General features: G+C 37.2%; 10 protein-coding genes and 3 long non-coding RNA genes across 13 annotated transcripts; 5 read left to right on the top strand and 8 right to left on the bottom strand.

The window, feature by feature from the left end:
• The first annotated feature begins 727 nt into the window (after nucleotides 1-727).
• Nucleotides 728-10,493, top strand: LOC120345964 (uncharacterized). The gene is made up of 3 exons (XM_039415582.2): nucleotides 728-868; nucleotides 944-4,211; nucleotides 4,292-10,493. The coding sequence occupies exons 2-3, from the start codon at nucleotides 955-957 to the stop codon at nucleotides 9,564-9,566; spliced, it is 8,532 nt and encodes a 2,843-aa protein (XP_039271516.2). The 5' UTR covers nucleotides 728-868; nucleotides 944-954; the 3' UTR covers nucleotides 9,567-10,493.
• A 3,609-nt stretch (nucleotides 10,494-14,102) lies between these two features.
• Nucleotides 14,103-17,105, top strand: LOC120341581 (uncharacterized). The gene is made up of 4 exons (XR_013476835.1): nucleotides 14,103-14,523; nucleotides 15,059-15,145; nucleotides 15,907-16,129; nucleotides 16,637-17,105. It is a non-coding gene; the product is annotated as an uncharacterized LOC120341581 (long non-coding RNA).
• A 4,676-nt stretch (nucleotides 17,106-21,781) lies between these two features.
• LOC120329284 (uncharacterized) lies at nucleotides 21,782-24,133 on the top strand. The gene is made up of 4 exons (XM_039395861.2): nucleotides 21,782-22,414; nucleotides 22,655-22,725; nucleotides 22,881-23,138; nucleotides 23,454-24,133. The coding sequence occupies exons 1-4, from the start codon at nucleotides 22,335-22,337 to the stop codon at nucleotides 23,939-23,941; spliced, it is 897 nt and encodes a 298-aa protein (XP_039251795.2). The 5' UTR covers nucleotides 21,782-22,334; the 3' UTR covers nucleotides 23,942-24,133.
• Nucleotides 24,134-27,486: 3,353 nt separating this feature from the next.
• On the bottom strand, nucleotides 27,487-29,511 carry LOC120329287 (uncharacterized; the record flags this gene model as incomplete). The annotated part of the gene is made up of 6 exons (XM_078113375.1): nucleotides 27,487-27,804; nucleotides 28,022-28,123; nucleotides 28,221-28,329; nucleotides 28,484-28,590; nucleotides 28,662-28,856; nucleotides 29,123-29,511. Coding segments are annotated over 6 exons (1,149 nt in total), but the record flags the coding sequence as incomplete, so codon positions are not given.
• Nucleotides 29,388-30,701, bottom strand: LOC120329849 (uncharacterized). Its single transcript, XR_013476664.1, has 2 exons — nucleotides 29,729-30,701; nucleotides 29,388-29,647 (listed from the first exon to the last, which is right to left on the bottom strand). It is a non-coding gene; the product is annotated as an uncharacterized LOC120329849 (long non-coding RNA).
• A 22,944-nt stretch (nucleotides 30,702-53,645) lies between these two features.
• On the bottom strand, nucleotides 53,646-59,249 carry LOC120346907 (E3 SUMO-protein ligase ZBED1-like). Its single transcript, XM_078113376.1, has 5 exons — nucleotides 59,206-59,249; nucleotides 55,091-55,743; nucleotides 54,633-54,931; nucleotides 54,266-54,469; nucleotides 53,646-54,110 (listed from the first exon to the last, which is right to left on the bottom strand). The coding sequence occupies exons 1-5, from the start codon at nucleotides 59,247-59,249 to the stop codon at nucleotides 53,646-53,648; spliced, it is 1,665 nt and encodes a 554-aa protein (XP_077969502.1).
• A 6,468-nt stretch (nucleotides 59,250-65,717) lies between these two features.
• On the bottom strand, nucleotides 65,718-66,473 carry LOC120331956 (uncharacterized). Its single transcript, XR_005568038.2, has 2 exons — nucleotides 66,291-66,473; nucleotides 65,718-65,834 (listed from the first exon to the last, which is right to left on the bottom strand). It is a non-coding gene; the product is annotated as an uncharacterized LOC120331956 (long non-coding RNA).
• A 3,205-nt stretch (nucleotides 66,474-69,678) lies between these two features.
• On the bottom strand, nucleotides 69,679-80,980 carry LOC120332047 (uncharacterized). The gene is made up of 4 exons (XM_078113377.1): nucleotides 77,573-80,980; nucleotides 76,587-76,629; nucleotides 72,933-74,096; nucleotides 69,679-71,976 (listed from the first exon to the last, which is right to left on the bottom strand). The coding sequence occupies exons 1-4, from the start codon at nucleotides 78,877-78,879 to the stop codon at nucleotides 70,504-70,506; spliced, it is 3,987 nt and encodes a 1,328-aa protein (XP_077969503.1). The 5' UTR covers nucleotides 78,880-80,980; the 3' UTR covers nucleotides 69,679-70,503.
• Nucleotides 80,981-81,665: 685 nt separating this feature from the next.
• LOC144424359 (uncharacterized) lies at nucleotides 81,666-83,750 on the bottom strand. The gene is made up of 2 exons (XM_078113572.1): nucleotides 83,622-83,750; nucleotides 81,666-83,134 (listed from the first exon to the last, which is right to left on the bottom strand). Exon 2 carries the CDS (start codon nucleotides 83,092-83,094, stop codon nucleotides 82,273-82,275), a length of 822 nt encoding a protein of 273 aa, XP_077969698.1. The 5' UTR covers nucleotides 83,095-83,134; nucleotides 83,622-83,750; the 3' UTR covers nucleotides 81,666-82,272.
• LOC120331017 (uncharacterized) lies at nucleotides 83,751-88,838 on the bottom strand. Its single transcript, XM_078113571.1, has one exon. The coding sequence runs from the start codon at nucleotides 88,785-88,787 to the stop codon at nucleotides 87,423-87,425; it is 1,365 nt and encodes a 454-aa protein (XP_077969697.1). The 5' UTR covers nucleotides 88,788-88,838; the 3' UTR covers nucleotides 83,751-87,422.
• A 10,228-nt stretch (nucleotides 88,839-99,066) lies between these two features.
• Nucleotides 99,067-101,023, top strand: LOC120330812 (small ribosomal subunit protein mS26-like). The gene has a single exon (XM_039397756.2). It carries the CDS (start codon nucleotides 99,210-99,212, stop codon nucleotides 99,846-99,848), a length of 639 nt encoding a protein of 212 aa, XP_039253690.2. The 5' UTR covers nucleotides 99,067-99,209; the 3' UTR covers nucleotides 99,849-101,023.
• Nucleotides 101,017-108,081, top strand: LOC120328520 (pre-mRNA-splicing factor SYF1-like). The gene is made up of 5 exons (XM_078113850.1): nucleotides 101,017-101,152; nucleotides 102,774-104,747; nucleotides 105,168-105,334; nucleotides 105,884-106,044; nucleotides 106,951-108,081. The coding sequence occupies exons 1-5, from the start codon at nucleotides 101,058-101,060 to the stop codon at nucleotides 107,089-107,091; spliced, it is 2,538 nt and encodes an 845-aa protein (XP_077969976.1). The 5' UTR covers nucleotides 101,017-101,057; the 3' UTR covers nucleotides 107,092-108,081.
• A 2,791-nt stretch (nucleotides 108,082-110,872) lies between these two features.
• Nucleotides 110,873-117,044, bottom strand: LOC120331530 (transmembrane protein 184C-like). Its single transcript, XM_039398616.2, has one exon. The coding sequence runs from the start codon at nucleotides 116,768-116,770 to the stop codon at nucleotides 115,472-115,474; it is 1,299 nt and encodes a 432-aa protein (XP_039254550.2). The 5' UTR covers nucleotides 116,771-117,044; the 3' UTR covers nucleotides 110,873-115,471.
• Nucleotides 117,045-121,896: the final 4,852 nt, after the last annotated feature.

Here is a 121,896-nt window from a genome sequence, read left to right on the forward strand (position 1 = left end):
GCAATACTATTTGTTCAAAGTTTAATAACAACCTGTACATTACTGTATGCAATAAGGTGATAGCAAGCACGCGCAATATTGCTTCATTAATGTTAGACGAAAGTTGAAGTAATTAAATATTACGTAATTATTAGAGGCGTATAAATTTACTTGACTTTAAACGCTTAATATCTTCCCATTTAATATCCGTAAAGCATCCCATCACTTTTCTTACATACATAAAATAGGAAGTTAAAAAAAGTATATTGTAAAAATATTTCCGAATCTTGTATCGTTCAGCTTATTTTAGGTTTACAAATGTTACTATAAACTTTTAATGATTTTTTGTAGTGTCATACTGCTATATACGTTAAATATAGTCCACTATAAATAAATTCAATTGAATATGACTGAGAATTTTTCACCAGATGCTATTTCCTAAACTTTTCCATTTCAAGTATACTTTTATTTTAGGTTCTCAAACTCGCTGCTAGGCCCCTGTTCCCGGTGCCTACATCATTGTATTTATGTATTTTAATTCGTCAACACACAAATGCACTTTACCCGAAGCCTTTCAAACATTTTCGTACGTAGCATCGTTTGTCCCTTATAGGTTAAGAAATGTTGATGCTGATGAATGACATACTCGACCTTACCTTTGCCCTACAAATGCTTATATTGTTACACACTCATCATCGTAACATCATTTCGCAGAGTAGTATCTTAATATCAGTAAATCTATTGAGCTACATAAGCTAACATTCAAACTCCGGCATTACGTTATATATTTATAAGTGATAATCCAGCAACAAGTCCAAGCAGTTAGCCGGCACTCCAGTGCATTCATTCACGTGTTTTTAACATTTTGAAGATCAGCTACGATTTTAAGGTAGGAAAAAAAATATTATTAGCGTTGGACTTTGTATTGTTGCCTAAATATTTCCTAACATACCATTTTTATCAGGTATTTTCATAATGGTTGGACGCAAACGCGCGAGACGGTCATGCTCATACTGCAACGGCACTAATCACAATGTTAGAACATGCGGCGTTAAAGCATCGGTTGAAGCCAATGATGAAAGGAGTTTGCTCCAGTGGTTGGCAACTGGCAATGAAGGCAATACCAATGAACCGACTCACGAGAACGTCGAGGAAACTGGGGCTTTTACAGGACGGCGAGTATCGACTCGTTATTCGGTTTTTGGAGAAACAGTTCGAGATTTGCTGCCGACCACGGCTCCTTCGCCTTGCACTGACGGACTTGACGGTGGACCCTATCAAAATCCAGGTGGTATGGTATGGTTTAAAGAGGTCTGTCGTTTAAATAATTTCCATTTAGTAAATAATGCCGGAGAGGGCGATTGTGCCTACATTTCAATTTTAGATGCTATGCGATCTTTAGGCTTACCTAATATACCGGACAATGTCAAGCAACTTAGGTCAATGGTCGCAGATGAGCTAAGCAGTCGTCCACATGTATATAGGGATTTGTTAGAAACCAATTCTGATGATCGCGATTCGGAATTTAGTACTTTTGTTTCTTTAACACGTAGTACTCGGGAGTGGGCCCAGACACCTTGTTTTTATGCAATAGCTGCCTTATTTCCCATAACAATACGTCTATGGGACGACAGGACAAAATATTTTGGTTCTTTTGGTACTTTCCCACAAGTAATTAACATTGGCTATTTATCGAATGACTCACACTATGTAGCTCTCCTTTCGTCTTTAACCTCGTTTGACAATTCTCGTGCTAATGAAAAATCAAGTTGTTTTTCAGAAAATGAACAGACAAGCAAACGAAGACAAATCAGTTCCAGTTCATTATCAATAGACCCAGATGAAAATATTCAACGTAGTATTCAGAACATGCTCGAAACAAGCAACTGTGATGGTCATTTTATGCATACCCCGAGAAAATCACCTCATGGTTTTTATGAGGCTCTTGCTGATTCATTGCAATATTCATCAAATTCGCGATACACCTTTCAATCACTGCGCCGTCGATGCTGGACGGAATTGTCAAAGAATGTTTGCAAGTATCAACGTGAACTTGCTTCTACATCGTGTGGAATTGACTTTGGCGAGATGTTGCGTGGTACACTGACCAACTCTTCACCAACTTCTATACATTACCAAGCGGCAGCTGTTAGCCTGTCACGTTCTATAGAGATATTCGATGCAGATGAGGGCAAAATATCTTATTATGGAACAGGTGACAAAGTTTCTTTAAGGCTAGCAAAATCCAATGTCACCTTTTGGGCAATTTTACCCCACACAAGTTCTACATTTAGGAACTCAGATGTGCAAGAGACTTCAGAAGCAGATTCAAACAGACAGGCGGCTTCAGACGTTTCACGAAATACTACTTTGCGAATGACGGCAACCAATCGTGTACCCAAGAGAACAGAACGACCAAGGAAACCGGAAATACCTTTGAATCTTCAAGGAAATAAACATGAAACAAGGGAATGTGACAATTGCTGCAGAAACAATACTGCGAAATATAATATTAATTTACGTTTCAGGTCTCAGGTATCAGGTAAAAAATACGGTTTTCTTAAGCCGTGTAAAGCAACTTCGCCACGGGTGTTATTGTGCGATCTCTGTTGTAAGTATTTAACTTCATCTTTTAACTCTACTAATAAATCTTGGTTCTGTTCCTGGCCAAGTGTTCTTTGGTCTATATTGTCTTTGACCGGTAACGATCGTTTTATTTCTCAAAAAGTTTGGTCAGTCCTGCCTCTCACAATTAGGGAAATGTGGCGTAGAATTGATTTGAATAATACAGAGTGTAGATTTTTAGATCGCACTCATGATATTTATAGATTTAATTCACTTTTGTTAACATATGACATAGGGTACATTAAAGAAGCTTTTAATTCATTTCCAGTGGCTGACGTCATATGCCCTTTGGGTTGTTGGGAATTTCTAGAAAGCTGTGACTTTATTCCGCTATTGCATTATTTAACAGATATTACGGACCTAAAATTATCGGGAGCTGATCCAGACGCGTTTCGGGGAGCACGACCCGACTGGCCGCCATCACCAACAAAATATTTGGAAAGTTACGTATGCGCTGCTGGGATAGCAATATCGGATCAACACGGAATAAGTATCTTATGGTGTAAAAATAGGCACGATTCCCTAAAACGCCCAACACTTCACCCACCAACTAATCCCGTCCTCAGGCATAATGCTGAACAAAGTTATGATAATTTAGCTCCATGTACTCTTGTTCCTCATGTGAAGCGTTTGGGTACTATTAAGAAATGGAATTCATCGGGCCACGTTATAGACGTGCGTGGCGGACACTTTGGAATGTCGTCTTGTTCACTAAATCCTAACCCGTCTAAAATCACCATTTCGCGTGACCAGCAAATGGTAAATACTTTAATAGTAGGTCAACGTAACGATATTAGGAAACGACTTTTTAGAGATCACAACAAAATCCGGGATGCAGAAGCTTACCTGTTTGCGTACGACACACATCGTCGTGAGAAGTCGGGTGTTTATGACGAGGAACGTATTCAGAAACATTTGTCTTCGGGAACGTACGTGTCGGAAATTGATTCCTATTATATGTGGCGAGCGAAAAGAGCCGGGCAAGTACAAAATTCTGAACAGTATGACGGTGAGTTACTCGACACCTACAAGTTTTTTATAGTTATTGTACATCCCGCTGACTCATTCGGCTGTAAACCTTTCCGATGCCAGTTAAAAATGGATTTTACTAAAATTATGAACTTCTCTGATCACGAAAATACTTCAACTTTGTGGTCACCTGCTGGATTAATATCATTCACACTTATCCATTGCAGACAGTTATATAACTTGGCGTTAATGCAAGCTGTTGAAGATAGAGACCAATATACTGCGTCAATATTGTCTACTGTTGCTGTTATTGAAAAATTTCAAACTAGATCTAAACTTAGTATGACAAAGGTTGTTTTTCAGAGTAGCTTCAAAAGTACGGTTATCTCGCAGCAACAAGTCGGAAATTCAGAGGCCCAGATTCTAGCAAATATTTTGTCCGCAATTGTTCGTAAATGTGTTACTCATGCAACGGACGACTTTGATCAACCACCTTCTTCTTTACAATTACAAAGTGATGAAATTCTTTTAATTGTCAAGCCATCTTCTTCGAGGAACCGGCGAGTTTCTCCTCCCCATAACTTCATGGGCAGGCATCTTCTCATGCTTTTGTCAACCAAGCATGGGCATGCTTTTAGGTAGAGATCATGAACTTTATGTTATTTCTGTTTCAACTTCAAAATTTTATAATTACCTAAATTGTCTAATTCTATTTCAGATGGGACCAGACACTACTTTGGTGGTTGGTTGATGGCAAAATAATGCGCAAGTATACTCTTCTTCCACATCTTCCTTCGTGGCAGCTAGCAATATACGGCGCAACCTCAAACGCGGTTGACGAAGAACATCTTTCACGATCGTTAGAAGGTCAACGAAATTTCAAATGTGGATATGTGGAACATAACGATTTCCTCATGAAAGAGTCTCGTTACACTCATAAGCAATGCTTTAAGAGTACCTGTACTAATAAAGCTGTTTGGGGATGTCACTGGAGCTATTTGGGAACGCAGTGTGATGTCGGAATATGTCGCAGTCATTTTACATCAGAGATGCGAAACGGTGAAATTGTACAAATACAATGTGAACGTGAGTACCATGTGGGAAATGATGAGGTAAGTATAAATGAAGGTAATGACAGTGATTCTGATAATATTGACGTCTCTTCTGCAGATTCTGATAATTTAAATAGTGATGATGATAATGATGCTAGTCAAATATTGTTACACCATTCTAACCTAGACTTTATTGACGATGAAACACTTTCTAATCCTCTACACACACTCTCTACAAATGTACCTTCCTTTAATGCTGCCAGTAGCTTCTTCCCTTTACATTTATTGCTAAATGACACTCTTAAGGTTCTGAAAAGAAGCACACGTAGCAGGAAAAGTGCAAAAACTCAAAACTTACTTCATCACTTTGCCGGCAACAGTGACTCCACGACTGTATCTTTACTTTTCCCCGAAGCACAAATTCTTCCAACAACTTTCTGGGCTATGAAAGGGAATAGTCCGATTGGTGCTATGCATCAAGCTAATTTCGGCCATATACAATCATCTCGAACTTCCAGGACCTTACGGTCGAAAAATGATATGATCGGCATTCGAATACGGGATCATAACTTGCCTACGAGTCAACAACATTCAAACCTGCATTTCTATTTTGATCTTAAACTTAACGACAATTTGAACAAAAATTCATCTGCACTTGTTTTCAGGCGGGGACTAGAACATATTGCCGAGAACAATTCTCTTCATTGCTTAATACAAGACAGTCCTCTTCCTTACGATGAATCCGACACCAATGTCAAAATTCGTGAATTGTCAGCGCTCACTACAAAATATCCTTGGAAATACTGGATGACGATGACATGCAACGAAGTAAGGACGCCAGGTATCATGCGGGTTATTAGTAGTATGAAGGATATGTGTAAGTATTCGTCTGATTATGCAAGAATTTATTACGCTAATATGGGAATGATCAATAGAATGTGGCTTCGTTTTATTAACGTATTTCTTAAGTATCTTGTTAACAGCCCAGATCAACCAGCAGGACCTATTCACCATATGTTCGCTCGCCTGGAATTTCAATCAACTGGATCGCCTGGCAACAAAGCACACGTCCACATTGGCGCTGCGTTATTCGACGAAGATGAGGAAACCACACTGAATCGCATTTCCTGCAATCCCGAAACGGTGTTCAATGACGAAAAGTTTGGGGTCACGCGTCACCAACTTCTTCAGAAAGGAATCGTTGAAAATTCTTTCGACTTCGATGACCTCAAAAACTTGTATCTCAAAATGTCAACGCATGATTGTTCGAGAGCCGGAGAGCGGTGCATGAAGCGAAAAAACGACAAAGGAGAGGTAGTATGTAGAGTTCCTAAGCATCCAACAAGTTCTAAGTACTTTTTTCAGGAGAAACATGACCTTTATTCCCCCGATATGATGGAACGTATGCAGCGCATTGGATTCGCCGATACCACTGATTGCCGACAACGTGATGGCTCTATCTCCAGTATATTAACCATGACTGACCCAAGGTTACGAGGAGGCAGATACCACTATCCCACAAATAGGCCGCCAACTTATCTGCCTACCATACCTTTACTACAATGCGCCTTGGGTTCAAGTTTCAATTGTACGGCATGTGATCGTCGATTCGCAACATCTTATTTGATAAAGTATCACGTAGGTAAAGAGAGCCACAGTGGAAGTAAGTATTTAAAAGGAATCGAAAGAGGTAATATGAAAGTTATTGATGGTAGCTTAAATCACGTTAAAATTTCTGGCCAACAAGTTCTTAACAATAATAAAAAAAATAATGACATCTTGAAAGGTTTAGCAGTGACTGAAATAGGATATTATGAAATGAATACCTTCATAAATGATGCAAATTACACTACTTCAACTGCTAGTTTCATACATGTTAACACAAATCCTCCTGAGTATCGCGTTTGGCGAGTCAAGTCAAAGAATGCTACCGCACAGCAGTGTAATTATGGCATAACTGGTGGTCGGTCACCATTCCTTGATTGCAGGCTCATTGAAACCGTTCCTCATTGGAGGCGTTTTACTATTAATCAGCAACTTCATGCACGCGAATATTCTGAATCCGAATTGTCTTACTCCAATACGGAGAAGTTTAACATTCGTCCCCCCGAACTTTTGTTTGTCAATAAATTGCTTTTATATCACGAAATTTTTATTTACACAGGTCTTCGCGCTTCTTCCAACCTACAAATATCCTCGGATCCAATGGCTGACAAACTTTACGATGCGTGTGGGTGCGAGGTGAAGATCAGAAGATCCGGTTTAAACAAGTTACGGGCCTTCTTGCAGGAATCTTCAAGTTATGCAGATCATCATAAGTCAAGTCGCAACTTTCTCGTGAAACTTGTTCGATGTCTATCATCTGAAACGGATGACACCCAACAGTATTCGAAAACGTTCATTCACGAAAATGATGTTAAAGAAATGGTTGCCGTGAGCTCTTATATTTACCCGAATAAGAAGATTAATTTTCTGTATCATTTAGCATTAACTCTCGGTTGCTATGACACGGAATTTGACTTGTTCAACTACACGAATTCTTTTCGCGACGTCTTCATACGCGCTGGACTTCTTTCAAGAAAATCCGAGTACCATGAACAGGATGCAAATCAAATCTTCAAACTATATATGGACGCAGAAGGTCTTCATCTTCCAATTACAAGAACAAAACTTGAAAAATTTACAAAATTAGCGGACTACCTTTTAACGGAAATCGTTTGTGGTTCAGGCGAAATTACTGCAACGATTCCTCCTGTTTCCGAGTTATCAATAAGATATAGCGCTGAAGCGGAGATAGAACTCATAGAGAAGTTGAGAAGACGAAACCTTGTCGACTCATTACGTAACGCCCTAGTTGATGCCGGAGTTAAAAACCTACCTGCGGCAGAAGAGGTTTTCAATGCAAATTTGGTTGAGCCTATCATTCATTGGATTCCGTATTTTTCTGAATGCGCGACTTCGTCATTGATACCGAGATCTGATAATCAAACGGACGAAAGTTACTGGGAACAAGTTACAACTCTCAATTTGGCGTTGGATTCCTTAAAGTCTTACATGAACACTGAACCGAAAACGCCATGCAGCCGATTTCCTTGTATTGTTGGTCCTCCTGGAGCAGGCAAGACTTTTTTGATTCAACTCATCGCTTACATTGCACTCAGTCTGGGATTTAGAGTTTCGCTTCTTTCTTTGACATCTGAGCGATCTAGATCATTAGGTGGAATACACCTTCACCAAGTTTTCCCTTTGCCCGTTACGGAAAAATACAACAAATCGCCCGACAAGACTTATTGCCATATGATGCAAAGTTTGAGCAAGTCCCCAAAGAAAATGGTTTTATTGCAAAGAACCGACATTTTTATTTTTGAGGAAATTGGACTCATATCAGCTGAGACATACGCCATGTTAGACCGATGTATGAAAGAAATTATGTCCACCAACGAGTCATTCGGTCATAAGTTCGTTTTTGCTAACGGTGATCCATGCCAACTTCCGCCACCAAGAGGCGCTCCTTTTTGGACGTCGATGCACTTCATGGCATTTTTTAGAGCTTTGCCTCTGAAGCATTTCGTGAGATCAGCAGGCGACAAAGAGCTTCAAAGCGTAATACAACTACTTCGACAACCTTCTTCAAGTGAACAACAAGTTAACGATATTGTAAGCATTTTAAGTAATGCTTGCAATTTCGTAGATAACTGGAGTTTCGTTCCAGACGATGCCATGAGGATAGTGTCAACGCGCAAAGCCGAACAGATGGTAATTGAAGACTTCTTGAAGAGCAAATCTGAAGACCCTAACGTTACATTGAAAACGTTTCATTCCATTGACGAAGTTTACGACGGAGTTACTTGGGGACCAGCTACTACAAATCAAAGCTATCAAATAACAAGGCAAGTTTTAGAGCCCGTAGAACTTTTATTATTTAAGGGAGCTATTCTTCGGTTGACCTATAACAATAATTCAGAGAATACAAAATTCTCACAAGGACAACTCTGCGTAATTCAGGACTTTCTCAATGCAAATGAAATACTATCAGAGGTTGCCATTCGAGTTAAACTCGTGCCCCCGGGCGAACGCTCTTTTACTACCATCAATTCCAATTGGCCTGATTTCATTTTGAGACCTCGATACACTGCTGATGTATTGATAGGCGGCATGTCTCACGCAAGAAGACTTCAGCTACCCCTTCGATTCTATAAAGCCAACACAATTCACCGTGTCATGGGAGAGACCTGTCGCTTAGTAGCTACTGAAATAAACAACCAAGAACAAGATAAGCGATATTTGAGACTGTGGGAAAAATCTCAACTTCTAGTGTTAGTGTCGCGAGTGATGTCCTTATCATGCCTATTTTTTGTTGGAGATAGATCAGTTACACTCGGTACAATTGCTGAACTATTACGTACCAATGACTTGTGGACCTCGCAAATATCTGCGAGATTATCGGCAAATATAAACCAACAACCTCGCCGCCTTTCCAATTGTGATTATCCCTATTCCTTCAGCGCAAGAGAGATTCCAGTTTTTGAGTGTGGAGTGGTATATCTTCTAGTCTCTCTCCCATTTCCCAACGTGTCCTACTTAGGACAGACTGGACGCAACATCAAGCGTAGAATAGCGGAACATAATGCAGGTAATGGCACTACTTTTACCAGCCAGGGCCATTATATGCCATGGGCTCCCCTTGCTATTGTCTACGGATTCTCTTCGCCCAACGAAGCGAATGAACAACGAAGGCATGTGGAGCGAACAATCCATTCGCTCATACGAAGAAATTTTACCCCAGAAACGGTGTTATCTGTTATGTTGAACGTGGTCTCGGGAAGTATTGCCTCTGCTGAAAGGATGGATTACTATGACAATCTCATCGTTGAAAGACTAGGAAGACTTCGCGTCAATGATGTTAACGGATTTGTGGGAACTGAAAACACCATGATATAATAATGTTTAATCTATTCTTCAACAAATAACTTAGTACTTAATTTAATTCATATATTAACAGTTAACTTAATAAATAATTTAATTAATAGGCTCATAGAAACACATATTTTTCCTACCTATGGTACTGTTGCCTTGTCGTGGCAGGTAGGCTTTAGTCCCTTAGTGAACCCAGGACCATTGCTGGCTATAATTTCAACCTTTTTACGGGTCACCCATGCCAGAGAGTTCGTGGGGGAAAGGGCAAACTAAAACAGTCCAACGCCCGGGTATATCGTTTAAAACCCCATAGCTGAAATAATTTTATTAGGCGCCACAAAATGTGCAATTTTATTTCTGCGTTTGCAGTTATTTAAAGTATTTATTTTTCATATTTTCCCAAGTGTTAGTCGTTTTCGAAATCTTCATGACATTTCACTATACTGTATATGAAAAAAATTTATTTATGTACTAATCGAACCTTTTTTATAATGATTAATAAAAAGGCTAAATATATTTTAATATAGCTTTAATTTTCCTATGATACATAATTTTGTTTTTTAAATAATACAATTTTACTACTTCACTTATGTTTTTAAAATCTTCTAAGAGCTTTATGTCTTGTATACGTTAACAAATCATATATTGCAAATGTATTTATATATATATTTTTGTTATTTCATGTTGCGTTATTTGTACATATGTCATTAAATATTGTAAAAAACACATTTTGTCAACGGCATAAAAATTAGTAACCTTCATTTATGAAATGTCCTAATTCCTTTGATGTAGTAGGGCGCTTTATAGTGACTTTCTTGAAGTTTTGCTTGTTGCTATAATTTTTTTGCATTCTTCACAGTTTAGCATATTCTGATACTTTAAACCAGTGTTTTCCAACCCGAGTCCACGGTCTCAAATGAGTCCGTGGAGCGCTTGAATTAGTTCGAAACGAGCCAGAAATTCACTGCTAGTCGCAAACGCTTTTGCAAAACTAAAGTATCAGCAAAGCGACCCCTCTAGTCCATTAAGAAGTTCAAATACCCTGAAATAAACTGATAACCTCTAACCGGAGTCGATTTTTTCAATTTTAAGGTCCGTAGTCACTCAACCGTGACGAAATATTTTTGACGTAAACTAGACCTCAACTACCTTGTATGACTTAATTATGCCATCTCTACCTTCTACCATTCTCGAGATATAACGTAAAATCACTGGAGCGTGACTGAGAAACTGGAGAAATGAATTTTTTTTCAAAATATATTCAAATAGTTTTTCTAAACATGCTCATGCCTTTACTTTCTCAATAAGTCCTTCTAGAGGCCTGCAATAAGCCAAAATCACTAGACCATGACTGGGGGGTTTAAGAAAAAAAATTTCTTGAAAAACGCATTAAACTAATTTTTCCCAACATACCTATCTATTTTATTTCTCGATAGCTTCATTTTTAGGTGATCAACCTTCTTACGCCACTGGAGGGCGATTGTGAGGGGGAATTCCCAAATGTCAGGTGCTGAAATATTCTATACATTAGTCCCTTTGAGATTTAAGCATCACTTTGCCCAAAAACCACTTCCAAGTGCTTCTAATAGCCCCAGAACCATATTACCTAAGTGGGCGTGGCTTTGCACACTTTTTCTAACCACTGGGGGGGCGGTGGCAGTGCCCCCACCCCCAATATCACTTAGATAAATTCCCAATACTCGGGCAAACGCTTCTTGGCCCCGGAAACGGAGCTAAACGCCCTCTGAACCCCAAAATCACATAGCGTGACTTGATTGACAGCTCAATGTCGCGCATCCTTTAATTTTGCCACTAGAACCCCGTTTTGGCCCACTTCCCCTAGTCCGATCGTTCTGAAAAATTTTGTGTGTTAGTTTGGTAACTTCCCCCCGCTACATGCCAAGTTTCGTTCCGATCGGCCCGCCAGTTTTCTTGGAAATACCCTTTTCACCCCCACATATCGCATATACTTTCAACTAACCTGCCCTACGTGCAATGACCTCTGATATATACTGTGCATACGCACTAAAGTGCTACCGGGTTGCCATACCATCCAGTGGTGTCAAAGGTGCGGCCTTTGGCCTCCCAACGAGAGGGAAAAGCGCTCTCGCGCACATTTGTAAAGCTCGACGCTTCTTTAAAAACGTAGCACTCGCGTCTCTATCACCGCCGTGAGTGGCGCCGATCGAATCGCGGAAATTCGATCGGCGCACGCCCCCCAAATTTGAATTGTTCACCACGTTTAATCGATCTATAGGCGTTTTACCACTAGGGGGCGTTGAGGACTCTAGTTCATGAAATAAAGAATAAGTGTCGTTAGTACAACGTGTCGTCCAGGTTTACAGGTTCTACTAACTACAGAACTCGAGATACAGATTTTTGCGATTTGACCACTAGTGGGAGCACGTGTGCGGTAGAGACTTCAAACTAAGAAAGAGTACCACCATAGCTTTCAACTGACCGAGTTTGAACACTCTATCCATCGCAGAACTCGAGATATATATTTTCGCGATTTGACCACTAGTGGGAGCTCTGGTGCGGTAGAGTCTCCAAACTAACAAAGAGTAACATAAAAGCTTTCCACTGACCGACTTTGAAGACTCCATCTATCGCAGAAGCCGGAATTTAGCGATTTCAATATTTGACCACAAGGTGGCCGGATCCGTCCCAGATTTTTTTTGAGTGGGTAATTAGTTTAGTTATACACGTTTTCCAAGTATGAGCCCTCTGCCTACACGGGAACCCTTATTTCCGATAACGACACAGAACAGACTGCCGAAATGGTGTTGCCAGGTTTTAAAACTTAAGAAATCCCTTTCTCGTTATCTGGGGCGGGGATGGGAAACCCCCCCGCCTCGAAAAAATTCGAAATAATTTTAGCGAGGTCCCTGTCGCCTCGCGCGGCCCGGTAACCCCGGGAAACGGCAAGAAATCAAAGGATTACCTTATATGGAACGTCATGTGACCAACGTAGTGAAAGAGAAAGGCACTTTCGGTCTTTCGGGCCGTTTTTCGGGCCCTTCCCGTGGCGGGATCGTTCTGAAAAATTTCTCTGCTCATGGGGGGACCGTCAGCTCTCTTCAGACACCTCGGGCGTGTCTCTAGGACTTGCGGTTTTCTCCAGAATACTCGCTGACCCCGACTTTCGAAAGTCACTTCCCAACCACATAGCACGTTACACGTGCACCGAAATCTATCACCTATTCGCGCCTCACGGCGCGTCTGTTTGACAACAGGGTGCTGCAACATCCAGGGGAAGGTCGCTACGCTACCCGCGAGGGGAAATGTATGGAAATATTTTTAGTAAATTAAGAAGCAGATGTTTGTTTGAAGTTTGTTGGAGGACCCGGGTCGTTGCGCCGGACGAATGGCGGAGATTCGTCCGGCGCTGTGCCCCCGACCCCTCTAGTCCATTAAGAAGTTCAAATACCCTGTAATAAACTGATCACCCCTAACCGGAGTCGAATTTTTTCAATTTTAAGGTCCGTGATCACTCAACCGTGACGAATTTTTTTTGACATAAACTACACCTCAACTACCTTGTATGACCCAAATATGGCACCTCTACCTACTACCATTCTCGAGATATAACGTAAAATCACTGGAGCGTGACTGAGGAGATGGAGAAATAAAATTTCTTTCAAAATAGATTCAAATAATTTTTCTAAACATGCCCATGCCTTTACTTTCTCAACAGGTCCTTTCAGAGGCCTGCAATAAGCCGAAATCACTAGACCATGACTGGGGAGTGGGAGAAAAAAAATTTCTTGAAAAAGGCATTAAACTAAATTTTCCCAACATACCTATCTATTTTATTTCTCGATAGCTTCGTTTTTAGGTGCGCAACCTTCTTACGCCACTGGAGGGCGATTGGGAGGGGGAATTCCCAAAGTTGAGGTGGTGAAATATTCTATATATTGGTCCCTTTGAGATTTGAGCATCACTTTGCCCAAAAACCAATTCCAAGTGCTCCTAATAGCCCCAAAACGATATTACCTAAGTGGGCGTGGCTTTCCAAACGTTTTCTCACCACTGGGGGGGCGGTGGCACTGCCCCCACCCCCAATTATACTTGGAAAAATTCCCAATACTCGGGCAAACGCTTTCCGACCCCGGAAACGGAGCTAAACGGCCTCTAAACCCCAAACTCACTCTCGCGTGACTTGACGGACAGCCGATTGACCAATCAGCAGCGTCGGGCCACTAAAATCCCGTTTTGGCCCACTTCCTTTGGCCCGATCGCTCCCAAAAATTTTCTGTGTTCGTTTGGTAACTAGTCCCCGCTACATGCAAAGTTTCGTCCGGATCGGCCCTGTGGTTCTTCAGATAATAGTGATTCACGGTCGCTTAGAGTAGTTAGCTTTAGCTATTGACTTTCGTGCAACGAAATTTGATTCTATACTGTGCATACGCACTTTCAGTGCTCTCGGGTTGCCTGACCATCGAGCGGCGGCACCCTCCGGGAAGTCTAACAAAAACGTGATAAATATAATTAAATCGAACAAAATATATTACTTAATAAATAAAGAAACGCAATCGATGCGTCAAGGCGACCCGGTTAAAACCAAGCAATCGCCGTTTAAAAATAAGAAAATCGACTCCATGCACCACAGTCTAGGTAACCATGGAAATTATTAAGTGAACCAAACAGACTTGCAGTGTGGTCATGGCAGGTAAATAGTTCGGCTACGGTAAAGTGCAACACAAGTCGATTGTGTGCATATAAGTGTCCAGATTGAAATAAAACTGGATGTTAAGAGTACACAAGTTGTAAAAGTATAGAATACCGTACCAATCAAGTATGCAAATAACAAAATATTGACACTTTGAGGCAGAAACAAGCTAGTAGTGTAAAAGCTAAAATGTTGACCTGGACTAACAAGTGTTTTGATGCTGGAGTCAAAGATTCACATACGGGAATTGTATAGACATGAGGAAAATATACATCGAAATATTCAGCAGTATTAATACAACACAATGAAGTGAGTATCATACCATACAAGTAGACTAGGAAAATTTACAAAAAAAAAATTAAGTTAATCAAAAGGATAAAAACAATTGACCTGGATCACTGTTACCGAAGCATTATAAATAGTAAAAACAAATACAACATTAGGCTTGACTGCCCATAATGAAAGTAATCAGAAGAATGCCAATTAAGTTTGGATCCCAGTTGAGGCATGTAAAATGGCATGGTAACAATAAGTGTACTTATGGGCATTGGACTGTAGGCATGAATTTGTCATTGGCAGTTAACAGAATAGATATCAAGAAATTACACACTAAATAGGAGACCAAGATCATTGAGGAGCGGGCTCAATAGTAGGGCAAAAAGCCTGCAATATTTTTTTGTTATATAATTTTAGTAATATAATTTTTGGCTTTACCTCAACCCACAATGTGTTGGTGACAGAAATACTTGTCAAGTGGCTTGTGCCCATCAGTATGGAATACACAATTAAAATTATAAGCTAAAATACAATACTAATATTTACACGAGACATTGTTTTGTTACAGGTGATTTGGATCGAGACAAATGATGAGCTGGCAATGACGAAAAGATTTGCTGGGACAACATCAACTGGATGTAGAGGCAGTGGAAAGGTAAAGGGAGCGCATGAATTTTTTGTATTTGAATTTGAAAGTGTCATAACTACAGTTACGTAAGTTTAAGGGAATATTATTCCAAGTTACCACACCTTTATATTTCAAGGAGTTTTGGGATTTGCTTAGAGAAAATCTGGGTACAAATAAATTAGACCTTGTCGAAGAGCGTGTGTTATGATCATGCACTTTACTGAGCGAAACAAAATAATCGTCGAAAGCAGCGGGCAAATGGTTGCTATGAAACTGATGCATGACCTTGGAAATCTCTAGTTGATAGATATCGGCTAATTTTAACACCCTGGTCTTATAGTATAGGGTGTTTAAGTTAGATCGAATGGGTGCTCTAGAGAGAATTCTAACTGCTCTATTTTGTAAAACTTCCAAACTGTGCAACGGTGATTGGGTGGCGGAGCCCCATGCAGTTATAGCATACTGTATATGAGACTGGAAAAGTGCGAAGTATATGGTTCGGAGAGTTGAGTCCTGGACGTAATGTCTGAGCTTACCCAGGATTCCAACTGCTCTTGACAGTCTCTTATGCAGTTCAGTAGTATGAGTGTTCCAATTTAGTTTGTCGTCAATAAGTAGCCCAAGATATTTGAAAGAGTGGACAATTTCGAGTGTGACACCCCTGATTTTAATTGAAAAGTTTTCATGTCTGGTTCGAGTTTTAGGACCAAACAACATAACTTTAGATTTTTTAACATTCACAGTAAGTTTATTGCATACCATCCAATTATACACTTTGTTAATTTCAGTGTTCACCTCGGCTTGCAGTGAGATTAGATTCTTTGCACTGTCGAGCAGACAGGCATCATCGGCGAAGAGTTTGCTCAAGAAATTTGAACAATTTGAAAGATCGTTTATGAAGATTAAAAAATTCAAAGGTCCTAATACGCTACCTTGTGGAATTCCGTAATGGATGGGTAATAACGAAGACCTGTGAGAATCTAACTCCACATATTGATAACGTCCGGACAGGTAATCATTTAATAACTTGCCAGCGACACCTCGAAAGCCAAAATATCTAAGTTTTTGAGAGAGAATAGCATGGTCGACAGTATCAAAAGCTTTTTTCAGATCTAAGAAAGTACAACAGACGAATTCCCCTTTGTCAAGTTTATCATAAATATATGAAGTTAAGTCCAAGATAGCGTGGCTGGTCGAGTGATTGCTTTGGAATCCAAATTGACATTTATTGATCAAGTTAAATTTTTTACAAAAATTCAGCATTCGACTATGAATTAATTTTTCTAAAATGATGCCTAGGGAGGGTAAAATGGAAATTGGTCGGTAATTTGACGGGTCATTTCTTTTGCCATTTTTAAATATTGGTTTCACTCTGGCAATCTTTAACGATGAAGGAAAAATACCTAATTTAAAAGATGAGTTGAAAAAATGACACAGAGTTGGCGATATAATATCAGCGACTTGTTTTAGAAAGTAAGTTGGAATACCATCTGGGCCAACTGCTTTTCCATTTTTCAGGTTCAATATGGTTTGAAGAATCTCTGTATGTGTCGTTGGCTCCAGGAAAAAGGTGTTTTGCAGCGGAACACCCAAAAAATCGGTAGAAGGGTTAGAGCTACCAGGGATGTTATTCGCAAGTTTCTTTCCTACCGTTGAGAAGAAATCATTAAATTCACTGGCCATCATGATGGGGTCTGTCACTGTGGTACCATTTTCGAGTTTCAATTCTGAGATGGATGTATCATCTCTGGACTTAGTCTTAATGATCTCGTTAATAGTTTTCCAAGTTTGTTTGATATCTCCCCGGTTATTCTCGAGGGCATAGCGATAATGCAGTTGTTTCGATTTTCTCTGCAAGTGCATTAAGATATTTTTATATTTTTTGAAGTGGAGACGCTGAAGTGTATTACCTTTCAAAAAATTTTTTTTGAACATATTATTTTTGTGAATGATGGACTTGCGAATTCCCTTAGTGATCCACGGTTTGGAGTATAATTTATTTGCTCTTCGTGATAGGGGTCTTAATGGAGCGTGTTTGTTTATTAACCATTTCATTTGACCCAGGAAATCATCAAAAGAGCTATTGAAATTTTCTCTAGTAAGAGTAACACTCATGTAATTATTACACATTAATTCAATTTCAGATCTAAAAGAGTCGTTACAAAATTTAGTCATATCTCGCTTCATTCGGATCTTTGTTTTTGTGCCAATATTCATACCCGAAATTGTACACATTACTGGAAAGTGGTCGGTGAGATCGCTAAGTAAAATAAAGGATGAAGAACAATGGTTTATGGCGTTTGTATAAATATGATCGATGAGGGTTTGGGAGGATGGCGTGACTCGAGTAGGTTTTGTGATCAAAGGAAATACGAAATAGGACGTCAGCATATCTAAATAGTTGGTGGTGGATTTATCATGGGTGTTAAGTAGGTTGATATTAAAGTCACCCAGAATCACAAATTTCCTTTTCGCCATTGCCAGCCCACCAAGAACACGAGCCATTGCTCCTGTGAATGATGGGATGTTACTTTTCGGATGTTTATAAACTACACCAGTTACTAGGCTCTGGTTGTTTGAGTTTTGTTTGACCTCAATCCACAAGTCTTCGCAGTTTGGAAATGCTAAGTTAAAATCTTGGATGATTTGGTAATCTAAATTTTTTCTGAGGTAAAATCCCACGCCTCCAGCTTGGGTTGGGGTGGAAACATGAATAAACGCGTACCCCGGGATATCGATATTTACAAACGTGGCTCCATGAATGATTCTGGTCTCACTCAGGGCAATTATATGAGGGAGAACATGAAAATGAGATATTAATTCGATAAGGTTGTCAGCATATCTTGGCAGTGACCTGATGTTGAAATGCACTAAAATGAGATCAGAGGGTGGAAAGCTGGATGAGACCTCGTTGATCTCATTAATTTGGAGGTGCCGACATGGTGGTAAACTAACATGGGTATGAAGAATGGTAGATTCCCAGTTTACATGGGAAGGATGAGAGGTTAAATCATATACAGGGCACATAGATTTGAAGGAGATTTAGGATAATAAGTGTGCTTTCTATCAAATGAGATTGAGTTGTAATGATCAAATGAGAAAAATTTGTCCCAAACCGTAACACGAATAATAAAATGACAAGCGGATGTGGGTATTTCTCTACAAATCTGGCCTAAGTTGTTTAAATTTTCCATAGTAGGAATAAAAGATATAGGACAATAGTTCAAATAGAAAAGACACTTATCTGATTTTTTGCAGATCATCTTCATCAGATATTGAAATGGTATTGGTATCTTTATTTTTTTTCACTAATACTCTCCCGTTCGATGTCCAGAGGAAAGCATAGCCACATCGTTTTTTGAGAATTTTAGCTTGGTAAAAGAGATTTTTATTTTTTTCAGTCAAATTCTCCACAATGAAGGCCTTGGACAAGTTAGTTAAGGATGATCTGTGTGAGGGGCTTCTGATTAAATGGCGATTCTTGAGGATTTTATTCCGTATCTTCCTGTTGGTAAATTTGGCTACGATAGGTTTGTGAATGTTCGAGTTGTGGGTTGGGCTGCGATGAGTGATTGAGATGTCAGATGGTTTAATATCAACATTGATCAATTTACCAACCTCAATTACAAGTTTATCTGTGTCTTCGTTCACTGATGGTGCAAGGCCATGAAACTCTAAGTTGTCGAGTCTTGACCTCCTTTCCTGTTCTTCCAGTTTTTCAGCAGTATAATCCAGGTCTTCCTCCAGGTCATAAACTAGTTCCTCAAGTTCACGTATTTTTTTACCATAGATGGTTAATTTTTCATCCATCGATTTTTGTTTTGAGGACAGCTTATCGAACATGTCCGATTGAAAACTCTGGGTTTCCTTAATTGAGGCGATGTCTTGTTTTACCTCCTTTTAAAGACTGCATTTGGTCTTCTATGCATTCTTTAAGCCCAGGGCTCAGTGATGCATAATCCGAGCTGGTGTTCGCTGGGTTAAAATGATCTTCAAGACACTTGGTGATAAGAGTTGGAAGTAGCATTTCAATGTGTCTTTGAATTGTTTCCTGTAGGTTTTGTTGAAGGTTGTAAGGTCCCTCTTTTTGATGTATGATGGGACCTATTGGAGAGAGGCCAGGATCAGGAAGGCTTCTGCTCAGACGCGGCTTTGGGATAGGCTTTATGGTGTCGTAGAAGGAAGCCTTGTTTGTTTCGGTGTTCGACATATCACTGGTACGAAGATGTTGCATTGGCAGTGATGATAGTTATGTTAGTTAGACTATAGGCTATTTTTAAGTAGATTTTAAACCTTAACCAAATAGCGAATAAATTATATTATATTTTGTTTTGATTCCTATTTTTGTGAATTCAACAAATCTGAGCTGTTCGCACAACACTTACTAGTACTGTACGGCGTATCAATGTTGAGGCAGTAAAGCAAGCAATCCTAAGGGAAGATGCCCTGGTATACGTATACTACGGTAGCACCCGAAATTTCGCGTTTTGCAATGTCTAAAAAGCGTTTTTAATCGGTCGCGGACCATCATAAAACGAAACTTATGGTGTTCTCCGTTTTGTATTGCCGCTTTTCAATTTGGAAAATTTGGGTTGCCACCATCTATCGACGCGTGTGCCGACTAGTGTGTTTTCGTCGAAAATTCTTGAGTGAGTTGTGAAATCCAATCGTTCGATTAGGGGACACGCAAGTGACCTATCGCGTCACCTGTTACCAAATTTTCGAATATTAAATTGCTATTCTAATAGTTGAATATTCGAATATATGCCCAGCCCTACTCAGTAACCAGTAATTATTGACTCGTTTAATGTTATGTGTATAAACTTGCTTTTTATGTTTTATGTAAATTCCAACGTAAGTTCCGCAAAATCGTTTACGGCTCGCACGAATTTCTGGCTCGTTGCGGACTCATTCAAACGCTCCGCGGACTCATTTGAGACCGCGGACTCGGGTTGGGAAACACTGCTTTATCAACATAATAATTCAATGTCTGAATATATTTTTGGCGCAATGTGTCATCTTTAAAAGACGTCGCTTTAACTGACGAAGGCGATTTTCCGCCACTTTCTGATTACATGGCTACTCGCGATGATTGATTTTCCACAATAAAAGTAGTTCGTAAAGTCCATCAACAAATTTGAGTTTGTCTCCCATGCAACTACGCGCTATTATATCTTCGCGGGAAGTTTAGTGTCACAAATGCTAGGGACGTCGGCAAAATCTGTACGCCAAAGTCGCTCAATCTGCGACGCCAAAGTATTTGTATCAACAAAATTAATGGAAGTGTTTCCATAGCCGGTCAGAGACGGACACATAAGAGACCAATCAAGAGGGGTTTTCACCGCAATCGGCTGTTGATTCCGACCCTTCCTAAATTCCCCCTACACAAACACTTCGGGAACATCCGCTCCTATCAGCAAAGTCACTTCACCGTCGTGTATTCGAGGAACGTCGATATCAGACAAATAGGATAGCTTACGCAAGGAACTGCGTGAGGGTAGCTTATTGGGCTTTATGGGCAAGTTACTGACGCACAATACAATACATTGGGCAATTCAATGCAATCGCCATGTCCGTCAAATTCCTCTACTAGTAGGGGGGACAACTTCTTTTCTTTAATACTTTTGAGACGATTACCAACAGTTTGCAATGTAACATCTATGAGCACCCCGGTTAAATTTAATTCGTTCATCAATTTCACACTACACATGGTGGTTGTAGAAGCACAGTCCAAAAGAGCGTATGTATCAAAAGCCGTGTTGCCAGCAGTTACTGTCACTGGGACGATATTCATGTAAACACCGGCGTTACCTTGTTGCTTTGTGGGCGCCAATTTATTAGCGTGAACGTCTTGATCCGCATGGTTCATCGAGGTACCGACGGAACAAGTCTGTTTACTAACACCGTCTCGCCGTGTAGGTGTCCCGAAATTGCGATGCAACAGAACATGGTGGAACGGATACTTACAATCGTGAATGGGGCAACTTCCATTCTGGGTGCACTGTCTAAACATATGCCCTCGTCTCAAGCATTTGAAGCACACCTGATTCCGTCTAGCCACGTTATATCGTTCGTACCATGAAAGGACTTTAAATTTCTTACAGTTAAATATTTCGTGAGAGAAATTACAACATGGGCAACGCATATCGCGCCTATTTGAGCCACTAGCAGAAATAGCAAAGGCACTTCCTTTCGCCTTAGATTTTTCATAATAATTTGATTGCCTTCTATCTCTTCGGGCAAAACGGAAGTATGATCTTGAAACATTAGCTTTCTCGGTGACAAATTTAGAGAGGTCGTTGTAACTAGCTTCACGGTCCTCCGTTTCTAAAATTGTTGCCACTTTGAAATCCCAAGCGTTTTGCGACTCTGTTGGCAAGTGTTTAACAATGAACCTTTCCCCGACCTTTGACCTTTATTGTTTCGATTTTGGTCAAACCAACGACTAACATACCATGATGCGCAACTAAAGCCTTGACCAATCAGGAGTGTCTGACGCGTTACGCTCCATTACGGCAACTTGATTTGTTAACGCCCACTCGAGCTTTCAGAGTTTTGCTGCAGTTTCATCATATCTGACTCACAGGGCAGAGGTGTATAGTTAATATATTAGGTATTCGGTGAATATGGCTAATAAAGGTAAGTTTATTATTTTCATACGTTAGATATATACTATAAGTTTGTTTCCTCTTGCGGATTACTATTGAGGAAGCTACGATACAGGTCTGCAGGTACTGGTTTTATGACAGACAGAGTTTAAATCCCTCAATCAGATCCTGAATTTTCCGTTTTCCGAATAATACGTTTCCTTGGTAGTACTAGACTTATTTCCTGCATTCAGGCTAACAGTACTGGACTATGAGTTCAAAATTTATGGTTTGGTGTGTAGTAGGCAGTGACTGACAGACCCTGAGACCTGCAGACGGGAGAATTTACAGGTCTTTCATTTCTTCTACAGTACCTACACCCATATACAGACATATGTATATCCACTTACTGCTTGCTTTTACATCTCATTTCTACATTCTGACATTATCAAGCACTGTCGACCCCAGTGTTAGGCAATAACTTGAAATTTCCCATATGCTGATATGCCTGTAGATTACTAATAGCTTAACACTTTTTTGAATTCTGGTAAAATGTAAAAGTTGTCGTCAAATCCAGAGTTTGCATTTCAATATTCGATTGTTCAGTTGTTTTAGATTGTGACTATGACATGTTAGAGGATCATAAACTGACAGTATGCATAGATCTTGACGAGGCAATGGAAGGAAAGTTTACCTTAAATGAGCAAAAGTAAGACAGCTATTGAAAGAGAGCTATTTCAGTATTTATTAGAATGCTTTAATATACGTCTGGCTGAGAGTGTTAGGAGAGGTTTAATACAGGACCACCAACATACTATGCATTCAATTATCTTATCAATGTATTTTCTGGATTTTATTCTATAGATAGCAAATACTTAAATGTGATAGTTTCATGATGGTATTTTTGCTAAATAGTCTGTGATTTATAAATAGTATGTTTTATTTCAAGGTGCTCAACATGTCATAAGGTATTTTCCAGTGTGGCGTCTTTGGCAAGTCATCATCATGTTCACAAACAAGGTAAGATTTAAATAATTTATAGACTTCTACATAAATTCCATGATTAATAATACAACTTCTTTCTACAACTCAAGATAAACATGAAAAGCAGTTTTTTTCTTAATACAATGGGATAAATCTACGAAATAATTTTGCATTTTTTTTTCAAATTTTAGGCAGAGATCATATTAGTGTGGAGGAAATTGTAGATGAGTGGAAGATCATTGCAGCCACTGTCCCTATTTCACCAAATTTGATCAAATACTTACAATTGTTGCTGAAGAAAAGTCCAAGTGATCGAATGTTATCCTTCAGCTGTGATGCAGTTAGCATAATCCCTTCACTGGAACCGAGTATTACAAGATTCACCATTCTCCAGTCTGTCAGGAAATTAATTGATAGATTCACGGCCAAAGAAATGGATAAAACAAAAGGTGTGGTGATTCTTATTTGTCTGGATTAGAGTGTATTTAGATACCATAATTTTAAGGACATATGACTTAATGGCAAAAATTGCTTAATTGGGTTTTCATTCATACATAGGGCTATAAAACGCAACTGTTTTTGAAGCAATATTAGGTTTGTGTGTAGACAATAAAGCACTACCTGATTCATATATGGTGCGCAGCAGCTTAATAACAGCTGTTGGAACGATTTTGATTTCAAGTATTGACACCATTTGATTGATATTCATAGTAATCAATATTGCGATATCCTAGTATTACACCTCTGTTCCCTATGTTTTTCAGATATACCAGCTTCAAGTTCCATCATATTGAATGATGATGAGATCCATATTATCCAATACATTGCTGGATTCATTTTACAAAAAATGCAAAAACGATGCCGAGACCCGGAAGACTTCGAAAGAATTCAGTCATTGATCAATCCCGAACTGGACTGTTTGACAACTAACTCAATGATTGCAGTAATGCAGGAAACAGAGTATGGACAATTAACCGTACCATCACCCAGTGTCCTTGAACTATGTAAGCTGCTTGAAGTTGAATTTAGATTAAACTATGCTCATGAAGATGTTATAGCTTCAGTGTTTAAAAATTTTGATATGGAATCATTCGGTATTGCCCAAAACGAAACTGGCATGCTGGACATCTTGGAAAAGCTATGTCGCTTCTACCTGAAGATAAGGTGCCATCAAAAAGCCAGAGTCATCAATAAATCCCTCTCTTTGAAAAAGAACCAGAATTTATCCCTAAGAAAACTGCTTAAAAAATAGATCTCTTTTCACTTTATTAGTGTGTATAGATGTGATTCCAGTATGATTGATTAGTAAGTAATTCCTCCCTACATTAATTAAACTACCTAAGTGACCTATTTTTTATATATCCTGTATTCATTGCATAGAATATAGTGTATTTTCATGACACTGCACTGTAAGGTGCATAATAAGAATACAGCATACTTTGAACTGTTTTAATTGTCTGATTGCCATGTATGTACGTATGACTTTGCTAGCCATAATAGTCCGGTCAAATATTATATATAATCTTTTAATGATTTTTGTCCATACATTAGAGACAAATACCCCAACTGAACAAGAGAAGCGGTAATTCAATTAGTTTATTACCCCAGACCACTGCGGTCCATATAAAAATAACATAAGCAAATACATAAACAGCTGATACCATCACAGTAGATATTATATGTTCTCGGATACCATTTTGTGACGGTCACTCTCAGGTAGGGTTGCCAACCGTCCTTTAAGCTTTTTGCCCTTTTTAGCATTTGAAAAAATTCTTTTCACCGTCGTTTTTATCGTTATTAAATAATCACCTCCGTTTATGTATTTGCAAGCTTTTAACTATTCTTTTTAATTTTGCTTTGGTCCAGCTCAAATAGCCAAAGAAATAACAATTTTATTAGGATTTCAAATATTCCAGTTCAATCACTGAAAATTCTACGTATAACTAATTGGTCTCTATGACGTCCACAATCCAATGTAAATAGGTATGTTATCGTTTTATCTGGTAAAAAAAAGGCGAGATATAAATACGCTCGTCAGGAAGCTGATATTTGCGAAGTCTAAGTTATTTAAGGGATTGTTGCTCGAGCTAGTTCTTCTACCTGTGGACCTAAACAGTTTGGGGCAGTGAGCTTTTAATATACTTCAACTTGGAAGACAAGTGTCACGAATTTTCGAAAAAAAATAAGCTCTTTGCTCAAGTCAGCAAAGAGTCGGCAGAAATATAACTTTAAGAAGAATTATAAACTTGTGCAACTGCAAAATTACAGCTTGTTTGGGTCAATGTTAGATAAACTTTTAAAAACACAGATTTTTTTAATATGTCTTTTTAGCTTCTGTATAATTTTTATTTCTATACTGCAAGTTACAAAATAAATGATGGCGGTAATCTATGTCCTTTGTTGAAACATTTCGTAGTTGGCAACCCTACTCTCAGGTCTAGAAACACAGTGAATTACAACTTTTTTATAATTATTGAAAAATATAAAATGCAGCAATACGTCCTAAATGAAAAATTTTACAGTAGGGGAGCAAGTGACCAATGTTTTCAAAATAGTATTGGCTGTAAATTGATTTGTACTGACATTTTAAGTCAAGGTCATTGGACAGGAAAATGCCAAGATATTTACTGGACGAAACATATGTCAATACTCCAATCACTTTGTATTCAATTTCCTCACCCCCGGTTTTGAATATAAAAAAAAGTACTTCAGTTGTGCACATCTGATGGCTTGTAGAGAACACTTGAACCCTTTAAAGATTTTTTAGCGGATATAATTTGTTGGAATTGGGAATATTGGTTCATGTCAGGATTTTCATTGCTTCTTCCGATACTACGCACATGACCAAAAAAGGCTTCTAATGAATCTTGATTGACACGCTTGGTCATGATATATGACCCAGCAGGCAACAAAGGCAGAGCATCACGAATAAGACTTACAATAGCCATGGATGTCACTTCCAGACCCTCGTATGTCTGATAGCTCAGAAATTGCATGTTTTTTTCTGTTTGAGTTATTCCAGTGACAGATGATTTCCAGTTGCGTATTTCTGGGAGAAAGGTATTTTCGAGCCAAATCAGTCGCTCATCATCAACGCTATAAAATGGTCGGAGCACTTTTTTATATCCAAAATTTGGCCGAGTATTCATTATATCAAACCACTTATCCATAGACAATGCTAACCAAGAGCTCTGTTGCATCTCCGGCCCACCTCTTTGCTGCATCAATCTTGCAACAGTCTTAGATAGCACTTGGGCTGCATATTTGACACGCATTTTTGTGTAGCTTTGCAAGCACAAGTGGGATTCTGTCAATTTGCAGGAGCGTAACTCTTCGGATGAAAAGAAGGATGGTACTGCACGAAAATGGTCCCACAGAATGAACTTGCCATTTTTTTTTAATAGGCGAGTTCCACCAGCGTGACTCGCAAACACATTATTGCGTACTGTTTTGAGTAAATGAGGTGGGTCGAATAGAAGGTAAATGAAATGATCTGGACTGAACACATTGATACATTTATATGGAAAAGTCAACTTCAAATTATTTAATTCATGGAACATTTTCCGGTTTGCACTGAGTCCATCAGTAACGAGAGCAATGACCCTAAAGCCACATTCTTGGAGTTCTCCAACACTTTCCCAGAAAATGCTGGTGAGATGGTCTGAGCGGATGGAATTTGTTGCATAGAACGTCAAAGGCTTTGAAAACTTTCCAATCAAACTACGTGCATAAACTTGCAGTGCATTGTGTGCAGGAACTTTTTCCTCTGTTTTTCTCGACTCTCCCAAGTCAACAAAGCCAACCATCATATCCTATTACCATCATATCATATTTTTTGGATTGTAGACAATATTTTCTTTAACTGAGAAAATGAAAAGGATATGTTTATTTTCAATTACACACTACTTATCAGATTTCCCTCAATATCACACATTAAAGATTGTTTAATAATAATAATTGTACAGATTATAAATTTGGGCGCTCCTGAACTAATTCGTTCGCCAATTTACTTCAATTTGTGTAAAGGACTGAAACCTAAGGGCAGAGGTATATTCGCTGACAGTCCCCAAGCTCGTAATGGAACTAAAACAAGGAAAATCGAAACAAAATTATAGTACCTAAATTAGTAATATCGTACAGAAAAATAATCTTTTGTTAATGCAATTCAAACTTTCTTATTATCTAGCACGAAAACTGACAAATCCTATTAAAAGTTGGTTAAACAGATACCACAAGTACTTATACCTGAGACGACCACGTCTATAACTCTGTTTTATTCTGTATGCCCATATTTATTCTTACCACTTGAGTCACTAGTGAGCAGCTGTGTAACATTCTCTTTCTGCTGGTCTGTCAGACTGCCGGTAGTGTAGATATTTCCTCTGTGTATTAGGTTATTGTTATAGCGTTTTATTGCCGTTAATTTGTGTAATTATTGTTATAAAATGATATTAGTAGTACAGGTTTACTATTTCTCCAGTTTGGCATAGCTCTGTTCACTAGTTAGCTTGTATTTAACACTTCCGTAACTAGTCTATTTTCGCAGTTTATTTCCTGTGTGATTTCTATGCGTATTTCCATGTATATTACGTGTTCGTCGATAAGATAGGATTTGTGTTGTATCTTCAGTGTCATACTAGGTATTCTTATGTATTTCTAGGCATGTTTTACCCGGTTTTTAGTATCCCATTATAAGTAAATAGTTCATGACTGTGACGTCATAGACCAATTCCGTATCTTGTGTTACGTATGTATCCTACGGTATTTGTACTGTGTTTTTCATGTTTTTATTTGTTTATTGTATTTCTTATTGGAGTATTTGGTTGTATTAAGTTCTTACAGGTGTATAATTAATCTAGTTAGTTAACTTAGTTACTCTGCTGTATTTGGAACCGCAAGAAGATTACTTTGTGATCGACATCTATAGCAATTACAACGTCCAAGAAGCTGGCAGAAAGAACCTGAGTGGTGATATCAATTTTGGTACGCCACATACCTTTCATTTCATCCATTGACAACACTATGAGGCGCTCATGGTCAGGTAATTCAGATGCTTTCTGCTTCAACTCTTTCCTAACACTTTCTGAAAATCCTGGGTTTGTGCTGTACACATTTCTGAACAATTATGTAACCAAATAATATCTCAACCATATTGAAAGTAAACAGCTCTTTCACTGCCATATTATGATCTATCTGGGATAAACACTTTGTACTGATTCTGATATTTACCTAACGCACTTTATAAGCTGAATTCTCCAAGCATCTCAAGCTCAACCTTTAGCTATACCTTTCCTTACACATAATTGCAGTTTAAAATTGGCATTTTACTCACCTGTAATCAATGAGCGTTCGCCTACTGGGGAGAACAAGTAGACTTGAATTCCGCAGTTCATCGTAAGTGCTAGAACTTTTTAACGCCAAATTCAAACAAAACCTACAAATAAAAAAAGTGGAATGTTCAATATTACCGATACTAAATGTGATGATCGAACTAAATCCTCAGGCATGTGCGAAAAAAAAATTTATCTCACCTAATCAAGTCCGGATGATACCGTTCTCCATGTTTCCTAGTAGCATTAAGCTTAGCTTGCTCAGACCAAAACAAACGATAAAACGGCGAAACATTTTCTTCACGAATTCCTGCCAAAAAAAGGCATTTTGAATTTATTAACAATCTTTGCTCCTCAGAAATTTCAGTCAAATTTGAAAACTTTTTATTTCTGAAATGATTAAATGTTTTTTTGTGCTGTGTTGCGCTATGAAACAAATCAATTTTAATTTTGTATAATACCACCTTTTTTTATCAATGAATTCATATCTTCTGCAATGTCAGTATCCACGAGAACATGACATTTCTGTTTCGCCAATAATTGTTTAATTCTGTCTTCCAATTTATTCAGCCTGCAACATAAAAAACAGTTTTATAGACAACAATTAGAATGCAAATGACACACCCATTTGACATAACATACTCATCGTCCTTAGCCTTAACGGTTGCAATTTTTCGAGATTCCAATGAATTCTGCTGGAGTCTTTTGAGAGGCAAACAACCCTTAACATCAAAATACTTTTTTTGGCTTTCTGATGACTTCACAATTCTTTTCTCCTCTTCAAAACACTGTTTGCATCTTTTCCCAGATGAAATGAATACTTCACAATTTAGTGATCTAAAATAATGATAAGAGACATTTCTTAATATTCCTCTAAGGAAGTGCCCACATAGCAGTGTTGTCAAGTCATTTGCAAGATGACACTGTTAGTGAAGGCATAAATAGACAGTGCTACACTCAGGCAATTGAGCTATAGCTACTGATTCAAGTACTTTATGAGTGGAAAAATTGTGACATTTTCAAGGAAATAACATGATGATATCAACACCAGTGGTGAACATTGTGAATACTTAAAAACAGATGGTTGAAAAAATATGTAATACCTTGAAGCAAGCAATCTAAGCTGTGGGGGCCCTTGTTCAATTTTTTTGGAACTAGATCTTGAAAAGGACACTTCAAAATGTTGACATGTTGCGGAACTGGAATTGGTGCTGCCAGTTATTCCCTCACATATGATTGATGTATGAACAATATGCAGAATATTTGACAAAGTTGTTTCTTTTACATTAATATTATTTAGGACTTCCGATGTTACACTAGTCCAACCATGATAAATGGCACTGATCTGCAACTCTGAATCAATGTTAATAGCTAAACTTGATTGTTCTGCAGCTGATTCGGGCTTGAGGAAAAGTTGAATATTGTCATCTAAATCTTGGTATTTCCAGTTGGAGGGTAAATAAGTTGATGCACTTTTTTCAACTCCTGCAAATTTTTATGACGAATTGTTTCAACTACTTTCCTCTTTTTTGGAGAAGATCTATTCAAAGTTGGTAACTTCGAACAACTTTTCTGGGGCATGTTCATATTGGGTATTGCACCAATTTTATGACGCGACTGTGTTCCAACTGAAAAATACAAGAATATTACAAACATAATATTAATTGTCGAATAAACTTTTTATTATAAAATTAAAATATTGAACTTACCTTTTTGAATGTCATTTTCTTCAAAGTTTGACAAATTTTGACTCTGTCACGTAAATACAGGTGTTTGATATCAGAATCACCGCGAAGACCCATGACAATTTTTTCAAGCTTGTCTGCCCATACAAATTTTTCACCTGAACAAAATCGCTTAGATGGCACCAAGAATAGGGTGCAAGATTCTCTGACACTGTCGCATTGTGGAACACAACATCGATTAGTCATGCTGATGAATGATGTGAATAAATAGCCTATAATACGAATTATGCGACTCTAAAGAAAAGTACAAAATAGGCCCAGGTGACTTTAGAAAAAAGGAAGTGGTAGTCTACTTTCAGTGTTTTGGTAAATCTGTCAATACTATAGGCCTAGTGTTAACGTTAAAACAGTTTAAATATATCTATCATAGGCTGGGGTGTGTGTAGTATCTACGGTACGGTACCTAGGCTAGGTCAGTAGGTTACGACAATCGGGCAGAATATTGAGGTGTTTCGTAAAAACATTAAGTTACCTGCGCTGTCTTGAAGGAAAAAATACTAGCCTAGTTCAAGCCAAAAGTAAAAACAAATCTAATCTCGGATTAAAGAGACAGAGTTCACTTAAGACAGTAAGATGGACAACCAACATGTGATATTTTATCCAACGTTAATTTACTGAACTAACTTAATCACATAGGCTACGCACCATAGGCTAGACTGCTGAGTTCAGAATATACAGTGAGATATTTTGCGTACGACCTCTGATCTGTAAGAATACACAACCCAATCTCTGAATCTCCTATAAACTCAGCTAAACGAACCAAAAATATCCCACCTAATGATAACGAAGCAGAAAAAGTAAAGAAACACCGCCACTGTCACCAATTCCCGCGCAAATCAAGTGATCGCAATGGAGCGTGAAGCTGCAGAAACTCGTAAAGCGAATTACTTTGTTTGTTTTATTAATGTGGGCGTGGCTTTCTGTGCTAGTTTCATCCCCCTGGGTCAAACATTGCAAATATTCAGGCTTGTGTAGGGCGATAGAGTAGTTGCTCGTGTTAAAGGCCTTCGAATGGCATTTCACTGGCGATGGCGGTATTTTCGTGCTTCTAAAGTTATAACATATTGTCAAGTGATCTATTATTAACGTTATTCCGCCTTCACATTGCCGTTATCGTACCTAACTTAGTTTCAAAATCTAACACACAAAAATTGAATCACTCTGAGATGACTTTTCTATGACTTGGTTCTCCAAAAACTTTTTTTTACACCAGCTGGAGAAGTATACAATACTTTTCTCATTGAAAGGTAATATTTAAACTTATATGGTTGAAGAATGTCAGAGGACTGGGAGACCTGCGTGTCTACCGGTACCGTATCCCATGGTCCATAGACTAATAGATAGCGTCCTAGTAAGGACTGAATTGGTGGGTTTAGTATAGAAACAAATGAAATGCAGGGGCAGTTTAAAAAGTCTTTTAAATACATTCTTGGAAACATTGCACAAACTATAGCAATCTGATAATGATAATTTTTTTCAGATACATTCATGATGGTTCAGTCGTCAATCTTGGTTCAACGCTAGATTTCAAAGCCAAGCAAATACACTGTTTATTGAGGTATTATGATCGATTACATACCACAAGACCAATAATGTTATAGTGATAAACATGGTTTAAAAATTGTTACATATTCATCAGAACTACTGGTGCTTGTTGCCATATCGTTGGACTAACCAAGACTATCCAACAGATGAAATTGAGGGGAATAAAAGATTTTTCGATTCCTCAGCATTGGTAACAACCTATATGGAGGGAACAAAATAGATCCAACAGTTTTGTCGTCTGTATTTGGTGCTAAGCCCACAAAGTTAAATCGAGCCAGAGTTCCAATCATACCGGTTCAACCAAAAACAGTCGGGTATCTGATAGGTTTTACAAAATAGTTTATTCATTCAGTGTAGAAATAGAACATAACAGATTAAAAAAATATATGATGAAAGAACAAGCGAGTAAATCCAAGAAAATTACCACAAATTATACAGTTTTTCCAGATATTGTGTTGTATAGGATAAAAATACACACCAGATATATGCTTTTAGGCACGACAAACAAAAACCGTGAAAGCAATGGAACGTCAAAATAATAGAATTAAATTCATTTCACAATTCCATTGACAGACGTAATGTATGACAATGATTTTACTGCTGAGTTATTTTATTAAAGCTGCCTGGTTTCATCTCCTGATAATATGGAAGAATTGCGCTCACTGAGCACTACATAGTCAGCCCATAGTTAGATGGGCAAACAACCACCACTTGGTTCGGTTCTAAAGTTATCAGGTGATTATGAACAAGTTGTAATTTATACGACAGTATAGATAATTAGATTTCGTGAACGTGATTTACAAAAAGTAACATACAGTATTACAGCTTTCTAACTCTCGTTGCCCGGTGAAGAAACAAAAAGCGAAAAAAAGGAACAAAGATCTGCCTAAATCGCCAGCAACCTGTGCGGAACGCGTCCAAAGTTGTCTGAGTGACTTTTCAGCGGATAATTTTTGTTTGAATTTGTGCCGATAGGCCCATGTACATCTGCTCGCTTGTGATTGGTTGAGAATACGGATGTTTTTATGTCGAGGTCCGCTGGAACCGGTCTAGTAGATCACATATTCACGCTTCAGTGGTTCGCCTGCGATTCAAATCCGTGCTATCGGTCCAGAACATCAGACCTCCTACCGAGAAGGTCTGGAAGTGAGCTGCACTGGTCTTGCTCAGTTGCTTCGCCGTGCTACTCGAGAAATCGTGGAAGTGCAAGTTTAATTTAAATCCATTCCGCATCTTTTGTGTCGCTGTTGAACACAAAATTGAAATACCGGTACTGGTGCCGGTGTGGAGTATTGACATGACAGGTTGTTGTTTTGAAACAGATAATTAATGTCCATAGATTTATTGATATAAACTGAGCGCAGTACGACTTCTGTTGATAAACTTCAGTTTGCATTGAGAATTTTTTTGAAATTTTATCATACAGCCATACCCTGGCACCGGTACCGTTACTGTACATAGGCCTATCGGCACAAATTCAAAGCTTCATCGTCGGTAACGTCGCAGTTGTAGGGCGATATTAAATAATGAAAGTGCTTCTGTTTATTTACATATGATGAGCTCACTTCACACAAAGTCTTTGATTGATAAAATGCAACTGTTTTAATTTGGTTTCCAGTAGACTACTGGTAACTGTATGCCTACCGTCATTTTTTGAATGAGTCGTGTGGTGTAAGGTGCCAGTACTCTGCAACGTTGAACAGTCGGCCAAAATGATCTAAGTCGTCTATCTATTATGCCCCCAATTAATTTGTCGTTTTGTTTTTAGATTATGGGCAAATTTCAACGGGAAAGCAACCCCTCATCCCATTCTGCAAATAACTTCACAGAACTTCAATCAAGAACGTGCAATTAATTTTGATACTTTAATTAACATTTTGTTGCGAATTAAGACATGGTATTCCATTGGATCACCTGAGAATTTCGCAATTTCTGGTTTGGGTAGGTCAACAGTTCTGCGATGTAAAGCATGGTTCAAATGTTGTGAAGGCACAGGTTGGGATTGTAAACGGGAGGCTTCAGGATTAGCCGAGGTATTATTATCAGCTTGTTGTGAAGGCAAGGTCGGCAAACGCCGAGGAGTATTTTTACGATCGTTATCAATTAGCTGTGATTTGGGTGGGAAACCACGGGGTTTCACGTTATTGTCGTGATTAATTCTATCTACAGTTACCCACCGAAAAATTTCGTCATCGCTCATTTCCCAAACCTTTGATTCCGTTTCAGCAGCCTGTTGTGACGACCCTTGTTTTATCTTTTAAATGATATGTGATAACATTGCTATATTTTGTATTTTTAACACTGAAGACCCGGAGGGCGCTTTGACACTGTCGATCTGTCTTTTGGTATCCTGTTAGCCTATGCTGTGGTTTGCAGCAGTACAGTTGTGATTGTTTCAGTTATATTTGGAGTGTTTAAGAGTATTCTATATCTGTAAAAGTGCCTCTAAGTCTCAAGTAGGTTATCAAAGATGTTTTCCCTTGGTTTTATGACTATTAGATTGGGATTGTTTGATATTTTGATGCTAGACAGTTGTTTTGGCGTTGTATTTTTAGTTTATTCATGAAATTGGTTATCAACAGTGCTGTTCAAATCTTGTGCACCTGTGGAATTGTTTGTGTTTTTTTTTAATTGCCCGTCATGGGTTATTCTCAGCCTATTTTGCAAATTGTAAGTAGCTGGTTTAGTGTACCGGATTATAGGGGTTATTTTGGCTGCTATATTGAAAGTTGTCTTCGATTTCAGGGTCCGTCTTTAATTTTTATTGTTTTTTCATATTGTACTGCCTGGTATTTGTTATTTTTATTGAATGCTTTTCGTTTCATTGATTTCATCGGAGTATTTGGTTGTATTAAGATTGTAATTATTAAATAGAACAAAATAGTATAAATTGAAGTGAATATTGGAAGGAAACTTGACGTCAGATCATATTGGAAGATATTCTGAACCTGAATAATTATTACATAGACTGCCGGTACGCTACACTGTGAAGCGTGTCTCGTCCGAATCTTACGCATGTCGTCTTCTAATGCTGATAGTTCTTCTTCTTGACGGGCCTTTAGGCGTGCCAGTTCCAACTTCACTCTTGCATTTCGGACGGAGAAATTCGATGACGCTGAAGAACTCACGTCTCTAACGTCACTGGAACTCCTGCGAATATCCAGAAGAGTTTGGAATTCATTAAAACTGCCAGGGGCATTCTTAATCACCGCCTGTTGTTGGTCATCCGACCTACCACCGGTTGCCAAAATAGAGAACCCGAATTAGTGTTTGGAACCCTTTTGGTTGAAAACTTGAAAATTTTGGTATTAACGTTGTTATCATTGAAAACTTCACAAATTATGTTAAAGATTTGAAATCATTTGAAAACTTTAAACGTTTGAAAACTTTTATGTCACGTCTTTTGATAGCCCGGAATCTATAGAGACGAGACACAATGAAAACGTATCGAACGCGCCACTCTCAGCCCCTTTGTCCACAAACAAGACACATGCATTAATCAGCTTCTTCTTTATACACTTGGCCTTGAACAACGGTTTTCAAACGTTTACCGATCCTGGTGGCTAATACGATTACAATATATATATAACAGATAAGTAAACAGTCCACAATACAGACAAATATCTGCGGCTCTTATACGACGAATACGTGATGCGAAAATGACCGAAAGGAAAACGCTAAACAATACAAAAGATCAAATTACTAATTTACGCTACAAGCAAAGGGGAAAAAAGGTAATAATGGGTCTACAATGATTGGTTACAAGGCAGCGCACGGTGCACTGCATACAGTGGGAAAATGTACGATAAAACTGTAAACAACGTACGTTTACAACGTAACACAAAGAAATGCTACCAATTCCGTGTGTACATATACGATATCACTTGTTATCCAGTCGGCTTCGTGTGTTTCATCCAAATATTGCCTCGCGCTCATGTGAGACTTTCTTGCGTTGGTGATGAACACAATGTTAATATGTCAAGATATTGCAAGTGTGGCTGCAGGCATTCGATTCCTTCCTTAGTCTGTTGATGGAATGCTAGCAGTCGAATCTAATAACAATTCAATGCAGCTTGACTCGTGTTTCAATATTTTATTAGCATGAAAATCCAGCTTCCACAGGACAAAGTCCAGAAATAATGCAGTAATGTTATCAAACATGAAATATTGTGTTCTTAAATGCTAATTGATAATGACAATGTTGAAACTGCGGTAACTGACATTAAATTTGGTGCTTCTCTGGCAGATTATTATAACAAACTGTGTAAACAAGAACATAACAATTAATTACCTTTTCGTCAAAACAATATGCAACTGAACTCAATACCAGTACATATCCTAAGCTCATATTTATACATGCAGAGTCAAACAACAAAATTTGACACTAAAATAATATTTATATAGCCATACCAAGTCTGAACTATACAGGGACAGCACTAACTCGTGTTACAGGCCAGAGACAGGAAATGACATATATTCCTGAACATTCTAACTAAACGAAACATCTTAACTATGGCGTCATCATTAAAGACACTGCTGCAAACCGCTGCAGTAACAGCAAGGTAGATGTGCATTTTGAAGTATTATTGCAGTTTTAAGTAAATTTTCTTGTGTCGATCATAAGCTATACCACATTTCGTGCGAAAAATTCTTCCTTTTATCCAACGGTAGAAAAGTTAACGTATCCAGGTTCAAATCTTCGATATTCACGTTATATTAGTTTCGGTTAGAAACTTGTCATAATACTTTACTCGTCATCGTGCTTCAGTTTGGATTTGCCGGATGTGTCTGAGTCGTCGTCTAATACCACTAGTGTACCAGCATCCGGTTCACTCGCTGTACACTCGATTTCATTGACAGCTCTATTCAATACGGAAGCTGCAGCCTGCAGATACATCTTCGTCATCCTCTACATTCTACAACAGTGGTCGGCAACCACCGGGCCGCGGCCAATCGCCGGTCCGCGGAAAGGTTACTGCCGGTCCGCAGAGAGGGGACACAAAAACGGACAATGCCGTAATAAAACCTCTACAATCTAACCACAAACCCTACGACTAAAAAACAGCAACCAACAGTAAATCAGACAAACACAACACCAGGGGTCGGAAAAAATGCGGCCCGCGAACTAATTTGTTGCGGCCCTTGAACGACCCGACATTTAATGAATAAAACAAAAATTATTGTTTCTACACGGATTTATGTCGTGACAAGTGCTGCTGTACGAAGCTTCTTATGTAACAAGTAGCGTCAATTGTATGTCGTTCGAGTTAATTTTGATTTTTAAAATGTCTGGAAAACGGAGCGACGCGGGTCGAGCATTCCATAGTGCTTGAACGGAAAAATATTTTTTTTGCGCATTCCAAACCGGTTTGCTCGATGTGCCTAGTCAGTATCGCAGTTGTTAAGGGTTTCAATGTTAATTAAACTCGTTACGAAACGAGTCGTCGAAAATTCGTCCACGAGACCCGGGACTGCGGCACAGCTCATCTGTGCGACTTTGCAAAACGTGTAATGTGCATGTTCGGAAGAACGTATGGCCTTAACCTTAAGCAGCTTTATCTAAAATGCATTACACTTAGATTAAATTTGTACTCGCCTGTCAGATCATCATTTGGACGACGAGTTGCCATAATATCATCATCTTTCACATTGATAATAAGTACATAAAAACAATGTATTGTTGGATAATAATAAAACGCCACATATACATCTCATTGGGGCAGGCTTTTAACACACCAATAGAAGGGTAGCAATGCGAATGCGCCATAATTTGAAGTTTATTTATGGTAGCGATTGTTCGAAGGCGGAAATATTGCGCCCCGCGCGCTACCGGAAATGTCTATATTTGGCCCGCAAGTACATGAAGTTTGCCGACCACTGCATAACACTATTGAGCTACATGTCTGATTTCATAAACAATTGCCATGTCAGTATTTCGCAATAATGCTGGGTCAATTGTTTTCTCCACGCTCGTATAAGAATGTCTCTCATCAGTCCGACTAAGATTTCCCCAACAAAACGATACAGGCATTGTTAACTTTCCCGAAATCTTAACGTGAGGCATGTGGTTTTCAATATTGATAACTACAAAAACGAAATAGGCTGGAAGTAAGAAACACGTTACGTGTGTCAATGTCGACCATATCTCAAATATGGGAACAGTTAATGGTCATCAAACAAATACAGACGTCACATTAAATAGCATCACCGTCGTTTTTAGTATATTGTCAACATAAATTTCCTAATGCGTATAATTTATTGCATAGGATTAGTTCGTTTGTATAAAGGTGGTCCGCCAAAAGTTTGATCAAGCTTTACCGGTCCTTCACTTGAAAAAGGTTGCCGACCACTGTTCTACAACGTTGTCGAACATTATATTTTTGGCGGCAGCACCCGTTGTATAAAAGCCTTTTCCAAAGCATTTTCTTTTTTTAAACCTTTATTTGACTAACGGGCTATACTGTTTTTTTCTCTCGTGTGTCTCTTTTGGAGATAGATTTGACTTTTTACCACCTTTGTGCAGAATTACGTCGGAGAATTGCTTTTCGGATATTTTGATTTCTCTGCGATATTTTTTTGTAAACTTGTATAAATTTGAAAACCGTGTCCCTTTGAAATATGTTCCTTTAAGTTGACCGAAATGCTGCTCAATAATACCTTGCGTGAGATTATCAGTATACATATTTTGTAAATCCTCTTGTCGAAGCCTTAAAAATTGTTCCGAGAATTTTCAATACGTTTCGGTAACAGATGTTGCATTTGCGTGGCGGGATAAGTCTCCGATCAGAAGTGGAGGGTATTCTACTGATTATTACTTTTAAAAATATTAAAAAAAAAAATTTGAGAAGTATTTGTTTTTTGCCCGTTTTTTATTGGTTTCAAGATGTCTCATGTAATGCTCGGATTGGCGAAAGTTTTTGAATATGTTGGGCGTTGGCATATCTTGTATAAAATGGTGACTTTGTTTTGGACAGCCTGTTTGTATTTCCGCCAACAAAATCAGCTTATCTGCATGCACCGGGTCGTTGTCATTTCCTTCGAAATCATCAAAACTTTTATTGGTGGTTAAATTTTGCTGTAGTAATTCAAATTTTTGTCTGATGAATGGTGAAGTGTATTCACAGGTCGTAACGATCATTATGCCTTCCACAATTTCATCTAGTCTTGCAATAGTTCGACTAGCGAAGAAACGGTATATCCAATGCATTGCGGTAAGCTTATATTTGGTGTGGTAATATTTGTTGCATAAAATCATAGCGGCATGCATAGAATGGCTCATACAATTATGGACAATAGTTCGATTCGGATCCTCAACAGTAGCGGACCCTGTTACGATACGATAACACCGCTTATAGTAATCCAACCTTGTTTCATTACAAAATGCTTTAAGTGTTGCGATCCACATTGCCATATATCCATCAATCATGATCATAGAATGTTTATGTTGGCAGTTAACATACCGCAAACAATCAGCCCCAAAAGTCTCCAAAAAATGTCCGATAGTCAGTCAGTGCATGGTGATCGTTCGCCACAAGTGTGCAACAGGCAATGCTAAATTTCCTTTGCAGAGATTTCTCACCAATATAGTGTATATCTGAAAATCTTTCACTCCAGCGTTCCTTTTTAGAATGCTACCCGTCGCGTCGAAATAAACTATCATACGGGGAAATCGTTTTGTAGGCAATCATCTGTTGTATCGCGTAAAAGATGACTCCGGGTGGTTGAATACTACACCTCCTAACAAATTGATGTCGCTTCTTTTTCATCATTTTATTCATCATTATTTTTGGACTTTTGTAGCCGTGCTATGAATTAATTTTTTTCGTTCTATGTTACGCACTGGTCTTAAAAGGCCTGATTACATGTCTGCTGGAACCGGTCTAGGAGACCACATATTCACGCTTCAGTGGTTCGCCTGCGATTCAAATCCGTGCTATCGATCCAGAACATCAGACCTCCTACAGAGGAGGTCTGGAAGTGAGCTAACCGGTCTTGCTCAGTTGCTTCGCCGTGCTACTCGAGCAATCGTGAATCACCGTGATCGAAGGAGGTACGGAAGTTGTTTTCATCTCTGGTAAGTGAGTTGCTTTTTTAAACTAATAAAAATTCAGCTAGATAGGGCAAGTTTAATTTAAACATCTTCCGCATCCATTGTGTCGCTGCTGAACACAAATTTGAAATACCGATACTGGTGGGATCCGGTGCGGCATATTGGCATGATAGGTTGTTGTTTTGAAACAGAGAATTAAATCTTGATGTCCAAAGATTTATTGGTATAAACTGAGTGCAGTACGACTTCAGTTTGCATTGAGAATTCTTTTGGAATTGCACCATACGGCAATACCGCATTCTAGCTGGTACAGTTACCCTTACTATACATACCGGTACCAGCATAAATACAAAAGCTTCAGTGTCGGTAACGTCGCAGTAGTAGTGCGATATTATATAATGAAAGTGCTTCTGTTTACATATGATGAGCCAACTTCACACAAGTGTTTGGTTGATGAAATGTAATTGTTTTAATTTGGTTGCCAGTCTGCCAATAGACTACTGGTAACTGTAGGCCTACTGTGCTTTTTGAATGAATCGTGTGGCGTAAGGTGCCAGTAGTCTGCAGCGTGGAACGCTGGATGGTCGGCCAAAACGATCTAAATCGTTCATCTTTTATGCCCCCAATAAATTTGTCGTTTTGTTCTTAGATTGTGTGCAAATTTCAACAGGAAAGCAACCCCTCATCCTATTCTGCAAATAACTTCAAAGAACTTAAATCAAGAACGTGCATTTAATTTTGATCCTTCAATTAACATTTGTATTAAATTTATGAATTTATTGAAAATAAAATATATGTAGTGTTTGCAAATCATGACTTATTTGATTTAATCCGGCAACTCTAAAGCTGTTCTCAACTTGTTGGTTTGGACATGTAATCGAGGGCGCTAAGTAGTCTCCGAGACCACTTTGACCGAACCGGTTCGCTGTACTGGTTTTGATGGACATGTAATCAGGTAATGTGACCGATGTTGACGGACACCATTAACATTTACGATACAACTTATGTGGTCCGCTATAGAAATATGGTTATTTTTCCTTCAATTTTACATCCACAGCATTTTTTTGTGGCTGCAATACATACCCACTGATCTATCATAGTGGCCCCCATAGTACGCCTTTAGTCCTTCGTGTTGTAATTTGCAAAGATAGTGCGAGGATGTACATGGGACACATTCGCAATAGATTTTTCGAAATTGACTTGCAATGTTGGTATGTATAACTGGTTTCCGAACTTATGATCTGAACGAGACTTTATCAGACTTTGTCATTTTGACATTGATAACTTGAATGAACCTCTAACTTGCAGGTAATCGGCACGCCTTACTGACCTTATAAAACTTTTTCCATATTCACCAATTTTTAAAATATTTTTGCGAGATGGCCAGCGGCGTTTGTATGCAGAGCCAGAGATTGACAATCCTGATGGAGATGTAGAGTGTTTTAAAGACACTTTCTTATCGTTAAAAATTGTCGCTTTTGCCGATTGGTTGTTACCGATGGAATGATTTTTATACTCATAAAATGATGGGAAAACTTACAGCGCTCATCCTGTCCCCGTAGATGGGGGTGACTTGGTCCCGCAGTAGCTTGCCCCGGTTGTCAAAATGACCACGCGCCGCCACTGGTACTTGTTGTTCAGTGAACAAGATTAATTTTAAACCCCAAAATACGACCGTAATAATGGACGTTTCCCCGACCCCAGAAAAATTCTCTATACTGTACTATAGCATAATTTCTGATACTTATTGTGAGAGTGTATCGTAGAGTAGACGCTTACAAACTGGTTTACATGTCAAAAACCATAATTTTTATTTAAAATATTCAAGCACGTACCACTTACAAGTACAGATAGATAATCCTATCCAAGTGTTCCACCGATTTATCGGGACTAAATTCTGATTATTGCAACTAAACTAAAGCTCCTCGAAAAACACAATGATAATTTACAGCTAGCTAATTTTTGAAAATCCAATTCAAAACTGACAAATGTCTCGCAAAACCGAGTTAAAGTTTACAGTCATGGTTGAATATACGTCTGATCAGAAGGAGTGTCTAAGCGAGTGCATAAATAGCAATTGTTACATCATCAATCACGGATTGGTCATTGTTACCGAAATAGACACGGTAACATTTATTGTGACGTTTTCACTACATAAGATGTCGGATTGAATTCAAATTATTTTAAGAGTTGAGTTGTTTTAATATAAAATTCCCGCGGGAATTTGTGACAGCGCTTCACTGATACTCCGGGCCTTAACGGAATAACTTTGTCATCCATGTTTTGACCTATACGATTAACAACTAAATGCGAATTTATTGCACACTCCCAATCAAATGTTTGTAATTTTACATTAATGGTTTCTCCGCCTGGAACGAAATCATAATAGGTTTTGTCGAATTACTTATTTTCACGATCATCTGATCTTATCAGCCTTGGCTCTATGATAATTCGTGAACTATCAGCATATGGAAATCTACCAATTACGTTTTGTAATCAACACTCAACCTTTATTCGATATCGTCACTGGCGTTGAATGAATGCCCAACGTTATTCACTATTCATATCCATCGTATTCCTGTATTTTGTGAGGCATTCACCAGACACAAGCTGCGCAAGCGCAACATCGGCTGCAGAAATCTGACAATGGATTTAACTAGGTTATGGTCTTCAAAATCACTAAACAAAATAGTTTGACTTGAATACATTCAATCGTTTATTGCTGTTTAGGTGTGTAATTAAATAAATTGAGACTGAATCTCTTTATCCACTACTTTTTACCTATTAAATCAAGAATATAGTTGCACATTGACAAAATGCGCTTTTGTATCGTTTTATTCATTAATAAAATTATATACGATAATAAGTTCAATATTGGTATCTACTTTTTTCAAAGTAATTCTCCAATATAGTAGCCTCGACCCTAGCATGAACCGCACAAACGCTGTTGTCGGAGTCCCGGGATACCAGCGTGAAATTATTTTATCTACTTTTTAATTGCTACTCACTGAACTGCGGGATATACATAAACTGACATGTTAACTTGACTTCCCTATTGTTCTTGGAGTGTCCACGGTTTACTATTGGGAACAAACTCGACAATCGATAGCCATTATTTATGTGTGTGTTCTTGCTTTTTTTCGCTTGTCATAGTGTTACATTTACATTGTGTTATTGTGCAGCAAGACTCGTGAATTGATCAAAATAAGAATCTTTATTCTTGCCACTTGCTATCAAACGATAGTTAGTTACACGTAATCCTAACTGACAGTTATATTAGATTAGATAGTCGTGTAGCAATATTCATACGCATATAAACCCAAAAATAATAACTGCCCAGGAACATGAACATTTATTGCACGACGGAGGAAAATTATCAATAAACATATAAGACGATTTAAAAACCACAGGGACACTTTTTCACTTGTTGGGCTGATAATAGAATTATAATTAAGCAGGTACATCTTCATACGATTGCTTGAAAGTTCGTTTCTCCAAAGTTTCGATCGTCATCATAAATCGCCGTTATACCAGCTCATCATGTAAGAAATATATTCTGTTAATTAAAATAAAGCAAATTATTTTATATAAAATCAAAATATTTAATTTTTTAACACCAAACGAATAAAAACCATAAATAATAGCTTATGCATCACTACATCAAAAAAAAAAAAAAACTTTAAATTAGAAAAACGAGAACAGACAGACAGACAAATACCTATCAACATACTTACCGAACAAGATCGATAAGTAATGAGCTAAAAGGCCTCCAGCAAAAACAGATCCAGCATAGGGCCCAAGCAAGAAAGATCCAAACGATGACGATACGAAAACATCCAAATAATTAAACTGCCTGCTGCTAGACTGGCTGGCAGCAGAGCGGAAATAGTATCAGCGGCAGGACCACAGTAAAAGAGATCAGAGCGGGATGATAACGAGCGAAGCGAACGGTAATGAAAGATATATTTAAGAAGTGAATTCACAACACAAATTAATTTTATTCTGATTTTTATCTTCTCCGTAGGATTTGATTGCAGTTTGTAATTATGGTCCCAATTTTAGTGAAACAGTTTTATTACTAACTACCGACCCCGAGATAAGATATTGAAACTGATAAATGACTTTTGTATGCTTTTAATTTTATATCATGTCCGCGTTACCTTTGTATGAAATAATTAATGATTAAAAACACTGCAAATTCCAGGATAGGCGTCCTGACGGCGCAATTTAGGAACAGGATATGGGTCTATTCTGCTACAACTCGAAAAGAAAATCACCAAGTCATCGCGTAAAGAGTGTAAATACTGACAAGATACTACTACTGAAATAAATCGACAATAATGGCATTTTCATAAGGTGAAAATAAAATTTCAATGTAACCTCTCAGGAGATTTTCATGAATACATTATTTACCACTTATCAGTTTTTGTTTTGACGTTTCTAAACTTATAAAACGGTATTGACGTGCTTTATGCAAAATTAGGAATTAAAAAGATAAAGATTAGAGGCAGAAGGTAAACAAAAAACACCATAACGCAAAGATTTCTCACAATTATCGTTTCTGACTGTTAGCGAGAGCCGTGGGTAAATTCTCACTCGTAACTTTTACTTGTGAATTAATGTTAATAAGTTCCTAATTCTGCTTTTAATTCTCCATGACTTGTATTAATGAAATTGATAAGTTTCGAAAAATCTTCAAATTAGTATATAACAAGTCTCCGCTTTCGGGATTCCATATCGTGATTAAATTGGTTTAGTGATTGTCACAGGAAAGAAAGTAAAATACGCCCTAATGAATTGCAATCAACAATTACACTTTCTTGTTTATCGCAGATTCGACAATCGCTATTGCTTTTTTTAAACATTAAAAAATGAGCATCCTTCTGTGATGTATTTTCAAATCACATTCTTTCGATGCCACTACACTAATTTTTATGTTTTATATATCAGTAAATATCTCGATTACTATGATAATAAGTGTCCTTATCAGCACCAGCTAAAAAAATAAATTATCGTAAAGACAAAAGAATAATATAATGTTAACCGCGAAACCGTAATGCGCTGGGCCGAAAACGACGCAGTTGCTTTTTTTTTTATAAGATAATAAATTCCATATCAAAATTTTCCAAATAGGGTTTTATCCCATGCTGGCTGCGCCCCTGATCCTGTAGTTGAAATATCACTGTAATTTGAATTCATTCAACTCATTTGTGAGTGTTGAATATCGAACTTTTACAAGACATTGTCTGCATTGTATTCTTACCTATCAATAAATTCCAAAGTCACTGGTGCCAATTTCGGGCATTCTATATAGAAGACATGGAGGCAACTTCAGACCAAAATAGTATAAAGCGTAATATGAACATGAGAGTGTCTGGTTATCGACAACATCACAACTAGAAATAAGGAGAATAAGATAGTATCAAAAGTCCTACCCCTCTCATTAACGCAGTTGGATCTTCTTCAAATCTCTCGGCAATCTAAGCGAAGAGGCCAAAAACCTCTGGTTGGTTGTTCCCCACTTTCTTTTTTGCATCATTGATACTTCTGATAATTTTCTTTAGCGTCTTGTTTTTTTTATTTGATATGATTGCATGAAACTTTTTTCGATTTTCGCTAAACTAGCAAGCATATTGATTCTAATGAATTTTTAGTGGTCAGTTCATAAATATGTTTGAAGCCGATGTTGGTGAAAATGAGGGGCGGCTTTCATTTTTGATACATCCGAAGATTTTTGGATCTCTCCCCTTAGAAAAGGGAAAATGGATTCTATTTGATCCTGCGCATGTTTTTTATCGAATTCATCTTCCATCAAATTTTTTTTTTTTTTATGTTATTGACGTCATCATATGACAGTCTTTTTTTTTTTTTTGGGGGGGGGGGGGGGGGGGGAAGCACACCAGCGAGCTGGTCGTTTTAATCTTGGACCTCCATGAGGTCGCAAACAGTTGTTGATTTTATTTTCGAGTTGCAGCAGTATGGAGCCATACCCTGTCCTTAAATTTCCTCCGTCAGGATATTGAGCTACACCCTTCAGGTACCGGACAGGACTTGATGTTGCTTTCCTCAATACATCGTTTATTACTGCTTTTCAAAATGAGGATCTTTCGGCTCGTGACAATCTTTTTCCACCCAAGAGGGAGTTACTTGACGAGGTGTTGAGGTTTTCAAACGGTAGTTTGAAGCTAGTGTTGACTGCCATAATATGATCGTTGCTGGTGGTACTTTCAGTCGAGGATATGGTAGCATTTGGATAGCAATCTTCATTGTGCAAAAATCGAACATAAGTAAGAAACTTCTTTTGCATTCTGGTACTCATATAATTGAAAGGGATAGTAATCAAGTAGCTGGTCACTTTTCAGACATGAATACTCGCTTGATTTTTCAACTTTCATTAATCCTGTGCATGGTACAAATTCTGTGTTGCAAACATCCATAAAATTTAATGGATTGAACAGTTAACAAACTAATGATGGCATAAATAGTCCCTTTAACATAGCAGACACAATTGATGAGTAGGCCTATATTCGTTGCCGGTATATAACGGGTGCATCAAACGAGATATGTCACGGTTTGGAGTTACTGTAAACTTTCGATCACAAATGGGGAAACAACACTCAGTAGTTACTAGCGACCAATGTCGTTGTTTGTTTAATGTATGGCGACAAAAAGCAAGAGGGATTGCTTGACTTAACGCTATCAGTCATTATATCTCGCCAGTCTTTTTGCCTAAATATTACAAATAATTTTTTTGAACGATACACTTCGGATGAAACCACTGATCACATTTGTTGGCATTTACCCATCATATGATTCAATTTCGTCTGTCTATTCACTCAAGAATTCGCAAAACTTCTGACCCTTATAATCATACACACGAAAAGAATGTTTTGGCTAGTGATGGAACATAGCAGTGGGGTAAGTTCGTTTTGTTTGGATTCACAACCAGGATCAATGGAATTTCCCTTATATTTTTGATGATGTTTCTTCTACTCCGAGCCTTATGCAAATGTTCAAGCTTTTGTATCGCTATTGATGTTCGACGAAACTCAGATGTTCAGACTCAGAGGAAATATAAGAACCCTAATCCCATTCTTTACAAGATATTAGAAAAGCTAACCTTTTTGGTCCTCCACATCGAAGTGAGCGTGATTGATTTTATTGCCACCCTTGTGATTTTCTTTTTTTATCTCCTTGGATATAAATCTTGATGCTGCAGCTGAATAAGACAGAGTGGCAAAACTGTCATTTGCCACCGTTGTTGTGGGGCAGCTTAGGGTGTTATCATTGCACCCTACATAAAGACAGAATGCATCAATATGTATTAACACAAAAGTTTGAAACAGTAATTTGTTGCATGACTATTTATAAGAATACAAATCAATATATTACAATCTAATTCACAAAGGCTCTATAAAAGAGACACATGTACAAAAAATTAACAACAGCATCATTTAATTATTTTAACAGCACTTAATGAAGTCAAATAATAGAATACATAAGTATGGTACCACTCACGAAAAAATTTCACACCAATATCAAGAAATGAGCCAGAATTGATGCCAAGCTGCTGATCAATAGAGGGAAGCCCTGAGACATTTGTCCGATGTTTGGGAATTATTTGACAGCGTATGTCGAAGCCGCAGTAGCATCCTTTTCCCGTATAAAATAATCTATGTTAAAAAGTTATTACCATGATGTCATGATGCTACTGTAAAAATGTTAATGCACGACGACACTTGCATGTTCAAAGTAAATACAGTATAAGAACCCTAATCACATCCTTTACAAGATATTATGAAAGCTAACCTTTTTGGTCCTCCACATCGAAGTGAGCGTGATTGATTTTATTGCCACTTTTGTGATTTTCTTCTTTATTCCCTTGGATTTATATCTTGATGCTGCAGCTGAATAAGACAGGGGTGCAAAACTGCCATTTGCCACCGTTGTTGTGGGGCAGCTTAGGGTGTTATCATTGCTCTACATAAAGACGGAAGGATCAATATGAATTAACACAAAAGTTCGAAACAGTAATTAATCGTTTATTATTTACTAAATTATTTGTTGCATGACTATTTATAAGGATGCAAATAAATATATTACAATCTAATTCACAAAGGCTCGATAAAAGAGACACATGTACAAAAGGTGAACAACAACATTTAAATATTTTAACAGCACTTAATGAAGTCAAATAATAGAATACAGAAGTACGGTACCAATCACGAAAAAATTTCACACCCTTTTCAACTAATGAGCCAGAATTGATGCCAAGCTGCTGATCAATAGAGGGAAGCCCTGAGATATTGGTTCGGTGTTTGGGAAATATTTGACAGCGTATGTCGAAGCCGCAGTAGCATCCTCTTCCAGTATAAAATGACCTATGTTAAAAAGTTATTACCATGATGTCATGGTGCTGCTGTAAAAATGTTAAGTTACGAAGACACTCACATTTTCAAAGTAAATACAGTATAACCCACCTAATCCCATCCTTTACAAGATATTATGAAAGCTAACCTTTTTGATCCTCCACATCAAAGTTAGCGTGATTGATTTTATCGCCACCCTTGTCATTTTCCTTTTTATCCCCTTGGATTTATATCTTGATGCTGCAGCTGAATAAGACAGGGGTGCAAAACTGCCATTTGCCACCGTTATTGTGGGGCAGCTTAGGGTGTTATCATTTTATCCTACATAAATACAGAAGGATCAATATGAACTAACACAAAAGTTTGAAACAGTAATTAAACGTTTACTATTACCTAAATTATTTGTTGCATGACTATTTATAAGGATGCAAATCAATATATTACAATCTAATTTACGAAGGCTCCAATAAAGAGACACATGTACAAAAGGTGAACAACAACATCATTTAATTATTTTAACAGCTCTCAATGAAGTCAAATAATAGAATACAGAAGTATGATACCATTCACAATTACACACCATTTTTAAAGAATGAGCCAGAATTGATGCCAAGTTGCTGATCAACAGAGGAAGCCCTGAGATATTGGTTCGGTGTTTGGGAAATTATTTGACAGCGCATGTGTGAATGTCGGAGCCGAAGTAGCACCCTTTTCCCGTTTAGGATCTAAAATGAAATATTTTAATTGTTATTTTCCGTCATAAAATTTATTTTTTCATGCTCCTCGAAAAAATTCTGTGACAATACAATTAAATTCCATACATTGATTGCTTTGAAGTTGGCTTGATAATTTTTTTTCCATTCATCAGATGTAGAGGAATTTGACCTTGCAGACATGGAAAATCTAAACTCAGAAAATATTCAAATCATAAGTATTACACAATCGGTTTTCAGAACTCACTTGCGGATTTCCGACGAAAACACGATTCTGAACGCGCTCCGATAGATACCTAAATGATGTTTCGCCAGTTCGAACAACGAGGAATAATTTATTTTCTGATGCTAAGTGTCAATGGTGGCAACCCAAGTTTTCTAAATTGAAAAGCGGAAAAACTAAGAATAAAACGGAGAACACCTTAGGTTTTTTTGTCTTGCGATGGTCCGCGGCCGATTAAAAACGCTTCTTTAGACATGACGAATCGCAAAATTTCGGGTGCTACCGTAGTATACGTACCAGGGCATTTTCCCTTAGGATTCCTTGCTTTACTGCCTCCACATTGAGTACCGTAAGTGTTGTGCGAACAGCTCAGATTTGTCGAATTAACAAAAATACGAATCAAAACAAAATATAATCAGGCACTTTACCACACATTTTTGTGTCCACGCATTGCCATGATATTTTCTGAGTAGTTTTGCTTTCATTTCGTCAACACACCCGCAGATTAAAATGATCACAATCAAAATAATAATAAAGCAGGGCGATGAATATGTATTTTTGATTTACTGATATACTTTAAATATTTTTTTAATAAGTGCTAAATCAAATTGTACTTTCTGGAAGTTTATAGCAGATAGTAGGATTTTTCTAACGGTGATAACAAATTCGCAAGCTCGCAAAATTATCCAAACTAAATATATTCGTACAATATACTCTCACATTTTTATAGTCACAGATTGCCGTGCCATTTCATAGAAGTAATGCTTTCATCTTGTCGTAAGTCGACGCAACCGCGAGTTACCATGAACACAATTAAATTAAAATAGAAGGGCATTTTAAATTCTCGTCGTTGTCATGGATTGATTATTGTGCGACAGAAAAGGTCATTATGCACTAAAAAATTCGACTCTTTTAACGAACGCGTAATTGCGGCTTTTTTGTCGTTGTGGTGCTGCAGCTTGTTTCAACCAATCTTGGTCTTTTACCATGTCACCAGTGAATGTTGTCGACTTTTTTCGAGACTCCAATTTTTTGTTCACGTGGTGTTTCATATCTCGGGCTCTACTTTTTCTCGCCTGTTTGTCAATCGGCCGCGGAGCGATTTGTGCCCAGATCTGACAACTGTCCCATTGTGTGAAATGTATCCTAAAAGTCATTAGGGTAATGGCATTTTAATCAAACATATTATAGGCTAACGTGATTAGCACATAAATCTGCACCTAGACAAGGCTATCGAGTCTAGCTCTTTTTACTCAATCAAATCGTTTTTATAAGCCATTCCGGAAAAGCACAATAATATGAAAACAAGAAAGATCACGAAATATTTGTATATATTCTTGACAGGATAATCGCGGAATGACTATTCAGTCTACTCATAATGCCGAAATGTTACTTTCTTCTTGCTTTCCACCGCTTCCGTTCCTTAAGGGGTTCGCCCAACCTTGATGGTGTCAAGTCCGTATTCGTCAACCTAATTCTGCACAGGACACACTGGGAATGTTGCATACCGTCCGATACTGACACAGTCGTACTTCCACATTCGTGTTTTCGGCAAACTGTGAATTCAAAACTTTTTGTGCAATTGATAAAATCGTCCACGAGAGATAAAATCTGCCAGATTGTTCACGGAGAATCTTAATACCCAATTAGAAGATATCTCGAAACCGAACGATTACACCCTGTCTGCTTTTCATTCGTCGCATGTTGCGGAGTCCTACGAACGCGAAAAGGGGCGAATGAACAAGCGACCCTACTCGTCCTGTTTTGACTTCCGGGCGCAGCGTTTGCTTTTAAACGATGAAGGACGGTATGCGCGATGTGAAGAAATTTTCCCATTACTCCGTGTGTTCAAATTGTAATTTTACCAACCAGCATTCTTGTACTCTTTATGACTAGGCTCTTGCATTCCTGGCTTAGACTAATCTTCAGAGGGACGCGCAATGGAAACTGTTAGCGACCACTGGTCTAGGCATAATATGTTAGAAGCTGTGACCAAATGCCGTGGAATATGTAAAACCTCAATTGAGAGTCAGATTCGCATAAGCTTGCCCACAGATAGCGTATACAGTACATTGTTGAGTTCAAGAGTAAATCAATGCTCGGAAACTGGGCAGCGAGACAACTCTCGTGAATATGGTTATTGGTTGGCGTAGACTCAACCGGAGGTGTGAAAGCGTGTTAATTTTTATTTCTAGCCTGTTTATTCCAAGATCAGTCACCGGGATAACAAAGGGTTTATCGGCTGATCTTTATAGGCTTTGCATATATTTTCCGATTGATGGGTACTTGTCAAGCTCTTGTTTCGATTTTTTTTCGTTCTGATATTCTGCTGTGTATCAACTTTACCCTTGACAGCTATCTTATTTTTACTATCCTATTGTCATAAAATTCACGTATCAAGACCGACGCAACAGTTTTAGGCCCGAAATATTTCGCGTTCGTTTGAGTTTCTCCCGACTCTTCTCTACTTTTTCTTGCGTGAGATTTTGTCTAGTGAAATTTTGACGTACTGGTTTTTGTGTTATTGCTAGTAGAGTTTTGCTTTGCATTTGACTACAATCTCCACGGCGTCCCAAATCTCCCACCATAACGCTACTTCACATCACAATCTTGGGAAAGAATAGTTGCAAAGCGTCGACAATGTGTCCATGTTGTAAAATGGATTGACATTATCAGGTTTGGCGTTTGTAATTCCCATGTTTAATTATTAAATGAGTTACATACAGTTCGGGGACTAGCCATATATTTCGAAATCATTTTCTTCGAATATGGAGAAATATCAGAATTATCGGTAATTTTCTTTATGAAAACTGCCAACTTCCTTCAGGCAAATAAAAGCATTTGACATCAGAATAGGATAGATATTGTAAATGAAATGTTTAAATATAAACTAATTTTCAGAAGAAGTGAAAAATCCCCATATAGGCATAGCTTCTTTTTTGTATTTCAATGTAGAGAATGATCTACAAAAAAATTTCATAATGTCGCTGGCGCAGAGTCTCAAAAACAGTTTTTAAAAATTGTCATTTGTGCCCGATACAACTGTATGTTCGACTAATGTATTTATGTTCGACCTTCCTTCCATGACAAAATTTAATACAGAATTCACAACAGCGACACTGCCGTCGCATGTGACCAAACGTCCTGGCCGTCTGGTGTAGAAGAGCACAAGGTCTTTTCAAAATTGGGCAATAAAATTTGAAATTGAGGCGGAATTATGTTCGTTTGTGATGAATGACGCAACAGCCAACGAGGGCTCGCCTTTCATGGGTTATCGAACGACGATGTTTTTTTTTTATCGTTCAAACTACGCAATATCCCACCAGCGGAGTCTATGTACATTGTCTTGTAAAACAGCTATGGTATCACGAGACCACAGCATTATACTAGCAGATACGCGTGATATTTGCTGCAATGTTTCCAGCACCTTTTTCGATTGTTATTCATTGTCGTTTTTTTGTTATTGTTCGCGCAAATGCTCAAGCGACTGCCACTGATCTGGGTGTAAATTTTCTCTACACCGCGGCTCGTGTCTAGCCTTCTCCAAGCCATTGACATGCGGGCATCGTCCCGATTACCAGAACGAAAATTACTGCTAGGAATCTCTTAATATAGTCCAAATAACATTCACGAGGCATCTTGATTTTTAACTCTTCAAACCTTCCTTCAATCACGTCGAGCTCCTCATTGATGAGTATATAGGTTGCCGGTATGTGACACGTGCATCAAACGAGAATTGTCACGGTATGAAGTTATTGTAAACTTTCGATCACAATTGGGGAAACGGCAATACCCAGTAGTGTAGAACAAACTCGACTGATGTCGTTGTTTGTTAAAAGTATGGCGCCAAAAAGCAAACGAGAGGTTGCTAACTACATGCCGTCTCTCATTTTGTCTCCCCGGTCTTTGTGAGAAATTATCCAGTTTTTGACAGAGAGGAAATTGCATTCCAATCATGTTCTTTAACCATAAATTCAGCCTTGTTAGGCAAATCTTCAACAGGTTGCCTTAGATTCGACAGAATATACTTTTTGAGAAGACTCGGGGTATTCAGATGCGTTTCCTTCCGTATGTTAATCTAAGCATAATCTTATTATTTTACAAATACATCAACTTACCATTCAATGCTACTGCTTGCAGTCTTTCATCAGTTGCACGATCTGCTAATCTTTCCCAAGTTGCAGATGTAGCGACATAGTTTAATAAACGATAATTTCTTCCTACATGCCCAAGCACATGGATGTCGGAATTTTAGCAGAGATTTTCTGGAATGAACAACAAAGAATGACTAGCTAAGATCATATACAATCATGTTGGGAAACTTTGCCCAAAATGGGAACTTAGATTTTAATGATTTGACTTTGTTTCTATTTGAAAAGTACTTTTATCGTACTATTGAATAAAAATTAGAATACAATATGATCATCAGCATTAATTGGGTGTTGTAGCTGTTATTAAACATAAAATATGACAGACCTGCATTTTTGTCTAGGTGTTCTTCTCAGGACTGAAGCATTGAATCGACTTCGATGATTCATCGAACACAGCAATAACTACTTACGGTTTTGATTGTCATCTTGGAATTTCAAGGCGCTGGTGTCTTTTTTCATATCATGCAAATGCTTTATTTATAATCGATACTATGCAGAGTAGGGTTGCCACTTCCGGATACATTTTTTTTCGAATCGAATCTTTCCGAATCTGATTCCGGAAATGTTTTTTTTTTTTTTTTTTCATCGCTAAAAAAATACCCAAACTGCGTCACCTCTAATGCTGACATGGCACCCAAACAATACACTATTACAGCAAAAACAAAATGCCAGTGGAAAATGAAATATAATCTGTTATCTGAAAACAAATTCCAAAATAACATGCAAAACTTCAAATCGTGCCTAAAACATCATCCCCCCCCCCCCCCTGTCAGAACCTGCGATATTGTGTCAAGTTCGCGAAAAAGGCAAAATTTGAAAAAGATATTGTTTCACTCCAACAATTTCTTATTGCAGTAGAGAAAATTGAGTTCATTAACATGGGCACTCGTTAGTCGTGATCTCAACTGTGAAACAGTCAGTCCAGCAGAAGAAAAAGCCCTTTCTGAAGCAGCCGAGGTTGCAGGTACACTCAGATACTTCACTGCCATTCTCTTGAGCAAGGGGGCACGGGCTCCATTGTTATCCCACCAGGTCAATGGTGCAGGTGGTGACTCTTTATCATCAACCTTTCGTTCTAAGTACCAAGCTATTTCCTCTGACACAATATTTGAACTTTCCGAGTCTGAAGAACTGCCAGAGTTCTCTAGGCCTCTCTCAAAAAGTCCATGAATTTCACTAGATGAATTCACGGTTTCCATTTGCTCTTGACTATGATCCATTTGTGGCAGGGGTCCATGACGTGATTCATCCTGAGCCGTAGAAGTATCTGCTTCAGTTTCAACAACTATCCGCACCTATGAAAAATGTTTCATCAGCATCAGAAATCGAAGTGAGATTAATTTGAAATTAGAACTATCAAAAATTAAATTACCGAGACTCGCATCTGTCTGCTGAAAAATTTGCCCTTGTGAAAGGGATTCAACCAGGTGGACTTGTGGTCAATGCTTACTCCTTCGCTTTGTACTGAAGTTGACATGACATCTGAGAATCTAGTGTGTAACGAACTGAGAATGGTCGAACAGAAGGTCTTTGATGCCGATAGCTGAAGCTCATCGACAAGGTGTTCTTCACACTGACCCACTAAACCTTTTGCAATTGGTAGCAAAGATGACATCGTCACATAATTACTTCCTTCAAGGTGATCAGAGGCTGTCTAAAAATAAGATATTTTATTGCAAATTTTTGGACACTGAATTGTAAACCCAAGGACAAATAACCCTAGTCAATATAATTCAGTTCTCATAAACTATCATTATGATGCAGCAAACACAGAGTTAGTAACCTTTTGAAATAAAATTCTGAGCTTGATTAGTTACCTTGAATGGTTTCAATATGATAGAAATTTCTCTCAGCAAGCTCCAGTGGTTGTCCTTTAGTTCAAGACTGACTGCTGTCGCTCGTGGGACAATTGTTGGATCAGCCAGTACCGAACGAATTATCCACTGGGTTTTCACAAGATTTGCTATCATAGCAAATGTGGAGTTCCACCTGGTTGAAACGTCTATCGGCATCTCAATGTTTTTTATTTCAGTGTCTGCCGACTGAGCATGGCGTCGCAACGCTGTCATGCATTTTGCTGACCTTCTAAAGTGTTGCACTAAGTGCCGCGCAGCACCTGAAATTTAAATTTTTATACATAAATACATCCAGTGAACATATTCTGACAAAAAGTGTTTCATTTAAATAGCATATGATTTCAAACTATCCATTTGTAGGCATTCCATAGATTTATCAGGCTTTCCCCTTATTTAGCATCACATACAGCCTCACTTACCTAGTGCCCTTGCTATTTCTGTTTTTTTGATGGCATCTTTGATACACAGCTGGAGGGTGTGAGCAGCGCAACGAATGTGATGCCAGCCATGTTCAGTTTGTAAAATTTTACATGCAGAAACAACATTCGCCCCATTGTCTGTTACTATAGCAAATATGGAGGAAGGGGGGATAGAAAAATCATTCAGTACATAGTAACTTTTCAAGTTTATACCAGTTTGGTCCCCAACTATTTGTGTAGTGGACAATACATAGTTCTGTAGTTCTCCTGCCATGACAAAATGTGCTGTAACAGTTATATAAGCTTCCATCCGGATGCTTGTCCATGCATCTGTTGTGATAGATATCACATTTTGTTCTTTTAAAATAGACATGAGTTTGCATTTATACTGCGAATATGTAGTTTCAATCTGTTTTCCAAAAAAAGTTCTTCCAGGCATCTCGTATCCCGGCTCAAGATTTGATATTAAATTTCTAAAATGCTCTCCCTCTACAATATTGATCGGCCTCATGTCCCCTATTATAACATTGACTATTAATTTGTCTATATGATTCTGTCTTTGTCTGCTAATGGACTTTGATTTAAAAAAGGTTTCAAGTTTTTTCTGTTTTGTTCCACTTCCACTGTCTTCTGTCACTTGGCTCGCTGTTAAACTGAAAATAAAATGTATAAAATATAAACAGCAGCTACATAATCTTGTACACATTTAGTAAAATTTTCTGCTGGCTTGACCTGCTTTATTGATTAGACAGTATGAAATATGGTGGACAATTGCCTCTGACATAAATTTGCCTGACCTGGCTGGGCATCACAACTGTCAACATCGCAACTAATACAATTCTAACTTTTGTATCAGCTTCAAGTTACAAGTATAAAATTATTTCTAATTACTGATTTCTCTATTTATCTTTTCAGTCCTGCCAGTATGTTAGTTTAGCAAACCATTGCTCATTTCATTTCCTAGATGAAACTGTTTTAAGTACCCGAGTTTAAGAACTATAATTCTGTAGTTACGTAAGCCCATATGGCGTTCTGGCTGTAGAAGAATTAATTAAAAAAAAGGTTTGGCTTACTTTGATGTATGCACTGAATCAGTGTTGATGAATGCATGTCTTCTTCTGAGGTGGTTCAAAAGATTGCCGGTAGACTCGCAGTATGACAACTTCTCTTTACAGAAGTTGCAAATCACATATGAATATCCCTCCTCTTTTGACGGGCGAGAAAAATGTTCCCAGACTAAGGAATTGGGGCGCCGTCCCTGCCGCCTAGGTGTTATTTTTTTAAAGCTACTACTGATATTAGACATTCTGAATAAAAAAAATGCATTGCAAATAGTCATATAATTAAGTTATACTAGTAAGCTACCGATGCCTGGTCGCACATTTTGCAGTCCAATGAGTTTAACAGCAGCGCATGGCACCCTGTCAAGTACCACGTCCCGGTTCTCCTACAATTTGCAATGCAAACTTGTAACAATCAGTCCGCACTCAGTCTTGAACCACTGAATTGTTGAACCCAACACCTCAGAAGAACACTGAAAAAACTTGTTGTAATATTCCGCTTGACAACACGACAGAACAATACGGCAATAACACTCGCAAATGGCACACAGAGTTTGTAGACTACCCCACGCTGAGTTTTACTGTTACCGGTACCGGTAACAAATATTGATAGATTCCAGGATTAAATAACTAAATACAGAACAGTTAGTAAATATAACACGCAATAAGTCCCATCCTATCCTAACCTATTGATTCCCAACTAAATAATAACAATAGCAGAAATCTAATAACTCACAAAACGCACACTCAACTAAATCCTAAAGGACCGGCAAAGCAGATGACTGCCGATTGCGCCATCACGGCTCGTCTCGCTCACGCACAACAGAGAGCAATACAAGATACTAACTAAAGAGCAAGGGTCGACGTCGGTCGATTGCAGCAGCCAATAGCGTGCAAGACAAACATATTGCGACATCGCTCAATACTCACTCTCAAATACAATAAAGAAATAAACCAATGTTCAGACCTGTTGAAAATTGTTGTCGTAAAATTACGCATCAAAGAAGCCCGGGCGATATGTGAATTCGACTTTGCGAGCGAGCAAAGAGTTTTGCAGACCACTAGCAGATGTCTCGCTGGTGTGTGTTCCCCACTGCAAAACTAACGCAAAACGAGAGCACTTCGCCGAAAAAAAGAAGGCAAATCACTCTCTAAAATATATCTTTCGTCGTTGAAATGAATGCTAATTTCATCAAACAAAGAACTGTATCCCATTATAAAGCGCAAATTCATTCGAGAGAGATAGCCGGACGAGCGCTTATTTGTTTGCTTTCGAGTGAAATCATATCCGTTCGCATAGCTGGAAGACAACCGCCGTTAATAAAATCGAGAGTCTGCGTTATTTTTTGTAAAGCCACGTTATCGTTTTTCGAATCGCCCGAGTGCGATTCGAATCGATTCGAAAAGGCAACGATTCGAATCGATTCGATTCGGAAATCCAAATGTGGCATCCCTAATGCAGAGTATCAGTAAGAATTACTGTTCATTTAACGTTCTTCACAAACCAAAACAATAATTTTGTGCTGGCATCGCAAGGTGTAATAAATAAGGTAGGCAGTACAGGAAGTTTCAGTTTATTCGAACAGAAACTCCTTACTTCGATATGGGTGATTCCTGCCTCCTCCCGTCCTCTTCTTCTTGATTTTTTAGAATCAAGACCTAACCAACATTTATGAATTCTTACCAAACATTGGCAATATTTCACTGCTATGGAGACAGTCTATAATTTCGAAAGAACCGAAAAAGCAGCCAGTAATATAGAGATTATCATTGTTCAAAATATACCAAAAAAAAGGGGCTCCCGAAGTATGCGAACCAAGATGGCGGACATCGGAATGTAATATGTGTACTAGGTTAGGGTTAGGCCATAATGTTAGGTATAAATACTACGGGAGGCCATGGCTAGTCTTCGAACTGATAATAGGACTAAAATAAGGAAAATTGGAAAAAAATTATCGCCTAACCTGTTACCCATGTTACGTTCCGATGTCCGCCATCTTGGTTCGCATACTTCGGGAGCACCAAAAAAAATTAGAAAACTTCGCCTAACAGTCCAAAATGGCCTTACTGATGTATAATCAATTTTACTGCCCTGCAACAAGGTCTTTCTTTTTATTGTTGTGCAGAGTATTCGCTTACTTGTTTCGGGACTGTCGCGAAAGTCTCTAACGGGAATCTGGTCTCACCTCAGCTCGACTTCATCGTGACGCCCCAGAAATTAATGAATGTTTTTTATTCGGCTTATCATCACTGCGACTAACAACTCATTGCTTTTCTACTTCCTATCATTTTGTTTAATGACCCGTTTAATAGCAGTGACGTCGATTTACTTTGACAGATCATCGTTCTTCAGGCAAACGCTGAAGCAATTCCCACTGACCGGGTGTAACTTCACCAGTTTTCGGGGAATTTTACTTTTCCATGTGACATTTTGAAAGATTCTTATTGTCTTCAGAATTCTTATCATGTTTTTTTTTACCCCCGATGATCCGTTATTTAACGCTGCTTGGGTAATCCAGATATAGAACAGTTTTTTTGTATTCGGCATAATTACCAGTTTCGCCTATATTTGATGAACCTTCTTCTGATGGTATGAAAAGTCAGTCCGAATTAGCTTTGGATTCTATGATACATTTTTCTTCCTACCTTTTTCAGGTTTTAACACGCATTTTCAATCTGGTGTAGACTTCAGTGGCTTCTTGAAATGAGATTCGCCATTCTTAGTTCATTTGGCCCTGTTCAAAACTTAATTGTGATCAGGCTTACACTTTCTCTTTGTCAACACGTCAGGACTATTCTTTCAACTTGACAGCAGAGTGCGTTGTGCGACTCTGATGCCGAAATCACACTCTCTATCGAAAACCTGGATAATCTAGATTTTATAACCAATGTTATTGTTAACAGCTGTTATTTTTCATGTTAACTTGCCTCTCTTCTAACTTTTTCTCTGCTTGCTATCTGTAACGCCGCACATCCATTTCTTTCTAGAAATTGAGAAAAAAGTTATGGCCTAACGGTCGAAAATGTCCTTTAGGATTGAACCTCAAAACTTACCCAGATATTTTATATTCACGCGGTTTTAGCGGCCTCATCCCCATTCTCTTACTACGCCTAATACCGTTGATTTGAAAAAAATATATATATATATATATTAATATGCAAAATTCAGGTTGTTCAATAATTTTTAATTTTGCAGATTTTACTTCAAACATCATGCAATTTAATTTTTAACGAGAATAGTAAATAAGATCTAAAGTTTTTAACAATATGTTATTGCCTGCCCAGGGTTCAAATCCCGCGGGGAATATTTATGCTGGATTGTCACCGTTGGGTGGTGACATATAGGCATTTTGCATCAGCTTTCTTTCTTTAGACGGAAAATTGTTAAATAGTCCGTATACTTCTTGGAGATTTAGAGTAAGGCCATCAATTTCAATGCTAGCATTTGGATGTTCATCCCATTACTTCTGGATGCCTGTTTACAACTAACTTGAGCGCGGCACTCTTGCATCCTGCCTTCTTTCCTTAGATGGCATGTCGTTGAATAGTCGGTAGACTTCTTGGAGACTTAGCGGAAGGTCAACAATTCTAGCATCTGAACACCATGCATGTTCATCGAATCAATTCTGGATGCCTCGTTTGCAACAAATATTAACGCGACTCTAAATTATTCTGATCGTCACCATCCTTCGCATAATTCTGAAAGTATGTAAGTACTCCGCGTAAGATACGATAGGCGCGATGGAGTTGTGCTCTTTGCTAAGGTTTCAAACGTGCATGAGAAAACTGCTCAAGACCTTGAGGAAATTTAGGTCCGAGCGTGTTTCGTCTTCCCTGAGCACCAATATTGATGCCCAAGTACTTATACACCGCTTATTTTTTTCCCTTTTACTATCAATCTTGATCGAGAAGGTGCTACTTTTACTGGCGTTAGGACGGAGACCAGATTTTTTGACTTCATTTAGGAAGAGGTCCACATAGTGTTGTAGTGTTTGTCGCTATTATGGCGTCATCGGTGAATCCTAAAACAGAGACCCTATGACCTTCTAGTTTTGCTCCAAGGATGTGAAGGCTTTTTTTTAATACTGCGTTGAAGAGTATTTGAGACAAGGGACCTCACACCGGTTGTTTGGTGTATTTTCACGCCACATAAGGTTGTTGTAGCTTTAACGATAAATATTCCGATTTTCCCTCAAAAAAATCATACAAACTGGCAAAACCTTTATAAGGTTTAATACATGTAAATATACGAGGTGTGGCTAAAAAGAAACGAGACTGACGTCACAGATTGCGCAACACGATTAACCATTGGTAATCAACACTTTTACAGTGTGGTGTAATATGTGTTCTTTGTTCAACAGCTTTTTTGACACAATATCGCAATTATTTTTGCTCTTTAGGAGCCATAGGTGAATGTGATTAATTGCTTGTTGAAAAAAAAATTGCCGTGCGAGATCTGATTGAGTTTTTTGGCGATAGGGGGTTCAATTGCAGAATGACGATTGAGCAATGAATTAACATTAAATTTTGTGTCAAACTTGGAAAAATGCATGTCAACTGGGCAACATTTAATCGTTGAGCTTTCTGCTCCTCAGTCAACAGCCTTGGCACCATTTTGGCACTCACCTTTCACAAGCCAAAAGTGTCAACCAAACTGGTGCGAACCGTTTTTTTTTTGTCTTTTCCAACTTCGCAATGACGCGAATTGTTGAGCGACGGTCGCTGCGAATCAACTGCCTTTCACAACTGAACTCACAACTGATACCTTTTCGATGTTGGTATCAGTTGTGGAAGTGCAAGGCCTTCCTGACTTCGAATCATCCTCCACATCCTCCCTGCATCCCACAAATCGCTTGTGCCATTCAAAAACTCTTGTTCTGGACATGGAAGAATCTCCATAAACATCACACAATTTCTTCAAAGTCGCAGTCGCCGTTTTTCCAAGTTTGACACAAAATTTAATGTTAATTCATTGCTCAATCGTCATTCTGCAATTGAACCCCCTATCGCCAAAAAACTCAATCAGATCTCGCACGGCAATTTTTTTTTCAACAAGCAATTAATCACATTCACCTATGGCTCCTAAAGAGCAAAAATAATTGCGATATTGTGTCAAAAAAGCTGTTGAACAAAGAACACATATTACACCACACTGTAAAAGTGTTGATTACCAATGGTTAATCGTGTTGCGCAATCTGTGACGTCAGTCTCGTTTCTTTTTAGCCACACCTCGTACATGCGCCAGTTTACCCACATTCAACACACAAACATATATTCAAAATAAAAATGACACGAACGGGTATCAAATTGGTGTAACATAAACAGTCGGTGGATCCCAATCAATAAATACACTTTGATAGAATGGAATGCATGGCTGTGGTATGTGTATAACAACAGTTTCTATGAAAATATGGAATAAAAAACACTCATTGCCGTAAAATGGTGATGCTGTAGTTCAATTTCATTCCAAAAATAACACTGTGACAAAAGCAGCAGCAGCTCGTGAGGTACCCTTATGGCGGCACGTCTGATACTCGAGTGGTGGACTGAGTCGAATGCCTTCCTCAGGTCTAAAAATGCTATTTGCAACGAATTGTGTTGTTGTCTAGCATTTACCAATAGGGCGTCGAGCAACATGATGTTTTCTGCGCAGGATCTTATAAGCCCCGGTATATCATTGGGCCTATCGTGATAGGTCTGAATTCTTCCAGGATTTTCGAGGAGGGCACCTTCGGTATTAGTACCGTTCTTAATCTTCTTTGGGGTCGAGGTTGACTGCAGCTCAGCATCCACAGGTTGAACATCTTCGTGATGGTGGTCAAGGAAAGAGACTCGGTCCGGGAGATGATTCAGTTAGTCCTTTGATTGTACCACGGACTACCTCCTTGATCATCGGCTCAATCATCTCCCATGCTGTTGATCTTATATTGATTGTCATCAATCTTCAGAGCTTCTATGGTCTTGAACCCCTTTTCATATTCATGCCTGCGCTTCATCCGGTTATACAGTTTTCTAGGGGATTGTCTCACATGTAGTGTATGTAAGCCTCTGGAAGAAACTGATGAGTGGGAGGTCATCTCCAAAGCATGTCCGTCGAGTATAGATGTCAATTAGTTTTCGTAAAGTCCGGAGGTAGATGGCCTGGTCAAGTATTCCCCAGGTAGAGTGCTCCGGTCTTTCTAGGCTTTCAAGATATAGACAGATGTTCTTTTTCCAACTGCTTTCGAAGGTGGAAACTACTGGATGCGTTTCTGAGGATGTTATGTCGAAGGTTGTTATTGTTCTCTTCTACGATCTGCCGTTCGCATTCAGAATGGACCTTTTGAAGGTGGGCGTATTTGTTCTTCTTGCACCAGGCGTATTTCTTCTTAAGCCAGCTAAAAATTCTCCTCCTGGTTTCACCTCGCTCAAGTTTGTACTGGGACATTTTCTTGATGGAATGATATTGGGTGTTGCTTCCTCCTATGTACCCCTAGACCAGATTTAGTGGTAAATTCACGGTCACAAAAAAGGTAAGAGGGGGTCACTACTCTTTGGGATCTCAGCGGTTTCCAAACTACATCTCCCTGCGGATGCAAGGGATTCAGTGAATTTTTTTGTTTGTTAGTACCGGGTTTGGATAAATCCGAATGAGGGTGGAAACCCAAAATGGAATATCTAATCCCATTCGATTTGAGGCATTGTCTGACTCTCGCCACGTGGAGTCTTCGGATGGGCACGTATTCTCTTTTGAGTTGTGCACCCTTGCTTCAGCGGGATAAACTCAACCCACTTCTGAGAGGTCGAAAGCACACAATATCTGTATTGCCGAATGTCCATATATTGTAACGTCGTTCAACCTAATTGACTTATTTCAAATAGTAGGTAATGGCAATTTTTGTGCCAGGACGGGAAACTAGATCAACAATCTTATTCGCGTGGCATGAATCATTCACATGAAAAGCTAGCTTGTCATCGTAAATATAAAAAATAAAATGAGACAATTCATAATATCATTAAATGGATTTGACATTGAGTTGATTTCCAGCATACCATGTTTGATTAGCATAATACAAATTATACAGTCAATAGTATTCACAGTCCATGATGTATGTATGAAGGTTTAATTCCAATATTTGAATAATTCCCATGATTCAATTGATTTGTATTCTACCATAACAATATCGTCAACATGATATAGAGATCCAATTTATCCATAGAGGTTGTGTATTACCATATCACATATTTTAAAAAAATGAAAAAAAGCAATGTTAGACATGAAATAATACGACCATAATTCTTATCCTATAAATAACATTTTAATATAATACAATAAACATAACATTAAATTATAATATTTCTATGCAAATAAATATCTAAAGCATTACAGAGTTTCAATTTTCCCATCACTTAATTTCTCCTCTTCTTCAATAAATTCACTCATAGCTCTTATTGATCCTAACATAATACATTTCAACATAGTACGAAGTATGGATTGATAAGTTTCCAATTCTTGAAATATTATGCCATTTCTGAAATTCCAAATTGCTGCTTTACCAAAAGAAATAATTCGATTCAATACATCTTGAGTAAAAATACTATGTTCTGTATAACTTAGTAAATTTAGCCATTTCCAAAAATATTTTATTTAATAACAGTTGAAAAATAAATGCATACAATTTTCTATCACTCTGTTACAAAATACACAATTGCCATTCGTTTCATCCGATCTCCAGTCGGAGATGTAAAATCTTCCAACCTAAGATCTGATATTTTCTTGGAATATAAATTGCCCACACTTTATTCCAATTAAAAGTTGGGTGTAATCTAAATTTGAATGTAATTTTACTTCTTTTCGGTTTTTTAAATAATCTTCTATATAGTATTTTTATCGTGAGATTTTCTGAAAAAGCGTATTTAAAAGACATCACGACAGGGTTAACTTATGACTGATTTTTTCTCCCAACATATCTTTCTATTCCTGAGAAATATATCTTAAAATTTCCTGAACACAGAAAATCACTTTACTAACTTTATCCTTCGCTTCATTTTCAGCCAGACTTATTATCTTATCTTCTCTATATATTTTTTCAGTAATTTGTTTACATGATAATTTGACAATATGCTCTGCCACTCCATGGTGCTTTGGCACCATTGGTCAATTTCCACAACCATTCCAGTTGTATACTTTTGATCTGCAATTACATATCAATACATCTTAAACCACCCTGCATTTTATTGGCACAGCATACACTCCTGCTTGTATATTCTTGTTTTTCCCCTAATTAAATTTACAAATTACCTTTTTTAAAGTTGGCAAAAAATTATAAGGTACTATTCCGAAAGATGCTAAATCCCATTACTTCTGGATGTAACAAACATGTGCGCAACTCTCAATGATTCTTCTATCATATTAACTATAAATTTGGCGAACAATATAAAAAGTCGTTGAATATTCCTTCTATATAATATACTTCTATATGAATATACTTCTTGGACACTTAGAAGAAAGTCATTAATTTCAATGTTATCATCTGAAAATGATGTTTATCCCATTTTTTCTCGTTTGCAACAAAAATGAGCGCGACTCTCAATGATTCTGATATCATACATTGCTTATTATTGAATTTGGCTCACAATATTCAACCCTGTGTCCTTTGGATGTTACTGTTCTCTTCGACAGCGGTTCAACTAGTTGTGCCTCGATTTGGGAAAACTCGGGATAAGCAAGAGATACAAATGATGAGTGTTTTTACATGCGCTTTACAACTCTGATGCCAAAATCACGTTCTCCGTCAAAAACGTGGATATTCTAGAATCAAAGTAGCTTGCTCCGTCAACTTCCTTTGTGACATTTCGGTACTACGCATCCATGACCTTCACTCTCGTCACGGGTCAAAACAAACGACCTGAGATAACTTCGAACTTTTCTGGTTTTCATGCGCATTTTTAATCTGACGTAAATTTCGGTTTTCCCTGCAGGTACGGCAGTATTGTTCGTTTCTTCTTTGGTCCTGTTTAAAGCCGAATGTTGATCAGACTTACACTCCTTTGTAAGATATTCTTGGGATACGTTGTACGACTCTTGATGCCTGAATCACGTACTCTATAGAGAAAATGGATAATTTTTTTGTTGCCACATAAATTCTAATGCCAAACGAAATTTTCGTATAGAGATTTTTTAATGTTGAATCAGAATAAATTGCCCCAATTTTTTGTATTGTGATTTCATTGTTTTTTCAACACATTCCACACAAGTGCAAATCCGCATCCATGCATATTGGTTTTTCCTCGTCATATTGTTTGTGATTAGTTGAAAAGTGACTTTCTAAATCTGTAAAGGAATATTCCTTTCCCTTTGTTAATTTGGTCATTTTTCACGTATAGTTTAAATTCAACCCTCTCAAAGCATGCCATGTCGACAGATCACAGCGTTGATTGTGAAAACGGCAGGATTTTAGAAAACTAAACACACAACAGGAAAAACTATTTTCCGAATCGTACATAAATCATATAAATACTTTGGGGTTTAAATGTCATCTTGGAATTTGAAAGCGCTGATGCCCTTTTTCATATCAGGTTTGATAAATTGATAAGGCAATGCAGAACAGAAAATTTCACTTCTTTCGTAAAAAAATCGGGATCTTCTTACTTTGATTCAATGTGAATGACTCCAGCCTCCTGTCGGTTTATCGTGTTGATCTCTGCCGTAAAAGATAAAAACAGTGTTCAACTGCTCAATTATTCTACTAAAAACAAAAAAAATGTTACCTTTGCCTGCCTCTTCTAACCCTGAAAAGTTTTCCCCCAACGCTAAAGCAAAACAGCGAATAAACTGTCACAATCATTTAATGTACATGGATAAAATAGGGCAGGGCATTCCACATCGGGATTTCTGAGTCTCTGAATAAGTTTGTCAAGCTACATTAACAAGATTAGTCTATCTCAAATGACTTTTACACTCGAGGTGTTTTTGGAAAATTCTCGTTGTTTTCTTTTAGTCCTCATTACTTTATCCTCAGCCTTCTTATCGTTGTTTTTTTTTTTACCCCCGATGATGCTATGCTGGATAATTTAGATACAAAACAAACGGTAATGGGGAATGTTTCATGAACCTTTTTCGGATGTTATAACAATAAATTAGAATTAGTTCTAATTACCTGTGCTTTGGGCTTCCTGCTTTAGATAGCTTTATCATTTCTGGTTGTACCGCGCATTTTCAATTTGATGTAGATTTCGGGAGGGTTTCTTGCACTTAGATATGGTCGGGGTTTCTCCTTGATCCTGTTCAAAACTGAATTGTGATCATACTCTTTGTTAACACGTAGGGATGCAGAACCTAAAAACATACCCAAGTATTTTATACTCACCTAGCCTCACCCTTCTCAACCATACTACGTCTAAGACCGGTATTTTGTTGATTTGATGGCACAACTGAAGTTAAAAAAGAATGTAATAGTATGCAAAATTTATTTTGTTCAATAAAATTTAATTGTGTAAATTTTTCAGATCAGGCAACTTTTGGCCAGAATAGAAAAAAATCCTATTTTGAACAATATTCTTCTATAGGCTTCCCAAGAAGTTTGTTCGCGGTGTGGAGCATCGTGCTAATGGTTCGGCGGCTCAAAAACTAAAAAGTACTAACCAATCAACCAGCGCAGTATGAAAGTTGCCAGTCGATATTAAAAGTTTAGGAAATGACACTCAAAACCAGGTTCTGCTCTAGCTGCACAAAAAACTAATTCAATGTGCCGTGCCGGAGAACTGAAATATAATTTTTGATTCCAGAAAGAAAAAGTTTTCTCGCGGAATGCGCCATCAGTCTGCGATTGACTATCGCGTGACGTTTGATGTCGCGGACTCGGGTAAAATCATCAAAGACTCGGGCCGAATCCGAGTATCAAATTAAGAGAGATTCGGCCATGAATTCGAATCTTGTCGCATCCCTAAAAAGCTGCAATGCGTAAAAAAGCCACATGGTCATTCTTTATTTAGCACAGTGATTCCCAAAGTGGGCGATAACGCTACAGAGGTGGGTGGAAAAGTCGAAGGGGGCGATTTCTAGAAACCTGTTTTTGTTCGGCGCATCGTGCACCTGATTACTGTACTCTGCGTGCTTTCGTATGTTTGAATCACGTAGGCAATTATCACACGCGAAAGGATTGCTGGACTCGTCTTCGCAGTAAGATATGGTCGTTTCTGTATCCCAGTGGTCGGCAAAATACGGCGGCCGAAGTAAAATAATCAGGCCCGGGACGCTCCACTGAATGGACCGTTCCCCGACCTTTGACACCGGAAAATTTTTCCTATACTTCATCATTTTAAAATTTTCGATGCGTATTTTAAGAGTGGTTTTGCGAGTTGTTTCCTGTAAAACGGGGTATTTGTTTCAAACTATCATTCTAATTCATACCATTCAACAATCTGTTTTTTAAAAATACCAGTAAAGAATTTTAGCCTAGTCTATCAAAGATATTTCTACACCAAATTTTTGCCTACTGTAAATAAACTGAAACTTCTGACTTCTGGGGAGACAAAGTGATCATTGACTTTTATTATTATTTATTTATATTTAAATTTCCGAAAAACAACTAAAAACTAACGAATATATTTCAAAAACGCCAAAATGAGGTAATTTTCACGACCACGCCTGAAAATCTGTCTGAGTGAGAAATGTGTCTGAGCGGATGCAAAAGAGGGCATTGCTAGAGTAGTAAATTACATTTTTTTATGTAACAGAATTTATCGTGAGGCACGTTCAGACAAAATTTTATTATATCCTTAAAATTATATTGAACAGCTTCTCGTTTAACGAGTCTACATTTCAATTATAATTAGACAATAGGAAACACGCAGAAAAGTTGATGCTTAGTGCAGGGGTTCAATAGCGCAGTAAATATTAGAATGTATATGCAATGCAATAGTGAAATAAAATTCATATTCTATTCGAGGGATTCATCACTGCTTAATTTTTGTGAGAGTGTATCTTCTTAAAGAATATCTTCATCAAAATTTGACAAACCTTGCGATAACATTCATTTCGATGTTTGGAAGTACATATGTGTGCGAACAATTATTTTCGAAAATGAACATTACAAAGAACAAGCTAGAACTAGGATAAGTGATGCCCATTTAGAAAATCTTCCAATCTTGGCGTCGTAAAGCTATCAGGCGTGATGCAGCAACAAGACAGTGTCACATTAAATGTCATTGCAATAATTTTTTAATAAGACGACTGAGTTGAGTTCACGAATTGTCACGGTTTTTGCCCGCAGTTCCGTTTTTAACTTTCAAAAAATATATGCGACCCGCAAAAGATTAGCAACCCTAAATGTAAAATGGGGCGAATTTAAGGAGTTAAATGCTATAAGGCAAGAGTACACGGCGGTTTTTAAGGAGGTAGAACCTTAGATTCTTTCATTTCCGACCGCTAATATGATGGGGGGTTTTCAGCTGTGCTACTATTGCTATCAAAACAACAAAATGGCCTTTCCATCATGAAACAGGGTAATTTTGGATATTATAAATAAACTCGCTGAAGAACACCAAGCTCATCCATCTCATTAAAAAATACTATAAACTATGATTTGTCTCGTTATTCGGTCTGTAATATATTCGTTTCAGACTTTACATTTTTTTCGCAGTGCCGGGGGCCGATGAACTTGTATAAATAAACTACTGTAGGGGGGGGGGGGGGGGATGGTACAAAAAGTTTGGGAACCACTGATTTAGCAAATTTTTGTTCCTTTGAGAAGATCGTAAAAAGAAAATTTATTTTGTTTTTTTTCAAGATTTACGTATTCGAGTCACCATCGATCCTAATAACCAGTATAATTAATCATCTACATCTTTTCACGACCCACTACGATTCCTTTTGCGACCCACAGTTTGGCATGATGTAGCGTAATATTCAATCCATAATAACTACGGAAATTCAAACTGTCTTGTGTTCAACTCGAGATTGCTTTCAACATGAAAAAATATTACCTAATACATGATATGGCGACCCAAAAAAAAAAATCAGGCCAAAAATTCAACTCAAAAGCGATTTATTCGCCGGGAAATACGTTAAATTAAAAAATGATCTTGCGGGACACTAATGTGCGCGGCGCGGCTCAACGGGCTAAGAGTTAGGAATACGCTCGCCACCGCACCTCTAATTACTCTGCGTGGGTTCGCAGGTTCGAATCCCATGCAGGGATGGTTATGTGCGAGAGGATTGCTGGACTCCTCGCCTTCGTTGGGTGGTTCATGTAACCGCTGGTCGGTAACGGCTTCCTCCACCACCAAGTCCATGCTTCCGAAAAACAATCAATATAACTAATCCCATACCCGACTTGGAATGGTAACCGGACGAGAAGCCGTGGTTCGCCATATGGATAAGCCGTCTTATCGGCTTTCCTCTTCCCCGGGATAAATATGTAAATCCTACTGGCCAGCGGCACCCTGGTTGGGAACCACTGGAATAGACGATAACGATGCAAATGATCCGAATTTAGATTTTTCTTGTACAGCAAAAGGAATAAAGAATAATGAAATAGTCTGTCGTTTCCAAGCATTGAGAATTTACTTATTTGCCCAAGCATGCTTTTCTGTAGATAACAACTTAAAAAAACCGTTGTTCAATGTTACTTACATTCACGTGAACGTCCGAACGGGACCAATTAGAATTGATTTTACATGTGATACGTTCGTTTACAATGTTAGCGGGAAACAAACAAAATAACGCATTCACCTTCAGCAAGTACGCTAGCGTTGCGCTATACAGCAACGAGAACATGTTTATGCTGGATGGCTGATCGCAATAGCGGGACTTTCGGCTGACTTGTCGGGACGAGGCACTAAAAAGCGGGACGTATGGTAAGCCTAGTTATATAATCATGGAGAATTTTAACATCTTCTCGCACATAGTTATCTCCCGCCAGCAAATGAACCCATACAGGGTGATCATAGGTGCAATGGCAAGTATATTTGTAACGCTTAGCACGATGCGCCAAAGGGATAAAAACCATGCTGTCGTACATTGAATAGAAAAAATTTATATTTGTTGTCAATTACTAAGGGCCACTACCATATCTTCAAAATTTGTTATGTGGTTTCATTTAGTTTGATAATTGACACAAGTCATGGCCCATTACAAAAAAATAAGATTGACCGAGTACAGTATGTTTAGTTTAAACTGAATTTTTTGGAATATCTTTCTATCAATTTGTATGAGTGTTTCGAGAAAATACTTGGATCACATATTTGAGGAAAAATCAAAAAAGCATATTCTTAATGATTACTGAGGCATATAGACGTTACAAATCATGGTCCAAATAAACATCAATAAAAACCAAAGTCTGTAGACCGCTACTTAATCCATTTATTCTCTTATATCCTTATATCACCAAGCTTTTCATGGCGTGTTCTAATATGTGTTCGCAAGTGGGGTTGTCGAGTAAAGCTTTTATCACAGTCTGGGCATTTGTAAGGTTTGTATCCAAAATGAGTAGTCCTCAAATGCTCTTTTAAAGTTGATTGTTGAGAAAAATGTTTTGAGCATTCAGTACACGCAAATGGTTTTTCACCAGTGTGTTTTCTAATGTGCTTGCTTAATCCAGAGTAGTCTGTGAAGCTTTTATCACAATGTTTACATTTATAAGGTTTAACACCTGTATGGATTCGCTTATGAACATGTAAATGACATTGACGAGTGAAGTATTTCCCACATTCTTCACATTTGTATGGTTTTATGCCTGTATGGACTTGTATATGAGCTGTCAAACTGCATTTCTGAGTGTAAGTATTCCCACAATGTTCACATACATGTGGTCGTTCTCCGGTGTGAGTAACATTATGCCTTTGCAGAGCATACGCTCCTACAAACGATTTTCCACATTTGTCACATTTAAACGGTTTTTCGCCTTTATGAGTAACCATATGAGTTTGTAAATCCTCCTTTATACTAAACAGCATCTCGCATTTTGTGCACGAATATCGAGTTTTTCTGTAATGGGTTTTGACATGTTTATACATGCTAGATTGACATGTGTATATTTTGCCACATTCTTTACATGTAAACTGCTTTTCCTTATGATGGTTTACCATGTGTGATCTCAAAGAATATTTATTCTTAAACTGATTCCCACATAATGAACACGGAAATGGATTTTCACTTGATTGTTTTTCCTGCTCGACCGATTCTTCTTCCATGCCAACTGCCTTATTAATATCATTCATATTTTCATTCCAAATAGGCATTTTATATATAGATTGTTCTGGGGAGTTACTGGAATGTTCACTCTTCACTTTTGGTGTATCAGAAACTCTTATTCTTAGAGTTTGTGAACTATTTTGATCAGAATTTTCTTCGCTAGTGTGTCTATTGAAGTCTGGTTCAAAGTTTTTATCATAAATATGAGCCAACAAATGTTGTTTCCATTCAGACTGGGAGGCAAAATCTGTGTCACACTGTAGACATGAAAATCTAGAATTGTATGATTGTTCTGTGTTGTTGAATGACTCATCATTTTCAGTGTCAGGTTGCGAATCCATCTTTGTTCCTAGAGTTGTTCTACTAGATATTGTCTGAATTTGGAAAAAACCATGTGTATGACAGATAACCAAATAATAAACTGGCTGAAACCAATAAAATAACACAATGGTAATCATAGGTGTAAAAATATTATTTGAGACGGGACAGATTTTGCAAACATAGACTAGCGTGGGCACAATAGCATAAGTGTTGAAATTCACAATATCAGAGTTCCAGTTTAGGTACATGCGTTCAACTCCGTCCCCTCTTTTCATTACAAAGTATAATAAAGCAAAAGATGGTTCTGAAAATGTAGTAGCTGCTCTATATCAGTGACTGCTAGTCCAGGGCACAAAGGGGTGAAAGTATAAAAATTTCAATAAATATGACATACAAATTGATACAGTTTTCAAATACGTTATTATTTATTATTCAATAACCGCCCTGGTAGATGATGTTTATTTTAAAGACTTTGGACTACACAAAAGGTAAAAATGAAGAATCCTGGATAAATACAGCAGTTGGTGTTATGAATATAACCTATACTGTTTAGTCATTCAACATTTTCTGCTTCAAATTGAGAAAAAGTAGGTAGATGATAGTTTATTTTGAAGATGCCGGAATACGCACAATTTAAAAATAAAGAATTCGCAGTTTGTGTTATGAATATAACCTATACTGTTTAGTAATTCAATATTTCAAATTGAGAAAAGAGAAAAAAAGTAGGTCTCGTGGTCTATGATATTGAAATAAATTAGGTAGCTAATTTAGAACTGGAAAAATCCAGTTATTCAAAAAATATTGCGTGCTTATACAGTCTTGTGCGAGTGAAGAAAAAAACTTGAGGAAAATGGCAATTTATTTCAATAAATAAATCGGTCAAAAAATATTGGCTGCTCATACAGGGTCTTGTGGGAGTAGAAATGCCCCAGGACAGAATAAAAACTTGAAGAAAATGGCAATTTATAGGAATTAAAAACAATTTTTTCTGTCATAGCTAATAGTGTGGGTGCCATACCCTCTTAAGCTGTGGTGTTATACCAAGTTACACATCACAAATTCTTCTAATCCTAGGCCAACTACCTCACTCAGGGTGTGATCGATTGCGCAGGCAATGCCGAGCCGGAAAGATTATTCTTGCATATTGTCAGATATCAGTGGCTGCTTTGTTTAAAGCAGGAATTTAATTATATGAAAAAATAGTTACTCGTTCCATTTCATTTATCAATTTCTAGTTCACAGTTAAATCAGAGTAACATGTAGAAACATTCACAAAATTGCTTCAAAGATCACAATGCTTCATTCTCAGATGTGCAGTTCGGGCAGATTTCTGGGAAAAACGTTTTTCACACAAATGGCACCCGAAAAGTCTTGCACCATTATGCGAAAGTTTATGTCTTCGAACACAGTACATCCGTGTGAAATATTTCCCACATGGTTCACACAAAAATGGTCTTTCACCTGTATGAGTTTGCATATGTCTTTGCAGAGTAGTTCGCAATGTAAAGCATCGACCGCATGTTTTACAAGAAAACGGTTTCAGACCTGTATGAATAATCATATGTCTTCTTAAACATGATGGGTCTGTGAAAGCCTTTCCACACTCTATACAAATGTGTGGCTTTTCTCCGGTATGTATCATTATATGTTGCTCAAAAACGGACCAGAACTGGAAAAGCTTCCCACATGCATCACACATGAATTTTGGTGGTTGTAAACTTCTTTTTCTAGGCTTTTTCGCTTTCACTTTTGGGACGTTTATATTAGACTTGCATATGTAGACTTTGCCACTTTCCTCACATGTTAACGGTTTTTCATTTTGGTTGTTTGACCTGAGTTTCCATGAACACTTACTCTTACGCTGTATCACTTTTACAATTGTTTTCTTCCTCATATCAATTGCCTGGGCTCTTGGTTCGTTTATATTAGACTTGGATATGTTAATTTTGCCACTTTCTTCACATGTTAACGGTTTTTCGTTTTGTCTGTTGGACCTGAGTCTAGAAGAATACGTACTCTCACGCTGTATTTCACTTTTTATTGATGGAATTGCTTTTTCAATTGTTTTCTTCCTCAAATCAAAAGCTTGGGCCTTTGGTTCGATTATATTAGACTTGCATGTGTCAATTTTGCCACTTTCTTCACATGTAGATGGTTTTTCTTTTGTTTGCTTTCTCAGATCAATTGCCTGTTCAACATCCAAAAGTGTTTTATTCCAAACTGACATTAGGCTCATTGAACCAGGTTGTACTGAGGATTCACAGTAACAAGAATCAATTTCCGTCTTAATGGAAAAAGAACTTCGGGTTCTCATAATTGATGAACTCATCTGGCCTGATTTTTCTTCACATTCACTTTGGAAATTGTGTTCAAAATTGTTATCAACAAATGTTTGTTCCCAATCAGACTGGGAAGCATACTTTAGTACTGTTTTTCTACTAGATATTGTCTAAATTAGAAAAAGAATCACATGCATATGATATTACGAGTTGAAATGTATAGTAGGAAACAAAAAATGGTGTAACAAATAACAAAATTATTTGCAAATTATCACCCGAAACATAGAATATAGTAGATGTGTAAAAAGTTATTCCGATATTTAATATGAATTTTCATCCGTGGATTGTAATTGTTTAGGTAATATTGATTGTCCGGCAAACATATATTAGATCAAGATTTCTCAAACTGAGCCCTCGGCTTCATTGGGGGCCACAGAGTGATTTTCTGAAGCCCATGAGCAAATTATTAACAAAAGGGCTATGCTCAAGTATATGGACACGAAAAAGTAATATCTAGCAAAAAATACAATCTTTAACCACTGAAAATTTATCCAGTAGTTATGAAAACAGTACTGTTTTATAACGAAGAAAAATACTATGAACATAATTAAAACGATACATAGGTCTACTTCATGTTCAATAATGACTACGCAAAATAACTGATGGAGGGGTTAAAAGCAAATCTAGGCATTAATATATAAGGAGCAAAGGATCACAAGTATAGAAAAGCCTTGGAAAGCGCCATGGATTATATAAATTTGAAAAGAAATTGGACAAATGACCGAAGCATTCGACTTAGATATGCTGACTCAGAGGATAACCACCCTTACAGGGGTTTGATTGCGTTGGGTGGGTAATACCAACACAGAAATATACAGTTCCTTTACAAGTATTGCAGCTGCTTGTCGAAGAGTGATGGTTTAAAAATTTTATATAAACTGTTATATGAAATCCACAAATAAAAATTCTCCACAATGCAATAATATGCCATTTAAGCAGTGGTATTCAACTCTAGGGTTCTGTCAGTACATTCCAGGGGTTCTACAAGTTTCTATACAAATTCGACAGTCTGTATTAATATAGGTATTGTTCTCAAATAAAATTACTTATTAATTTGTCACTATTATTAAACTTTTTACACTTCAAAGATCATTTGGTTTTAACGGTATTAGTTTGCTTTTGTATATATTTGTAGTCTATACAATTCAGACAAAACAATTAAACTATTGCACAGGGGTCCTTGGAATGCCTCTGGAACTCCACCTAAAAAGTTGAAAACCACTGCATTATAGCAATGCAAGCACAACTGCAATGCAACACCACAATATAGTTACAACTGGAAATAAGTCTAAGCAAAACATGCTCGGTAGTGTGGCGCGTCTTGCTAAGCGCTAGGAGTCTGCTCGCCACTGCACTTCTGATTACCCTGCGTAGGTTCGAATCCCATGCGGGGATAGTTATATACGAGAGGTTTGCTGGACTCCTCGCCGTCGCATGGTGATTCAGGGGCGATTCACATAACCGCTGGTCGGCTTCCTCTATCAAGTCCATGCTTCAGAAAACAAATAACTGGCCAACTAATCCCATACCTGACATGAACTGTTAACCGTCCCACGAAATAATTATGTAAATCCGATTCTATACCAATCCTACAGATTAACTTAACGTACATGGGAAATTATATCATTCCCTTCTTACAAGTTCTGTATGCATATATGTTAATTTAATCATATTTAGATAAGGTGTTTGGGGTTATCATAATTTGTAAATATGAATTGAGAAGTGATTCAAGAATCTTGCTGCATGACTCATGAAATCACTTAGGATAGATATTTTACTCTTGCTACAGCATCCTTGCATTATATGCATACAGATCCACTGGCACAAAAGCATGCGGGGAGGACAAATAAATTCAAAGATTTCCAAGTTTATAAAATAACATGTATATTTATAAGTCCATATTTTTTTACTTTTGACTCATCGCATCTACTGAGGTTGCAGTATTGAGTGAAGCATGCAGATTATTTTAAAATGTACCAATAATAAATTATAAATGTACTAATCAAAAAAGAAAGCGAAAATTTTCACAATAATAATGAGAGATATATTAAATTGGCAAAGAACAGCAGGTTCAACTAACATCATTATCCACAGCCCAGGGATGGCAAATACGGGGTATTTGCAATTGATCCCTTGTCAACCAAGATAAGCCGCTTTCTTCCTAGTTCAAGGCTAACGATACCAATACAGGGTGATGCTAGACGATTGTGGAAGTGCCTATTCATGCGAAACCGCATTTCAGGGGGAAGGAAGACCCGGGACAGCGCCCATAGCCTAACCAGTTCATTTGATCCTGTGCAAGGGGGGTGAGCATGGGATTTGAACCCGAGATATTAAACCTACAATGCCATCATAGGTACATATAATGCAGTGTTTCCCAACCTTTACCTGGCGCCAATTGTATAAGTTTATTCAGACTCCCTAATCAGCAATAGACGTAAAAGTAACTGATTATAGTATGGGGAGAGCGAACAAAACCTCGAGTATGGTTTGAAACGTACAGATTTTGGATGGAAAGATATTGATAAAAGAAGTAGTATGTGTTCGCTCACCCAAAAGTAAAAAAAAACTAATTGAGCCCCGCACGCACACACACACACAATCATAGAGACATGATAATATCGATAGTGAAAAAAACGAAACCTAAAATCAATTAAATTACAATGTGAAAAGGAAAATATACAAACAGATGAGAAAAAAAAAATAATTTTGCCACACCAAATTAATAATTTTATGAGGATTGCCAAATACCGAATTAGTCAACAAGAGTAATATACTGATATTAGAATAGAGAAGTATTCCTCAAAAGATATCGTCAAACTGATTATAATTGGAGTCAGCGAAGGGGGGCCACAGAGCAGTTGGAGAAGGGCCACAATGCTAGGTGCATAACTGATTTTACTATACATTGCATGATTTGTTTCACTTAGTTGGGCATGAATTATTTGAACATAATGGGATTTGGAATTTACCAATGAAAATAACACTGTGAATATCACTGGAAATATAAATAGGGGGCTATGAGTGTTAAAAGGTTGGGAACCACTGGCATCATCCCGGTTCAGCATTGCCTGCCCAATTTGTTACACTTGCAGAAAATAAGGCTGTTTTATGTTATCCGACATTCTTTGGTAATTTCAATAAATATTTAGTATCACAGTTTATTCTTGAGTTCAAATCCTGCCCAGTGTAGCAGTAGTATATGCAGAGCCAAAGTTCAGTGGCCGCATGCAACCCATAGACAGCCTGTATAAAGTCCTATTTACAACATAAGTGTATACACAAAATATGTGGGTAAATGCCAACCAAATAAAATCGAAATACTACTACGTTTATATTCAATTAATATAAAATAACATACATATAACGTATATATACAAATACACTTATCAAAACCTACCAAACAAATAGACAGTACCAAAAAATAGGTAAATTCACTAATGATTATTTAGCACTATATCTTCAGAGTTGGATAATTTTGGCTGATAACCTTGACACAAGGTCATTTTACATAAAATTAGATTTGTTCAAAATTATCCAGCAACAAAGTGTCATAATGGATTCTTTACATCAAGATCCTTAATGCTTCATTCTCAAATGAGAAGTCAAAGCACATTGCTGGGTAAACCGTTTTTTACATAAATGGCATCCAAACGGCTTTTCACCATTATGTGCGAGCCTGTGTCTATGAAGACTATACATCTGTGTGAAGGATTTACCACATGGTACACACTTATACGGTTTTTCACCTGTGTGAGTTCGTACATGTCTCCTCAGACTAGTCTGCAAAGAAAAGCGTTGTTTGCATTTTTCACATGAAAACGGCTTCTCACCAGTATGAGTAACCATATGTCTAGTTAGACATGATGGGTGTGTAAATGCCTTCCCGCATTCTTTACAAAAATACGGTTTTTCACCAGTGTGTATCATTATGTGTTGCTCATAACGGGAAGGGTATTGGAATTCTTTACCACATACTGCACATTTAAATTTCGGTTTGAATGTCCTTTTTTTAGGCTTTTTCGTTTCGGGTTCAGATTCTGTTGTATCAGTATGGCCATGAGTATGAGTTGTCATGTGTTGAGTCCACTCTACAACGGATGAGAAGTCCTGATTGCAGCGTAGACAGGAAAACTTTGCAACACCGGTACTTTCGGCAGTTTCCTCAGAATCATTTTCATCTTTTGATTCAGGAATTTCTTCCTTAATTTCTTTAATTTTGGGAAGATGGACTTGGTCATTTATTTCATTCTTGATGTGACGGTCACAAACTATGTCTGCTCTTGCTGAAAAAGTTTGGTCTCTTTTATCGCAATGGTTAGAAAAGGAATCCTCGCTTGATGAATGAGTTTGGTTTCTTTCATCGCCCTGGTTAGAAACGGAATTCTCACTTGATGAAAGGGTTTGGTCTCTTTTATCACAATGGCTGGACACTGTATCCTCACTTGATGAATAAGTATCGCTAATTATATCATCCCTTATCACTTTTCTATGTTTCAAGATAGGTAACTTAGTTCTTTTCACTCTATTATCCCCCACAATCCTAGCACTGCTGCGCCGGTTTACAAGAAGTTTATGATCTTTGATAACCTTGCGATTTTTAACACCTTCTTGCGCAGAAATGGTTCCCATAATAGTTGGTATCGCACCTTCGGTTAACTTTCTTTGTGCTGCTTTATTTTGGGTTTCGTCTGGTGAAACAAAGCATTTTTCATCGAAATGTTGGCTGCAAATATAAGCTCCAGAAACCAAATCCAACTCAAAATTTGTCCTGCTTTTTTGAACAAAATTAAACCATTGAAGACATTTAACAATACTATGAGGAAATCGATGCAAGCTTACTCCGTCTCTGGCAGAATTGTAACAGCCTCCAACAGCACACCTAGATGACATTTCGTATTCGTGAAATCTAAGTAATTTTGTTTAACTAAGATATCATTTTTAACGCAAAGATAAATAATACTTTAGTTTATGATAAAAACACTATTAGAACTGAGAAAGTTCAGGCAGGACTTCAGGGTCATACCGTGCACAGCGCTTGGTGTATTGTAGTAAATATCACCCAGGGAGTGATAAATTGGATGAACAACAATGCAGCTGTTCCGAGCCAGGGGCCCAGTTCGCGAGGTCTACAGTGCTCGGTGCAATAATGGTTGTACTTTATTGAGCATGAATTGTTCGAACATATTGGGATTTGGAATCTACCAATCAAAATAACACTGGAATGATAAACCGGGAGCCATGAATGCTAGGCCACAAGCCATAAAAGGTTGGGAACCACCACAATAATGCAATGCAGAGATAAATAATATTTGAGTCAATAATAAAAATACTATTAGAGCTGAGCAAGTTCAGGCAAATTGGTCAAATTCAGTCTTCCTATGACTAAAAAAGCAGACTCTATAAAGCCAAACAGTGCATAGCACTTGGTATGATAAATTAGGTAGGCAATGGATCTTTCCACAATAGAGTAGCAACTTGCATATTAGTGGCTGCCAGTGCAGGGCCTTGTTTAGAGCAAAAAGTGCAATCTTTTTTATTTTCTGTTTTTGTACGGTTCAAAGGAAATTCCGTATTTTATGTAAATTATTCTAAACTTTGGATATTTTGCAGTAAATCCTCTTGTATTATGCAAAATAATAATTAAAATCCCACAATAGGATCAAAAAGGACCTAAAAAAATACCCGAGTATGACTACAGTTCATACTATCTTCCTGGAGGAATAATAAAGGAATGCTTTAAACCTATTAAAACTTGCTTAAATTTTACTTAAACTGTTAAACAATAAATTAAACGAAACATAAAGAAACAACACATAACTTATAATTTTAAAATATGGTCACGTTTTTAATATTAACATTCAAATAAATTAAATAATAGCCAACATAACATGACATTTGTAAGATGAAAAACATTTAAAACTTGCACAAAATTAAAAATTGACTTGATACTGCCTGTATGTTCCCTATCTAAACTGTTATTAAACTAAACATAGAAAGTTCAAAGATTAAACTAAATTGAAAATATTTTCAATACCACCCTATGCACTATCCCAGTATTTTGATGCTGATTATAGCCAATTCGGGGCACGAACGTAGACAGGAAATTTGTAAGAAAGAGGGGAACCTGAGTTGCTACAAAAAATTACTATGTTATTATAGAAGAATGCTTTTTCCACATTTCAAACATGGGTTCTGACCCACAAACCCCTGGATGCAGGAACTTCATTAGCAAAGGTAAAACACAGAAACGCTTTTTAGAAAAACAAGTCAAATTTGATTGAAATTCAAATAGACACCAGCTTAAAGTCATGTCAAGTCTCCAGATATTGCATGTGCATTCATCATATGTCGTATTATATGTGAGGATATACAGCAGGGGTCGGCAACCTACGGCCTGCGGGCCGGATCCGGAGCAATATAATCCGGCCTGCGACGCTTCACTTAATTATAGGAACAAATTATAGCTGTTTTGTCGATTATATTCTTTACGCAAAAGAATTTACGTGTAGACTAAATTATATTATAAGGTAACAAGTATATAATTCACAATTACTTGTTTAAATGAGCCTATAATTTAATTATAATTTAGACAAATGGCAACAAAAAGCAGAAAAGTTGATGCTAAGTGCAAATGGTTTAATGGCCCAAAAAATATTCAAATAGTCAGTCTTCGCGCGCTGCTTAAAATTTAACTTCTGATCTGTGTGATAAAATGTGATTAATCAGTCATCCATTCGATTTTTAATGTTCTAAAAATATGTGCGGCCCGCCAATGACTTGCAGCCTTTAATTTCGGCCCGCAAGCGACAAAAGGTTGACGACCCCTGATATACAGTATGTAAGTACGGGACCCTGCATTTTTATGACAACACAGGTTACAGGTAGAGAAGTTGCGAGAAATACAGTTTGACCAAGAACTGATCCCATAAATTTTTTATTTACTTGAAAAAAAATTATTTAATACTTGAATTTTAGTATGATTGTACCCAAAAGACATCGCAACTGATCTGGGGCCCCATTCACGAAGCTTCGTTACCGCTTAACGTGTTAATAAAGCACCGACTAAACTAGGGTTGAGATTCACAGATTTTTCAGTTGTTGAAGTCATTGTTTTTTGTTTATTCTAGCACTGGCTACCTATATTGAAGCTTCCAGAAGAAAAGCCCAACAATCTCTCCATGTCGTATCCAAAAGAAAAAAATCCGCTGGATGCAAGTGAAAGGACCTTAATAGAGACCTTAACAAGCTTTGGCAACTCACTGATTTTATTGTCTGTTACACAAATAGTTCACAATATGTAATTTGTTTTGTGGCAATAAATCTCTCTCTCTGTAACTTCAGCATTTATTCCATGTAGCCTATCTGTCAGTCTATAGATTACACCACTGCTATATGAACAAAATTTCAAAACGCAGGCTGCAAAGGTGAAGCAGAGAAAGCCGATAGGTTACCGCGAAGGCGAAACACGCTCGACCGTAAGCGGCGACAACTGATACGGCTGAGTGATCGGTCAGTGCATTTTGTTCAACTGCGACCGTGCGTAAGATTCCGAGAGAATGCTAGTGACCGTGCGTCAATTGCTTATGAGGTCTTTGGTGAATCGCATTCAACGAGATTTCGCTATCACGATTCTGAGAGACACAGTTACGAGATCGTAAACCCGGCTTTTTACGAAGTTTAGCGAATGGCACCGCTGGTCTGTCTATTCTTGCATATTTGGTTATTTGATTGCGTCATTAAAATTGTGCAAGCTAACGACGTGTACCGGTACAATCGTAGTTTTAACAAGATTACAATGTGGTTAAATTCCAAGTTTTCAACGAAATCTTGACCGAGGCTAGCTAAGTTGTCACCAACGTGATAGTTGTTGGGTCTTGAAACCTATTACATTTTACTATTCGGGACTCACTTAAAAAAACTTTGCAGATCACTGGCGTTTGGAGCGTTGAACTTAACTGTATTAGCATCGCAAATTAGAATGTAAAATATTCAGTAGGTATTGCCGTACCGAAAAGATTTCAGTTTTTCCGAATAATAATGCCTCTTAAAGTCTTAACATATCGTTAGATATCAGTGGCTGCGTCTATATGGCCTTGTTTGGAGCAAAAAAAAGTGATTAAACAGCTTATAAAAATATCCAGAGATAGAATGGAAACCAAGGAACAAGACCGGAAAGCATAGAGAAAACAAGTCAATTGCAAAATAAGTGAAGCCACATAATATCCACATAGAAATTTCAAATCTACAATCCAGTTTCAGATCGACCATATTTATTACAAGATTTTATTTGTGTTTCATACGCAAATGTGTGTTTAAAGTATATTGCTGGGAAAATCGCTTTTCACACAAATGGCATCCAAACGGTTTTTCACCATTATGTGCAAGTGTATGTCGATGTAAACTGTATAATTGAGTGAAACATTTCCCACATGGTTCACATACATATGGCTTTTCACCAGTATGAGTCCGGATATGTTTACGTAAAGTTGATTGTAATGCGAATCGTTTGTCACATTGTTCACAAGAAAATGGCTTAACACCAGTATGAGTAACCATATGTCTACTTAAACATGATTGGTGTGTAAACGATTTCCCACATTCTTTACAAAAATGTGGTTTTTCACCAGTGTGTATCATTTTATGTTGCTCAAAACGAGATGAATATTGGAATTCTTTCCCGCAAATGTCACATTTATATTTCTGTGTTGAATCTGTTTGTTCAAAAGATTTAAATTCGTCACCGGAAGAGTCTGATCCAAGAGTATATCCATGGGTGTGCACTGTCATATGTTTAGTCCATTCAAAAACTGATAAAAAATCCCGATTGCAACGAAGGCAAGAAAATTTCATGATATCAGAGGTTTCAACAAAATCCTCAGTATTTTCTTCATTTTGATTATCAATACTATGACTTGCGTCATTGTCAGACCCAATACTGTCAAAGATTTTCTGACCTTTGACCCCATCTTTTTCAAGCCCAAGGTCATCATAGTTTTGCCGTTTAACTCCACTTTGATTGTGATCGCTAATAATTATTCCATTAGATATCTTAGTACTGCTATCTCCGCAATGATTAACATTGTTTTCAGTTATTCCTGGTTCCATATTACTGAAACCAAGCTAGGGGTTTATTTTCGGAAAATAACTGAAAAAAATATAAGATAAAGCATTATTTTTAAATAATAGAATTACATTTATCCCGGGGAGAGGAGAGCCGATAAGACGGCTTAACCATATGGCGAACCACAGCCTCTCGTCCAGTTACAATTCCATGTTGGGTACGGGATTAGTTAGTTGTTTTTGGAGATATGGACTTGATAGCATAAACCACCCTACAGCGGCGAGGAGTCCAGCAATCCCCACGTATATAACCATACCCGCATGGAACTCGAACCTGTGAGCATAGAGTAATCAGAGGTACAGTGGCGAGCGTATTCCTAAAGCTTAGCACGATGAGCCACATCGCCACCACAATGAGGTTGAACGGTTAACGAAAACACCATGTCTTCCAGACTGGCCCGGACTGTCCGCCTGATAAGATAGCAAGGCCTGTTTGTCTTCAGTTGGGAGACAAATTTATGACCTAGTAGCAATGAAGTACGCTAATTCTGAAATTTTTCTATTGCAGTTACCTATATCCAATTAATTGCCAATAAATCCAACCGAAGCCTCCCAGAAGCAGAATTGTAGCCTTTGACCAAATCCATTAGCACAAAAAGTCTTTTAACCTACAGGCTAACAGTAATAAGGCTGTAAATAAATCTGAAAATACAACAATTTGATTATAATATGATGGATGTGTACAGACATTGCATGCATTACATAACAGAGAAACATGCATCAACATTCAGATTCAGTATAATTAAAATAATTAAAAGGTAAAAAATGAAACAGAAGACTGCAAAAAAACATTTTTAATAGAACTGCCCAAGGTCATAAAAAGCCTGTGCTATTAGGCTAACAAATAAAGATTAGTTTGGGAAAATATGCCACATAGAAAAGCATAGAACCGACTGGAAACATAAAAAAGAAAACAGTTGAAAGCGGGCCTAAGATAAGTTTGGCGATAAGTATTTGTACTAATATGGAGGTACAATTTTTTTATGTATGCCTACTTTACATCAAGTTTTGAAACCTATGGGCAGGGGTATATCCACTTTGCTAACACAGATAGTCCTTGAACTCGTAATAGAACTAAAATCATGGCCTAACCCTGGTACACATACTACGGGAGTACCGAATGTTTCAAAAAGAAAGTAAAGATCAGATAAAAAAGAATTTCAAGTCAGTACAGTTGGGAAAAAACTACAGACAATAGATGTTTTTAAGTAAGTTCCATAGTATTAATCTATAATTCAATTAGAGCTGAACACTTCATGGAGAGTAGAGTTGGAAAAATAATAAAGCTAGGATAAATTCAATGTTTCAAATAGAGGGGAAAATATCGGACGAGAAAGATATGCCAGCAAAACCACTGACCTTTGACCCTGGAAACAGAAAAGTTGAACTGGAAATAGTAGAATAATTTAAAAGTGACTATTGGCTTCAAAATTCGCTGGAGACAATGAAATGAAACTGGCACTACTGTGCCTAGGAGAAAATCAATTTTTCAGAATGAAGGGGTAAAATTTGTCCGTGACAAATATACAGGATGTCCATAAAGTTAACTTCATACTAAGTTATTTCTCAATATATCTTAACCAGTTTTTTTTAATCAGTAATTGTTATTTTTATAAAGTTAACTTCGTTACTAAGTTATTTCTCAATATATCTTAACCATTTTTTTTAATCAGTAATTGTTACTTTTAGAGAACCAAAACAATATATGGTATCGATAAATTTATTTTGTAATTAAAAAAAATTTCAAGACTTTATGGACAGCTTATGTCTGAAATGTCTAATTGCCAAGTTAGACTGTAACAGCTAGCGAGCTCGGCTGGATGTTCGAAAATGCAAGTTTTGAAGAGATTTGAGGGTCTAAAAAGCGTTAACAGCTACGAAAAATTGCTATTTATGATACAGAAAATATTTTATCCTCTTTACATGTTAGAAGAGGGGGGTTCAGATTAAAATTGTGTTGAATAATCAGCAGTGAAAACGATAGTAAATATATAAGATAAAAATGAAAAAGAAAGTACCGTAGTTTAATATATAAAAAAAACAAAAACAGAAAAGCCAACTTAGTGGATCGAATATCAAAGTTTTTGAATACAGGATAAAATCATAACAGAGAATATCGGTCGGAGACCGAAGACTTATCGATCGAAAGTTAGGGGAACCGCGGTTTCGATTCATGACTCTATAGTGACACCATGTGTCCCATCACTAATTAATTATTAACTCGCTAATTATACAACATAATTCATCCAAAATTAATAGGCTCCTGATCCGAGATATTATGAATGCACATGCAAAATTTGAAGCAGATTCAACCTTGCTTTCGTGAGATATCGCGTGTATCTAACAGACAAACAAACAAACAGACAAATACCTATCAACATACTTACCGATCTTAAGATCGATAAGTAATAAGAAAAGATTGTAACCTACCTAACTGGAATTAAATATGTCAAATTTTACTCAGATTTCAATATTAAATTTTAGAAGCAAGTAAATAAATACATGAAGTTCAGGAACCACTGGTCTAGTGCCCCATTCTTAGTGAAGAAACACAAATTTCGATAGAGTAGAGAATGATGAAAATCAGTATTTTTTTCGATTCAAAATACAATTCTTTAACATTAGGAATCCGTACAACCGTGCATAAACGCCAAGTTGAAAACTAAAAAAAAACGTCAAACTAAGGGGCCGGCTGATATGTGAGATCAGCTTATATGCGGGGATATGCGATAATGAAAACAGTGGCAGTTCTTGCGGTTACCCTTGAATGAGCTGTCCATGACCCAAATACATAAAATATGGTACTCCCATAGTATGTGAACCAAGATGGCGGATTTACCAAACCAGGTTAGGGTTAAGCAATAATTTTGGGTATAAATACTACGCGAGTCACTTGGCTAGTCCCCAAACTCGTAAAAGAACTAAAATAAGGAAAATTGGAATCAATTATGGCCTAACCTGGTACATATACTATGTTCCGATGTCCGCCATACTACAGGAGCGCCAAAAATATATCAGTCATAAATATATGGCAATGGCGGCATCAGTAATCAATATAGTCAAGCTAATAGAATACCTGAACAGAACTAATATTTTCATAAATATTATTTTGAATAAAATGTAGGTTTGGGCTTAATCATGGTGAGGGAATTGTTAACCCATATAAATGCCTTTTTATACATAAACTGTCTGATTAGAATTTTTAACTTGATTGGGAATAATCAGAGTTCTGACAAGGGCCACACTAAATTGCTTGGTGGGCCGGGCCTGTACCCACAGGTCGCCTGTTGCAAATCCCTGACTTAGCAGTTATAGCATTTCGGACTCAAGTATGTTGGAAACTGGAAAGATCTGTCATTTTTGTACAGTGGTTCTCAACCTTTTGTGTTTCGTGACCAATTTTTGTTGCACAAAAAATTCCTGTGGCCCATCAACTTTCTCATACAAGGAAAAAACCACAAACAAAAAAATATTCTTTTCGCAAATATTGTGAATTATCACTCAGTAGCTAAAACTGCATCATCATTCATTGCCAATACAATCATAATTGACTACAGTAACACAAAGACAACTAGCAATTTTTACTGGGATTGTGGTTAAGCGCAAAATCTTTCTGGAGCCCAGAAGCAGGTACGGGCCCACTGGTTGAGAACCGGTGATCTAGTAGAAAAGTAGATAATGCCTGCTTCTGTAGATTTTGTTCCAAGTGAAAAAACCTCATAAAAAATGAAGAAAAAAAATTAAAAAATACAGCATTACGCAAACTGACTAGACAACAACATGATTATCAGTGTTAGATAATATAATAGCAGTAATAGGCAACTTAAAACGCCAATATTTCACAACATTTCAATGTGCAAATATGGCCCAGCAGGACCATGGAAGTACCTAATTGAATAGTTAACACTCCAGAAGTGTGTGCACCAATATAGAGGTAACTAATTTTGTTCGCCTACTTTGCATCAAGTTGTGTAACGGGACTGAAACCTATAAGCAGGGGGTTGATTCACTTGGCTAACACAGACAGTCCCCGAACTCGTAATATAACTAAAATAAGGGAAATCCGAATAAAATTATGACCTAACCCTAACCTGGTACACACACTACGGGAGTACCAATTAGTCTGATATTTTACAATTCTGTTCATTTTTAAAATCATGATGATGACAATGGAGTAGCGAGTTTTACAATAAGTTAGTGAGTCTGACAATAAGAGTTCTTGAACATCGCTTAATATAGCATTACTATATTTTTCAGATACCACTAGGTACATGTATCCCAGGATAGGAAGAGAGCCTTATGCTCGTTAAACACTACGTTTCAACAGTTTTCTTGCAATGATTCAAGATATGTCTTTCCAAGTTTGGTTGGCGTGTGAAGGTCTTACCACAGTCTATACAGGTATATGGTCTAAGTCCACTATGTGTTCGAATATGGTCACATAAAGTTGATTGTAGCGTGAAGCAACGTTTACACTGGGGGCATTCGAATGGTTTTTCCCCTGTGTGTATACGCATATGAGCTCGAAGATTGCACTGTTGTGTGAAACCCTTCCCGCAATCTGGACATTCAAACGGTTTCTCACCAGTGTGGGTCAAAAAATGGCGTGTCAGATCAGAAGATTGATTGAAACCTTTGCCGCAATATGAACATGTAAATGGCTTTTCACCTGTGTGAATTCGAACATGGGTAGCTAAGTTGGCTTTTCGAGAAAAAAATTTCCCACAATAGGTGCAAGGGAATGGTTTTTCGCCAGAATGGCTAATCATGTGAGCTTGTAAATTCCCTCTGCGACTGAAACATCGACCACACGTCTCACAAGAAAATGGCTTTTCGCCAGTATGAGTCTGCATATGAACCCGTAATGTATCTTTACGTGAAAAAGACTTATGGCATTCAACACATAAATAACACTTATCTTTCATTTTTTTCTTTATTTTACGCTGTGTTTTCTTGAAAACTTCTTCATAATTTTTCAGGGGCATTCTCGGGTCTAATTCTTGACACTTGGCTACAGATTTTTCAAAATTTGTGGTACTGACAATATCGTCAAAAACATGCGTCGCTGTGTGCTGTCTCCACTTTAATGCTGAAGCGAAATCTTTATCACAGTGTAGACATGAATATTTTATAGCATCTGTCGCAGCCTCGTTTTCTTCTTTTATACCCACTCCAGACAACTCATTTTTATTTTTCTGTGAAGTATGACTAGTTGATGTCGTCCCTTCTGTTTCTAAGTCCTCATTTCTTTTGAAATTTGAGGGAAATTTATCAGTTTTTCTCAAAGAATCATATTTTAGAGTACCTATCGCTGGCACTGTTTCTTCTTCCATATTATCATCAGAAGACTCGCTTATATCATCGCATGAAATCGACTCTTCTTCAAAACCCATTGTAATATCTGGAGAAATATTACATGTTTTTCTCATTAAATCAGTATAAAAATTTTCCTTTTCCACAATAGACTGCAATTCTTCTTCATAATCATCCATTCTTGCTTTATTATCATCCTCCAATGTGGACTTCTCATTTTGAACACTGTCATTATCCGTAACAGTTTCCTCTTTCGCCACATCCAAAGTGGTTGCTCCATTTTTAATATTCGGCGTGCATTCTGAAGTTGAATACCCATCTTCACTATCCCCAATTACTCCATTGCGTTTAGTTCGTAAATCCATTGAAAATTGATAGCTAATAATACTGAAATAACTATTTAAAATGAAGTAAAAAAAAATCGAATTATTAAAATTAGCCATTAGATGGTGATAGGATTTTCGTATTTATCCTGGGTTGTATGGTGAACCATCACTTTAACCCTTTCCATGCGATTTTTATTTTTTATTAAATAATCGTATTTGCTACACCGATTTTATGCATTTGTACCCCACAACTAATCGATCGACTAACAAAAAACTAATGATCCTCTGCTGCCCACTGATGGCTCGTTGGAAAGCTTATATAAAGAGCTTGCAATTGGCGATAAAAAAAAAATAATTTTTTAAAAGTGGTGGTCCGAGTCACAAACCGGATAGAAAGAAGACATTTTTTTTCTTGGGAGTTGAAACTCCGAACCGTGATAAAAAATAGAAATATTCGCTAAATCCTTTACTGTTACCGCTTCGTGGTTGGCAAACAATAGCATAATATTGCTGTAGCAATTTCGTGATCTAACTCAAAATACTTTGTAGATGGAAGGGATAATATGTCTTCTATTACGACCCAAAAAACACCGAAATTTGCATCAATTTCAATAACACTCCCTCGTTCCACCGCGAATGAAATTCCTGTCGTAAACGAAAGCGAGATTTACCGTCGCTTATGTTAATCTCGAAGAAGACTTCTTATCAATAAACTAAAACCCGGAAAAACTAGACAAACAGTTTGCGACCGATTGCTAAATAAAACAGTGGAGTACATCAATGTACCCGCCGCAATCTAGCGACTTTGACGTTGGTACGTATACGTGCCCACCGCACGGAAAGGATTAACATATTTGCGGACAAGAATGATTGAAGTGTTAGACTCGACTATGTTTACAAGTTAAAAATATTGGGTTTGACCAAGAACGTAGCCAGCACAAAATCTGGTTTTTGTATAATGACATATTATGACCCTCATTCCTTTTTTTTCTTCGAACAAAGTCAGATAAAGTAGCCACTGCAAATGTCGCAAAATTGCATTAAAAAAATGTTGGGACTTTGAAGCACAAAGCCATGGCACCTCAGCCACCCCCTGCTGCGCCTATGGTTTGACGCCTATTGGTTTGACCCCATGCCACGTTACCCAAAACATAGCTGTCAGTATACTACCAAGAAATCTCAAGCCATATGGACATATAAAGCCTCCCCAAGTCTTGAGCCTTTAATGGCCTTGTAATTACATAAGATTTATTAGGTTGCCATTGCAGATTGAAACACACTTTAAATAAATTAACAATGTAGAATAGCATAAGATCACTATTTGCTTGCAAATAGACAAATAAAAGTCCAAAACACAAGGATTAAAGACAACTGCAGATTTGAACCAAAAATAGGGAAGATTTCTGTTCTGTTTTTTTTTCTAGCAACTACCCTGTATATTGACTAAAACCTGCGAGGATGTACTCAAAAAAATAAACGTTGGTATCAGGCTAAAGCGTGTACAAAACTGACAGTTCCAAAATGAAGCAGAAATAATAAATCTTTTGAGTTTCCCATATCTTCATAACGACCTCAATCAGCATAAACAAAAGCAATTAGGACCCTAATCCTTTATTCAAAACACAATACAAAGCCAAGGATTACACTAAGAGGATAATCTGTTCAAGCTGAATTATACACTTATTCAGTCTGGACAGGAAAATTACAGACATTTATTTTCCATGACATTTTTTCAAGCAACAACTAAAAAAATAACAAATATGTAGAATGATACTAGATTGATTTTTATGATAAGACCCATAGTCTCCACTTTTGCTGAGGCAACCCTATTTTTTACAATCGGGATGAAGTCATAAGCCGAAGATCTGATATCAGATATATATAAACTTTGTTGTTAACAGGGATAGTTATAGTGCGCTAACTGCTAGGTTTGGTTCTCGAAGTGCACGGTATGGAGCCCTAGGGGTCCGTGAGAGAAATTCAGTGGCTCTACGAGCTTTACCTATTAATTTATACTGAATTGGCTAATTTTGTAACTGTCCAAATAAGCAATAACAGCCAATAATAAAATTTGACATCGATAGCATAATCCAAATATAATATTATATAAAAGTTCCAAAGAAATGAATAATGCTATATTTCAATTACCTCCTCGTTGCCACATTTCGACACTACTTTATTAATATGTTTGTCAATGGTAAAATTTAATTGTGAGACACCGTAACTAATAGTCAACCTTTTCCACGGGCTCCATAGCGCCAAAAGTTCAAGAACCCTTCACCTTGACACTCTAATCATAATTTGACTTTATTATTATGACCACTTTAGCAAGAATACAATAAATCTATCTAATTTATTAATCTAAGTTAGAGAGATAACTTTACTGAATAACACTTAAACAATCATTTGACCTCATTGCTTAGACACCTGCAATGCCAGCATATGTTGTTACAACATGCTAACTGCTAGTCCACCATATTCCCAATAGTCGAGCCATATTGCACTTGTTCAATAAAAATACAAAGAAACTATCAAATGCCAATAATGAGGCTTACCATAGTCCCATATGGCAGTCATAATTATTTTTCAAATTGTTTTCATCATAATCACTATATGTTTACTTCGTCAATTTAACATATAACATTAACTGTAGTGCCGTTTAAATCATTCAAAGTGCGCAAAAGAAGGTCCACGTTTTCCAATGATTTGAATATTACTAAGCCTTGAATTCGAACCAAGGTTTGTCAAATTTGCGCTGTTCCGGTTATCTGTTTCATATATATGGTAAGCCTACCAATAAGGGAAGAAATAGGGCATTTTGTATTGAACTGCGAGCCCTTGCAATTGTCTACTTCATATCATTATCGAAGGCCGTATCTAGAAGAATGCTTGAACGAGACAGTATTAAAGTATTAAATAATAATAACATAATCTCTTTCTGTAAAAAAGCGAGCGAGAGAAATTGCTGTTGGATTAGGTTATAACTTGTTTTTTCTGAGAAAGAACTATGATGCAACGAAAGCTAACAAATGTAATTGCCATTTCGTGGAAAGAGATTTATGTTCTTCTTATTTTAACTAATAGACGTTAGAAAAATACTATTAAATATTGCATAGATAGAAATTATATCTTGCGTAGCCATATTTGTGTATATCTACTAAATGATATTTTGCATATAGCCACTACCTTTTAATACAGCTCTATCCCAAGGGGTTTAATCAATAATACAGGCAGCCATGACAGCCTTTGCTGGTTGTGTCCCTTGAGGCTACACATTATCCACTGACATAATGCAAAAAAGGTTTATTAAGACTATCAAAATAAAGAAAACAGTAGAATTTTATTCTTTATTAGCCATTTTATTTTATATTCTGTTTTATATAATCTTAACTCCGTTGGCATATAAGGTTAGTGGTCTTGAGTTCGAGTTCAGTCCATGCCTACTATCTTTTCCAATGAAGGGTGTAAAAAACAAGTAGGCTTAATTGAAAAAACCGGGAATTTGGGGGGGCGTGCTGGAAGCCATCAAAATGGGGCTACAAGCAGTCGCGTATCTACGCAAAATGGCGCCCATGGCAAAGTCTAAAAATGGGCCCCCAATATAGTTGTTTGGCAATTTATAATGAATTGAGATTATTTGAGCAAAAAAATGAGTTTAAAATTAGTTTATATAATCTTTTATGACTAATACTTTTTTGCTGTTTTTGCGCCCCTTTTATGACTAATGCTTTTTTGCTGTTTTTGCGCCCCTGTTCAATCGGCGCCCATGGCATAAGTCATGGCTGCCACACCCTAGAAACGCCACTGCCTACAAGCCATACAAGGTTGAGCAGCACTGAATTGAATCTAAATTTGAATTAATTTTTTATAAGGCATATTGCACCCTTGCCCTTGCTGTAAGAATCAACTATTCTTGATCTTTAACAATAGGCATTGACAACCTAATTTATTACAACATGAGCATGGGATAAACAATTTACTAGAATAAACTGACTAAAAAAACTGACTTTTCTTTGTTTAAAACAACATGACCCGAGAGGATTTTCAGGCTTAGGGTCGCAAGCCATAGACTGGAAAACACTGGACAAACAAAAATAAGTAGGCCATCATGTTGTCTCTTTGACAATTATGATAAAAAAAATTCAATTTTAATCCAACGCCTGAAGATTGTTACTAGCTATTGTTATAAAACAAAACACTTTATACATTATTATTTATTAAATTAGCTTCTCTCACTCCCTATTTTGTCTTTTGGAAGGAGTTGCTAGTATGTATATGTTAAATGAATTAAACGTATCAGCGACAAAACCTAATGAGAAAGATAGGATTCACATATTCATGTATGTATGTATGTTCATTCGTCACGTAAAAGCAAAAACACAGGAGTTAGTAAATGTCAACATAGAAAACGGGATGTATACACAAGACCATACTGGCCTAAAACACATGAAAGTGCGGCATACACCCCCTATGATAAGCATAAAATATAATAATATGGCCCTTGATACAGACAGTTGTGCAAGGAGGGTGGATGAGTAGCAATATAAGCAACAGGGGTAAGGGTGGAGTATGCCCAACTGTTTGTCCAAAGGAGTTGGTAGGACAAGACAACATCAATAAATAGAAACAATACAACATGGAATATAATACATGTAAACATAATAATAAAATTTGGACATATACTAAATATAGCACCCTTGAGTTCATCCCGCAGGAGAGAAAAGCGAATCAGCTCCAGTTACCAGGCATGTCGGGTATTGGGTCAGTTAGCCAGTTATTTTGTTTTCAGACACATAGACTTGATGGAAAAGAGAGCTGTAACCGAGCAAAGCGAAGCCACGCAGGGTAATCAGAGGTGCGGTGGTGAACGTATTCCTAGCGCCCAACTCGATGCATCACACCACTTCCCAGCTACGGTAATATTCAATATATTGCATTTTGGGATGCAAATTAGTTTAGAATATATTCTACATATGAAAGTATTTTTTCAGAATATTAACATTCTTTTCAATTAATCATTAAAAATATTATATGCTGACCAAACAACCAAATTTTTTTTGGAGTACAATAAGCAACAGAGCTTAAACAGCCAAAATCACAAAAAATTCAGTTTATACAAAAACCTAATTTGTTAACAAAATATAAAATCTGGAAAGTAATCTCTTTACACTATGTGATGCACAATCAGAACAGCAGTTATGTGAACCACCCTATGGCAATGAGGAGTCCAGCAACACTCTCGCACTTATTTATCCCTGCATGAGTTCGCAGGTTCGAATCCCATCATTTCCCATTCGAATCAGAGGTATGATAGCAAGTGTATTCCTAACACGAAGCGCCATCTACCGCACTTAAGCTAAAAAATATCCATATCCTATATTTCAGTATTTCGCTGTCGCCCTTTACTATTTTTCCGCAATCATTACTGAAATTTGTCAAATTAGTAATCTGCTAATGCAGTCATGAGACTAAAGTCAGATAAAGTATAAAACAAGAATATCGATCGATCGAAAGTTAGGGGATCCCCCAAAACAGCGCTCTTACTCCATAGTGACACCTTGTGTCCCATCACTAATTAATTAATAACTCGCTAATTACACGAAAAAATTTATCCAAAATCAATAGGCTTCTGGTACGACATAAGATAAATGCACATGCAAAATCTGGAGCAGATTCAATCTCGTTTTCGTGAGATATCGCGTGCATCTAACAGACAGACAGACAAACAAACAGACAGACAAATACCTATCAACATAATTACCGATTAAAATCGATAAGTAATAAGAATAACAAAAACAACTTATATGCAATAAGTATATTTCGACTCCATAATCAGCATAATATACAATAAAATAATTGATAAAACAAAATATATAAAACCGATTATAGAATCGGGAGAGCAAACAAAACCACAAGTTTGAAGCGTGCAGATTTTAGATAGAAATGAATTGATAAAAGAAGTAGTACCGGTACGTGTTCCCTCGCCTCACACAATACATACATATATAAATAATAAATATTTAATGTTTTTACGTTTTCATCATCCACTCCAGGATAGATATATTGCAGTATTGTGATATTGACCACCACTGTCAGACTGTAATGCAGTAATACTAGCTGACTGGATACCAAGATACTGGTCCCATCTTTTATTGATAAACCTGTCTTACCTTTACATTCGAGACTGGATCCTCCAAACACCAATATAAAGTGATGAGAATTTAATAATCAATAGGCCTACCTCCTAAAATCAATTTAACAATTTCATTTATCTCCTAATACTGTAATAATTAATAGGTCACCATATAGCCTATTCATATATGCAATCTTTTAAACACCTACCGGTACCCGTACCGTACTCGCAGATTGTTTTTTCGTTTTCCACAATCATCGAATGACGTGAAATGTGTGAGAAAGTTTCCAAAGACTGACTCTCTGAATTTTTTTAAAATCATTAAAATAGTGTGGCAAACAATTCTTATTTTTTATTACATTTCTCATCTTTTATTCTAATTCCTTTTTTAGACTACCTATTTATTTGTTTGGTTACCATATAATTTATCTTAAGCTTATCTAAACTTACCGTACTCTCTTTTTTCTGATTTTATTAATACCCTATCTGTGAGTGAATACGTACCACTTCTTTTGGCAATACCTTCCATCTTATATTCTGTCTGTTTCAAATACCTGAATACTGTTCCTTTTTTTAGTCAGATAGCCCATTGCGGCATTGTAATCCATCCAGACTTTGTAAAACTTACGTACGGTACCGGTACCGTACGTGTGCCGTGAACGTACAGTACCGGTACCGTATGGTTACGACGGTCCCGGTACCATGTCGGTAGCAATTTATGGTATAGGTTCGTATAAAACCAATAAATAAACGATGTGAATTTTTTGACAAAACGAAGACTTTCTAATATATCCCAGCGCGAACAAAAAAAGCCTTTATTACCACTTTTGCGCTCCCCAAAATGCCGCAAATCACAACACAATGGATGTCGATCTGACCTTTGACATTGGGAAAGTTATGAATGCGCTTTCTGAAAATGAAACAAAAATATGGGCCGCACGCAAGGATGACGCGAACAATCGTGAAGCGTTCGTCAAATAATGAATAAATAAAATAAAATTGCGGAAATTTTTTTTAAAGAGAATCAGTACATTACGAAAACAAAATATATCGGAAAGTTCCAGCTTGACAGGAAATATTATCTGAATCTGCTAATTCGTAAATTTGTTTATTTGCAATGTTCAGAACCACCGCCATCATATCACCCACGATGATACCTACAGAGCGCTAAAATAACGAAGCTGTAGAATAACTCGTAAACAAGGGAATAATAACATTTCACTACAATAGAGAGATGGTAAGGGCAACTTCATTAAGTTTCGCACAACAACAATATTGTAGTGCGTGATTGCCACCAGGTAAACTCATGTTGATAATAAATGAAGCACAACCGGTGTTAGCAAAACGATGTAATTTGCCGACGTTTCGAATTTCTATACAGAAAAACTTCATCAGGGCATGATATGGAAAGGACACAAGTGGATATATATAGAGCAAGAAAAAGAAAAAATATGAAAAAATTATCATGGCGTCAACTCTAATCTAAAAGGATGATGATAAGATAATATGTATAAATAAACAAACTAGCGCAAGTTCAAACAAAAAGGGGACTATTTAAACAATGATTTATATACAGGCGGGTGCCTACTTCACGTACATATTTTTTATCAAAAGATATCATCGTGCTGAGCGGTTGGACTACCCGGCTGCGGTTCGCTGGTTCCCGCCAACGAATAATCATTTATGCTGGGAATACCAAAGTCCTCCCCCCCGTAGGGTGGTTCATGTAACCGATAGTCGGTTGCGGCTTTCTACACCATCAAGGCCAGGCATCTGAAACAAATAACCAGTGGCGCATCATTCTGAGTGTTAGGAATACGCTCGTCATCGTACCTCTGATTGCTGTACGTGGGTTCGCAGGTTCGAATACCGTTGGGATATTTATGTGAGATAGGATTGTCGGACTCCTCACCGCGGTAGGGTTGTTCACGTAACCGCTGGTCGGTTGCGGCTTCTTCGACCATCAATTCCAAGCATCTGAAAGAAATACCTAGCTGACTAATATCATGTCTTACCCGAAACGGAGTGGTAATCGGACGACACACGGTCGTAAACCATCTTATCGGCTTTCCTCTCCCGGGTGAAATATTTCAATCCTATCTAAATTCGAACTGAATAACTAATTCTCCAGTCATATGATTGAACTGGCTTATCAACTTTTCTCACTTCCAGGAAAAAAATGAAAATTCACATATTGCTGTATAGAATAGTTTCCAGTAAATTCAGGATGCCCTATTTCACGGTGAACCGCGGACATTCATATGCCTTTGTTACGTCGATTAGCATTTTTTCGCTAAGCTTCAGCTTTAATTACGATGGCGGAAGTAGACAATTAAATCGATGTAAAGGGTAATGTACACGAAAATGACTCGATTAATGTTATGTGAATAAACTTGCTTTTCATGTTTTATGTAAATTCTAACGTAAATCGTAACTTGGCTGATAGTTAATTTGCGCAAAAACGTTTGCGGCACGCATTGAATTTTTGGCTCGTTGTGGACTTATTCAACCGCTCCGCGGACTCAAGTTGGGAAACACTGCTCTAACAGCTAGCTTGTGCGAAGCGAACAACGCGTGTCATAAAATGAATATCCATGAGGCTCAAAAAGTTTTAAAGGTTAAATGGTTCAATAAAATAATCCCGAATTGGAAATAATTTAAAAACGTATTTATACTTAATAAAACACAAGTATCTCAATCCAATAACTATCGTTGAAAGTTGTCAATCAACGATCGAAGGAGCGCATTTTTAAACTTTGTCAAAAGACCCATTTTACGTAGATATGACACTACATATCTACATCGCATATTGTACACTATTCAGTCTGTACAAAAGTCAGATTGCGAGGTGCTCATACTGTTTAGGAATAGTTAAAAGTCTGAACAGTTAACTGAAATAGAATTTTAAACACCGGACTGGAGGTTTGGCGCATCACACTGACGTTAAAAATACGCTTGTCATCGCTCTGTTCCCTAAAAATAATTTTGTTCTTCACTGTCGCATTATGCTTCACGTTCGTGTAACTCATCTGTTAAGTATTCGAAACCCAAAGCAAATGTATGTTTACGTGGGTAATATTGGTAAACTGGCATATATATTTCACGTGTTTTCAAATCTTGATAAAGGTTTTGTTAGTTTCCCAATCTTCTGTGAGTTCATTGTTTTGTGTAGGTTTTTTTACGGGAAAATCAAAATAAACTCATACTCATAAATAACTATCACCCTATCTCGTCGCCACTGGAATCCCAATATTTGTTGAATTTCAGCAATACTACCTGTTACTACTGTCAACGTAGTCGGTAAATCCTGTAATTTTTTTCTATGAGTCAACTGACTTAACGAAGGAAAAACTTTGAAGTGTTGGAGATGAATTTTTTTGACCTATGACCCCACTAACATTTTATTTGGTGCTTCAGCATGTGAAAAATACAATTGAATAATTCCATGCCGGAATTGCTCTGGAATTGAGTTCGACAATAAAAGGTTTCTCGGGGTTATTTACTTCTGTGAATGCTGCGTTGGGATAACGTTTTAGATTCGTTATGGAGTGAAGAAAGCCAACGAGTGAGCACTACAATAGGTACGTTGTTGCAAGACCTTACGCAGTACCGGTACCGGCACGGCGGCAAAACTGCAAGAACTCTTAGCAACCCACTCGTTCATTACCGGTATCATCTTTCACTAGATTCAAACCTGCGAACTAACACAGGGTACGGTATCGTAATCAAGGTTGCGGTGGTCAACGTATTGCGCATTCATAACAATTAGCACGAAATCCTATATTTATATTCCAGTTCAGTCAGTCGGTGTCATTCAGTCATTCAAATAACTGAATACCGGTAGTGATTCCATGTTCATGTTCTGATGTTGTCTGTGTTGTAGGCAACATTTCTACTATTACAAATCATAGTAACATGACTCACTCACCCGATTTAACTGAAATTCCTTATTATATATGTATAATGATCATTTTCTAAACACTGAACCAGTTATGAAAAGTGATGATACCGGTATTAGAATTTTCACACTTATGCACTTTGGTGAAGTTGAGATTATTCGTGTCTAGTGTAGTTTCGTACTTCAAGTACTTGGCATATGTCAGTTCTAACCCCAAAAATTGTTACCCTATGCCAACTATAAGTACTTGAGGTATGAAACTACTCAAGACCAGATTATTTTGTTACAGGCATTCAAAATAATAATGGAAAGTTATTGGACTCTGATTTTGCATCGCTTCTTTTAAAATATTCCAGTTCATACCGGTTTAGATATGTATAGATACCGTAATTGATTTACAACAGATACCTTCAACTGCAGTTTCTATAGAATGGCTCTGGTACGAAGCAATATTCTGAGCCGAGTTTTTTATAAGCCTTCCATGCTTGAAACGAAACTTCATTTACCACTTCTTGAACAAGTCCGATACCGCAAGCCGAAGTGGTTACTACCACGTCGAGCACCTTCAAAAGCAGGGATATATTTTAATAAACCGAGACCTACGGAACATGATGTAAAGAAAAGTGAATTAATCTATAAATCTTATAATGAAATGCTGAGATCAATAGCTGCTGCTTTCCAAGAAGAAATATTGATAAACGAAGCTAAAAAGGAATCAAAAACTGTCTCAAAAAATAGTTTCGATGAACAAAGCCACCATGAAAAATGTATGGCGTATAATGAAGCTCATAACAAAGAAATGCGGGAAAAACGAGAACAAAAACTCGATCGAATATTGGAAAACCAAGAACAACAATTGAGCCAGAAAGTCAGTTTATTAGAAAAAAAATTCGAACATAAACTTGCTAAATATGAGCAAGAAGTTTTGACAGCGATAGACGAATCTGAAAATTGGATTAGCGAGGAAAATTTGGAAGAAAAAATTGAAGAAGCTTTAGACAATGTGGTTAACTTTAATTTTGCTGTCAAAAGAAATGGCAGAATTGCGTTAAGAACTGTGATACCATAGTATTTTAATCTGTGATGCTAGAGTGCATGGGATTCATAGAGTCTTGTTACAATTAGAAAACATTGGCAACTGACTTCATAACGAAGTTTTGAAATTGCAACTGGACTTTATAATCTTTTGTCATCATTGAGGCATTACATGTGGTATAACAGTGAAAGTGCTGCTATATGTTACTTGTGTGCTTAAGGTTCTGAGGTGCACATAAGGTGCATAATTGACGATAACAGTGTTTCCCAACATTTATGGCTCGTGGCGCTTTTAGCACTCATTGCCCCCCTGTTTATCATTCCAGTGGGATTCAAAGTGTTATTTTGATTGGCAGATTCCAAAGCCTATTAAATGTTCAAACAATTCATGCTCAACGAAGTGAAAAGACCCTGTGAAATAAGCTTATCAAGCTATTAAAAAGAAGAACAGGGTTTTTCATTTAGTAAAACTGAAATGAGTTTTGCGGCTAGCAATGTGGCCCCTCTCCAACTGCTCTGTGGCTTCCTTAGGGAGCCACAGGCCCGTGGTTGGGAACCAATGCCACAGTATTTTCTGCTGTGGTGCAGTACATGGTGCTTATAAAGTCTTGTAACAAATACAAAATATTGAGAACTGACTTCATGACAAAAATTTTAATTTGTGGTAGTGGTAGGATCCCATGAAGATCCTGTCTATCTTTTGTTTGGGACCTGGTTTAGTATGATTCCAACTTCGTCCTCTGGTGGGAATCATTGAGACATTAAATCAGTGTAACAGTGAAAGTGCTGCTATATGTTACTTTTTTTGTTGATAAGGTTTTGATTAATAAATCGTACAAAAGTTGGCTGGACCCAGGTTTGAATAAAATTTTGCTTTGTTTGAAGTTTCGCTTTCACGACTGCTAGTAAACTCCAGTACGATTTGATTTCAATCTAACCCTAGAACCAAATATCTTATTTAATGTTTGTGGCAAAATATATTTCATCCCAAAATGGAGCGTCTTTATTAATGAACTGTTCTGTAAAATGAGTATCGATATATGCTAATGCTCAAAATATTGTGTGAAGGTATTCATGCCGTCTTTTTTTATCTTATAGTCTTTAACCCATAGGAAGGACTGAATTCCTGATAATACATTCTTTATGTTTTGGAATCATCTTCATCATTTAAACTCTAAAACTATGTGTTCCTATTTTTATCTTTTAGAATTCTGTACCGTTAGACCTATTGTAGAATAAGAATATGCCATCTGTGGATGAGCTGGTCTTGGAAGAAGATGACCTACCTTATGAAGAAGAGATATTGCGCAATCCATTCTCTGTCAAATGCTGGCTGAGGTAGGTTTATTTATTACTTATCGATCTTAAGATCGGTAAGTATATTGATAGGTATTTGTATGTATGTCTGTCTGTCTGTGTGTGTGTGTGTCTGTTAGATGCGCGCGATATCTCACGAAAGCGAGATTGAATCTGCTCCAGATTTTGCATGTGCATTCATCTTATCTCGGACCAGATTCCTATTGATTTTGGGCGAATTATGTCGTATAATTAGCGAGTTATCAATCAATTATTGATTAAGTGATCTAGATTTTTGTAAAGCGAGAGGATTTTGAGACCCGCCGAGTGTGTGTGTGCGACGCGCAGTGCGCAAGTTACACGAGCGGATGAAGCGGATGAAAACTGCAGTGTCTGTTTTGGGGGATCCCCTAACTATCGATCGATAAGTATTCGGTTTCCAACCGATATTCTCGTTGGTTTTTTAATCACATATTTAGAATTAGGCTATACATAAGCGCCCACTGCTAGGTCGGGATCTACTATTGATCAAAAGAGCCGGAATCTTTCTGGCTCGACATTGCCTAGACATGACATGGGCAAACAACGGCGAATTCAATCTGATGCTGCCACAACCAAACTAAATTTGTATTTTGATGTTTTAGGAAAAAATACCTCGGAAATTTGTCGAGATTGCGATAAAATTTGGTTTTGTCACGAAGCTCATTGTTTACATTTTTGCTTTTGTAACACTGTAAATAAAATTCTGTTTATAAAATGTAACTTTTAATGTCATTCTTACATGGCCCCCAAGTCTTGGTTGGCAAAATTTTTGACCTCTGGTTCAAAAACCTTACTCAACCGTGGCCTAGCAGGGTGAGGTGACTATGGAATTTGAACTCCTGATTTCAACTTGAAGTGTAACGCTTCAACAACTAAACCCCCCCGACTCAGGTTTGTGTTCAATGATCAGAACATGGACTTTGCTAAACTTTTATTTTCACTATCAAGTTGTTGTGTATGCTCTATGTAATTTTACATTAGTCAATACCACCCAGATGTTACACCTGGAGGGTTATTAGTCGTTAATGAATATGATCCACTGGAAACCGAAGTATAAAGTACACCTTAGCTTGGAAGATTGTTTGTCGCTTGCGATAATTTCCTTAGCGTACAAATTTACTGAAAGATTAAGGTCTGAAACGATTAAAGACAGATGGCAAATATCTGTGACTTTACAACCCAATTCTCTATGTATTATCCGCACCTGGATATAATGTGCAAAACGACCCACTTATACCTCAAACTCACCCATCCAAATTCATGCCATTCTGAAAATTCAGCATCTCTGCAGAGCGATTTTGACACTGTAACCCGCCTATCTGCGCCACTGCTGAAATCCAATTATTCTGTCTATACCCATGTTGCTTGCTGATCTTCCAATGTTATTCCCTGCAACAAATACGTATTGCTTCACATCAGGTGAACAAGCAGGCAACGATTGTTATCGACAACAGTTATTTGTGAATAAACTGTTCTTTATTCATGGTTTCATATTGAGTTTTGAATCTGTGGCCCAGTAACCAAGTCTATTGAATATAAGGATAGTATTATAGTAAAAGAAAGCCCACCCCGACTCTGAATGCTTTATATGCGAAAGTCCTAAGTTATTTATTTTTTTTAGGTACATTGATCACAAAGAAAATGCACCTTATAAGCAGCTCAACATGGTCTATGAGAGAGCTTTGAAAGAACTTCCTGGAAGCTATAAGTTATGGTACAACTATCTACGAATCAGACGAAGCCAGGTTAAAGGTCGATGTCCTACGGACTCAATGTTTGAAGAAGTTAATAACGCACATGAACGAGCGTTAGTTTTTATGCACAAAATGCCCCGGATTTGGATAGATTATTGTAAATTTCTTGTGGATCAAAGATGTCTGACGAGAACGCGTCGTACTTTTGATCGCTGCCTTGAAGCTCTTCCAGTGACGCAGCATGATCGGATTTGGCCGTTGTATATTGAATTTGTGAAAAAATATCCCATTCATGAAACAGCAGTTCGAGTTTTTCGTCGAATGCTGAAACTCATTCCAGAAGAAAGTGAAGACTACGTGGAATATTTAATATCGATCGATCGTTACGATGAGGCAGCTACAAAACTTGCGGAAATTGTTAACGACGAGAGTTTTGCGTCGAAACATGGAAAGACGAATCATTTACTTTGGCATGAGTTATGTGAACTCATTTCAAAGAATCCTGATAAAGTACATTCGCTAAAAGTCGAGGCAATTATTCGTGGTGGTTTAAAACGTTTCACTGACCAATTAGGACAACTTTGGTGCGCTTTAGCTGATTATTACATCAGAAGCGGACTTTTTGAACGAGCGAGAGAGATTTACGAAGAAGCAATAGAAACTGTGACCACTGTCCGTGATTTTACACAAATTTTCGATGCGTACGCTCAATTTGAAGAGTCCGTTATTAGTTCGAAAATGGAAGAGGCGGCTGAAGAGGAACAGAATGAAGAAGATGACATTGATATTGAATTACGACTCGCAAGGTTCGAACATTTAATTACGAGACGTCCATTACTTCTCAATAGCGTCCTCTTGAGGCAGAATCCACACAATGTAAACGAATGGCTTAAACGAGTCGAGCTTTACGAAGATAACTTAGCACAGGTCATCAATACATACACAGAAGCTATACAGACAATAGAAATACCAAAATCCGTTGGAAAGATTTCTAATCTCTGGGTTTCCTTCGCTAAATTCTATGAAAAGCATGATCAAATTGACGACGCTCGTACAATTTTTGGAAAAGCGGTCCTCGTGTCTTACAAAGGCGTTGAAGATCTGGCCACCGTGTGGTGTGAGTGGGCTGAAATGGAACTACGACACGAGAATTTTGATGGCGCAATCAATTTAATGAAACGAGCGACTGCAATGCCACCTAAACGCGCTGGATATTTCGACCATACCGAACCAGTCCAAAATAGAGTATACAAATCATTGAAACTCTGGTCCATGTACGCTGATTTAGAAGAGAGTTTCGGGACCTTCCATACTTGTAAAGCTGTTTATGATCGTATCTTGGATCTCCGAATCTCCACTCCGCAAATTATTATCAATTACGGAATGTTTTTGGAGGACAATCATTATTTTGAAGAGGCTTTTAAGGCTTATGAACGAGGTGTCGGGATGTTTAAATGGCCAAACGTTTTCGATCTTTGGAATACATATTTGACTAAATTCATTGCAAGGTATGGTGGAAAGAAACTAGAGCGCGCTAGAGATCTTTTTGAGCAAGCTTTAGACGGATGTCCCCCCAAGTTCGCAAAAAATTTGTATCTCTTATACGCCAAGCTTGAAGAAGAACATGGGTTATCAAGACACGCAATGGCAGTCTACGAAAAAGCTACGAAGGCCGTTTTACCAGAAGAAAAATATGATATGTTTAATATTTATATTAAGCGTGTAGCCGAAATATACGGAGTTACCCATACAAGGCCGATATACCAACGTGCTATCGAATCACTCGAAGATGCTCAAGCGAGAGATGTTTGTCTCCGATTTGCTGACCTTGAACAGAAACTGGGTGAAATTGACAGAGCAAGAGCGATTTATGCTTTCTGCTCTCAGATGTGTGATCCAAGGTGAGTGTGATTTTCCATACCACCCAATGTACCCTCGTAGATGTCAGAAACCAACTTATCAATTATTCGTAAATCAGAGGTGTGCAACATGCGACTCGTGGGCCACAATCCAGCCTGCCAAGTAAACTTCGCTGTACTTTTTTTAGTATTTTTCGTAAAATTGGCATGTCCAGGGACAGGGGTGTGCATCGGCCGACTTGCGTCCCTCGCCATGCCATTTAGTGTGGCCTTTGTCAACACTCAGATTTATCCCCATCAAGCATAAAATCCTAAACCAACAGTTTGTGGACAAAAAGGTTGCGAGAAATCTCTACCCAAATAGTTGTATATAAACACATGGATAAATCGAATTTTATATACCGTAATTTTTTATTAATTTTACTTATAATTAATTCTTCATTTTACTTATTTTATTTTCAGAACCACAGCTGAATTCTGGCAGACGTGGAAAACTTTCGAAGTAAAACACGGAAATGAAGACACAGTTCGTGAAATGTTACGAATCAAACGAAGCGTTCAAGCAACCTATAATACTCAAGTCAACTTCATGTCGGCTCAAATGCTGGCTGCTGCTTCCAACACTACAGGTATTGATAGTATTTTTTATCATCATAAGGCTCTGTTATCTGAGGATCTACAGCAGGGGTAGATATGGTCTTAAGACCAGGGGGAAAAAACTGGCGGGCCACGTAAGTGTGACGAAAAAGTTACATTTTATGAACAATATTTACAGCACTACAAAAGCAAAAGTGGAAAACAATGAGTCCTGTTGTAAGTCCCAAAGTTGTTACACCCTGGTGAACCCATAATCCATTACTCAGGTAGTTGCACTCTTTAATTTGGATTTAGATTTCAGTACTTAATAAGTAGTCACACCCAAATGATGATATTTTTGTATGGTATATTTTTATTTTTGAAATTTTTTATTGCAATTCATCAAATTAGATTTTGTAACACTGTAAATATTTACGCCACACTTGCATGGCCCGCCAGTCTAGGTGGGCGAAATTTTTGGCCCCTGGTTTAAAAACTGATTTTGGCACATTTCTATTCCTCCTGATTAGAATAAGGGGGATCAATTTTGTTGACAGCAACACAGAAAAAAATTCAAATTTCCCGATTTGTTATTCTTCCAGGTACCTCGGCCGATCTTGCACCTGGTGATCCGGGAACTGATGAAATGAAACTTCTCGAAGCCAAAGCTCAGGCTGCCAGTGCTCAGAAGGAAAAAGTTCAGCCCAAGAAAGGAATTCTATTTGTTAGAAGCGATAACACACAGAATCCTGCTTCAGAACAGGTTTGCGAATTTTCTATTTGACATTCATTAACACCTATCGTTCCGAATAAGATGCTATGCAAGCAGCTACTGATATCTGACGATGTCTAAGGAGCTACTAGCATTTGGAGGGGCCAGAATCTTTCCGTTTTAATATTGCTTACTCAATTTACGTCGCTCCAGAATTATGTGTACCAATATGGAGGGAACTAATTTTGTTCGCCTACTTTACAGCAAGTTGTGTAAAGGGACTGAAACCTATGGGTAGGGGGTATATTCACTTGGCTAACACACACGGACAGTCCTGAACTTGTAATAGAACTAAAGTGAGATAAATTGGAATGAAATTATGGCCTAACCCTAATCTGGTACACACACTACGGGAGTACCAAATTTATTACATCTAGGGTGAGATTGTGGGCGTGGTATTGGACTTGATATATGTAGTCTGCAATGCCAACAACCAGGCCACCACAACATCCTAATTAGGATTTTCATACTTATCCTGGTGGAGAAAAGTAGATAGAACAGGTTAATCATATGGTGAACCACAGCCTCTTGTCCGGTCACCAGTCCAAGTTAGGTACGGGTATATTTAACCAGACTTTGGAAGTTGAGAAAGCGGTAACCAACTGACAGTCGATGTCTCCAAAATGTTGTCCTATTTATCCGATTCTTAGAACACTATTTCCACCTTTTTGAGTTAGGGCGGATGTATATTGGTCTTTCGTCCGGCTACCAGTCCACGGAGGGTATGGGAATATAAGACCAAATTTGATATTACCCATAATATTCATTCTCTGAAGAAATCCTGTTTTTGGGCGTCTGGAAACCTTCTTCGAGTTAAATTCTTTTTGTTCTAATGCAATTTAACTCTAATTCAAAAAATTTGAAACTTAATTAATTTTTTTCCTTTTTTATATTCAGGTTGTCACTGAGAATCCAGATGAGATAGATCTAGATGCCAGTGATGATGAGGAAGGGTTGCCAGATATTTCCATTAAAAAACGAGCCGTTCCTGATCAAGTATTTGGCGGAATCAAAAGAGCTTCTGATGACGAAGAATGATCGCAGAGCCGGTAATATGCGGTCAAAACCAATTACTCAGCGACTTGAATTGACTATCTCAAGAAGGCCTTGGTTGGATTTTTCAGTAATGCTGTTCATACTGATACAGACTCAATGTTTTGATGAGAATTGATCGTAAAACTGAAACCAATTCAAAACCAAGGTTGGGCGTTTGACTGCCGCTTCCATCAGCAGTGATGGTCGTATTTTGGAGTATGAACATTTTTGATAAAAATTTATTAGGAGTTAACACTCAAAATTCATCAGACTACACCACAATGTTTGTCCAACTCGCTTAATGCTTACTTCAAGGCTTTGGCTGCTTGACTAACTGTCGCCTATTTTTTCACTAGTTGGCTTTAGATTATTCATGCATCTGAAAATTTATGATATAGGCAGTGGTTCCCAAACCATGACCCGCATGCCTGCTGAACTTTTTTTGTGTGTTCAAGATCAGGGCTACTCAACTATTTTTACCGAAGATCCGCATACAGAACTTCAAAATTATTTGGTTCCGGTCTCTCCAGAAATTATATTTCGACATCTTTAAACACGCACTTTCTCGGCCGACTAATGATTATCAAGATTGTTATTCATAGCGTTAAGTTCTTTTCATAGATATTTGAATCTCTAAATAAAATGAAACTTTAAAAGTGGGGTTAACGATTCAAAATAAAGATTTAGGTGCGGTCTGCCGCCAGTTAAGTAGCCCTGTTCTAGATACCCCCTTCAGCCCCCTTCAGCTTATTAAATTTTGGCCTCTGGTAAACCAAGGCCTATTTATGTCTACAATTTCGACTCTTTCAAACGACATGGCACAGCAATTTGGACCAAGACGTATCTATTGGCTACCAGTAATTTGTGTTTATCCAATGGACGCAAGATTTGTTCTACATTTTTATACGATATCTTCTGGTAACTTTTGTGCTTCAATTGTTTTGCCGAATTCATGTACCAAATTGCCTTTTCAAATGATTTGTAATAAAACTAAATCATAGTGAATTAATCGGTGGCGTGAGTGAAATTGGGATGGAATTGGTACTTCCGTCTGTTGTAGTATGTGTACCAGGTTAGGGTACGATTTTCCTTACCCATTACCAACATTCTTAATTGAATAAAAAACACTGAGATGACAAAATCATTTTATTCACAACAATTTGTTGACGATCACAGTATTTTATGAAATGAAGAACAGACAACAAATATACAGATGAATATTTCGGTTGTTCGGTTGGCGGCTTCCCAAACTTTTACCCAACCCCTGTAATGTTCATCCCTTCTCAGATCCTATGCATTCTTTCAAAATCTTGAGATTTAATAATTGTGTTTTCAATCAAAAGTACAATATATATGTGTAAAATAGGTGTTGTCTCTTTGCGACCCCTAGTTTGGGAAGCCCTGATATATAGGTGAGACAAGATATAGTAAGCGCTCAATTTTATGAAAAATTTGGAATATTCTCGTTTTAGGATTTGTAATGTTGAGTCTTGATCACGGCCAACCATTCGTTACGTATTCCAAATTAGAAAAAATCAATTGATATTTTAGAAACATTATTGGACACGAAGTGGACATAACGATCGTTTCAAAATTTTGTTATTGTTATTTGTCACAGTCTCCATTTTTAAAAAATCTTTCTCCAGAAGGCTATGACGTCATCAAAATTATTGCCATCGGGTGGCGCTACGTGTCCATATATTTGAGCATAGCTCTCTTGTTCTTATAATGTAATTGCAATATTCAGCCTACAATGATATATGTGTAGAATATTTTAATATAGGTAAGAAAAGTATTTTTTCAATCTATCTTGTGAGAGAGAGAAGCCAAAAAATCCTTGAACACATGTCGAACCAATGCCTATCGTTTGGTTACCAGTCCATGTCTGGTATGAAAATAGTTACCCAGTTGCAAAAGCATGAATGAAACATCTGAGATAATCTTAGACTAAACTATGGTTGGCCAAAAAACAACAATAAGTGCGAAATATAGGAAAAACAAAAATAAGACGTTGGAACTGTATAAACAAGATAAATGTGCAAAAAATTTGTCCTTATTTACTGTAAATATGGATATAAACGACATTTTGGGAATACACGAATTATGGATAACTATAAAATCAGTAAATTTTGGAGTGAAATAGCAGAGCATAGAAAAGATTTGTACAGTAATAGCAATAAACTTGACTTCTAACATTTTGAAAGCGATTGGTCCAGAAAAAATATTTTTTGCCAAAACTATAACAATTCAGAAAATCAATCCAGTCTGTGTTAAATGAGGAAAAAATTATTGATCTAATACATAATTGATATATATAAATGCAATACACATTCAAATGTAATGCCCACTACACCAGTAAGCGTGACGACTAGAAGGCGGAATAAAATTGTTGTTCGTCACAATAACAACTTTTCAAAACTTTGTCTAAATTATGTTGGTGGATATCTTGAAAATTTTATACTGTCCTCCCAAACACTCTTAAAATATCCTTTCAATATTCCCAGACTACGATAAAATTTGGATTATTTCAAAAGTTGACTTTCACCAGAAACAGTTTTGAGAAAATTTTTTCTTAACAAAATAATAAAAACAGTTTTATGTTCACAATAGGTGGAATACACAAATTTTTGAACTAAATTGGAACGAAACATAAAAAAGACTAATGCATCATGATATCAATTTATCATTACTTCAGATCAAGAGTGTGAAACATTTTTTGTCGGTGGGCCATATTATCGAAGTCAGACATCTGGCTGAGTTGCACAAAAATGTAGTTTTTCCACGCACACAACGAGTTACAGTAATAACAGCAATGGGCAAATAGTGAAGGATGAAACGAAGCGACAATAGCAAGAAAGGGCCACACTAAATAGCTTGGGCCCACGGACCACGCGTTGCGCACCCCTGGTTCAGATAAGTTTGTGAAGAACTTTGAGCAAATTGTTATAGAAATACGGTAGCATCAGCACAGCTGTTGGTGTTGGCGTGTTTTCATCAGAGTCAAATCGAAACTCACAAAATGTTTAAGTTTACCAAGTATTTTTAACAGTCTATTAAAGGAGGCGCATGTACACCAAGTCACCAAGTTTGATTTCCTTAGAGTTTGCAGTCAAAACTTCTTGCAAGTCATTGAAAAACTATTGTTTGCTGCCTTTTTCATAATAAACTCTTCACGTACGAAAATAATGAAATATTGGCAAGGATGTTGAAACAATGATGCTTACAATATAAAGAGCAAGAAAAATGATGAGACAACATCAAAGTATATCAAAGATAAAATAAATCATAGGCAGATAAAAAAGGTACAGAAAGAGCTCTTTTGAAAAAGGTTCCTTCTGTGAAATGAACTGGAAACTGTAATAATTAATGCAATCTTTATGTTAGAGCCTGTATTGGAGTGCATTTGCCGAATTGTCTATTCAAAAGAGCTGTATTGTACTTTTAGCTTTTTTCATACTCCATATCTAATAGACTCTAGATAGCAGCTGTTAATGCATAACAGTGTATTCTTTTGGGGAATTCCATTCCCACCAAGGCTAAAGACAAGCAGCTACTGCTCTTTTTGAAAAACCAGAATCTAACTTATTACATGCTGATGCTGGGATAGGTGTCGTATGGGGATTGAAATAAAAGCCTTACCCAGTGGTTCTCAAACGATGGGCGGGCCCAACAAGAGGGCGTAGACAATTTTTCTTAGGGGGCGTGAACATAAATATTTGATCTTGCTCACTTTATTTGGCATATTTATGTTTCACCCACATATTTTCAACGTATTTTTTGAATATGACATACTTTTGCCTTACTATCTGTTATTTGTAGCTTATTGTTAGCTAGTTATTTTTGAGGTGGGGCGCATAACTTAACAAATTCTAAAAAGGAGGCTTGGCTTAAAAAGTTTGAGAACCACTGCCTTGGACCTTGATGCCAACATAACAGTTCAATGCTCTGACCATTAAGTTATTGAACCCACAGAATAAGAAGAAATGTAAGGATGGGAGCATAGTTGAATATAACATGGTGTAGTAATGGTGATCGTCTACGGATACAAAAAATAAAATTTGAAAGCAAAAATGAAGAAGCTGATATAGTAACAAAAATACACAACGATTGGGAATTGAAAAGTTGACAAATAATTTACGTTGAAAATGATATTTTTATTTATCACACAAAAATTTGATGTGTGATATGGAAGAATGCCTATTGGAATGTTTCATTGGGTTCCACTCAGACGAAAGGTAAAAACCAGTGACCGTACATTTGAACCCATGTGTATATCCGCGGGATCAATCTATATGAGGGTGCTAAAACCCATGGGTTAGGGTTAGTATGGGTTCAAATATCCGCAAAACAAAAAAAAATGTCCATAGGTGCAATAGTATGCAGGTACAATTGTCGTGGGTTGAAATGTACGGGAACCGTAAAAACCACCTCCCCAATGCAATAACAGTACGATCATTAAATCATATAACCATTATACCAGATCAATACAGACGTACACGGCTGTAAAAAATCAATATTACACAAACTAATTATGCTAATTCCTATTCAGAAATTTATTCAGAGAATTTAAGAGGATTTACGGCAAATTATCAATATACATGGTGAACCAAAAGTAGGTTACCAGTTATCCAAATTTATTAATTTAAGAACTGTTGACCTATTTTTGGACTATCCTGTATTTGATAGATTAGTGGCCTAGAGGTAAAAGCATTAGACTTTATCGCAGATTACACGTCCCGGGTTCGAGTCCCATGCCCACCACCTCAACTAGGGTGTAATAAATTGGATAGATAATATTGATCGGGAAAAAAATCAGTCTCCCGAGAACTACTGGCTTGTGTATAGCCGTGTTCAGAGTAAAAAAAATATGAATGTGTGAGAAAATATATTGGTCTGGCAATGGATTCAACATGTAGGTGATATTTGTGTCGCCCCAGTTTGTTGCTTTTTCTTTACACTGTGTTAACACAATACTAATGGATCAATTATTGGAGAGATTTTTGCACTTATTTCGACACTATGAAATGGGATTTGAAAATGAATTGTATGCTTGAATACATTTGGAAATACAAAGTTCTGGATTTTTGTAATAATTTCAGTTTCCTCATTTAGAGTCCGTGATTTTCAGAAAATAAAATCGAGAATTTTTCGCTTATTATTGACAATATGTTAACAGAGAATCAATAAATTGATTTCCAAAGAGATTTTCTCACTTTTTGGCCTTCTCCACCTTTTTGATATGAATTTGCTCGATTTCTAATGAATTTTTAATTTTTGTTCCTTCAGATTTTCTGCAGAAAACAAATGATATTTACATTTCATTAATTTTTCAAGACTTTCAGAGTAGAAGTTAACGACGGATCTGAGCAAACGACACAGAATCGATCAATATAAAAATTCCAAGGCAAATTTTTTCTATGACGGTATTTCATATCTTTACCCTGAACAAGACTCTATAAAAGCATTCAATATAATTCGATATTTTTAAAACTATTTCCTCCAAAAGTATTCGGAATAGTGAAGTTTCCGGAAACCAGAAAGATTTCAATCCTACATATCACTGGCTGCTTGTCCAGACATTTTGTTCAGGAAGACTGTAAAAATTAGGATTTGATCTAAAAGTTTGGGGCAAGAAAGCCAAAAAAAATTTATCTATCCCAATAAAAATTTAATTCATAGCAAAAACATCTTGCATCACAGCAGAAGCAACTGCTCGATATCGAGAGCAGCCGAGCTGAAAAAAGTTAAAGTACAAACGCAATGCTAATGAGTCATTGTCTAAACTAATATGTATATATATATCTAATGTGTATATATATGCGCTCGAGCGCTCTTCTGCCTTAACGGTTGCATTGTTTAGCCCAGGTTACAAGTTTACTTTAGCACCGTATTAACAACTTATTACATCAATAAGTACCAGGCAACAATAAAGATTAGAACAGGTCAAACAGATGCTACAGCCAAGGATTAGAAACTTTCCACATGAACCATTAAAGCCTACACTTGATTGATTCCTAATTAGGTAAGCTCGTAGATCTTTTGCACATAGCCAGCGCCAAAAAGCCACCCGTGCCCAAGCTCTAAATAAAATAAAAATAGTAATTATCCGATTAGGGTTAGGATTTAAGATTGTGCTGGATATTCAAATCACTTCTAACCCCAAACGGATAATTTTAAAATGTAATTTTAAATTTTTTTCAAAAATCTCACATTTTTGCATTGCAGGCAGGGGATTTGTACAAAATATATAGAATGTATTTAAAATAGTAAATTATACTCATTGATAATTCCTACATATACAATTACTGTTAAGTTAGACTTCAATACCAAACATGAAATACCACCTTTTTCCAAATTGATGGCTCTTTCAGCCTGTCCAGAGTGTAGGTAAGAAAATTTACCATAGAAAAAAAATCCAATATTTCCAAAACTATACACTTTTGAAAAATTCATACGGTATGGTATTATATATTAAACTATATTTTAAAGTAAAGAGTATAATTTGAAAAAAATATGAATATAGCTATAAAGGTTCTAACAAAATTCCTTTAAAAAAAATGGCGACTATCCAGCCACTTATATTTAACTTAAAATAGAATTCAGGTGATTTTGAAAGTGCTTAATGAGCTTCAAATAGGTCGTTCGTCTGAAGACTGCTTTCAAGTGGGCCGTTAATGGCCCTCGCTTCGTACAAAAAATGTTGATATGATAAGGAATAAAAATAAAAGGATTTTTTTAATTCAAGAACACTATTACTAATGATAAATGCAATATGTGTGTAGAGTGATTGATGATAAGATGATATATTTATCCTGCGGAGGGGAAGCAGATAAAATGGCTTAACCATATGTCAGATCAATGTTCTTGTCCGTTTACCATTACATGCCTGATATGGGATTAGTTAACCTCTTATTCAATTAATATGCATTGATACCGGTTCCATTACATTTGAACCCACGTACATTTGAACCCATGACAATTGCACCTGTATGCTATTGCACCTATGGAATTTTTTTTGTTTCACGGATAGTTAAACCCATACTAACCCTAACCCATGGGTTTTAGCACCCGCATATAGATTGAACCCGTGGATATACGCATGGGTTCAAATGTACGGTCACCATTGATACCATGTTTTCCTAAAAATAAGACCTAGCCTGAATTTTAAAAATGATTCTAATAAACGCTCTCCCTTAAAATAGGACTTAGCAGTTTATTTTAATAAAAAATGTGTTATTTATTAGTAAATGAAATTTCATATTTTGTATATTTATAAATCTCGTAATTCTCTACTTTGAAATTTTGTTTTTGATGAAATAAAAGACATACTTCAAAAATAAGCTCTAGTGTTATTTTTTGAAAGAAAATTGAAATGAGACCCTGTCTTATTTTCGGGGAAACATGGTATGATTATGGAAGTCCCAACTTGAATGTTTCGGATTAAATTTTCATATTTATCCTGGAGTGAGAAAAGACGATAAGACAGCTAATATCAAGTGATGATTTTGATATCATTTTTATTTTTCCCAGTCAATAAAAACCAATCCTACACAAAATAAGAAGAAAATGGAAAAATACAGTTGAACCTGGAAAGAGAAGCCGTGGGAAACCAAGAATGGTTATCAAAAAGTGACAAATGATGGGAAACTTACTACAAAAACTTGGTAATCAATCATACAAAGTATGATTCATATAAAAACCGATCGTAAACAAAATAAGAAATAAAAGTAAACACACAGTTGCACCAGGGAAGGGAAGCAGCGAGGAACCAAAGCTGTGTGTGAAGAAATGACACCTAAATAATGGAAAACTTTTAGCAAATGGCGCTATCAGGATACAGAATATGATTCATATAAAAATGATGGTTCACACACAAAAACATTTTTGTAACACAGAATATACAGCAAGTATCACAACATACAATTTAACAAAAATTCACTAATTCGATAATGAGATTCGGAATTTTCTGTACATTGTTTTTTTTGTATTAACTCACTAACAACAGATTCTCATATTTCAGAAAACCATGCCCAAACTCTAGCTCCGAAAATCATGATTTGCTAATTATGATGACATTCTAAGAAAGAGTCCGCATAAGTTGGGACCCCCTGAATCCACCCCTGGGTGTGACCTATGCATAAATATGAAATACAGGGTGTCTATAAAGTCCTTTTCCAATTACAATTTTTTTAGTAAGTCAGTTCTCAAAATATCTCAACCAGGTTTGTTGTTTTTTAATCAGTAATTGTTTAAGTGTTTTTACTTCATTTAATACAACTGCGAGGGCCAAAACAATATATGGTATCGGTAAAATCCAATTGCAATTTAAAAAAATTGTTAAGACTTCATGGAACCCCCTATATATAGTCATTTTATAACAGCACTACCTGTCACTGTCTCTTTCTACATTGTCATATGCATCTGTATGATTGTCTTGCACCCTGCCATGAGATGAATACGAAGGGCGTTCTCCGTACCCTAAAATATTCGCCATTTCACCATCTGAAGATGATGGCGTGATTAAGGATGACAATTCATCATATTTTTCACTGTCATCCGTAAAGCCATTTTTCTGTCGGCGTTTCCAAGGTGCTTGTTTCGGGATAACACGCTGCCCGACTTCTCGAACTTGTTCGGCAATATCTTGACGAACGTCAGAAACGTCCAGCATGCTTCGAAAAGATCGATACCATGGAACATTGTGTCCTTGTATAATAAATGGTTTATACGAAAAAGTGAAGTGATGCGCGACTGCCGCGATCAACATTTCAATGCAGATAATAAAGTCTTGTAAACCGTTTGCCATTTCATCACGTGTTACCCAACCCCATTTCTGCTTGAAAGGAATCACAAACACAACGATAGCAATCGCGACAGCTTGCCAGAATGAAGCAAAAACAACTAATTTAACGCACAAAAATTTTCCCACAGGTTTGATAGGCTTCAGTTCTTCTTTTGTTGCGTAATAAAACAAAACTAAGCAATACATCGCCCAAATTTGTGACGCATTGTTGATAAAAACGATCCAGACCCAAGCATAGGCAGGACTGAAGTCGCCTTCGTGATAACGTCCGGCTAACTCGCAAATCAAAGCAATTAAAGTTGTTATCGGTCGAAGAATAGTGTATTGTAACACTCCTTGTTTACATCGTTCGATAAATATTCCTCCCATTGGCCACACAGGAAAGCAACAGAAAGGCACAAGGTGCTTCTGTTGAGATTTTGCTCCTAATGTCCCTGCAAGTTCATACTCTCTTGTAAGGTAATTCAACAAATACGCCATGAAGTTATAAACAACATAAGCTTCGTAGCATTCTCGTAATGTGTCGAGGTAAATTGCACTTGGTGGGTAAATAATCGCCACCCAAGAGTCGATTGAATATATCGGAACCATCCATAAGATCCGTATAATGTGTTTCTGTAACTCCGGTTGGGTGTAATATATCAAGTGCTGTAGGATAGTCCATAGTGATATAGGTACAGTGAAAAGTACAAAAACCCCAGCGATCAACCACGCTTCCGTTTTAGGCGATTCTTGGCTTTTTTCAAGATATACAGCAACCAATGGTACAGTTACCAGAAAAAGTAGAGAATAGACTACAATAACAACAGGTCGAATCCAAAATCTCCATCCTCTAAGAGAAAACCTTTGCTGTCCAGACTCTGTATCTGACATCTCCATTTTCAAAGTGATCAATCTCTCAGAAGATAAATTGTGAGCCACTACTGGAATTTCAAAATCTGTAACTATTGGGTTTTAATTTTTGGGAACCCAACTACATTCTCAGAAAAACTGTATTAACCAGATAGAAAGCAACTTCGATAATTTCAGGAAGGCCTCTTCTTGGCGAAATAAACAGTCAAAATGTCTTTTTCTCTTTGTCGATTTTGAAGACATACAGTATTATTTTTTTCATACACCAAATATTTGCATTTCGTTAATGCACAAATATAATAGTTTATATAATAAACTAATAATACCTGCATTGATAAGAAAAAAGTATTGTTATTAAACGGTTAACGGTGTTTATGATTACTGAATGAATCACAAATAATAAAACGTATGGTTGAAAAATGATAGATGGTGTGGGCACTTCTTCCTGGTTTAAACTTGCCTCACTAATCACTATCTACTGAAAACAACCAAAACATACCGAACAGAAAAAACTCAGAAAAACAAAGACAATTCTGTTTTGCATTATTTTCCTGTTCCGCAATGTATTAGTTGGGAAAGTCTATCTTAAATTTTGACCAATCCTGGCTCTTTTACTGTTTCATATTACAGTACGGCACAGTTCTCAGATTCGAAGAACTAAAAGGAAGAGCAATCTGAAAACGTCACCATTGGATTCCTCTGAAAAATAATCTGATTTTATGGCAGCATTCGAGAGTTTTCAAAAAAAAAACATTTGGCCATGTGACAGCCATCTCAAGTCGTGATTAATTTAGATTACTAAACCAAAATTATGTATAATTTATTTGCGACTCAGAGCGTGCGGGAAAAAATATATTTCTTGATCTCTTCTCGCAGTCTCGTGGAAAAAGCTGGACGTCGGCTGTTATTATTGCTGTTATTATTGCTGTTTTAAGTGTTTGAGTGTAGAGATGCATCACAATAAACGACCAATTGCAAATCTTGAGTTTTCCGATTTATCTACACACAGTAACAAAACCTAAACTGTGACACAGATAGAAGAGAGTTTAAAAATAGAGAACAAAACTCAGACACGACAGGGCTGTCAGTGCAATCCAGATAAAATTTCTGTAAACCAGATTGCAAGCGTTCCATTACCTCATATTTATATAAAATGAAGCAATTACATTTTAGCCTTCTCCCTCGTGTATCGCGGGATTACCTCAGTCTACGACCTTATCAATAATTAATATCAACATGCTGACATTCAGCGTGCGATATTACTGTTTCTGTAATGAAACGCCAGCGTGCATATCTGACACCGTGACTAAGTATCCAATTTCATTATTAAAAGCTTACGCCCCTTTTACCTATCTAAATTCAAAACATTTCTGTTAATGAGTCCACGAATCGAACTCACAGAACCTAAGAAACGAACTGTGCTTAGTAAATCGGAAAAAGTAAAGAAAATACAAATCCTCTTGTGACCTAGTCACGTGATATAAACATATCAATCAAATGAGGTCATCGTTCACATCTTGAGTAAACGGAGAGTTTTGTATACGTTAGTTGGCGTAAGAGTACTATTTTTTAGTGTACGGTAAGCGTACAAAGGCGAATGTCGAGAGATGATGAAATACGCCCTGCCCAAAGACATTACACGAAAATCAAAGCCTAGAGACTGTTTTGTATTTGTTCCACACATAGTAAAAGCAATATCTGAGAAATATAAGAATTATTAAAATTTATTTCGAATCTTATGTTGTTTTTTTATGATTCTGTATTTTAAAGATAATTTTTTTTATCGTGTTGCTTTATTGCTATATTTGCTGCTGTAATACAGCAACAAGCTGTTGCAGACTGAATGCCTCATTGAGTCTTTCGCGACCCCGCGCCAATTGCTGTGAATCAATGTTACTCCTTTTTTAGTTAACTATATTTTTCTTTTGGTTTTATATTGATTCTTGCGTGACGAAATAAATATCTAAACCTGAATGTGACCATGGGAAAAAAAGTCACCGAGACAGCGTTATCTTGTCGTGACCCACAGCGTGTAGTCCGTGTCCCAGCCCACTAGAAACTGGTTTTACCATGCTTCGGGTTACTGGGGTTGGGATCCTGGGACCCAAAACCGGGGAAACTCCGATTTCGAAATCATCTCCGAAATCTTAACCAATAAAACAGCTTAACCATATTTAGTGATCCTATTCTAGTGTTGTACAACCCCATCAATCACATGCTGTTTATTTTACTAATTCTAAATATAGAAATTTCGGTTTCTGTGATAAATATTTACCTTATATATGTTAAATATATTTACAATATCTATGACAACAAGGAAAAATAAATAATTTTCGTTTGAAGCGATAAGAGACATTTACATCCAACATTTATTTACTATCTACCCCACATTCCATTCCCAGGTCCGAAATTTATAAAAATCAAATTTTATAACGAACATACTCATCTACAGAAAAATACCCCCGCTACGTTTTAAAAATACCATATTAGTAATTGGGTGAGCGAACACGTACTACTTCTTTTATCAATACCTTTCCATCTAAACTCTGTACGTTTCAAACTTTACTTGAGGTTTTGTTTTCTTTCCCGATTTTATAATCAGTTACTTTTATTTTTTGTTTTTATCTATTATGTTATCGTCTATTGCTGATTATGGCGTCGAAATAAACTTATACTTGTTATTATATCTAGGTGGGGTTAGAAAAGATTTAAAAATTAGGCGCTATCTGCAGTTTTAACCCTAACTGGATGATTAGGCCTACTAATTCTCTTATTTTAAGCGTTGGCGGGAACTTTGTACAAAAGATCCGACAGAAGCGAGCTTTCCTAAATAGACGGTTAAAAACGTTAAGTAAATGTAATGATTTTTGAGTTGTAGAAAATTTTTGCTTCTATTATCACCAACGAAAGAATAAGATTCAGATAATTTATTTCTATTATGCAAGAATCAACACAAAAATTAAAGCACGAAAAATTGACAAACGTGTATAATGACAATCGTAAAAAAATGTAATTATGCACAAAAGAATTCATACAAGTGAAGAACTGTGACAGTCATCGAGTCAGCGACACCTGTATAAGATTGTATGTATTTTCCCGTATTTTCGACGTGCAACGAACATGGTACATATGAACAAAAAATAAATAAATTCATCGAAAAAACGTACAGTGTTTCAACCGCAATGGGTCGCGAAAAGAATATAAAAGTCCTTGAGTCAGCGACACCATTTTTCAGCAGCAGATGACCTCAAACAATTACGAAATCATATTAGCATGAATAAATATAACACGGCCAGGCTGATCCTCACATTTTTCGTGTTACATTACCCCATTTCTTCTATCATGATATTTACTTTAATATTCTAAATATAGCAATTTCATTTTTTGTGTTGGATATATTGACGATATGTCAATTATTTACAATCTCCATGACAACACGTAAAATTAAATACATTCCGTTTTATGCTTTCGGTTTGAAGCAATAAACTAATTTCCTGAAATTTGAGTTCTTGTCTCATATTAAATCAGCATCATATTTACTTCGATATCGATTTATTTTTAAATTGCCGTAAATCACACATTTTTCTGTTTCGTGTGGGATCGTTCTGGACGACTGGTAAACAAAATTACTTACATTTTCGCAAATGTGTTTGCTTACGTTATCAAGCGAATATGATAAGAAAGAGGAAAATTTAAAAAATCCAAATAAAAAAACTGGCGCTTAGCGATATATTACATATTTTACGATAACATGTACTGAGCGCTCACTTGATTAATTTTAATTCGAAGCGCAACTAAAGGCAGGGGGATAGGAGGAGAAGAGATAGCTTAATTTCCTCTTATAGCGGGAGAGAGGATTCGATATAACGACAGAGAGTATGAGAAGGGTGACTCGTGTTAAGATTCGACTGGTAGGAGCGTAGCCAGAAATTTTCAAAAGGGGGGGAAGGGTTCCGGCGCCCAAAATCACCCTCTGGCTACGACCCTGTCGATTGTGGTCAGTTATTTACTTTACTTAGTACGAAATACTTCACACCCCAGCTTTTTTCGTAATTTTTATTTAATTATTTATTTAATTAAATACCTCATATATCAGGCGCCGTCGATAGTTTTGGAATTGTTTAAAAGGTACATCGCGCGCACGAAAGCCACTCAATTAAAATGTGTGTCGTGTCACCAGAAATTTTTCAGTTTCCAAATTTTACAACAGCGTTTCTAACCTGTCAAGGACCTTCTAAATCTAGATTTAAGGTGCTTGTCGATTCACTCCTTTATTTATCTTTAGCATCTCGTTGCCGATGGTTATATAATAACTCGTTTTTCTCAATCGTTCGATAGTTCCGTATACAAGACATATATATGTTGAAGGAAATTTGTGATTTGAGGAGTCCACCTCGAGCTGACAAAAACAATCAGCAATTTAAAAAAAAAATAGTCGAACGTTATTACTGACTTTTTCATTATCATAAAAATTCCGTTTGTTCACAGTTAAAGTAAATTTTATATGTAAATAAAGAAGAAATTGTCTAAATCTAGAAGCCTGCTCGCGGGCCGGATGAAAAGTTGCAGCGGGCCGGATGTGGCCCGCGGGCCGCAACTTGCCCAGGCCTGCCATACAGGTTAATACGCAAAATAAATACAAAAACGACGCTGTTTTTATAGTTTGATGATGCGCTAATCCTCCACGTTGGTTCGCAGGTTCGAATCTCGCGGATGATAATTATGTTGAGAGGATTTCTGGGATCCTCGCCGCCGTAGTGTCGTTCACGTAATCGCTGGCCCGCCACTGCTCCTCCTACCACCCGGTCCGTGCATCTGAAACAAATACCTGGTCAACTAATCCGGCATGGATTGGTAACCGGACGAGCGGCCGTGGTTTGCCATATAATCAGGGGTACACCGGAACGTAGTATGTGTACCAGGTTAGGGTTAGGTCATAATTTCAGATACAAATACCACGGGAGTCACTTGGCTGGTCATCGAACTCGTAATAGAACTAAAATAAGGAAAATTGGAATAAAATTATGGCCTAACCCTAACCTGGTACACCTACTATGTTCAGGTGTCGGCCATCTTGGTACACATACTACGGAATCGCCTGATCAAGTCGTCTTATCGGCTTTCCTCTCCCCGGGATAAAAATCGTGGGAAAT

Source organism: Styela clava, chromosome 6 (assembly GCF_964204865.1).
Source record: "Styela clava chromosome 6, kaStyClav1.hap1.2, whole genome shotgun sequence".
In the NCBI taxonomy this organism is placed as follows: domain Eukaryota; kingdom Metazoa; phylum Chordata; class Ascidiacea; order Stolidobranchia; family Styelidae; genus Styela; species Styela clava.

What these genes read in the sequence shown, in the direction of transcription:
- LOC120345964 (XM_039415582.2), top strand. Translation starts at nt 955, where the DNA reads ATGGTTGGACGCAAACGCGCGAGACGGTCATGCTCATACTGCAACGGC. An exon ending in AAGCATGGGCATGCTTTTAG is followed by an intron (nt 4,212 to 4,291) that starts GTAGAGATCATG and finishes ATTCTATTTCAG; the next exon opens with ATGGGACCAGACACTACTTT.
- LOC120329284 (XM_039395861.2), top strand. Translation starts at nt 22,335, where the DNA reads ATGTTAGAGGATCATAAACTGACAGTATGCATAGATCTTGACGAGGCA. An exon ending in TCATCATGTTCACAAACAAG is followed by an intron (nt 22,726 to 22,880) that starts GTAAGATTTAAA and finishes TTCAAATTTTAG; the next exon opens with GCAGAGATCATATTAGTGTG. An exon ending in AGAAATGGATAAAACAAAAG is followed by an intron (nt 23,139 to 23,453) that starts GTGTGGTGATTC and finishes TATGTTTTTCAG; the next exon opens with ATATACCAGCTTCAAGTTCC.
- LOC120346907 (XM_078113376.1), bottom strand. Translation starts at nt 59,249, where the DNA reads ATGGGGATGAGGCCGCTAAAACCGCGTGAATATAAAATATCTGG. An exon ending in CGTGAATATAAAATATCTGG is followed by an intron (nt 55,744 to 59,205) that starts GTAAGTTTTGAG and finishes TTTTATTTTCAG; the next exon opens with TTTAACAGCGAGCCAAGTGA. An exon ending in AGAAATAGCAAGGGCACTAG is followed by an intron (nt 54,932 to 55,090) that starts GTAAGTGAGGCT and finishes TTTAAATTTCAG; the next exon opens with GTGCTGCGCGGCACTTAGTG.
- LOC120332047 (XM_078113377.1), bottom strand. Translation starts at nt 78,879, where the DNA reads ATGTCATCTAGGTGTGCTGTTGGAGGCTGTTACAATTCTGCCAGAGAC. An exon ending in ATTATCATGTCTCTATGATT is followed by an intron (nt 74,097 to 76,586) that starts GTGTGTGTGTGT and finishes TTTCTAATTTAG; the next exon opens with ACAATATCTAGTAGAAAAAC. An exon ending in GAATGAAGCATTGTGATCTT is followed by an intron (nt 71,977 to 72,932) that starts TGAAGCAATTTT and finishes AGCAGTCACTGA; the next exon opens with TATAGAGCAGCTACTACATT.
- LOC144424359 (XM_078113572.1), bottom strand. Translation starts at nt 83,094, where the DNA reads ATGGAACCAGGAATAACTGAAAACAATGTTAATCATTGCGGAGATAGC.
- LOC120331017 (XM_078113571.1), bottom strand. Translation starts at nt 88,787, where the DNA reads ATGGATTTACGAACTAAACGCAATGGAGTAATTGGGGATAGTGAAGAT.
- LOC120330812 (XM_039397756.2), top strand. Translation starts at nt 99,210, where the DNA reads ATGGCTCTGGTACGAAGCAATATTCTGAGCCGAGTTTTTTATAAGCCT.
- LOC120328520 (XM_078113850.1), top strand. Translation starts at nt 101,058, where the DNA reads ATGCCATCTGTGGATGAGCTGGTCTTGGAAGAAGATGACCTACCTTAT. An exon ending in TCTCAGATGTGTGATCCAAG is followed by an intron (nt 104,748 to 105,167) that starts GTGAGTGTGATT and finishes TTTTATTTTCAG; the next exon opens with AACCACAGCTGAATTCTGGC. An exon ending in TGCTGCTTCCAACACTACAG is followed by an intron (nt 105,335 to 105,883) that starts GTATTGATAGTA and finishes TTATTCTTCCAG; the next exon opens with GTACCTCGGCCGATCTTGCA.
- LOC120331530 (XM_039398616.2), bottom strand. Translation starts at nt 116,770, where the DNA reads ATGGAGATGTCAGATACAGAGTCTGGACAGCAAAGGTTTTCTCTTAGA.